This window comes from Neoarius graeffei, chromosome 25 (genome assembly GCF_027579695.1).
Source record: "Neoarius graeffei isolate fNeoGra1 chromosome 25, fNeoGra1.pri, whole genome shotgun sequence".
Lineage (NCBI taxonomy): Eukaryota > Metazoa > Chordata > Actinopteri > Siluriformes > Ariidae > Neoarius > Neoarius graeffei.
In genome coordinates this window covers 57,242,885-57,387,063 of record NC_083593.1, presented here as the reverse complement: position 1 = coordinate 57,387,063, position 144,179 = coordinate 57,242,885, and the positions used below count along the sequence as shown (strand labels likewise).

General features: G+C 41.5%; 2 protein-coding genes across 3 annotated transcripts; both read right to left on the bottom strand.

The window, feature by feature from the left end:
* Positions 1-6,627: 6,627 nt before the first annotated feature.
* Positions 6,628-33,533, bottom strand: urm1 (ubiquitin related modifier 1). The gene is made up of 5 exons (XM_060908940.1): positions 33,488-33,533; positions 22,268-22,338; positions 9,881-9,962; positions 8,137-8,185; positions 6,628-7,620 (listed from the first exon to the last, which is right to left on the bottom strand). The coding sequence occupies exons 1-5, from the start codon at positions 33,520-33,522 to the stop codon at positions 7,552-7,554; spliced, it is 306 nt and encodes a 101-aa protein (XP_060764923.1). The 5' UTR covers positions 33,523-33,533; the 3' UTR covers positions 6,628-7,551.
* A 16,170-nt stretch (positions 33,534-49,703) lies between these two features.
* On the bottom strand, positions 49,704-120,614 carry sh2d3ca (SH2 domain containing 3Ca). 2 transcript variants are annotated; one of them, XM_060908938.1, is made up of 12 exons: positions 120,212-120,614; positions 117,244-117,901; positions 112,980-113,019; positions 65,594-65,722; positions 62,236-62,660; positions 61,480-61,604; positions 60,685-61,160; positions 59,517-59,632; positions 57,055-57,226; positions 56,837-56,948; positions 53,619-53,825; positions 49,704-52,662 (listed from the first exon to the last, which is right to left on the bottom strand). In XM_060908938.1, exons 1-12 carry the CDS (start codon positions 120,228-120,230, stop codon positions 52,487-52,489), a joined length of 2,655 nt encoding a protein of 884 aa, XP_060764921.1. In that variant the 5' UTR covers positions 120,231-120,614; the 3' UTR covers positions 49,704-52,486. The 2 variants fall into 2 exon arrangements, with proteins under 2 accessions (XP_060764921.1, XP_060764922.1); XM_060908939.1 differs by having other exon boundaries at positions 117,244-117,898; positions 120,212-120,613.
* Between the last annotated feature and the right edge of the window lie 23,565 nt (positions 120,615-144,179).

The following is a 144,179-nucleotide window of genomic DNA, read 5'->3' as shown; positions in this document are numbered from 1 at the left end:
GAACAGAACAGAGCAGCTCTCACTCTGGTGACGCTCCTGCGTCTGAAACTGTTTTATCAAACCGATAAATTAATCTGAAATAACCGGCAGCACGCGCGTCAGATGTCAGTACCGGGTTACAGCATTGCACCGACTTTCCAAGAGAGAGAGAGAGAGAGAGAGAGAGAGAGAGAGGGGCAGTGTTCGTGTATAAACAGTGTTGTGATTGTAATCGGTGTGTTCGGGGCGGGGAGGAGGAAAAACGGTGCCGTTGTGTCTTTAAGACTCGCTCGGGGGAGACGCCGGAGATTCAGGACTCCTCCAGCACAATAGACATTCATCACAGCGCGCGCGGCGTTTTATTCAAATCCGGTCCCGCGCGCTGCTCGGTGCGCATCCTGCGCTGCGCAAACGCTGAGAGTGCTTCAGTGATGGGTGGAAAGAAGGAGAAGGAGATGATGATGATGAAGAAGAAGAAGAAAGAGATGAAGAGCGGTTGCGCGCACGAGAGAGACCGTCCCATCGAGGCGTTTTCCTAGGGGGTGTGTATATGCGTGCGTGCGTGTGTGCGTGCGTGTGCATGCGTTAGTGTGAGTGTGCGTGCATGCGCGTGTATTTCGACCTGCCCAAAAAGCCCCCTCCTTCACTATACCCTCCCCCCTCCTCCCCCTCCTCCTTCCTCCTCCTCCTGCTGCTGCTGTTGCTGCTCGCGATTTCGCTTCTTTTGCCATTTTCGCAGGAGCGCGAGGATAACGGACAGCGCACGAGCTGCTGAGAGAGAGAGAGAGAGGGGGGGGTTTGTACATTTTCATCCCTGCACACTGAGAGGAAGAACAGGAGACACGAGCCGAGCGGAGTGTAAGGGATGGGTTTTTTTTGCGCAGTAGTTTGTTGGTGTTTGAACACAGAAGAAGAAGAAGAAGAGGAAGAAGAGAAGAAGAAGAAGAAGAGAAGAAGAACCCCCTCCTCCTCTTCCTCCTCCCCCTCCTCTCCTGACGCGGTGTGGAAGCGCGCGCGACTCTGCGACCTTTTTTGCAGGTGCACAGATGAAATGGGAGGCGCTGCCTGCTCTCCTCTCCCAGCCCTGCTGCACTTCTCTTCACAAAAGGAGGGAAAAAACAAAAAACAAAACTCACAAGGACCTCGAGTGATTTGTTTGATCTTTCTAAAGTGCATGTTTTAATGCTGCTGCTGTTGTGCTGCACAGGGAAATGTGCGGAATGGAAAGAATTCTTAGTGCAAAAGAGAAAAGGCTCTGGAGCTGAGAACTTACTCCAATCAACTTTACACCATTTTTTTCTGTTGCTTTGTGCCGCAGTTCGGGATGATGAGGCCTTCCTCTGAGCGGGACAGTGTGTGTGTGTGTGTGTGTGTGTGTGTGTGCGCGCGCAACAGGCCTGCTGTGGGTTAGAGAAGTGCAGCATCCTCCAGGAGTGTTAACTTTCTCTGACTTTCTGAAGAACCTCAGGAGGTGGATTTTAGTTGGTGATGAATGAAGCGCAAAACAGATCAGTCACCTGTTATTGCGCTTTTACTGCTTTATATTCACTTCACATCCTGATTCACTTTAAAGAAAATAGAATTCACAGGAATCGAAGGAGGATCAAATCTGTTTCATGCAGAAATAAAAACCAGAGATTGTTCATTATTCTGCTAAAAAAAAGACAAGAAAACTTCACATGCGCGAAGCTGATTTTTTAAGCTGTATTTTCGTCTGTAAGGAGAATCTCGCCCGTGTGTGTGTGTGTGTGTGTGTGTGTGTGTGTGTGTGTGTGTGTGTGTGTGTGTGTACTTTTTCATGTAGGAAATGTCGAGTCCCAGAGACTGATTGTCCAAACGCAATTCTTGTAAAATATAAACTCAACCCAAGAATTGTGCCTGGACATCTGTTGCTGGAGATTCATCCACATCATCATCACCACCACCATCATCATCATCGTCATCATTATGATTATAATCATCATCTTTATTCTGAACGTTGAAAACAAATGCAAGCTTTACACTTTTATATGATAATAAATATGAAGGTGAGATGTCCAGGGGAGGATTCAGAATGATTGGAGCTCTATGGAGTGAGATTTGTTCTTGTATTGTGTGTGTGTGTGTGTGTGTGTGTTTTAAATAATGAGCTAATTAAGTTATTGTAAAATTAAAAAAATGTATCATGCATATTATAAAACACTTCCGTTTCATCTATTTGATGTATTTACATACAAGAATAACGTGTTTATTTCAACAAGTAAGCTGCATTAATTGGACATTTTTATCTTTTGGAAAAGAGGACATGAACTTTTATAAATTCTGCCCACTGTGCTGTTATTTATTTAATTACTTCCTGGTGTGTGTGTGTGTGTGTGTGTGTGTGTGTGTAAAAAAAAAAACCACACACACAAAAAAACCCCAGTGGTGTCTGATTATTAATTTCTTAATGCATGGAGAACATTTTTTTTCTTTTTATTCTTTTTTTGCTGTTTCGTCTGTCACTGCAGCTTCAGTTATGATTTTGAAAACACTACGTTTAAAAAAAGGTAAAGTCTAAAAAAGGTGTCTATAAACTATAACATGAGATAAAACATCAGATCATTTTAAAGTGCCTGATTATTTCCCTTTAGATCACAAACACTGTGTTACAGTAAAATATTCGTTTAACTTTCCCTGCAGTGTTTTGTGTTTAATCTGAAACGAAATTACTGAAGAACTATAATAACGTTGTGTGTGTATGTGTGTGTGTGTGTGTGTGTGTGTGTGTGTGTGTGTGTGTGTGTGTGTGTGGTGTAATTCAGCAGCACACAATTCGGGCCTTCAGCTTCCTGTGTAAAGTCACAGAGAGAGAAGTGAATGTGTCTGATTTTGATTGGATTTCATATCCAGTCTGAGTGTCGCTTGATTGGGCCGATAATCTGTCAGCACCAACCGACTCCTAATCAATACTCTGCTAATTACATTGCAAATGAGTTCAGTGACGCGTTTGAACAACCAAAGAGAGAGAGAGAGAGAGAGAGAGCGGAGGTGTGTGTGTGTGTGTGTGTGTGTGCGTGTGTTTTTAATGAACCTGAGCGGTTCCGAGTCGGGAATCCCTCAGACTGCTGTAGTTTAATAAACACCACAGAAATAAAGGTTTCTTTAACTGGTCGCTTGGTGCATCTTGAGTACCTTTGGTGTGTATTTTTTATTTATTATTATTTTTTTTAAACCTGAGAAAGTGCACGCGGTCTCCCTTTAATTAGCTAATTAAACACTCCTAATCAAGGTCCAATTAAGGTTTTAAATAATTAAAAAGAAAAGACTGTCCTGTTTAAATACTACAGTATCCTACTATTTTCACATTTACACTTTCTTTATATAAAAAATCAAATGTATCATATTTATACTATAATCTATATAACTGTATATGTGCGTCTATTAAACGTATAAATACTGCTGTACTAAACAGTATGTAAAAATATTCACATCCTTTTAAAAACTTGCTTTTTACTACCGTGAAAATAAAACGTTCATGGCAATTTTCTTTCTTTTTTTTAATAATAAAAAGACAACATATAGGCTTTACATACAGACGTGTGTGTGTACATATACAGCTGGGGGGGGGGGGGGGGACCCTAACAACAATAAAGACCAGTTTTAATGATGATCCCACTTCTCCAATGGCTGTGTATTCGTCGTGGTTTGTTAACCTGAATGGACATGAAGCTCATTAAGGTGTTAATCAGGTGAATACAGACTGTAAACAGGGCAATTATTATATAACTATAATGATGTATATAATGATATCATTTCTAAACCATGATAACAGATTATTATTGTTGTATACCGACAGAGAAAGAGTTAAACATGATCTTAAAACACCTGTAATATTTGATCTTAAAACACCTGTAATATTTAACAGAACATAAACATCAACATGAAGGTTTTTCCTTCCAGAAGAATCAGCATTAGCACCTTCACCTTCTCCAACCAGTTTATTTATCTCTGAATTTACTGCTCACAGGGAAACCAACATCCCAAATCTGTTCCTCTGTGATGGATAACACTCTCAAGAGCAATTCATTTTATCCTCATCATTCAAAATAAGTAAACAAATGAATATTTCAGGTTCTCTAAAGTCCACACCAACAACCCTGTTCTGTCTTTAAACTGTCTCCAACGAAAGATTTTTTTAAAGCTCAAATTATGTGTATAACACCTAAAATTATGTATTGTGATGTATAACATCCAGCTATTACATCACCCAACACTAAACTGAGCTAAGTGTAGTCCAAGGCCTTGACCCTGAAAGGAATATGGCCGCCATGACAGTCCACCAGCCTGGAGAAATCACCTCATGTTATGAAACCTAACATTTAAAATGCCATCAGATTTTACAGCTAATGTGTAACATGAGGACTGACACTAATCTTCCTGCTTACTATTAGACCATATCCTGTCATATATCCGACTATATATGGCTTTTTCTCCCTCCTGCCATTTTGATATTGCATTTTGGCGGCAGGCGCGTGCCTGCTTTCTCCTCAGTTCAGATCATTTTTCCCGCCTTTACAGTGTTGAAGCAAAAATAATGAACACCTCCAGCATGAATTTTAAGACTTTAACATCTAAAATAAAGCAGAGAACATGACCTACGATTGCTGAGGAGAAGTAGGCTGAGAAACCTGGAGGGCTAATTATAGTTTAGCTTTCACACTTGAAGAAACCTCCAATGTCCTATATAGAGCAGAACAGCCTATATACTGTATAAATTAGCCTACAGGTATGACGTCATAATATTTATTACACTGAATTGAAAGGACTGTATTATAAAATTCCATTTTAAAATGAAGAAAAATGCCAGCCTTTCTCTAACACTTTCTATAAATAAGATAATTACAAAACATTTCACACCTGAGGCCTTTAATTAGCACAACTTTAGGGTCTAGTTTATAAAAGGTACACAAAACAGACTTGGACTGTTGGAAAATCTAATCATTATCAATTTGCACCCAGTGGATTGCACCACAAAGATTCAGCCAATATATTTTTAATGAACATTTTGCAAATATACAGTATTATTTGATTATTATAATTACTGTAAGGCTATAAATGCAGCATATAGCCTATACCAGAACGTCTTTTTTTTTTTTGGAGACCCTTACTAGTGTAAAATAAATACATAAACAAACATATATTTAATTAATGAACATGTTTTATAAACTGTTAAAATGCACAGATTATCATCATATTTCTTGGACGCGTTAAAGCACATTAGCCTTTTCATAAACATCTCACACAAACCAGATACCTGAAGTTTTTTTTTTTTAATTTACGAAAATACCATTAGATTCAAATTGATATCATTTATATTATACTTTGGTTTAAACCCATTTAATTCAACTGTCCAGTCAGTTATCATGTATAACAACGACGACAGTGGTTGATCACAATCTCAGCCATTTTAAAAGATCATGGAGTGTTGGTCATGTCCCACAGACCCCTAGTGGTTCTTGGATCTCACTTGGAAAACCCACAGTGGTCCAGACGTGTACGTTCCGGCTGTATTCATGTTTAATGCTGTAGGCTAGAAGGTCTCATCCACCGTTCAGCTTCCTGCATGAGCAGAATGTTTGAGCTTCATAACCTCAGGGTGGGTTTGACAGATCTTGACTCCCTTAAGTCACCTTAGATTATCCACGTACAGCCAAGAGTAGCGTGATCATGTGCTAGCCTAAAAAACAACACTAACGAAAACAAACTGAGACGCACGAGAGGCTTCTAATAACAGGTCGACGTTAATTTCACATATAGGTGAGCGAGAGAGACGTGATGTCCAGCCTGCTATTTTAGCCCAAGGATGGAGGTTATTTTCTGCGCAGATCAATTTCGCAGATTCGCCTCGTCCTCCTAGTAGCCAGTGGTTGACACTTCATGTGGGGACTTATTTTATGTGATGTTCATTTTTGAGTTGGAATCCTTCAAGTTGAAGGCAGACTGCTAAAATTAAAAAAAAAAAAAAAAAGCAGCCTTTTACTTTTAAAACCGTAAAAGGAAGTGGCTTTAATAATCGGCCGCCATTTTAACTCCTGACCTCCTTGACAGGTCACACTGCAGGAGAACAATGTTTACTCTCTTCATCTGCCTGCACGCACGCACACACACAGACACTGGGGTGTTTTCTCTCTCCTCCAGCTCATTAGCATTTGTATAATAGTTAGGCTACACTATTATCATACAGTTTTCCGTTGCAAATCGACTCCTCAGTGGATCCCGTGGGTTCGCCTCTAATGAATATTCCAGGGGACCCCAGGATCAGGAAATGGGTCTTAAAGTAGGATCAAAATCAATCTGCAACAACAACAACAACAACAAAAAAGACCATGCACTGTTTACTGCTATTGTTTCTGTAGGATGTGGAAATGTAAATCAGGCCTGCCACGCTCCAAACCTTAAAAAAAAAAAAAACCTTTGTGATGAATGTATAACAAACTGGATTAATGATATATAACCCAAAGAAGGGATGAAAACAGAAGTGAAAGCTCCGAGATAGTTCTGAACTGGATTATTTAAAAAGCACCTTAATTAATTAAATATATATATATATATATATATATATATATATATATATATATATATATACACACACATACATACACACACACACACACACACACAAACCTCTTCTATTCAGCGTTTATTATGTATGTCTGTCTTTGGTCATTTCTAAATAAAAAATATATTTCTAAAAATGGAACCAATTCAAACAAAATATTCCAGAAAATTATCAAACTATTTCTAAACATGACACGAACAAAAGCATCTTAAATTCTGTTCTTTGCCCCAAACCATTTTTCTTGGTTTGTGCAGCTAATAAATTCATCTTGAGGGGGGAAAAAAAAAATCCTGATCCAGTGACACTGGGTGCAAAAACTCTACTATAAACCTGGAGACACACCATATCATTTTCTTCTTTAATAAACAACAAACAAACAGGAGATAAAATGTTCAGGTGATGTCGATGATCCCAGGCAGGACTCGAAGCTCGGAGACAGGCAGCTGAAACGTATTCGACTTAATCCTTTCTCTTTGACTTTTTCCATGAACCTCACAATCAATCAGGTATTTATTAAAACTCATCCACCTCCCCAAACATAAAAAGATACCATTTGTGTGTCTGCAAAATCTGATTATAAAAATAAAATCATATTTATTTACTCAAAATCAAGAGGAAAAATAGACCAGACGTAAACAAATGAAAATGGAAATGTTGCTGTTTCTCGAGGCGAGAGTGTGAGTGATTGGTGCACGTCTCTGGAGAATCCATCTGGACGTTGGCTAGACGGACTGACCTCTGAACGCGCCCCGATGTGACCCTGTCCATCGAACCAAGGAGCAGGTAGAGCGCCGAGACGATCCTGTCTCAGCCCATATTCCACCGGCGTGCCATTTAATTGGCTAAAAAAATTCGAATCAAGTCAAGACGGCCTCACCGGATTGGTTGAGAGGTTGGAGGATGGGTAGTGTGGAGCAGAGACTGAAGGCGTGGATATACGGTGTGCATTTATATATATATATATATGCACGTGTGTGTTCTTTTAGAGTCTGTTAACCTCCATGAAGTGTGGAGATGAACACGATATTGTCCTGGTCCTGAAGCTGGTACTCCAACTCACCCTACACACACAAAAAAAACAGCACCATCAGCTTTAATGATCCGTGCCGAATATTTCCTGAAAAGGCCCTTAAAAAGAAATGCACTCGTTCAATGTTTATTAGCAGTCACATGAGACGAGGGGCGGAGCTAAATGCTATTACAAATGAGATTTATGTTAAAGCCATAAAAAGGAACGACTTGGTACCGAACTTTAAATCAGTGCTTGATTTGTGGGTTTTAGAACATCATCGACACGTGTCAAAACATCGACTTGTCCTCATCGACTGCATTTGTGTAAATTACAAGTAGATGCCAATATGCGTTTTTTCCTGAACGAGTGACCCGGAGCAGCGTCCCACACGTCAGACTGGTGGAGAAAGGAACCGACATGTGGGCCAAAACATGAGCAATCATTAAAACAGAGGAAGTGGACTGATCTGATAATGAAGGAGCGAGCACGCACGCACGCACGCACGCACGCGCACACACACACACACACACACACACACACACACACACACACACACACAGCTCACCATCAGTTCCCAGTCTGCATCATTGATCAATACAAGAATTCCGGGTCTCCTGTGGAAGAGAAAACAGAAGAGATGCTCCTTTACTTGACCTGATCTGCACTGATAACACCGACAAAGCATAAAACACCTCAAAAATTTATTTAAAAAAAAAATCACTCTCTGCTCTGAAGTATTAAACACTGTTATTTGACTTGTTTAATAAATGATTTGTGGGAAAACAACCAAACCCAGCTCAGACGTTCCTCATCCCTCTTCAGTCATTTTCTATTCCTGTGGTTGAACAACAGTGTCGATCCTCTACACAGACACACTGAGAGTAGATTTATATCATACACTAAAGCTGTACAAGTCCTTTAAAAACACGCCCTTTATGAATACTTATGAATTATTAATTACAAATCAATTAGAAGCTGTAAAGTTTCATATGCATTTTTATTCATTATTCACTTTATACCATTAGTCTATTTGTTTTTATTTATTTTCCATTCAATAATGTCACCTTCGCACAGTTATCATCGTCATTCATCACAATTCTTGTTTTTCGCACTATTCATGCACATTCACATGTACAAGGTACGTTTATATTCATCATTACATTTTTATCTGTATATTATACAGTCGGCTTGTTCTTGGAATTTTTTTAAATTCTATTTTATGTTGGAAGGTGTGTCTTTTTTTTTTTTCCTTCACGTCTGATAACTTGCTGCTGCAACAAAATTTCCCAGCTCAGGATCAATAAAGTAAAATCAATCAATCAATCAATCAATCAATCAATCAATCAATCAATCAATCAATCAATCAATCAATCAATATTCCTGCAGTAATCTTTGTTTCAATATTGGTCTTATTATTTTCCAAATGTATTTATCCTACACTGAGAGCTATTAAAAGAGATGCACCATGTTTTCACAGTGAAACAGAATCACACTCACTATCTTTTGATATTTAAATAATTTGACACTGGAACGATTTACATTCGGCGTCGTTTTGACTCTTCAGGCAACTTAACTCAGGCCAAAAAATCAATTTCAAAGCAAAGACACAACTTCAGCAAACAGAAATTAATTTAAATTCTGAAATATAATAAAGATTTTAATAATATTCAGAAAAAATTGTCCTGACAAAATAAAAATATAGATATACATTAAGCTTAAATATATTAAAAAACAAAACAGTATACGCATTTTAAAAATATATTATTATATTTGATATAGTACTTTTCTAGAAATAATAGCATTTTTGTCTATATTGTAAAGTAATATTAAGCTATAGCGTTAGTGTACAGATGTGCTGATGCTCCGTCATGCACAGGATCACAGTCCAGAGACTGAATTCTGTACATTTTGCAAATACTGCTGTATGAAAGATTAAATAATCATGACGGATGTTGAAGGATGGATTTCTGCATTAATGACGTAAAAATGTACAGAAAGTGTAGTGCAGTGTATGTAAAAGCAATATGTGGGCACATCCATCACACTCAAACAGCAAAACAACTGGGAAACGTTATAAAATAGTCATACATGTAGCATTTAATCTGAAATTATCTTAAACAACCTTTAAAAACCTTATTATAATCTTAATATAACATTCATGTAACATTTCAAAATCTAAGATAGTCATTAAGTATTGGATTGTGTGTTCCTTTATCCAAAGACAATATGTAGAGTTCCTTGATTTTTTTTGTTGCTTTTGTGCACGTGTGTGTGTGTGTGTGTGTGTGTGTGTGTGTGTGTGCACTTACACAGAATCTCCCTGCACAAAGAGCTCAGGCCTCTCCTTCAGCAGGTTCTCCCGAATCCACACCAGCAGCTGCTTCACGTCCCCTGCAAAAGAACCACCAAGGGTCAAAGGTTAGAGGTCAGAGAGCACGGAGACAGAGATACGGTCGAAGTGGCGCGACAGGAGTGGCGAGGGGAGGGCGGGCAGGAGGGAACGGGTGTGTGTGTGTGTAAATGTGATGTATGGAAAAGGAAACCATAAAAACTGACTGCGGCTGCGACACACCGTACAAATATACAGATTGGGATGAAAATACGGGGCCTTCAGTTTGATGGTGGTGTGTGACGCAGAAGGTGAAGCACCTCAGGAAGGAGAGCGAGTGAGGCTGAAATCTGCGTTTTTGAAAACATGGCGTCTCTGGGGTGTGTGTACAGCGTCGTGGAGATGCGGAGGAGAGCAGGGAGAGCAGGATGATTGATGGATCGAAGCCTTAAACAATCCCTGTGTAGAAATTAAAATGAAATGGAGGGACACTGCATACATATATATATATATATATATATATATATATATATATATATATATATATAAAATGCGTGTGTGTGTGGTTCCGTTGCACAGTTTTAATCATGCAATTTAATTTGGCGGTTCATACGGACGCGAAGCAACACTAGAAATGTATGGAAAAAAACAAAAACACCTGGAACAATCCGGGGATAACAACATTACACTGCGTGCATTATGCGTGTTATTGCACACTGACAGTGATGGAGAATGAGTGTGTGTGTGTGTGTGTGTGTGTGTATGTGCATATGGCTATACAGTGAACAGTGACAGAACACACAGTGGCTCTTTGGTCCAGCAACATCAACACAGCATCATCAGCCTCCATTACAGGACTGAACCACTTTCCTGCTCTAACGGGGGGGAGGAACACACGGGGAGGGGGAGGAACACAAACACCTAACCGTTAGTGACGAGGTGCTGTGGTTTGATTACAGAAGCAGCCGTGCCTCGTTTCATTAAACACACACACACACACACACACACACAAAAAGACAGATTTTCAGGCTCGTTCATAAGAAACACAAAGAATCTATGCAGGACATCAGACGTCAGCTGAGCCCTGAATAAACCCGTCTCGGGTCGAACCGGAGTCTTCGGAATGCTTTACAGGCTCCACACACTCACTGGTGTTTCTCATTATAAACAATAATAAAGAACATTAACTCTAGCTGGAATAGAACGAGCTGAAATGATTAAAGTGTGTTTGTTGTGTTAAAAAGGGAAACCTGTGATTTTTTTAAATTTTTACTGCAGACAAACAGACGAGTGAACGCACAGCAAGCCGAGACGCTGCGACGTTTCATCTGTGGTTAAAATCATTTCATCAACAATCAGCAAACGAAAAACTCATTTGCAGTGGGAGTCAGTCGTTTATTCCTCTCTTCTTTTTTCTTTCCTTACATCCTCCTTGCTTTTTCTCTTCCTTCAGTTCCTCCATTCTTTCCTAATTAAATTTTCTACTTTTCTTCCTTCCTCCCTTCCTTCATGTCTTGTCTTCTTTTTTACCATTTCTTTCTATTTTGCTTTCTTACTTTCCTTCTTGCACTTCCTTTCTTCTCTGCTTTCCCCCTTCATCCTATTTCTTTCTTTCTCTCAATTCCTCCAGGCCTTTCTACCCTTTCCTCTTCATTCTAATCCTTTCTTGTTTTGTCCTTCATTTCTTTCTTTGCCTCCTTCCCCTGTTGTCCTTCCTTCCTCTTTATCATTTGTCCTTTTCCCTTTCCATCTTTTCCCTCCTTCTTTCCTCACATTTGTATTCCTTCCTTCCCTCTTCCTTGCTTTTTCTCTTCCTTCAGTTGCTCCATTCTTTCTTATTTTCTATTTTTCTTCCTTCCTTCATGTCTTCTTTTTCACCATTTCTTCCTATTTTGCTTTCTTACTTTCCTTCCTTCCTTTTCTGCTCTTCCTCTCCTTTCTTCTTTTTGTCCATTTCCTCTTTTTTGCCTTTTTTCTTCCTTGCTTCCATCCTAATACCTTTATCTTTTGCTTCTCTTCCTTTCTTCTCTGCTCCCCCTTCATCCCATTTTTCTTTCTCCAGTCCTTTCTTCTTTTGTCCTTCATTTCCTCCTTACTTCCTGTTCTCCTTCCTTCCTCTTTATCATTTCTTCATTTCCTTCTTTACATCCTGTTTTGTCCTTTTCCCCTTTTCTTTCTTCACATTTGTATTCCTTCCTTCCCTCCTCCTTGCTTTTTCTCTTCCTTCAGTTCCTCCATTCTTTCCTATTTTCTACTTTTCTTCCTTCCTTCATGTCTTTTATTCTTTTTCACCATTTCTTTCTATTTTGCTTTCTTACTTTCCTTCTTGCTCTTTCTTTCCTCTTTTTTGCCTTTCTTCCATCCTACTACCCTTATGTATTGTACCTCCTTTATCTCTTCCTTCACTTCCTTTCTTCTCTGCTTTTCCCCTTCATCCCATTACTTCTTTTTCACTTCCTCCAGTCCTTTCTACCCTTTCCTCTTTATTCTAATCCTTTCTTGTTTTGTCCTTCATTTCTTTCTTTTCCTTCCTTCCTTCCCTCTTTATCATTTGTTCATTCCCTTCTTTACATCCTGTTTTGTCCTTTTCTCTTCCCATCTTTTCCCTCCTTCTTTCCTTCCTTCCCTGGGGTTGGTGTAATCAGCCCACGCTGTGTTTTCTTGCCGCTTTCCCACGTTCAGTTTCTCCACCCTGAAATCGGCCTGGTGGAAGATGCTGGAGTTTCTCTGGAGAGCTGAGAGACGTCTGCAGTGACTCAGACGCTGGGGAGACACACAGTGTGGAGGATTTAAAGACGGGGTGGGGGTGTGTTTGAGATGACATGAGACACGATGACGCACCAGCGCGGCACACGAGTGTGGGCCATCATGATGCTGTACTGAGTGTAAACAGAGCAGAGAGGAAAGTCAGGGAAGGCGAGCTGGAAGCACTCAGTTCGCTTCTCTTCCCACCGGAGACGGAGCTTTCCACAGACTCAGCATCAGCATGCGTGTGAGTGAGTGAGTGAGCGAGCGTGTGAGTGCGTTCCCTCACTCTCGCTGCGAAAGGCAGGAGGCGAGCGATGGAGGCTGTTTCAGGTTAATTGGATCGCTGTCAAGCTCCTCGGCCGTGTAACGATCGGCGTTACCACGCAGGCCGGCGAGCTCGCGCTCCAGTGTCGACGCAGAAGAGTGATGCCTGCCGCGGTGCAATGTCCAGGCAATGAATATCGACGCGCAGTGAGAGCACAAGGCTAAAAACAGAAGCAATCACTTTCACACTCATCATTCCTCCACTGGGGCGAGTTTTAATAAAAAGGAAAGCAAGGGCGTGTCCTACAGACCGAGCGGAGATTCCTACATCTTCATCAATACTGCTGTTTACACTCATAAAAAAGGAGAGGAGGAGGGGAAAAGGGGGCTGGTCTGTATCACAGCGGCCATCACAGGTGCATGCTGGGATAGCGGCTGCGAAAGAGGACGAAGGCGTGTAGCATAGCGGCTAAACTAGGCTTCGTGGGTTTTTCCGTGGTGTGTTTTTGCACAACAATTGTCATTAATGTTATTATCTGCAGGTGGGAGGAGCTAACGTCATTCATCTTGATAGCAATACCAGAGATGTGTGTGTTGTCTGGGACAATGGTACGCGCGCGCTTGTGTGTGTGTGTGTGTTGCAAGCTCATCAATCACTCAAAGATTTGGAGAATAAAACAGAAATTTGGGGCGGAGCTTGGATTTCGCTGAGCGATCATAATCAACCATCCATGACACAGAGGGAGTGAGAGATTTGACTTTCTCTTTCTTTCTTTCTTTCTTTCTTTCTCTCTCACACACACACACACACACACACACACACACACACACACACACACACACACACACACACACACACACGCACACAAGATCCAAGGTCATCCTCTGGCCTCAGGAAGGTCCACATTCCCTCTCAGAGTCCACTTTTGTGGTCTGGTTGTCGTGGCGACTCCAGCACCATGGCGATGACCCCACTGCTGTTCTGCTCCCGTTGTTTTATGGAGGTTTGGAGATCCGGTAAAACATACACAGCTCCCAATGTTTGCAAATTCAGTGTGTTGGGGAAAAGGCTACACACACACACACACACACACACACACTTGCCTGACCTCACACACAATTAGCGTTACAGCTAAATAAACAGAAAGCTCAGAGGAAAAATTTATACTCCGGTGGATTACAGCGTCAAAATCTAACTCTAATCTAACGGGTAGTCTGATCTAATCCATCAAGCGCTCACACTGGAGCTTCTTTCCATAAATGTTTTGGAAGCAGCTCCAAGCAGAGCCAAGAATGCTAGAAACTGAGAACCAGCACAATGTGAGGAATCAGTGAGAAGTGGATTTTTGTACCAAAATGTTTTTTTTGTTTGAGTGACACAAATAGATCTTCAGATCTTCACCAACGAGGATTTGTGCTATCGAGACTATTTGATATGGACTTATGTTAAAAAAAAAAAAATCCACGATTCATTTGATGGATAGTAAAAAAATAAATTAATTTAAAAAAATGAACGACTGAATTCCTAACAAGTATATGGAATGCTAATTGAACTTTTTTACTACAGAAACATTGCTGGCTGGTGTTTCGTATCCAGTGAGCTAGTTTCTGTGTAAAAGATGTTTTGGTATTTAATTAAAATCCTCCGTACGGTGTCATTAGATTCATTAATGAATGTTACAGAGAGCTCAGAATGACATGGTTTCTGGTCTCCGATGTGTTGGATTTAACAGCTATAGCGCAAAATATAAGTCGATCTGTTACACATGATAAATGTTCTTAAATAAATTTTACATATATACCAGGGCTTTACATTAGCACCCGCCCACCCGCCAAATGCGGGTAAAATTGGGCTTTGGCGGGTAATGACTTTAGTCCCACTAGCCACTTTGACGGGTGGTTTATTCTGTGGTACGACAATATATTTTAATTGTAGTTTTCTCTGAAGGCATCTGATCTAATAAACGCATTGCAATGTAATATTACGCGCCTACAACTCCCATGAGCCCCTGCATAAACATTCTGACAACATGTTAGAATTGTTTAGAACGTTCGTTAACGTCTCAGATAAAATCAGTGATGCGGTAACCTGCGGTTAATGAACGAAGCAACAAAGTTGCTGACGACTGACAAGCGCACTATGTGGCGGCACATAGCTGAGTTTCAAACCCTGCTGCTCAGGGAAAAAGGGGCGGAGATGATCAGGGCCGGAGCAGCATTTTAAAGTCACTGAGGTCCGTGATGCGCAAAGCGCGCCGAAAAATTTTCGCCATATTTAAATGAGAGGGTGAATTACACATCACACAAGAGATCTATTCCTGAAATTACTTTTAATGGTGTTTGAACTGAATATCGTCAGTTTTGAAAAAAATCATGTATGTGGCAAGAGTAAGAATAGTTTAAGCTTGTTTAATGGTTTGATCTGGCCCAAGCAATGAGGACAAAAGATCCCCTAACCATGTAGCCTATGGAACTGAGATACAATAACAATCTGGCATCCATTACACCTACACACAAAAACATTCTGGGAAAAAAAAAAAAATCAGTATACACCACCATATTTTAGGCAAAGTTATCCAAGGCAAACATAAGTTGAAACTTTCCACTCTATTGCTTTGGCTTATTGAATGATTTATTTTTAAAAAATCACAAACAAGGCAGGCTACAACTGCGCTGCTTCGAAAATGTAAATTGAACAGCTTGATGAAAGTGCGCTGATGGTTACCATGGAAACCCCGTGTCTGCTGCACTGTGTTCCTCCCCCGAGTCGCGCGCTCATTCACTTTTGTGTTCTTGGTCTCAGAGCCGCGTGCACCAAACACACACAGAAGACAGAATCAACATTTAACATAATTAACAATGCACTTTTTACGGAGACGTTTTAACGTTATTCTTTATTTTTTTATCCAGTTGAATATTTAGCGTACAAATGTATTTTCAGCTTTTAAAAATGGTCGAGGTCCGGACCGCAGGGGCCTCATAGCTGGTTACGGCCATGGAGATGAACAAGACGCTAATAGGTTAGATAAGACAGTTCAATGACAAATGGAAGTTCAGGTGAGATTGGCTAGTTCATAGCAAAACCGAAAATACCCTGTACTGCGATGACTGTAGAAAGTCTGGCAAAGACAGGCACCAGTTATTTTAAACTCGAAACTATAAAGGACCACGCAAAGTCAAATGCACACATCGGTACTATAACATCAAAACAGGCGGAGACGGCTGGTCACTACAGGACAGCATTGCTTTCAGTCCCTAGCTGTCATGAAGTCGGCTGAGCTGGAGAGGATGGAGCTGCTGTTTAGAAACGTTCACGCGATTGGAAAGAAGTTGATTTCGCCCCAGCTATCAACTTACGGCCTGCTGGAAGCCTCAGGTCACGAAGACCATTTTTCATGGACCATTCAGACTCATCTGATGATGAATGTAATGAGGACATTTAATGTCTCTCTCTACACATGTTCTCTCACACACACACACACACACACACACACACACACACACACACTTAATAGATACATAATATAAATAATAATACTTGATAATGCACAGAATACTTGCATATCAAAACATCAAATGTTTTTCAGTGATAAATGTTTTGAATTGGACTTTTAATATTAGAATCAGTTCAGTTGTACTGAATGTTATTTTTCATATTATACGATATTTCATATTGTAAGGGGCTTGAATTTGAGTTCAATAAACAGAATACTCTGTTTATATTTTTGTCTGAACTGGTTGCATGTTTTCATATAGGGAGCGACCTTAACAGCACTGAATACCTGAGTGCTACTGTAGAGATACATTACCCTAGGCTGACACTTGCACGACTTTTGGCCACGATTTTGTCGTGGCAAGTCGTGCCATTTTGGGGCACGAACTGGGAGGCTCCCGCACTGTTCACGACTAGTTCATGAATGCATGCCCGTCCACATTCACGAACTGGCACGACGAGTTCACGCATAGTTTGCGCATAGTTTACGCACTTCCCGAATTGGCACGACGAGTTTGCGCAATTCGGACGGTGTCGTGCCGACTTGGGCACGCCTGTGTCATGCACAACCTCATCCTCATCAGATACCCACACGCAATTTCAGAAGTGGACCGCGAAGATCCGGACACACATGATCTGATCCCTGGTGGATGGAGGACTGACCGACACCTGCAGGGGCTGCTGCCTCTAACCGGCCATCATACCCAGAAGGATGCAAAGGATCAGTGAGGCTACCTGTCACATTACTACATGTCCCCTGCTGGTGCTGTCCCTTGGCAAGAAAGAATGGTAGTAGCTTCATGAGCTGCATCCACAGTTGTTCCATTTTTGAAATAAAAGAAACGAAACTCCCCCCCCCCCAAAAAAAAAAGTCATGAAGGAATAGAAAATAAAAGACATTAAAGAAAAAAGCAAGAAAAAAAATTGCGAATGGCGAGAAGTGTCTGGGAAGCCCTATATATACCCCCGCACCGACGCGAGCGCCACTGTCGCGCAGTAGTTGTGAACTGCTCATGCCATGCGCAAACTGTTCGTGAAGTGCGTAAACTAGTCGTGAACTGCTCGTGCCATCAATGCGTGACCGTGTCAGTGGGAAGGCACGGCCACGCTGCGACGCGCACCAATTCGTGAACATGTCGTGAACTACTCGTGAACTTGATGTGAGCTGTTCGTGAACTATTCGTGGCAGTTCGTGACAGTCGTGGCATGGCGCGCACTTCCACGCACTGGCACGCATCCTCCCGCATCGTCCCGACGAGTTCACGACGAGATCACGAACAGTTTGTGCATAGTTCACGACCCGGTCGCGAAATTTTGTCGTGACCAAAATTTTGAACATTTCAAAATTCTCGTCCCAACATGGCACGCAGTCACGACGGGTTTACGCACACTTCACGCCAGTTTACGACTAGTTTGCGCACTGGCACGACTCGAGTCGTGCCAATGCGTGCCACGGAATCGTGCAAGTGTCAGCCTAGCCTTATACACTGCCATTCATAATTACATCTAGATCTTCCGAACTTTAACGCATCATGGTGAAGAAAAAACTGCGATTTTCTGGCAACAAAATTGTGGCTAGTGAAAAGGCTGAATGGCTAGTGACTCGGGAAAACCACTAGCCACAGTGGCCGGTGAGCAAAAAAGTTAATGTAAAGCCCTGATATACACACACACATTCACTGGATATGAGCAATCGCACACTGATAGCCTAGTAGTAGAGTAGCCAATCAGCTCATATACCGTGAGCAGAGAAAAGCAAAATGGCAGAGCGTGTTACTGAACCAACCGAGCACAAAATAAAAACTCTACTTGAAAACAAACCCCCCCCCCAAAAAAAAAACAACAACAAAAAAAGCAACAAATATGGAATAAAAGTATTTGATGGCAAGAACATATCTTTATTATTTTTTAAGAATTATTATTATTAGCGCATTTTTCACAAACTGCTCCTGTCATTTCGCCAGTTTGTTTACATTCTATGCAGAAACGATTTTGTCAGACATTTTGTATAAAAGTTTTTATTTATTGAATTTGCAAAAAATTAAAATGCTCCGTTTCTCAAAAATCCAGTGAACGTGGATAGAATAAAACAGTTATTCTACTCAATCTCTGTGCTACGTGCCTCATCACCTATCAGCTTATGTACAACTCGATTTCGTGGAATAACTTAAGTATTTATCATATAACATTCTTGTTTATCGGCTCATCCAGAGTCGTCATCAAATAGCTTCTGAAATGAGCCCGAGCTCAGCACACACCGTGTTCGGATTCACCCTCGACACCACTTTCACCCTGAATCCCCACCAGGAAGCCTGCAGGAATCCAAAAGAGGAGGATCCTTCTTTCAAAAGTGGAACCCACATCACATCATATCACATCTCATCCCTCTCTCTCAAAAAAAGAAAAAAAAAGACTGCACACAAAACCAGCACTTGGAGCTTTGTAAGCGTCATCCCTCCCGTCTTTGCGAGGCCTCCTCGCACCCCAACCCCCTCCTCACACCCCTACCCTGCTCCATACCTTCAGTGTGACCCCGGCACTGGGCATAAAAGACCCATCGACAATATCACTGACCGCATTTACAAGTGAAAGAGGCTCCATAATGGAGCAGTTAGAGAGAGAAAGGCCGAGGCTGAGGAGGCGCACAGATGTTGGTGGTGGATGTGAGGAGGAGGAGGAGGAGGAGGATGGACACAGGATTCAGCTCTACTGTTGTTTAAGTGAAAGTGAAGGAGATGAGAAACACGAGTGCGGAGATTCCTCAGGATTACGGCTCGAGGGCTTTTTAAACGCGATTTAATTATATGATCATGATACTTTTCTGAGATATCGTGAATGTGCAATTTAAAAAAAAAACAAACTCAAATTTAAATTATTTTTCAATAATTGCAATCTAACTGGATGCAGCTGATTTAATGTTAGAATTTTTTTATATAAAGTAGTTTGAAAAAAGTGTTTTATGCTAAATTTTTTAAATTATTTTTCTTTTCTCTTCTTGTTTTCACTGTTATTTAGTACTGAAATAAAATAAAAAAATTTTAACATGAATCACTCTGTTATTTCTGGCTCTATGTTTCCAAACCTGAACATCATGACACATCCTGCAGGAGGTTTTTATTTTATAAAACATTCTCGGTTTGAGGTGAAATCCTCCGCCAGCTCCAGCACAGATGAGTTCCATCGCCGTGTTCCTGCCTCCGCCTCCGGGACAGATACGAGCTGAGATGTATGGAACTAATTAAGTTGTCGATAATGAGAAGAGTCAAGAATTGATTTGGAGAGAAAGAAGGAAAGTCACTTCTAAAGATCTGAGGAGCTCCAATACTGCTCACGGTGATCACTGAGGAACTGGCAGAGATCGATCAGCGTGATGTTCGCTCGCCTTTTACACGTCAGAAATAAAACAAATCTTCCTCTAGCTGCGCGTCAGTTCCTCTGATCCCACACCAGCTTCGAGAGCATTAATCACCATCTTATTTTGCATAAATGACATCACATCATTTAATGGGTTTTTTTTTGCTATTCGTATAAAACAACACTCCATTTTATCCACCACTATGAAGATTCTCTGGAGGACTTTGAGATCTAGAACCAACCATGAACCATCAAAGGAACCCTGAGGAACCCCTCTTACCCCCAAAAGTGTACTAAAAATGCCTGAGGAACACCAATACATCTAAAAACTCTCAGACAGAAGATTAAATCTAGCACTCTAAAGGGTTCTAAGTAGAACAGTTCTGAGTAGAACTCCTTTAGCAAGCCAAGAACCTTTAACTACCCAGGGAACCCTTAAGGAGACCCTCATTTTTCTTTGCCCTCATTAAAAATGCAACACTATGATTATACATGGATATGCAAATTAGAAACACCCCACACCCACTAACATTATATAATATTACCATGACAACCACCATCTGTTCATCGCGAACATTAGCTGCATTCAGTTCTGTAGCTTGATCTTTGTCGAGTATCAACCGCTAATAATTTGCATATGAGATGTGATTGGTTGAAAGAATCAAAGCCTATTTTGTGACATCACAAATCAAACACAAATCAGTTTTTTTTTGACACAAGGTCCCTGCTTTAAATTGGAAAATGGAACAAACGTTAACTTTTTTTTTTGACCCAAACACTGAAATCTGTAGAATCAGAACCGACACATAAGAAACGAACTGCTTGAACAGAAATCCTGACGAGGGCCGGGTGCAAATATATACAACACAAATATCAAATCACGACTTTCAGAAATATTTTATGATCCACAACATGAGTCAGGATTTTTAGTTTTGTGAACAAAGAGCGAATAAAACGGTCGTGTTATATTTTTAAAGAAAAACCTGTTCAATGACCTTTTATTTAACATCTATAAAATTTTATTTTAATTGAAAAAATATATTTCCTGAAAAAATTATACTTTATTTCAGATAAATATCTAAATAAGCAAGTAAATAAATAAACAACCAAACAAAAAAGTAACACTGAAAAGGAAAAAACAGAGGAAAATTTACATTTTAAATATATAAAAATATTTTCAATTTTAACTATTAACTGCATTCAGGTTGCAACTGTTAAGTAATAAACAAACAAATCAATATTTATTAAACACTGAAAAGAAAGAAAAAAGGAAAAATGTTTCATTTTTTAATGTGTGTGTACATATATACAGGCCTAGAAATCCATATATTTTTTTCACCAGCCAGCCGGACTAGTTCCCTTCCAAAGTAACTCGCCAAACAGAAAATTAACTCGCCAAAATTTGCTCATGTATGAATTTTACTTCTGCCAAAATAACGCAAGAGAGTAGTTACCATTGTTCATGACTAATGTGCATTTATTTCAAGACCTGAGTATTTTGATACTGTTGTTAAATACATAAATGAGAACAGCACATAGCACCATAATATAATATCAACAAATAATAATATATTGGAAAACTTGGCAACTTGGTGTACGAGTATTGAAAACAAATATACTGACTATCATGACTATAGCACCCAAAATATGTCCAACATGCTTTCTGTATTTAACCATTTATGAGAGAGAAAGCATTAGGAGCTTCATATTGACTAGGAATCAACTTGAAAAAAATTAATTATTCCATAAAAATCGTATCGCAGCCAAGGCCTACCCTGCTCCCACGCTTGCTTATAAGTCCTTTGTCGTTTCTCCTTCTCGTACGCTTTATCGGAGGCCTTTTTCTCCTCTTCAGACCGAGGTCGCTTTGTCCCCGTCTCTGGTGGTTTCTGTACACCTTTCAGAAAATTCCACATCGCAACGTAGCTTTGGCAGATGTAGATGCAAACAACAACAAAAACACGTGTTTAAATGGGCGATAATGTGGCCACATCTATTGAATTTGAGAACGTGATTACCGCGATATTCAATTATATGCATGCGCAGTAGTGAAAAAACCGACAGCCTGACTCGTACACGATATGATTCGGAATTCTTCGGTATTTTCCGCCCTGCCAAGAAACACATAGATTAACACAGACACGGCACGCGCTTAATATGTGGCGGCTTTAGTTGACGGTGTGTCTGAATCTTCGCTTCATATACATTTTTTATTTTCGGCTGGCTAGTGACAGGAATTACCCGCCAAATGACAAATTAAGTCGCCTCGGGTGACCGGACCACCGCGAATTTCGAGCCGTGTGTATATTATATATATATATATCCCAATTTGAAGCTTTAAAGATCAGCTGCTTCCAGTCAGTTTGCAATTAAACAAACAAACAAACAAAAAGATATCACAGTATCTCAGAAATGCATTGTGACAGAATTTATCACATCATCATTATATCGCCCAGCTCTGAGCCACACACACACACACAGTCCTGATACAGTGCTGTCTGTACTCACAGGGCTCTGATTGGCTGGGAAGTGTCACACGGTGATCCTTGACTCCATCAAACAGAAGCTCGGCTCCTCCTCTAATAAAAAAAAAAGGAAACATGGAACATCACAAAATGTTTCAATAAACCTGAAGGACGTTAATCTGCATCTATCACACTCTTCAGCAAAGAAACAAAAGCTCGGAATCCTGAGTGAGCTTTAAGAACAGCTCCAGCTCTGACACTGGAGACTCCTTCCATCAGAGTTACAGAAATCCTCACCATAGCAACACTCACACGGTTACTATAGAAACCAGAACGTATCAGAGCGAGAGCGTTAATATAAGCCTGCGCTGCTGTCAGAGCTGCTGACCAATCAGAGTCCAGGATTCGACAGGGGTGTGGAATAAAGAAACGGTGTTTAATGGAAATTAAAGCAGCTCATGAAGGCGGATCAGTTCTCACACAGACTCACACTGATCCTGTCTTGGAGAAAGGGTTTGAACAAAAGCACCACTTCCTCTCGCTGTGAGAATGAAGATCATGTGACCAGAGAAAAGCATCCTTCATTTTATATTGTGCTTTATTGTTTATTTCACTGTGTCACAAATCACACTCTTTATCGCATCATCGGGGGCCACGGCTGTGGCTCCAAATGACAGGAAACGCAGTGTTTATTCAGAAATTAATTCACAGTTATTCACTGGAGATGAAGTCAAGGTAATTATTCACTGATATTCACTGAGCCTGAGGAGGATAACTGTTTTAGTTTAAATAGACAAGTGATCATTTTTTTAAAAATTGTTTAAAAAAATTATTTATTTCAAACTCTTCATGTAAATGTAATCACTTTGCGGCGCAGACTTGTGTCACTGATCTACGCCGAGTCACATAAAATACTTTGTTCTGAAATCGGTAAAATAAATCCCAATGCCACCTTCCCTTTCAATAGTTTTAGACCAAACTTCGGAGCATCTTTAGCGTTTTTAGGAACAGCATTTTCTTTCATCATCTGTAATTCTTCCTCACTTACGGTGATGAAGTGATTGGAGCCATTTTGCCGAGTCGCTCGAGGTGATTATCGAGAAACAGTCCGAGTCTCTCGACCAATCAGAGCGTGACATTCTATAATCACCTCCGTATTTATACTAATCCCTAATATCCAAGTCCTGGATCTAAACATGTTTTGTTTTGGTCACTAGCCATTTTTTTAAAGCTGGACAGCTAATGCTAGCAATTTTTCAGGTTTTATCAACAACCTTATCAAAATATGCACTTATACCAGATTTATATTGATTTATTTAACTCTAATAACAATTATAATTAACTCTTATGATGATTTTGAATATGAAAAGTGCTACATTCCTGATATTCACTCATTCATTCTTTTAATTGGTCAGATCTCGCAGCCTTTCACTCAAAACCACTTTGGAGAACTCACTGATGACATTTCCAGCTCTTTTTAATGAGTCACATTACTAAAGAGTCGACTCCTTTGACTCCCAAATGATTCATTACCATTTTTTTCTTCCTAATGCAAACAGTTTGTTATTTTATAGCCAGTGGTGGTGATGGTTATTTGCCTCACTACGGCTGAAATTGTTCCAAATTTATGCAATAACTATTTTGCGTCACATTTTATAAAATATATTTAAATAAATTTTCAATCAGAAAAGCATTATTAATGTACCTGGATTAAAAACAGCGCGTCATTAACGTGCTTCAACAAACGGATTTATTTCCATTCAGTCTGCCTTCAGTAACACGCAGGATCTCAAATAATCTAACGAACAGCAGTGTAACGGATCTGACCCACAGAACGTCTCTAAAGGTTTCCACAGGGGCTCGACCTGAGAATCCTTATTGGTTCTAAATTTCAGAGTGTCTCTGAGGTGAATCTGGAGGACGGCTACTCACCACGGCGTTAGGAAAGGAAGTCTTAGAGCAGATGAACTTCCTGTTAGGTGTCATGTGATGTCATAAGACCCCTGACCTGCCGTCACACTCGATAAGGAGCTCTCAAAAAAGAAAGACCGAGCTCAGACCACGCCCCGACATGCAAAAGGAATAAATAATCACTCAGGGACGCTCAGATGATTCAATAACACAAATTAAAAACACAAGTCTATACTTTTACATCAACAAACCTCATGTGAACTTAAACAGACTCAGAAAAGATTAAATTAAACAGAAGTTTGGATTCATATCCGATTTAAATTTAAAATCCTTAATTTTCATTAAAATCTTGAGCTGGGATTAATCCTGACTCTGCCTTCTTGAGATTAAATATTACTCCTGATCATTTGTTTTCTTTCCTTTGGAAATGTAAAGAATGTTAAAAATCCTTTGAAATATTTAAGCCATTTTTTTTTTTTATTTAAAGTTTGCAAGTTTAGCGTCAGGATTAAAAAAAAATGAATCACTGACTGAGAATCGATACGTTACGTTTAAAACTAAACCCAGGATTAAATACTGATTACTCGACACAAGGTTTGGTCCAGCTTTAAACTTTAATCTGCGAGGCTGAGGGTCGTGTAAGACGTGTGTATGAAAGCGAGATGGTGTTGATGTTCGCAAAGCGGTGGCGTGACGCAGACGGAGATGCAGCAGCAGGTGCAGCCTCCATAAAGAGCGCTCACATCTCCTGCAGAAAGACTGGTTGTCCTCCAGATCCTCGGGTTTTGGCCGCTGGCCCGAGTTTGAGCAGCACAGAGAACTGGAGAGGGTCAGTAAAGCCCTCACACACACAAACACCATCGCTCTTTTAAACACACTGTGAGTTGCGATTCTGCTGTAACTTAAAAGCTGAGAGGACTTTTATACAGTGCCAAGCGGTAACTTTTTACAGCGCACGTGACCTCAAGATGTGGTTTATTCACAAAGTCTCTGCATTTATTCACTAAACGTAAGAAAGTGAAAAAAAGACAGACAATGACGCTGCATTTTTCTGCTTCTACGTGCTTCAGGATTTAAGACTCCAGAGAAAGAACATGTTTAACCTGTAAATATCTGACACGCTGCCCTGTGAGTGTCACGAATATGGATTAAAGATCATCTCGAAAGGGCAAAGTGGAAAAAACTGAACTGAACTCCAGAATCTGTAGAAACTACAGCACTGTGTTGTGTTATGCAAACTGGCATCAATGCAGTTAATGCGATCATCTGTTAGGACAAAATCTATGATGTAGAATTAAATATCAAGCACAAAGGAAAGGAAAGAGGGAAGGCACGAAAGAAGGAGATTCAGAAGAAAGTTATTAAAAAATTCAGAAGAAATAATGCAAGAGAAAATGACCGTAAGGCAGGAAGTTCAGCAGGAACACACCTATTTTTTATCTTAGAAATCTCTTCTATATTTTAACACACTAAAAAAAAACACACTGTCTGATTTCTAGTGTGAAAAGAGTTCTATCATTTACACAATAACAAGCAGCTGAATGGATGCGTGTCCCATGTGACCACAAGTCACACAGTCAACAAGAAAACATTAAAACATTGCCAAACAGGTTTCTTCATCCGGAAACAACACAGCACAGATAACACGCTGGCAAATAATATCATTACACAAGCGCCGCGTCGCCAAAGAAATAAACTCCAGGCTCCGTCCTCCATTACACAGAAGAAGATATGAACACATTATTATCTGGACGATACAGGCACTTTATATCCCAATGTTTATCTGATTGGTGCTCACTGGTAACAATCTACCAGGTGCACATTCACCTTCAGTCAAATTTAACAACAAAAAAGTGAAAAAATAGATTTTAAAGTGAACTCGGGTGCTGTGTACTGTGAGGAACCAATGGATTACCTCCCTGTAAACTGTCCTTGACTGTTTGCACATTCGCACATCACTGCCCTTCTGCTGCTACGTCTGACCATTGCCTTATTTTTGTATTACACTACCTATTTTGCACTACATTTACCTTTATTTTGTACTACACTGAGTGTTTTTGTTGCCTTTGCTTTTATTTTTGCACTATATTGCCTTTACTTTGCATTACTTCTTCCGCCTATTTATTTATTTGTAATTGGCATTCATAGTGGACAGCAAACTAAGAATTTCATTGTGCAAGTGGACATGTCCTTACTGTGCATATGACAAACACTTTGAACTTGAACACGATGGATTCAGTCACACAGCAGGAATAGTGATAAAGATTCCTTTCACACACTCTGATCACATCATTCAGCCCGAATGTTATTACTTTTAAAGGTCCCATGGCATGGTGGTTTGTTGATGCTTTAAACGGGCTCGTGGAGGTTTCCGGATGTTACATCTGCAGCCTTTCTCGAAATGAACCCTCGGCACATAAATATAGCCTCCTGGGAGAAAGCCCCATTTCAGCGCTTTTCCCAGTGCGTCGTTTTGCTAATGAGAAGCAGGAGGCGAGGAAGGGTAGAGGGTGGGGGCGGGCCATGGGGGGAGGAGGAGGGGCTTGACCAAGCTGCGCGCACACATACTCGCTGCTATCAGCGCCTGTAGCCACGCTGCTAAGACAAAACCCCGTTCTCCCTCGGACTCCTTTCGTAAACTCAACGTGACACAAAGAACAGAGAGTGAGAGTGTTCGGAGTGGTAGTTTACGAACGTATAATACCCTAGGCTTGAACACGCACTCCATAACCAAAGAGGATAGAAGCAGCAACTACGGCAACATATCGCTTATCCAACAGAAGACATGCATTGCGGAGCAATAGTCAAACATAAGCTCATAAGTTACAGTCAATTTCCAGACTAAACTCAGTTTAACAGAGCATGCTGCATGCTTTTTGGTTTTGTAGCGCAGATTATCTGGCTAACTGCAGGAAGGGGTTACCTGCACAGCTAATGTAGCCATTGCTAGGATAACGCACCAATTTTAAAACACGGCAAAACGACCAGTTCTACACTTACTTGCTCGGTGTTTGTTGCTGATGCGGCAGGGATGCTTGGTACGGACCCAGGCTTCAGTGACAGTTGATGTGCAAAACCTGCCCTGTACTGTCCCAAGTTGTGGAAACATTCCTCAGGAAAATGCTTCCGACAAACATACACCGTCTTAGGTAGACTCGATGGCGTATTATTGGAGTAAATAAAATTAAGCCACTGCGTCTTCAGGGGCTCTCCCGTCGGCAGTAAAAACAGACTCTTTTCTGTGTTGTCACATCCATGTACAGCGCAATTTCCATGTTTCGCTCGCTTAGGTGATGCCATGTTGTTGTGTCCTCTATGGTCTCCTCACTACAACTGGGCGGGGCAATCCATACAGTGGGTGGGAATCCGGGGGGGGCGTGGGGATCATCTCCCTTGCTGACGTAGTAAAGGGAAGAGCTTATCAACGCGCCGTTTTGATGCGCCATTCTCAAATGTTGGGCATAGTTTGGTTTACACATTATGAAATTTCTAGCCACTGGGGTGACTTAAGAAGGTCAGAGGAACTCATTTTAACGTTAAAAAACCTCAGAAAGTGAACATTTCATGCCATGGGACCTTTAAAGCTACTGAATTAGAGTTGATTACAAACTCCACCAACACGATTGAGCTGAGTTTTTGTTTCTCTTCTCTCCATTTAATTATTATTTTTATTCATAATAAATTATTCAGAAATTTTCCTGCTTCCTTTTCCTTCCTCATATTTTGTACAGTTTTATCCTCCTCCTCCTATTTTCTTCTCTCCAGCTCTTTGAGGAGTGGCTCTAACAGTCCAATCAATCAGTAAAGAAAGATTATTTTGGAATTAAAGTGAACATTGCTCTGATATTTAAATCACAGTTTATAGATTTTTATTTCATCATCACTTTAGTTTACTGATTTATTTTGGAGGAAGCTCTGGACTCTTACAGTAATGCTTTTATGGCTGAGGACTACAGCTGACTTGCTAACTTTAGGACTGCAGTTGTCATGAACAGTTTTGCACTCAAGTTTCCATCAATGAAGAGTTTATAACATCAACCAAACTGACTTCATGTTAAAACTGTTAATGTTATAGTCAGGCTGTCTGTTGTTGCCCAAATGAGGATGGGTTCCCTTTTGAGTCTGGTTCCTCTCGAGGTTTCTTCCTCATGGCGTCTGAGGGAGTTTTTCCTTGCCACCGTCGCCACAGGCTTCATCATTGGGGATAGATTAGGGATAAAATTAGCTCATGTTTTAAGTCGTTCAAATTCTGTAAAGCTGCTTTGCGACAATGTTTATTGTTAAAAGCGCAATACAAATAAATTGACTTGATTTTAAAATGAGGCATCAGGTGTTGAATTTTCTTTTCAAAAAGGAGAAAATTAAATAATTATTGTAAATAAATTGCTGTAATTATTAACAGGATCAGAAACAGGAGCTGCAGCCATCCTTCAGTCCTCTGTGTCTTTTTGGTTGTAATTTTAGATATTAAAATAAGAAAAACTCCTTTACAAACATATAGATTTATTTAGACTATAAAACTTGGGATTGTTATTTCTAAAGTTATTTAAATTATGTTTAAAAATGTAGATTACTAGTGCATCTCAAAAAATTAGAATATTGTGAAAAAGTTCAATATTTTCCATCAGTTATTTAAGAAAGTGAAAATGTTATATATTATAGACTCATTACACATAAACTAAAATGTTTCAAGCATTTTTCTATTTTAATTTTAATCAGTATGACATACAGTACAAAAACATAAAAAAACCATCTCAAAATATTAGAATATTTCATTTCGAGTTTGAGTAAAACAGTATGAACACAGTGTATCTCTCGGTCTAGTTCAGTACACACAACCACAATCATGGGGAAGACTGCTGACTTGACTGTTGTCCAGAAGATGATCACTGATGCCCTCCACAAGGAGGGTAAGCCACAAAAGGTCATTGCTGAAAAGGGTGGCTGGAAAAGGTGCACAAGCGACAGGGATGGCCGCAGTCTTGAGAGGATTGTCAAGAAAAGTTGATTCAAGAACTTGGGAGAGCTTCACAAGGAGTGGACTGAGGCTGGTGTCAGTGTATCAAGACCCATCACGAACAGACATCTTCAAGAAAGGGGATACGACTTTCGCATTCCTAATATCAAGCTACTCCTGAGCCAGAGACAATGTCAGAAGTGTCTTATCTGGCTAAGGAGAGAAAGAAATGGACTGTTGCTCAGTGGTCCAAAGTCCTCTTTTCAGATGAAAGTACATTTTGCATTTAATTTGGAAGTCACGGTTCTAGAGTCTGGAGGAAGAGTGGAGAGGCACAGAATCCAAGGTGTTTGAAGCCCAGTGTGAAGTTTCCACAGTCTGTGATGATTTGGGGTGCCATGTCATCTGCTGGTGTTGGTCCACTGTATTTTATCAAGTCCAAAGTCAACACAGCCATCTACCAGGAGATTTTAGAGCACTTCATGCTTCCATCTGCTGACGAGCTTTTTGGAGATGCTGATTTCCTTTTCCAGCAGGACTTAGCACCTACCCACAGTGCCAAAACTACTACCAAATGGTTTGCTGACCATGATATTACTGTGCTTGATTGGCCAGCCAACTTGCCTGACCTGAACCCCATAGAGAATCTACGGGGGATTGTCAAGAGGAAGATGAGAAACACCCGACCCAAAAATACAGATACGCTGAAGGCCACTATCAAAGCAACCTGGGCTTCAGTAACACCTCAGCAGTGCCACAGACTGATCACCTCCATGCCACACCGCATTGATACAGTAATTCATGGTAAAGGAGCCCCAACCAAGTATTGAGTGTATAAATGACTATACTTTTCAGAAGTTGGACATTTCTGTATTGTAAATCCTTTTTTTGATTGATCTTAGAGAATATTCTAATAATTTGAGATACTGGATTTCTGATTTTCATGAGCTATAAGCCATAATCATCAAAATTAAAACAAAAAAGGCTTTAAATATTTCACTTTACATGTAATGAATATAGAATATACGAAAGTTTACCTTTTTGAAGTAAATTATGAAAAAAGGAACTTTTTCATGGTATTCTAATTTTTTGAGATGCACTAGTGTATATAAAATGCATGAAAAATATTCTAGATTAGACACTGCTAAGATAAACCGCCTACTATACGATTTGTTAAAGAGTAAAAATCTCCATGAAGCTCAAACCGAATGTCTTTCTGCTCACTACACTCGTGCACTTACACAAAACATACAGTAGCCATGCACCCTATGTGGTGCACTTACACAAAACATACAGTAGCCATGCACCCTATGTAGCGCACTTACACAAAACGTACAGTAGCCATGCGCCCTATGACAAGAGATGTGCATGAGAAGTTTGATACTGATTGGTCGCCGTTATCTGACATTAACCTACGTTAAGCTTTTTCACGTTAAGCGTTTTAGGATGTCCCCAAAACGGACAGTAGCCATGCGCCCTATGTAGTGCACTTACACAAAATATACAGTAGCCATGCACCCTATGTAGTGCACTTACACAAAACATACAGTAGCCATGCGCCCTATGTAGTGCACTTACACAAAATATACAGTAGCCATGTGCCCTATGTAGTGCACTTACACAAAACATACAGTAGCCATGTGCCCTATGTAGTGCACTTACACAAAATATACAGTAGCCATGCACCCTATGTAGTGCACTTACACAAAATATACAGTAGCCATGCGCCCTATGTAGTGCACTTACACAAAATATACAGTAGCCATGTGCCCTATGTAGTGCACTTACACAAAATATACAGTAGCCATGCACCCTATGTAGTGCATTTACACAAAATATACAGTAGCCATGTGCCCTATGTAGTGCACTTACACAAAATATACAGTAGCCATGCGCCCTATGTAGTGCACTTACACAAAATATACAGTAGCCATGCACCCTATGTGGTGCACTTACACAAAACATACAGTAGCCATGCGCCCTATGTGGTGCACTTACACAAAACATACAGTAGCCATGCGCCCTATGTGGTGCACTTACACAAAATATACAGTAGCCATGCGCCCTATGTAGTGCACTTACACAAAACATACAGTAGCCATGCGCCCTATGTAGTGCACTTACACAAAACATACAGTAGCCATGCGCCCTATGTAGTGCACTTACACAAAACATACAGTAGCCATGCGCCCTATGTAGTGCACTTACACAAAACATACAGTAGCCATGCGCCCTATGTAGTGCACTTACACAAAACATACAGTAGCCATGCGCCCTATGTGGTGCACTTACACAAAACATACAGTAGCCATGCGCCCTATGTGGCGCACTTACACAAAACGTACAGTAGCCATGCGCCCTATGTGGTGCACTTACACAAAACGTACAGTAGCCATGCGCCCTATGTGGTGCACTTACACAAAACATACAGTAGCCATGCGCCCTATGTAGTGCACTTACACAAAACATACAGTAGCCATGCGCCCTATGTAGTGCACTTACACAAAACATACAGTAGCCATGCACCCTATGTAGTGCATTTACACAAAATATACAGTAGCCATGTGCCCTATGTAGTGCACTTACACAAAATATACAGTAGCCATGCGCCCTATGTAGTGCACTTACACAAAATATACAGTAGCCATGCGCCCTATGTGGTGCACTTACACAAAACATACAGTAGCCATGCGCCCTATGTGGTGCACTTACACAAAACATACAGTAGCCATGCGCCCTATGTGGTGCACTTACACAAAATATACAGTAGCCATGCGCCCTATGTAGTGCACTTACACAAAACATACAGTAGCCATGCGCCCTATGTAGTGCACTTACACAAAACATACAGTAGCCATGCGCCCTATGTAGTGCACTTACACAAAACATACAGTAGCCATGCGCCCTATGTAGTGCACTTACACAAAACATACAGTAGCCATGCGCCCTATGTAGTGCACTTACACAAAACATACAGTAGCCATGCGCCCTATGTGGTGCACTTACACAAAACATACAGTAGCCATGCGCCCTATGTAGCGCACTTACACAAAACGTACAGTAGCCATGCGCCCTATGTGGTGCACTTACACAAAACGTACAGTAGCCATGCGCCCTATGTGGTGCACTTACACAAAACATACAGTAGCCATGCGCCCTATGTAGTGCACTTACACAAAACATACAGTAGCCATGCGCCCTATGTAGTGCACTTACACAAAACATACAGTAGCCATGCGCCCTATGTAGTGCACTTACACAAAACATACAGTAGCCATGTGCCCTATGTAGTGCACTTACACAAAACATACAGTAGCCATGCGCCCTATGTAGTGCACTTACACAAAACATACAGTAGCCATGCGCCCTATGTAGTGCACTTACACAAAACATACAGCAGCCATGCGCCCTATGTGGTGCACTTACACAAAACGTACAGTAGCCATGCGCCCTATGTAGTGCACTTACACAAAACATACAGTAGCCATGCGCCCTATGTGGTGCACTTACACAAAACATACAGTAGCCATGCGCCCTATGTAGTGCACTTACACAAAACATACAGTAGCCATGCGCCCTATGTGGTGCACTTACACAAAACATACAGTAGCCATGCGCCCTATGTAGTGCACTTACACAAAATATACAGTAGCCATGCGCCCTATGTAGTGCACTTACACAAAATATACAGTAGCCATGCGCCCTATGTAGTGCACTTACACAAAACATACAGTAGCCATGCGCCCTATGTGGTGCACTTACACAAAACATACAGTAGCCATGCGCCCTATGTAGTGCACTTACACAAAATATACAGTAGCCATGCGCCCTATGTAGTGCACTTACACAAAATATACAGTAGCCATGCGCCCTATGTAGTGCACTTACACAAAACATACAGTAGCCATGCGCCCTATGTAGTGCACTTACACAAAACGTACAGTAGCCATGCGCCCTATGTAGTGCACTTACACAAAACGTACAGTAGCCATGCGCCCTATGTGGTGCACTTACACAAAACATACAGTAGCCATGCGCCCTATGTAGTGCACTTACACAAAATATACAGTAGCCATGCGCCCTATGTAGTGCACTTACACAAAATATACAGTAGCCATGCGCCCTATGTAGTGCACTTACACAAAACATACAGTAGCCATGCGCCCTATGTAGTGCACTAGACGTTCATTGAGAGTCATTTGGGCTTCAGTCCCACATTTGCAGCCACAGCACACAGACGCGGCTTTCTATCTCAAAACGCCTGATTTACTTTAAATAAACGCTCATTACAGAAGCGACAAAAGGGTCAATGTGTCAAAAGAGTCATAAACAACATGTCACGTGATGCAAACAAACAAACTATAGCCGCGTATGGAGACAATAAATCATACAAACCCGAACTCTAGATGTATCGCAATGGGCGCCGCCATGACGGGCTCTTCAACCCGGAAGTAGTTACTCGAGTTTTACAGGAAGTGATGGATAACCGAGGCGACTAAAATGTTAACGCCAAAAATGTTCATTATTATTATTATTATTATTATTATTTACAGACTGTAACGTTTTGTCCCTGATATTTAACTCAAATTTCCATTTGTTTTTATTTATGTACTTGTTAAATCATTAACTCACAAATAAGCTAATTTTCCACAGTACAATGTAATGAAGCAACAACAAATGAAAACATGATAATATGGAGGGGATAAAATTAATATAATAATTTAATAATGTAATAATCTGAGAGACTGTTTTTTTTTTGCCCTTTCAAGTCAAGGTCAAGTCTTTTTTATTGTCATTTCAACCATATACAGTACATAGTGTGGCGGCACGGTGGTGGTTATCACTGTCACCTCACAGCAAGAAGGTCTGAGTTCGAGCCCCGTGGCCGGTGAGGGCCTTTCTGTGCGGAGTTTGCATGTTCTCCCCGTGTCCGCGTGGGTTTCCTCCGGGTGCTCCGGTTTCCCCCACAGTCCAAAGACATGCAGGTTAGGTTAACTGGTGACTCTAAGTTGAGCGTAGGTGTGAATGTGAGTGTGAATGGTTGTCTGTGTCTATGTGTCAGCCCTGTGATAACCTGGCGACTTGTCCAGGGTGAACCCCGCCTTTCGCCCGTAGTCAGCTGGGATAGGATCCAGCTCGCCTGCGACCCTGTAGAACAGGATAAAGCGGCTACAGATAATGAGATGAGATGAGACAGTACATAGTTAAAACAACGTTTCTCCAGGACCATGGTGCTACATTAAACCTCACAGGACTACAAATCTACAAATAACAACATAAAGTGCAAGATTGCAGCAAGTGCAAACATTACAGACAATAAACTACACACAACATAAAGTGCAGACAACAAGGACAGCGCAAAAACAAACAGACAGTACAGTCCCAACCAGTACCAGTCCCTGATAATGTACAGATCATTTGCGTGTGCGTTTTGAGCTAGCATATGTAAACAAAATAAATAAACATATACACTGTGTCAGTGAGAAGCATTGTAAACATTGTAAAAAGTGATAGTGCATTATTGTTCTTCACTGTGCAAAGACTGCATTGTGAGTGGAGTGACCAACAGTCCGTGTGTCTCAGTCCAGTCCCTCAGGGTTGAGGAGTCTGATGACATGTGGAAAGAAACTGTTACGGAGTCTGGCTGTGAAGGCCCGAATGCTTCGGTACCTTTTTCCAGATGGCAGGAGGGTGAAGAGATTGTGTGAGTTCATCCGCAATGCTGGTGGATTTCCAGATGCAGTGTGTGGTGTAAATGTCCGTGATGGAGGGAAGAGAAACTCAGATGATCTTCTCAGCTGTCCTCACTACCCGCTGTAGGGTCTTGCGATCCAAGACGGTGCAATTCCCAAATCAGACCGTGATGCAGCTGCTCAGAATGCTCTGAATAGTCTGTCTGTAGAATATAGTGAGGATGGGTGATGGGAGATGGGAAGTAAAGACGATTAATGCTTCAGTTTAATAGCTTATGGACAGAAATATAGAAAAAAGACAGAAACTTACATTTTAGCTGTAAATAATTGCTGATAAATAGTATTATTATTACATGGATGCAAGTGTTTTACTGGGAAATACAACACTCATATTTTCCATCCAAGCTCCATCCGGGACATGGAGAACCAAAACTGTGACATAAACCTCTATCTGTCACCCTTGAGGAAATTGATGAATTCTTATCTCATCTCATTATCTCTAGCCGCTTTATCCTGTTCTACAGGGTTGCAGGCAAGCTGGATCCTATCCCAGCTGACTACGGGCGAAAGGCGGGGTTCACCCTGGACAAGTCGCCAGGTCATCACAGGGCTGACACATAGACACAGACAACCATTCACACTCACATTCACACCTACAGTCAATTTAGAGTCACCAGTTAACCTAACCTGCATGTCTTTGGACTGTGGGGGAAACCGGAGCACCCGGAGGAAACCCACGCAGACACGCGGAGAACATGCAAACTCCACACAGAAAGGCCCTCGCCGGCCACGGGGCTCGAACCCAGAACCTTCTTGCTGTGAGGCAACAGTGCTAACCACTACACCACCGTGCCACCCCTGTTGATATAATAAAAAGAAAATCACACGTTGGCTTGAAGATATGAAGTTTATCTTCTCGTGTTGAAAAACTCACATTTTTCATACGAAATACATCCCAGATCTGAGTGACATATTTCCTGATATTTCACTTCTATGACGTCACTCCCAGTGTTTTCCCACTGACTAGACGCGAGTTATCTAAATGGTAAACTGGTTCAAATTTAAAATTCTTTTCATTAACTTGTGTTTTTTTTGTGGATGTGTCCATATAATATAAAGAACATTACACAGTGGTGCAAAGATATGAAGTTTATCTTCTCGTGTTGAAAAATATATCCAGTGGTGTAGCCAGGATTTTTTACATGGGGTGGCCAAAGGGGGGCCAAGGATATACAAGGGGTGGCCATGCTGTGACTAAATAAGGGGGGGGGGGGGGGGGGGGTCCGGGGGTCCTCCCCCCGGAAATTTTGAATTAGCTAGATTTGATTTCCTGTATTCTGATGTATCTGGTGGCGTATCTGGTGCCTAAATCATGAACAAAACCCATGTGAGCCAAGCGGTCAGAAATTAATGTATTAATTTATTTATGTAACATAAAGCATCTGCAAAACAAAGAAACCATCCAACTTGTTTACTCTAGTTATGCATCAGGATTTTAACGATCACTACTAAAATGCAAAAGTAAAAACTAAAAGATCAGCTGTCTCAGGCACCTGGGAAGTAGTAAGGATATCAGTCAGGCTTGAATAAAGAGTGCTTTGCTCAGGAAAAGGAAAATACTTGTATACTTAACTCATACATATAACATATGTGAACACTTACAACATGTTGTGATATTGTCCATTGTAAGTACTGTACAAACTAAATGTGTTGAGTCACAAAATGTGTGTGTGTGTGTGTGTGTGTGTGTGTGTGTGTGTGTGTGTGTGTGTGTGTGAGAGAGAGAGAGAGAGAGAGAGAGAGGAGGGAAAAGTATGTGTACTGCATGTAGATATAGATGAGCTGTAGTATACGAATTGTGTGTGTGTGAAGATATGTTACATGTAAATACAAAAATGAAGTACATAAGTTGTGTGTGTGAGAGTGTGTGTTCAGAGTGCAGGAGTGGTGTGTATACCAGTGAGTGTGTTACATGTAAATATTAGAAATGTAGTGCATCATGCATGAGTGGTGTGTGTGTACAGTAAGAGAGGGTGTGTGTTGAGAGTGCATGAGTTGTATCTTATAGTGAGTGAGAGAAAGACATAGTGTGTGTTGAGAGTGAAGTATGTGTTCATATATGAGTGAGAGAGAGAGAGAGAGAGAGAGAGAGAGAGAGAGAGAGAGAGAGTTAAGACAGTACGAGTGTTACATTTAAATATAAAAATTTAGTGCATGAGTTGTGTGTCTGTGTTGAGAGTGTATGAATGTTACATGTAAATATAGAAATGTAGTGCACAAATTGTATGTGTGAGAGTGTGTGAGAGTGAGATAGACTGTGTGTTAAGAGAGTGCATAAGTGTTGTGTATGAGTGAGTGTGTTACATGTAAATATAGAAATGTGGTGCATGAGAGGGGTAGGGGGAGAGTGTGTGTGTGTGTGTGTGTGTGTGTGTGTGTGTGTGTGTGTGTGTGTGTGTGTGTCTGATCTGCTTTAATATCAACAGATCTTCATTTAAGGTACATGAATCTTTTCATCATGGCACACCTTCAGCCTGTTCAGTGTGCTGAGTGCAGGATGTTTAGTCATTCTTCCTCCGTCACTAGCGATAGCTTTATTAGCTTTACTTGTGATAAGTGCAGATTAGTTAGCTCTCTGACGGAGAAGATTACAGTGCTAGAAGCGCGTGTCCAGGCTTTAGAGCAGGTTAGTGAGCGTGAGAACAGTGTAGTTTCTGTTAGGGAAAGTCTGGACACCCTAGGTGGAGTTAGCAATCCCCCAAATCCGGCATTAGAGCCCTTACAGCGGGGCGAATGGGTGACGGCTCGGCGGCATAAGCGTAGAGCCAAAGCTACCGCTGAGGCTCGCCCACGGGAGCACCACTCCTCTCCGCGTCACGTGTCGAACAGGTTTGCTCTCCTTAGTGATGCACCCACTGAGAAACCTGAAAGAGCTCTGGTTATAGGGGACTCTATCATACGGCACATGAAATTAGCTCAGCCTTTAGGGGCACCAGCAGCTTTAGTCAGGTGTATACCGGGAGCCAGGGCGCCGGACATAGCAGGTAATCTTAGGGTCCTAGGCAAGCACAGGTTCTCAAAGATAGTTATCCATGCAGGAGCTAATGATATACGCCTTCGTCAGTCTGAGGTTACTAAGAGTAACTTTGTAGAGGTGTTTAAATTAGCGAAGGCGATGTCCAATGCTGTAGTATGCTCTGGCCCCGTCCCAATGCGGCGTGGCGATGTAGCTTACAGCAGGTTATGGTCGCTGAACTGCTGGTTGTCCAGGTGGTGCTCTGAAAACAGTGTGGGCTTTATAGATAATTAGGCTAATTTTGAGGGCACTGCTGGCCTGTTAGGGCGGGACGGTATCCATCCCACTCGGGAAGGTGCTGCTCTCATTTCCTGCAGCATAGGTCATAGTCTCAGAACAGGCCTAGTTAACTTCTGACAATCCAGAGCCAAGGCCAGGGAGCAGACAAACAGGCTAAACCGACTGTCTGCTAGCTACACAGAGTTGTCACTCAGGGTCTGCTACATCGAGACTGTGTCTGTTCCCCGAGCTCAGCAAAAAGGTAGAAATTTTCAGAGAGTTTGTTCCAGTAACCTAATCAATATAAAATTAGATCATACTGACTGTACAGCTGCTGCCAGCACCTTTGATCTAAAGATGGGGCTATTAAATATTAGATCTCTTACATCTAAAGCGCTAATGGTTAATGAACTCATTACTGATCAGGAGTTTAATGTACTGTGTTTAACAGAAACATGGATTAAGCCAAATGAATATATAGCATTAAATGAAGCGAGTCCTCCTGGATACAGTTATATACACCAGCCTCGTCTAACTGGCAGAGGAGGAGGCGTCGCGGTTATTTATAACGATTATCTAGGTGTAACACAAAAACCTAGTTATAAATTTAATACATTTGAAGTTCTTCATACTCATATAATGTATGTAGCCTTGAAAAATAAGTCTACCCAGTTAATTCCATTGCTTATTATTTACAGGCCCCCGGGGCCATATTCTGAGTTCATCTCATCTCATCTCATCTCATTATCTCTAGCCGCTTTGTCCTTCTACAGGGTCGCAGGCAAGTTGGAGACTATCCCAGCTGACTACGGGTGAAAGGCGGGGTACACCCTGGACAAGTCGCCAGGTCATCACAGGGCTGACACATAGACACAGACAACCATTCACACTCACATTCACACCTACGCTCAATTTAGAGTCACCAGTTAACCTAACCTGCATGTCTTTGGACTGTGGGGGAAACCGGAGCACCCGGAGGAAACCCACGCGGACACGGGGAGAACATGCAAACTCCGCACAGAAAGGCCCTCGCCGGCCCCGGGGCTCGAACCCAGGACCTTCTTGCTGTGAGGCGATAGCGCTAACCACTACACCACCGTGCCGCCCATATTCTGAGTTTCTTTCTGAATTTGCAGATTTTATCTCAGATTTGGTTATTTCCTTAGACAAAGCTTTAGTTGTCGGAGATTTTAATATTCACTTCGATAACCCAGAAGACCCTTTAAAAACAGCGTTTGTGTCCATCTTAGACTCAGTCGGGATTAAGCAGAATGTCATAGGACCAACCCATAATGGTGGTCACACCCTTGATCTAATACTAACATTCGGGTTAAACGTAGAAAATATAGTCATACTTCCACAGTCTGAAGTTCTCAGATCATTGTCTCATCTCATTCAAGATATGTCTGAGTAATAATATATGCACCTCACCACGCTACTGTATTAAACGTACTTTCACGTCAACTACTGCACAGAGCTTTATAAATGATCTCCCAGAGTTATCAACTTTGATTGGGTCACTGTCAGCCCCTGCAGAACTTGATCAGGCAACTGAATGCTTAGAGTCAACATTCCGCCATACTTTAGATAATGTAGCTCCTCTAAAAAGGAAAATGGTCAGAGACAAAAAATTAGCACCCTGGTATAATGATGACACTCGCACATTAAAACAGACCACTCGAAAATTGGAACGTAAATGGCATCAAACAAAATTGGTAGCGTTCAAATTAGCGTGGAAGGAGAGCTTCCTGAAGTATAGAAAAGCTCTTAGTGCTGCGAGATCAACATATCTCTCCTCCCTAATAGAAGATAACAAAAATAATCCTAGATTCCTATTTAATACTGTAGCAAAATTAACCAGGAATAAGTCCACTATAGACACATGCACACCTGCAGTATGGAGTAGCAACGACTTCATGAATTTTTTTAATGACAAAATTGAGAATATCCGACAAAAAATTCAAACTACTAATTTAAGGTTAGACAATGAAAGTGACCTTGTAGTTAACAATATAACTGTATCAGATCATCAGTTAGAATGTTTTACTCCCCTAAAAGAAACTGAATTACTTTCATTAATCTCTACATCAAAAGCCTCAACTTGCATACTAGATCCCTTACCGACACGTCTATTCAAACAGATAATGCCTGGAGTAATTGAATTGCTTCTAAAAATAATAAATTCTTCTCTTAGGATCGGCTATGTACCCAAATCCTTTAAACTAGCAGTTATCAAACCCCTGATTAAAAAACCTGACCTTGATCCCTGTCAGCTGTCCAATTATCGGCCAATATCAAACCTCCCCTTTATCTCCAAGATCCTTGAAAAAGCTGTGGCACAGCAGTTATGCTCATATTTACATAGGAATAACATCCATGAAATGTATCAGTCAGGATTTAGACCTCATCATAGCACAGAGACAGCACTGGTTAAAGTAGTAAACGACCTACTGTTGGCGTCTGATCAGGGCTGTGTCTTGCTACTTGTGTTGCTTGACCTTAGTGCAGCATTTGATACCATTGATCATTCCATTCTTCTGGATAGACTAGAAAATGTTGTGGGAGTTAAGGGAACGGCCCTCTCCTGGCTCAGGTCTTATCTAACTGATCGTTATCAGTATGTTGATATAAATGGTGATATTTCTAGACGTACTGAAGTAAAGTTTGGTGTTCCACAAGGTTCTGTCTTGGGTCCACTGCTTTTTTCTCTATATATGTTCCCTCTGGGCGATATTATTCGTAAACATTGTATTAGTTTCCACTGTTATGCTGATGACACACAGTTGTATGTCTCTGCAAAACCTGATGAGAGACACCAGCTTAATAGAATTGAGGAATGTGTTAAGGACATTAGACACTGGATGCTTATTAATTTCCTTCTGCTTAACTCTGACAAGACTGAAGTACTTGTACTCGGACCACATGCAGCTAGAAGTAAGTTTTCTGATTACACAGTGACTCTGGATGGCCTTTCTGTTTCTTCACGTGCAGCAGTAAAAGACCTCGGAGTGATTATTGACCCCAGTCTTTCATTCGAAACTCACATTGATAACATCACCCGGATAGCTTTCTTTCATCTCAGAAATATTGCAAAGATAAGAAATTTAATGTCATTGCATGATGCAGAAAAACTAGTCCATGCTTTCGTTCCCTCCAGGTTGGATTATTGTAATGCCTTACTGTCTGGATGTTCCAATAAGTGCATAAACAAGCTCCAGTTAGTTCAAAATGCAGCAGCAAGAGTCCTTACTAGAACTAGAAAATATGACCACATCACGCCTGTCTTATCCACACTGCATTGGCTCCCAATCAAACTTCGTATTGATTATAAAATACTACTCTTGACCTTTAAAGCACTGAATGGTCTCGCACCACAGTACCTGAGTGAACTTCTGCTCCTCTATGACCCGCCACGCCTACTTAGATCAAAAGGTGCAGGCTATCTGCTGGTACCTCGTATAGTGAAGGCTACATCAGGGGGCAGAGCCTTTTCTTACAAAGCCCCACAGTTATGGAACAGCCTTCCAAGTAATGTTTGGGAATCAGACACAGTCTCAGCATTTAAGTCTAGGCTGAAAACATATCTGTTTAGTCAAGCCTTTTGTTAATGGTGTTTATGAGGTAAAGGAGTAGATCTGGAGGATCCTCAGACATAGTGTTTTGGTAAACTGGGATGTATGGATGCTGTCAGTCCCCACTCGCTTGCTCACTCGAGTTTGTTGACGGTGTAGTGGCTGCTGCTTTATGTCCCGGGGCTCCCTCATGCCTGTGTTACCTTCTGGCTCTCCCCTTTTAGTTATGCTGTCATAGTTAGTTGCCGGAGTCCCTGCTTGCACTCAGCGCAATATGTATACTGTTCCTACTTATTCAGGTGACATTGGGCATACCTAACAACCTGTGTTTTCTTTCCCTCCCCCCCACCCCAAATCTGTCCCTCTGAGTTACATGGAGTCAACAGGAAATCTTTTGGTGGAGAGGGTGGAGACCTCGACTGGCTATCGTAGCCTGCAGGGAATCGGCCGTCAGACATTCTGTCGCATGTCCCAGACCCGGTGAACTGTAACTGAATTGTCTTGGCCAGCCCTAAGGGTCCCATTTGCATCTCATCATTGCTGAGGAGTGTGCTCCCATCACCCAATCAAGCATCCAGCCAGAGCAGGTCATGATATATTTTACCATATTAACATGCCATTGTTGTGTGTTATGCCTGATGTAAAGACTCTCGTCTCTGCGAGCCTACCACACAGATTTAATACTTGTCATTTTTAGGGCATACCTAACAACCTGTGTTTTCTTTCTCTCTCTCTTCCCCCCCCAGTCTGTCCCTCTGAGTTACGTGTTGGTCCTGGGGTTGGGATGCTGGCCTCTTCTGCCCCTCGGACCTGCTTGATCCATCCTGGTGCCCTGTGTCTGGTCGGAGTTTTATCGCACCGCTCCTGTGAAGGACGGCCCCATGAGGACAGTTGAGGGTTATACCTGTTAAAACTGTTAATATTATAGTCAGGCTGTCTGTTGTTGCCCAAATGAGGATGGGTTCCCTTTTGAGTCTGGTTCCTCTCGAGGTTTCTTCCTCATGTCGTCTGAGGGAGTTTTTCCTTGCCACCGTCGCCACAGGCTTGCTCATTGGGGATAGATTAGGGATAAAATTAGCTCATGTTTTAAGTCGTTCAAATTCTGTAAAGCTGCTTTGCGACAATGTTTATTGTTAAAAGCGCTATACAAATAAACTTGATTTGATTTGATTTGAAAAACTCACATTTTTCATACGAAATACATCCCAGATCTGAGTGACATATTTCCTGATATTTCACTTCTATGACGTCACTCCCAGTGTTTTCCCACTGACTAGACGCGTGTTGTCTAAATGGTAAACTGGTTCAAATTTAAAATTCTTTTCATTAACTTGTGTTTTTTTTTGTGGATGTGTCCATATAATATAAAAAACATTACACAGTGGTGCAAAGATATGAAGTTTATCTTCTCGTGTTGAAAAATATATCCAGTGGTGTAGCCAGGATTTTTTACATGGGGTGGCCAAAGGGGGGCCAAGGATATACAAGGGGTGGCCATGCTGTGACTAAATGGGGGGGGGGGGGGGGGGTCCGGGGGTCCTCCCCCCGGAAATTTTGAATTAGCTAGATTTGATTTCCTGTATTCTGATGTATCTGGTGGCGTATCTGGTCCCTAAATCATGAACAAAACCCATGTGAGCCAAGCGGTCAGAAATTAATGTATTAATTTATTTATGTAACATAAAGCATCTGCAAAACAAAGAAACCATCCAACTTGTTTACTCTAGTTATGCATCAGGATTTTAACGATCACTACTAAAATGCAAAAGTAAAAACTAAAAGATCAGCTGTCTCAGGCACCTGGGAAGTAGTAAGGATATCAGTCAGGCTTGAATAAAGAGTGCTTTGCTCAGGAAAAGGAAAATACTTGTATACTTAACTCATACATATAACATATGTGAACACTTACAACATGTTGTGATATTGTCCATTGTAAGTACTGTACAAACTAAATGTGTTGAGTTACAAAATGTGTGTGTGTGTGTGTGTGTGTGTGTGTGTGTGTGTGTGTGTGTGTGTGTGTGTGTGTGTGAGTGAAAGTGTTACACTGATGTAACACATGACATAGATGAAGTGTAGTGCATGAGTGGTGTGTGTGTGTGTGTGTGTGTGTGTGAGAGAGAGAGAGAGAGAGAGAGAGAGAGAGAGGAGGGAAAAGTATGTGTACTGCATGTAGATATAGATGAGCTGTAGTATACGAATTGTGTGTGTGTGAAGATATGTTACATGTAAATACAAAAATGAAGTACATAAGTTGTGTGTGTGAGAGTGTGTGTTCAGAGTGCAGGAGTGGTGTGTATACCAGTGAGTGTGTTACATGTAAATATTAGAAATGTAGTGCATCATGCATGAGTGGTGTGTGTGTACAGTAAGAGAGGGTGTGTGTTGAGAGTGCATGAGTTGTATCTTATAGTGAGTGAGAGAAAGACATAGTGTGTGTTGAGAGTGAAGTATGTGTTCATATATGAATGAGAGAGAGAGAGAGAGAGAGAGAGAGAGAGTTAAGACAGTACGAGTGTTACATTTAAATATAAAAATTTAGTGCATGAGTTGTGTGTCTGTGTTGAGAGTGTATGAATGTTACATGTAAATATAGAAATGTAGTGCACAAATTGTATGTGTGAGAGTGAGATAGACTGTGTGTTAAGAGAGTGCATAAGTGTTGTGTATGAGTGAGTGTGTTACATGTAAATATAGAAATGTGGTGCATGAGAGGGGTAGGGGGAGAGTGTGTGTGTGTGTGTGTGTGTGTGTGTGTGTGTGTGTGTGTGTGTGTGTGTGTGTGTTGAGAGAATGCATGAGTGTTGTGTATGTATGAGTGTGACAATTATTAATCATGTGTTCTCCCACCAGTAACACACAACATCTCTATATTTTCATGTAACAGACAAACATTAAAAGTTGTATTCTGCGGTTAGAGTGAGCAAAGTGATTCACAGACAGCTAACTTGCCGACGTAATTTTCTCTTTTGAGTCGTACAATCGAAAACCACAGATGTTTTGCTTTCTATCTATCTAGTATCTATGTGTGCACACACACAGCACAAATCCCACTGTAGCCGGATATCTACGTACTGTATAAAGATGCATATTTATCTATACGGTTGCATGTAAACGAAGGTTTCAGTCACTGAAAACAGATACTTTCGAAAACCCCGGGCAGACTGGAGATTTCTGGAAACTCGGGAGATTTCTGGAAACTCTGAATTGTCTGAGGACAGAATTGTAACTGTATGTCTACAAAGTGAGAAAACTTGAAGAGAGTATAAGATATGAATAACTTACATCCCAAATTAATTGCACGTTCACGTAGTTCGTAGGTTGTTGTGTTGTCAGACTAGAGCATGACTATCTGATACCACCTGCTGCTTGAACGTGCAAAATGTTTGTTACGGTAATATGCATCCCCGCAGAAACCAAATAGGCGGAACAAAAATCCAGCGGGCGGAACTAACATTTCGTGGGACATATCGGTTTTATAAATTTTATTGTCTGGCCCTGGGGTGGCCAGGGTGGGGCCAAGGCGTGCCCTGGGGTGGCCATGCCCCCATGGCCACCCCTTAGCTCCGCCCCTGAACATATCACTCCTTCTCTTCATTCACTCATGAATATGTTCACTACTGGAAGATAAACTTCATATCTTCGCACAACCGTGCAATATCGTCCATATATTTTATACAGTATATCTGGGTATTTAACAGCATGATTAATGTTACACATGGCAGATAAATGTAGATGTTATGTTTCAGTGTTTTTGTACCTTCATGAATTAATAAATAGCTATAATTAGGTTTTAAATGATTATTTAAGAGACCCCCCTCTCTCCTGGGCTCTGTCCGGACTGAGGGTTGAGCAGACTGAATATTGAATTGCAAATCCAGTGCCTTCTGTTGGGGTCCGTAGCTGCGCTGGCCCATTGCAGTCAGCCATTCATGTGCTAATGTGGAGCGTGAGGAGGATCGAGGGGCCCGGGAGAGTCAAACGAGGAGCCACCACACACACACACACACACACACAGACACACTTATCCAGGACACGGAAGTGACAAAGTGCCATAGGGCTTTTGTGTCCATTTTAATTTGTGTGTGTGATGAAAATTTCAAGAGAAAAAAAACCTTCACAGTGAAAAATAACGTTTACAGAATTTTCTACTGACATCAAATGTAGTTAATTAGTTAAGATGAGTGACTGAAGATTGCTCTTATATTTTTGCACAAATAACACAAGGCTAAAGTTGTGAACAAGTAATGGAAGCTTACAGCAGCACATTTAGCAGTGTGTAGACTGCACGCCTACATCATCAAGCATTTCTAACATATAAGCTCCGCCTTCAGACTTTAGGCCACACCCTCTACCTCAGTCTCCAGGGGAATCGACTGGATCCTGTGTTTATTGTAAACACTGCATGGCACAATATCGCCATATCATCATCATGATAAATATTGTTTCAATACTTTTATATCACATATGATTTCCAATATTTTTTTAATTTCTTGAAAAAAGAAAATATTTACCCACAGAATGGAAGCTAGTAATTTGACAACATTTAAACTGAATTCTGAAAATTGTGACTTTTTTTGAAGAGTAATTAAATATAATATCTACAGCACTGTGCAAAAGTCTTAGCCCCCTATTTTTTCCATACAAACTTTGTTACAGATTTCTATTTTATGACTTCTACATTCATTTTAGAGTCCAAACCGTAGTTTTTTTTTTTTTTAGCACAAAATTAAATGTTACAGAAAAAAATGTTTGTGCAGCATATTCCATAAGAGAGCACTTTTCAGATTAAAAAAGGAAACATAATGAAGGCTGCTGGGTTTTGGTGTAAAATGAAGAAGCGAGTGTGACAGTCAAAGTGTCCAGAAGAACTGTGGCTGGTTCTGTAAGATGCTCAGTAAAACCTACAGATCATTTCCGCATAAAACTGACCTCACTGGACCTCAGACGGATTTATATATATATATTTTTAAAGCAAAGGGTTGTCTCACACCAAATACTGACTTTGTTTCATTTATTATGGCTCACTGATTACTGTTTATAGTATTTTTATGTTGAAACATTTCATTATTTTTTAAAAGCTGTTTTTGGTCGACAGCATTTCTTTACATGTGCCTAAGACTTTTGCACAGAACTGTATATATATTATATATATAATTAGGTGGTTTGTTTGCAAACCAAAATAGTGTGATGTATAAAAACTGCTTTTGAAGTATGACAGTATACATGTAATATATGTACAATAATTTAATAACATCATATTGATGTCCACTATTATGATTTACACATCAGCTGTAGTTTTTTTTCCCTGAAATGTCTCAGTGTGACGTTATTTATGGGACAGGACAGTCCTCGGTGGAGAGGACGCTCTGTCGGGGACAGTGTGTGCCAGCCTCCGGAGCACACAGTGTGGATGAGTGTGTCAGTGGTGTCAGTATGTCCTGTCTCTGGCTGGCACTCAGCTGCTGTCTACACACACAGCTGTCTCACACACACACACACACACACACACACACACACACACACACACACACACACACACACACACACACACACACACACACACACACACAGATGACATCATGGCCTCTGTGAAATCACTCTTGACTTCACTCTTTCAAAAGTTTGTGTCTTGCTGAATGTATAAACCTGATGTGAACAACATGTGAGCACATGTCATAAATAATTACTCTTTCACCCTACATATGAAAATAAATAGATTTTGAGGAAAGAAATCACGTGGGAATGTATGGTGGATGTATGGGTGTTCCTAATAAAGTGGCCAGTGAGTGTATTGTTAGTATTTATTATTAAAGTTACTGAGCAGCTTTAGTGCATCATTCATAAACTTTCCTGTAATTAATAATCTGGTTAGTGGATTAACTGTAAAGAGAAACTGGATGTAAACAAAAGTATGGGGATGAAATCAAAGTCTGACTCGATTACACATATCAATATTTATTAAAAAACTGTAAAAGTAAATATTTTAACTGATCTATCTATCTATCTATCTATCTATCTATCTATCTATCTATCTATCTATCTATCTATCTATCTATCTATCTATCTATCTAATTAAATATTTTGCTGAATCAGATGTCTAGACTCAGACTTGCTCTTTAGCTCTGGTTTAATGACATTAAAGTGTTGAACTGAAGGTTAAAGTGACATCAACAACAAAACAAACCTCATGAGAAAAATCACCAATCAACATCGCGTTCTTAGCGACATATTTAAATAATATTGGCTGGCTTTGAGTGGTCTATCAGATATATTCCATTCAGCTAGTATACTGAACTCGTCTTCGGCTTGTTCAATATCATGCTAGCTGAATGGAATATATCTGATAGACCACCAAAAAAACCCAAAAAAACCAACCCAGCCAATATTTTTATTACACACACACACACACACACACACACACACACACACACACACACACTCTCTCTCTCTCTCTCTCTCTCTCTCTCTCTCTCTCTCTCTCTCTTCATAGCAGCTCAGCGAGAGAAATATAAATAAAAATACCAAAATAAGGACTTTTTCTCTTGTAAATTTACTTGAAAATTTTAAAAGTATTAAATTTAAATAACACTTGAGTAAAATACAGTACAAACTTAAGTACCTTAGTAGAATAATGAAGTACTGAAGTATTTTCCGCTCCTGGTTATTCTGATGTTTGGGTTAACGCTAGTTAGCTAAAAATGTTGCTAAGGATGCTAACATAATAAATATTTAACACTTAGCAAAAGGTTTCTTCAAGTAAAATCTGTCAGATTTAACAGAAAGTGTACAGTAATTGCAAACAATTACAGCCTGACTAACTTTTATGGCTATAAAGCTATTTATTTTCACCTGAGCAGGTGTTAATTTATTTATTTATTTCACACCGTGTATTCCTGTTGGCTGATGTCTCCACCTGCTGGTCAAACTAAGAAATTACAGAAATAAATTTTTAGATTTATATTATGATGACTGTAAAACTTCCCCAGGTTTCCTCTTGAGTGGTTAATAAGAGCTATCCATCCATCCCTCCATCCATCTATGAGCTGCATGTGACAGGGGTTTCATTTTCAGGTAGGAAAAGTTCATTCTCATGCATTGCTCAACTACATGACTATAACATTAACATTTAAATATTATTTTTGGTATATTTATGATTGAAGTTTTATAGTTATAACTAGAATGAAATAAAATTAAACTGTTCATGAAAATTCATCTGTGTTGGTAAAAGACATAAATGATGGTTTCTTTGTGTTGAGATTAAAAAACAACAACACATCATTTAGAATTAAACTGGTTTCAGCCGAGTCAGACTCCAAATAATGATCGCAACGTGTTCAGCTGGTGGAAAATTCAGGAATAAAAAAAAAACCTCTTCTTCTTCTTCTTCTTCAAATAATGAGCCTAACATTTAAATAGTTCATATAATAAACCCATGGATTTTTCCATCTCAGTGAACACACTTTAGGGCGGCACGGTGATGTAGTGGTTATCACTGTCGCCTCACAGCAAGAAGGTTCTGGGTTCGAGCCCAGCGGCCGACGGGGAGTTTGTGTGGAGTTTGCATGTTCTCTCCCCGTGTCTGTGTGGGTTTCCTCCGGGTGCTCCGGTTTCCTCCGCAGTCCAAAGACATGCGGTGAGGTTAACATGGGGGCGGCCTTGGGCTGAGGTTGGGCTGAAGTGCCCTTGAGCGAGGCACTGAACCCCCAACTGCTCCCCGGGCGCTGTAGCATAGCTGCCCACTGCTCTGGGTGTGTGTGTGTGTGTGTGCGCGCTCACTACTCACGTGTGTGTGTTCACTGCTTCAGATGGGTTAAATGCAGAGAAGAATTTCACAAGTGTATGTGTTGTGAATAAGGTTATTCTTATTCTACACTCAATTTACAAACAAACAAACAAAAAACCCTAAATCATCAGACAAATATTTATTCTGCAGGACAAGTAAAAATAAAAATTAAAAAGGTATAAAATAATTCTAATAATTTAATAAATTAAAAATGTCAGATATAGTTTTGAACGACAACTGAAAGAAAAGAAACTCACTCATGGACTCAAGCTTACTGTATTTTTATTTCCTGGAAAAAAGATTGAGAAACATGTCACACACTCATATGTACAGCACATAAGAAAGAAGACGCAAAAAAAAAAAAAAACAGCTTTAAACATGTTTTCAGTCCATCAGAGTCCCGTCCTCTATTTACACCACAAAATAAAGATCAGGTCAGTCAAACCTGGACAGGAGAACACTCCAAAAATATTTAAAAATGACTCTGAGTGTGAGTTTGCACCAACATGGACTGAATTTATCCTGGAGTTTATGAAAAAGTGTTTACGCCTTCATGGTATTCAGTTAAACTAAACCCTAAGTGATAAATCTGGTCCTGTGTAAAATATGAAATATATTCATGACAACTTTCTAATGTTGGTTATTTTCTGTTGTTTTTTTTAAACATTGTTTTAATCCATCCATCCATCCATTATCTGTAGCCGCTTATCCTGTTCTACAGGGTCGCATGTGAGCTGGATCCTATCCCAGCTGAGTATGGGTGAGAGGCGGGGTTCACCCTGGACAAGTCACCAGATCATCACAAGGTTGACACACAGAGACACACAACCATTCACACTCATATTCCATTATTGTAATTTTATTTTTTATTTTTTTACTCCAGTTTCTTCTGCAGCATCTGTGAGAATTTCATTTTACAAGATTTATTTATATGAGATGTATTAGGTTTAAAAAATTCAACCTTTTCCCCTTTTTTTTAAAATAAACTTTTTTTAATCCATGTTGGTGCAAATTCTCCTGCCTCTTTTGCTCTGTCTAGTTTTTTCCCCCTTGAATTTTTTTTTTTGCTTGCTGTACAGAGCCCTCTTCTGGCTGGAAGTGGAATTGCATACAGAGCCTCCGTTCCTCCACCTTCAGATCTCAAATTGCTTCTTTTTTTTTTTCCTTTTTATAAAAAAATTACCTGAAATAGAGCCTCCACAATGTGTTTTAATCCCCTGGGAATAAAGTTCAATAAACAGATGGTTAATGGTGGTGATCTGAGCGCTACTGAGAAATCAAGAATTCAAGAAATAAAGAATGAAATGCATTTGTATTTATCATCATCAGCTGGGGAAATAAGACTATAATAATATCAGGAAAGAGAATTACAGTAGGTAAAATCACATGGAGTCGGATTCACCTGAACACTGCTGGCTTTTAAAGTGAAGAAATAAAAATAAGGAGAGCGAACAGCGGTTCTTTCACTCACTAAACAAAGACTGTTTATTTGTTTAAAAAAAGTCTAATTTTTTTAGGTTATGTTTATTTCAGGGTTGCAGTGTGGCACATGCGCTGAGACGGAGCAGAGAAATTAAAACCGTCCATGAATATAAATTAAATTATTATTATAACGTCCAAAATAGAGCACAAAGGAAATTCACACAGTCCAGTTATTACACTGGACTTTAACCTGAAGACCTCACACACACACACACACACACACACACACACACACACACACACACACACACACACACACACACACACACTTCTGTAAAATGGAGAAAATGAAAACATACTCAAACACACATCTCTTTACACTCTTCACAGTTTCTCTCCAGCCTTCACACTCGGTAAAGCCGTGACAGGAGGAAAGGAGCAACATGCAGAACGTCCACGTCAGAGTATCAGTCCACACAGGAGATCTTCAGAGAGGAGCTTCAATGAGCGCCACTGAGAGTGAGATCTTTAAAAGGAATCTGGGGAGAAGCTTTAACAGGAATCAGAGATAGCGAGAGAGAGAGAGAGAGAGAGAGAGAGAGAGAGAGAGAGAGAGAGAGAGAAAGCTCTTCAACAAATCTTCGGCAGGAACCAGAGTGAGATCCTGATGTGATCTTTGAGAGGAACTAAAAGGGTGAGATCTTTTCCCAACAGATCTTGAATAAGATTTGTGGTGAGAACTTCAACTGGAACCAGGGTGAGATCTTTAACAGGACCTACGTTGAGAGGTGAGATCTTCAACAGATATTTGATGGAAACCAGAGTGAGATCTTCAACAGGAACCATTGTAAAATGGCTCCCAGGAGTTTTTGTTCTTCAACAGATCTTTAATAGTGACCAGGATGAAGGCTAAACTCTTCCAAAGAGATCCTCAACAGATCCAGAACCAGGGTGAGATCTTTCTCAAGATCACCAACAAGGACCAGGAACCAGGCTGAGATCATCAAGAGATCACCAACAGGAACCCGTCTTTTTTTATTTTTTGTGGTGAGATCTCCAGCAGGAACCAGGATGAGGTCCAGGGTGTGAACCCACTCTACACACTCACCCACAGGCCATGCTGAGATCTCCACCATCTCCACAGCTTTGGCTACTGAGTGTGCGTCGGTTGCCACATATTGCTCCTTGTACGCAGAAGTCAAAATAAACCCATAAAAATAATAATAAAATGTATACAAATGAGATTTTTGTGAAGGAAGTGGTGACTGAGATTTGGCAACAGACATTTATATGTTGGATGAGCGACTGAGTGATGTCTCTCTGAGTGTCCCGGGGCGATGGAGTGATGATCATGCACACGGAGATGTTTCTCAATCCCTCATCTCCAAAGTCAGAAAAGAGATTTTGGTGTCAGGATTTTAAACTCCGCCCCTGCTGAAGTTCTGCGTTCCGTATGAAACGAGGCGCCATCCCGTCTGGATAAACCACGCCCCCTTTTGTGCCTTATTCGCAGGTTGGATTTGATTTGTTCCATTTCCTCTGTCTTTATAAAGGTCTCTGCCAAAGGTGGGACAGACAGCAAGGTTCGGACACTACCAATGTGCCAGACGGGGGTGGCGGGTGGTGCTAGAGCTCGCTGTGGCGTACAGGAGGCTCCAGCTTGTGCGAAAGCGCCGTGAGGACTTTGTCGAACTTCTCGTAGCGTTCACTCTGACTGCCCTCGGAACCTCGGCTTCCCCAGAGCAGCCTCATCTGGAATTCTGTGCAGAAGATCTCCGACACGTCCTCTCTCTCCTGGAAATCTGCAACACACACACACACACTTAAGTGAAAGTCTTTGTTTTTCTCCCTGTATCAATTCTGTATTCTTTGTTTGCCTTCCGAGTAGCCTTTTAAGGAAATGGGTGTGGCTATATTACTATTCCATCTGGAGGCGGAGCTATTATACATTTATAAACTTGAAATAAAGAAACTATGTAAATTTATAGCATTACCTTTCAGCAAATCACATTTCCCCCCATGTTACCTATTAACACTTTAACTCATTATTTAATCAATTGTTACCTAATATAGCTTTAAAATAATTAAAACTTTTAGCAACAGAAATTAAATTCATATCTCGAATATAAAAAATGTGTACATATCATTATGATAATTCAAAGTTTAACAAAACCATTCACAGCTTCATTAAACTCCAGGAAAATTGGGAAAAACCTGGAATTTCTTGATTTAACAATCAAGAAGATGATGATCTGAAGATGACTTATTATTACTACATATTTGTTCATGAATAATTAATAATACTAATTTATGCATATTTATAGAAGTAAAAAATGTTTTAATAATTATTTTACTGTGTTACCCTAAAGTCAATATGGGATGAGGAAGGCTTTGTAAATAATAAATGTTTTCTTAATGGAAAAATATTTTTAAAAAATATTTTAAATGTATTTTTTTCACATTTTTGTAAATATTTTCAGTATAAAAAAATCAAGATAATTAAACATATTAATACAGATGTGATTTTTTTAAAAAAGTAAACAAAATTAAGAATTAAAATATTGATTTTACATAAAATGTGATTAAAATGAAATAAAAATGAATTAATTGATTGAGCTCTACTAGATGGGCATGGTGTGTGTGTGTGTGTGTGTGTGTGTGTGTGTGTGTGTGTGTGTGTGTGTGCTGTTTATAGGAACATGGCATTGCGTGAATTAATAGATTTAAATAAAACTCTAGTCTAAACCCTAACGCGTACCGTGGAGCTTGCTCTCGGCGTTGGTGCGGTACAGGCCTCCATGGTGTGCAATGCTGCGTGCCGCCTCTAGGTGGTTCATGACCACGTCCACTCCACATTCTGAAGTATCCCACGGCTCTGACCCCTCCCCCACAGTCACGCCCTTTTCCAAAAGACACAGCACGGGCACCACGTGTGGGAAAGACGTACTGGACAGTACAGAGCTCTCTGAGATACGAACACACACACACACACACACACAGGTCATATGACAAAAACAGTTTTAATACGATTGCAATATAAAGATGAAAGATTATCCACAAAAACATACAGCCCTATTCAGACGGGATTCATTTCTCTACATGACTCTGTAGTAATTTTTTTTTGACACGTTTCCTTCGTGACAGAAGTCTCACATCCAAAAAGTAATTAAATTAACACAGGATGGATGAGTTTGTCTACAAACCCAGATGACTGCATCATCAGGGTCATGCGATCATATTTAACTATTTGGCTGCATCCAGCGTTACTTTATTAAACACTGAATTGTACGGTAAAATAAAAAGTGTTCATTCAGTTATTTCTAGAAAGTGAAACATTTCAGAAAATTGCAGTGTAAGTGAATATAAAGTGACTTTACACCTGAACACAGGAAAAAAAAATTCCCAAAGTTAAAAGTATTTTCCTCAAAAATAGTTAATTTTGCTCTATTTTGAGTTTAGAGAGTAAAATTTGGAGGAAAATCAGCTCTTTCAAAAGAGTAACACTGACTCTGTAGAAAGGGACCAAATGTTATCTGGCGTCGAGTAAATTTTCTTCAGTTTGAGTAAATTTTACTCAGGCAAGTTTCCTGTGTAGCTGTTATAATAACATCATCTTTCCATTTTCTCCCCTCAATGATACTTAAAAAAAAACTATGTCTAGAAAAATAAAAATATTACAGTGAAGGAGAAAAATATTTTTTATAAAGCTGTAAAGAAATTACAAATATGTTTAAAAATAAAACACCGCTGTCGTGTGTGATCAGAGACGCTTTAGAAAATATTGTATGAGTATCTTTGGTGTGATTCAGATCTGGGCAGCGCTTCTGTATGTTCAGCAAACCAGCCAAGAGGCTAAAGACTTTAGACAGTTTTTTCCAAACGAACCGTGTAAGTTGAGTAATGCTGTTGAATGGAGATAATGTTTAGCTAAAAGATGACAAATAGATGTCAATTTAGTTAGTTAAGCTAGCTAGCTAACTTAGAGGCGGTAATAACTAGTTACATTTACTCCGTTACATTTACTTGAGTAACTTCTTGGATAAATTGTACTCTTAAGAGTTGTTTTGTTGCAAAATACGTTTTACTTTTACTTGAGTAATATTATTCTAAAGTAACAATACTCTTACTTGAGTAACATTACTATTTTGGCTACTCTAAGATTACTCACTTCTGGGTAAAAAATAAGAATATAAATGTATTTGTGTTCCTTTGACTGTTATTTTTGTAAAGATTTAACTTATTTTTGTGGTAGTTAAAGTTTAAAGTACATGAATTTGCTGATTATTATTACGGTATTCCTAATTCTATTTCAAAATGTTGCTTTCCACATATTTTTTAATCTTTATTGCCACAATAGAAAGAGCAGGGTGAGAGAGGAGACACTGGACCAGAGACCAACAGGGATGATTATGCAGGGTCACAGGTGAGAAGAGAATATAACTAGCTATGTCACTACTACTATTCTTAATTCTATTTATAAATTTTATTTTATAGATTTAGACTTTAGATTTTGATAGTATATCATTTTAAAGAACTAAAGTCTGTTCCCTGGTGCTGTGCTGTTTGTGGTTATGTGGTTCTTTAGCTGCTAAGAAGAGGTGCAATTGAATGCGAGAGGATGATAAATCACTCAGTAGACCTCTGAACAATTTGTCCCCCTCACTTCTAAAATGATGGCCACGCCCCTGATAAAACTCAAACTTTAACTGTAACAATAAACAGAAATAATCCAAAGCCCCATTATGGTTTATGTGTGTTCTAATGCATTACCTGATCTGGAGTTTTAAGAGTTAGACTCATCCAAATTCAAAACTTCTGGAGGAAATAAAGTTAAATCTTCATTAAGTAAAACCTGAAGTATAAACTAATTTAAAGAAAAGGAGTTGGACATGACGTGGGCAGCACGGTGGTGTAGTGGCTAGTGCTGTTGCTTCACAGCAAGAAGGTCCGGGTTCGAGCCCCGTGGCCGGCGAGGGCCTTTCTGTGGGAGTTTGCATGTTCTCCCCGTGTCCGCGTGGGTTTCCTCCGGGTGCTCCGGTTTCCCCCACAGTCCAAAGACATGCAGGTTAGGTTAACTGGTGACTCTAAATTGAGCGTAGGTGTGAATGTGAGTGTGAATGGTTGTCTGTGTCTATGTGTCAGCCCTGTGATGACCTGGCGACTTGTCCAGGGTGTACCCCGCCTTTCACCCGTAGTCAGCTGGGATAGGATCCAGCTTGCCTGCGACCCTGTAGAACAGGATAAAGCGGCTACAGATAATGAGATGAGGAGTTGGACGTGATGAGGGGGACAGAATTAGACTGTGAATGAAATCAAACCGTGAGTGAGTTCGGCACTGTCGTAAAACTCGCCTGAAATATTTTACATCGTTTGTGATGGTTAATATGAACCATACAAAAGAAAAATACAATGAATGCCCGAATGAAATGAAGATTCACCACAGATATTTATTTTATTGAAGTATTTGATCACCATTTCTCCGATTTTGATGACTTTAATAATCTATAATTAGATATTATGACATGGTTATGTTTACACACACACACACACACACACACACACACACACACACACACACACACCTGCTGTACTCTGCTTTGCCAGAATTTCGTAAACAATAACATGGGTGGATCACTGAGGGGATTGAACTGGTTTTTGTTGGAACTTTATTGATGTAACTCTTGAATAATTACTATAAAAAAGGTGATTTTCATCAAATATTCAACTCGTCCCATCGGACAGGCAGATGAGGATTTGACCAAACGTTTGGTTGTCCCAGACAGTCAGACTACCATTCGTGTCGAGCTGTGTGTGCAAATTATCAGTGAATTGATTTTATATCAAAGAACACTAGAGCAAAGCTCTTACCATTAATTATTGGAAACATATATTTTAACTAAAACTAAGAAATAAAAAATTAGGTAATGAGTGAAAGTTTGTACTACACAGAAATGATTATCCATCTCAAATCTTCACCTTTGCCTTCATTTAAGCCCTTCATGAAGGGTTTGAGCTTCTTCTCATACAAGATGGCTCCCTCTGTGTGTCTCTGTCTCAGTGTCATCCATGTCTGGTCCAAGCGTGAGATCTGAAACACACACCATGTTAAACTGAAGTCCACCTGGTCTCAAGGCTCAGATGCTCCAGAAGAAATGATGTTTTAAGAGACTTATAAACTCTGTCTCTCCTCTGACCTGCGGGAGTTCGAGGGCTCTCATGATGGCGGCGAATCCGTACATATTTCCCATGGTGCTCTTGAGTTCTGCTGCCAGCTGGATGGTCTTGTAGAGCAGAGTGGCTCGTTCCTCCATATTGCCCGTACATCCCAGCAGGTCCACCGCCATCATTATGGACATGGTGTAGAACCTGCAGAGAAAAAAAACCAAAAACAAAACACAAGCAGAGCCGGACAGATGGCTATCAGGTCTCAGGTCAGGTCAGACCTTCTAGAATATTCTTTCTGACTAAAAGAACTGAATGGAACCTGCTGAGAGAACAGACAGCATCCTGAAACATTAAACTGACTCGTCTGAGTTGGTACAAAATCAACAACATAAACATAATGCAGCTTTATGCAAATTAGGTCCACCTACTATACTGTTTTTGGCCAATCAGAGTGAGGATAACAATTGAAAAAAGAAAAAAAAACTGACTAGGAAGAACTTTAATACACTTTGAAACAATTAGCATAAACAAGCAGCTGGATTTTTTACCTAATTATTAGCAACATTAGCATATCACAGTCCTAGAAAACAAAAGTTGCATTGTGATTACAATTTACAACTAGAAGACTACGATTGTTAACCTTCCAAATTATTGTTTTTCTGAGCATGGATGACAGAATGTCTTGTTTTTCTTGTATTATGATGATGTATTTTTGCCAAATTTGATTTGTATGAAGCTAATGCTTGCTAGCTAGCCTGTTAATAACAGTAAACAAGCTAGCTACATGCTTTGTACATGCTATCTATCTTTTTCTATCTGTCCTTCTTCAGGAATCCTTAAAGAGTCAAGAACACGACAACAGAGGGCCCTTTATTCCCCTCAAGGTTCCAAGCAGAACCCTTTAGAAAGCTGGAACTGTGAATGATCCAAAACATTGTAGAAAAATCATGTTAAATAAAGCTATAAAATAGCAAAAAATAATTTCAGATGGTTTGTTTTGCCAGAAAAACACACATTTGATATGGTCTAATATGTGACGAGTCATGGAATCCACGGACACATGTCGGCCAAAATGAATCCGAGAAAATCGCAAAAGAAGCATTAATTAATTAATGCTTCTTTTGCGATTTTCTCGGATTCGTTTTGGCCGACATGTGTCCGTGGATTCCATGACTCGTCACATATTGTTTTTCTTACATTTTTATTTTAATTTTTTATTTATAGTAAGATTTCTCAGAAAGCCTGTCAGATTAGCTGATGTTAGTCAGCTAGGTAACATCATCAATTAAGATGTAATATGACTTTAAATCCTTAGAAATATTCTGTTGGTTACTCCAGATTAGTTAGTTGTCTAGCATGAGCAGTGGAAATCATAAATATTAAATAATGATTATGACTTAAAAATAAAATCCTGTCAGATTACCTAATGATAGCCAGCTAACAGCATTAGCAGTACAAATGACAAATATTTATGGATTTATAGTAACTTAAAAACCCTCAGATGTTTTGTCAAATTAGCTCATGTTAGCCAGCTAACCTAGTTAGCCTAGCTTCAGGATTGAAAATCATGAACATAATATGGCTTTTAAAAATCATACTGTTAGCTAATATTAGCAGTGAAGATTAGCAGTGATGTACTTATGACAAGTTAGCCAGTTATCTAGCACAAGCAGTGAAGATCATTTAAAATAAATAAATAAATAAATAAATAAATAAAAAGGAAATCCTCAGAAATCCTGTCAGGTGTTTTTAATGATAGCCAACAAGTGGTACAAATTATAATATAACTTCTCATTCCATTATCTGTAGCCGCTTTATCCTGTTCTACAGGGTCGCAGGCGAGCTGGATCCTATCCCAGCTGACTACGGGTGAAAGGCGGGGTACACCCTGGACAAGTCGCCAGGTCATCACAGGGCTGACACATAGACACAGACAACCATTCACACTCACATTCACACCTACGCTCAATTTAGAGTCACCAGTTAACCTAACCTGCATGTCTTTGGACTGTGGGGGAAACCGGAGCACCCGGAGGAAACCCACGCGGACACGGGGAGAACATGCAAACTCCGCACAGAAAGGCCCTCGCCGGCCACGGGGCTCGAACCCGGACCTTCTTGCTGTGAGGCGACAGCGCTAACCACTACACCACCATGCCGCCACAATAATATAACTTATGAATATAATTAAAAATCCTCAGAAATCTAGTCTGGTTAGCTCATGTTAGTCAGCTAGCTAGCATCAGTAGTAAAGATGAATACTGAGGACTTTAAAAATCCTGTCAGAGTGCTTCATGTTAGCAAACTAGCTAACAAAATCTATGGAAATTAATTTGCATATATGAATGCTAATAACTTCCTTGTTTCTACTTCTATATATGGAGTTAGAAGGCTCTTATTTCCATATATAGATACAGGGAGACTCAGGGACATGCCATGTATATGCCTTTACATGCCTGTGTGTGTGTGTGTGTGTGCGCGCGCGTGCTACCTCTCAAGCAGGTCCAGTCTCAGCTGATGGCCATGTGGTAGAGTCACCAACTCCAGCCCTGAACCCACTCCCATCATCCTTTGCATCTCCTTGGTAACGCCCAGTATCCTAGCAACCTGCACAGAGCCACACGGTTGCCACAGGAATGTTTAATCTCAGGCTCGCTATTCAAATTTATTCAAACGTTCATTACCAGCAACAGTTAATTAATATGTAATTTGGGCCTTACTGCATAAAGACTGCTTTAATCTGATTGGATGGTGGCAGAATTGGAGGAAGGAAGTGGGCATGTCTTCTGCGTGGATGTTAACAGGAGACGACTGAACATATGTAAGTTTGCAGAACTGTGAAATGTTGGAATGTTAAAGGTACATTCACTGGTTCCAGGTGTGTGTGTGTGTGTGTTTATCTGAATTTCACGTTTTATTGACAGGTTAGCAAACATGGCTTCTGAAACGCATCAGAACATATAATTAAAGGATTCTACATAAAGAAATACACAAGCAACAAAAATGCTAATTTTACTAATGATGAATGAAAGCTAGTAGCTATTCATTAGCATAATTAGCTTAATTATTATTCATGAATAGTGAAGCAGAAATGCTCTATATCTCTGGTGTGCACATTTTTTGCAGCGGTTCCTCAAACATTTAACACTGTTTATGTGAAAGTAGCTCTGTTTGTAGCTGATGCTGCATTCGAAATAAAAGTTTCTACTTGAAGGTTCTGATTTATGACGACATATTTTACTGTCTGAAGTCCACTCTAACTTTTTAACTACTTTCCTTTTAAGGTCATTGCTTCCTGTTTCATTTAAACCCTGACTTTTTCCACTGTAGGGTTGTACTTGGTTCTTGTTTCCTACTTTCCCTATTTGGTCACAACTTCCTTTTCCCATTACTTCACTCTCCCAGGTGACTGGTTCCTCCAGGTACTGCTTGGTTTTCTGTTTCCTTTGTGAAGTTTAATGTATTTATTTATTGAGCTGTTTGTGTTTGATGCAAATCTGAATAAATAAAATCAAACCCCTAATTGTATAAACCTTCTTAGGTTAGACGTGCATGTGTGTGTGTGTGTGTGTGTGTGTGTGTGAGAGAGAGAGAGATCTACCACTCCGATTAAACGTTATAAAGACTTTTTAACATTTCTCTTTGTCTTGTTTTCGTACCGTGCAGTCAGTTTTGGTGATGTGTTTGGCCGCTGTTTTAGGATCCACTTCAGCCAGCAGTTCCTTCACCCTCTTCAACACCCCCATTTCCAGGGGCTTATTCTCTGCAGGAAGCAGGGTCGATTGGTACCGCCCGGGTCTGAAGCATGAACTACTCTCCATGAGAGGCAGGGTGAAGCTCTCGCCTCCATCACTGGGGGTGGAGCCTGGCACTCGGCTCTCCTCCACCCTCAGCCTCTCCACGTAGCTCTTAGAGGGAGGTGTTGGGGGCTGGCCTGGTCTCAGCTCGCAATAACTGCCTCCTCCTTCTGAGCCATCTGAGGGGTAGCTGTGAGCGTTGGGAGGCGTGTCTGAGCACGGGACATTGTTACTGGAGGAGGAAGGGGAGAGGTGGGGCTCGCTGGAGCGTCGCATCACCGGTGAAGGTGGAATGACGGCCAAGACACGCCCACCTGAGCCATGTCTGTGACGGGAAACTAGGGAAGGAAGGAAGCGAGAGAAGGAAAGTTATCAGTGAGAGATAAAGTGAGAAAGACGGAGAAAGAGTAAGAAAGACAGAGAGACATAAACAGATAAAGGGAGAGATTAAGAGACAAGAAATAAAGCGAGACAGACAGATGGAGACAGTCACAAAGAGACTGAGAAAGGGACAGAGAGAGAAAGATAATTAAAGAAACAAGTAGACAGACAGAGACAATGTCTGAGAGACAGAAACAGAAAGACAAAAAAACTAATAAAGCTAGAGAGAGAGAGACAGAGCAGGGATGCAGCTTGTGTGTGTGTGTGTTTACGTACTGGAGGTGTAGGCAGGAGAGAGAGGAGCTTCTCCTACAGGGGACAGAGGACAGCGCATCTCCTGGATCTGGTCCATACTGTGCGCACAGTTCCTCATGGCATCTTTATGGTGAACTGTGGATGGACTGGTGACACACACACACACACACACACACACACACACACACACACACACACACACACACACACATTAAAAACACAAGGTAGCATACTCTTTCTTCATATTACATCTTCTATCCTGTGTGGTGAAGCTACGACTAGCATGACACACGTCTAGCTAAACTCGTGCTGCTACGAGACTAAACGAGCTCGTGACACATTCAGTGCTCGGGTCAGACGCAATGCATGCTGGGACTTGAAGTGCAAAAACAATCACTGTGGAGAGAAGAGTGAGAATGAGGGACAGGTCTATACTAGAACACACACACATGCACACACACACGCACACACACGCGCACACACACACACACACACACACCAGCTGCATCCCTGCTCCGTCTTCACTTTGGTGTCTGACACTCGAGAGTCAGCCGCTTCACTCGACTCGCCATCGCTGATGACGCAGGATGGATTACAAATTTTATTAGTCGAAGAACAAGAAGTCATACTTTTTATCCATTTATAGTTACATGTAATGTTTGTGAAACAAATTAGCTCCTGTTCTCACTTACGTTATAGCAGCTATAATCAGTTGTTCCCTCACCAGCCTCTATAAACCTGTTCATCTTCATAATCATTGTTTTCTCCCTCGCTCACCTGTGTGGGATGAGCTTCTCGGTGGTCAGGCCGTCCGTCATGGTGACGCTGCGTCTCTTGATGTGCGCTCCCCGCTGAGCAGATGGTGAATGTGACCCTGATTTCCCGCTTGCCAGGGCAAACGTGGCCTCCAGGTACCTGAGGGGCAGTGTGCGGTTGACCGGGCACAGCAGCTGAGCACCGGAGCGCGGGCACACGGGCCGGCCGGTGCCAGCGTGGTGCCGGATCAGTGCGGGCAGCGAGTCGAAGGTCTCATCCTCCAGGAGAAACTGTACCTTCGTCTGTCCGCTCTTCACCAGAACCTTACCGATGCGGCAGTGCACCACTTCCTGCTGCCAGCGACACGTGATCACATAATCACCTGCATTGGCCAGAGAGTCTCGCACCAGGAAATCCCCGCTGCGCAGAACCAGCGTCTCCGACACCTGCAGGTTTACATGTGATATGCTATAAATGTGTGGAAATGGGAAAATCCTTACAGCTGGAAAAGCAATGATTTAAATCACAACAATTATCAACCTTCTGAGTAATTCCTTCATCAGCTTCATCATTTCTTAATTTATTATGTTCAATGCATTATAAAATAATAAACATTATATTACAGTATAATAGATATAATCTAAATATATAATATATAGTAATATAATTAGCTATAATATAATAATAATTATTATTATGATTATCATTTATCTGGCACAAAGGCATGCCTCCTTTTGGACAGGCACCAAGGCCACACCTACTTTAGTAAGATAGGCAGGCACAGAGGCCACACCTTCTTTAATAAGACAGTCAGGCACATAGGCCACACCTTCTTTAGTAAGACAGTCAGGCACATAGGCCAAAAGAAAAAGCAAAGAAAGAAAGCACAACTTTATTCATCACACACTTGTGAAATTTCCTCTCTGCATTTAACCCATCTGAAGCAGTGAGCACACACATGTACACACACGTGAGCAATGAGCACACACACACATACCCAGAGCAGTGGGCAGCCATGCTAACAGCGCCCGGGGAGCAATCGGGAGTTAGATGCCTCGCTCAAGGGCACCTCAGCCCAAGGCCGTCCCATATTAACCTAACCGCATGTCTTTGGGGGAAACCAGAGCACCCGGAGGAAACCCACGCAGACACGGGGAGAACACGCAAACTCCACACAGAAAGGCCCTCGCCAGCTGCTGGGTTTGAACCCAGAACCTTCTTGCTGTGAGACAACAGTGCTAACCACAACACCACCGTGCCACCACACCTTCTTTAATAAGGCAGTCAGGCACAGAGGCCACACCTTCTTTAGTAATACAGTCAGGCACATAGGCCACACCTTCTTTAATAAGACAGTCAGGCACAGAGGCCACACCTTCTTTACTAATACAGTCAGGCACATAGGCCACACCTTCTTTAATAAGGCAGTCAGGCACAGAGGCCACACCTTCTTTACTAATACAGTCAGGCACATAGGCCACACCTTCTTTAATAAGGTAGTCAGGCACAGAGGCCACACCTTCTTTAGTAATACAGTCAGGCACATAGGCCACACCTTCTTTAATAAGGCAGTCAGGCACAGAGGCCACACCTTCTTTAGTAATACAGTCAGGCACATAGGCCACACCTTCTTTAATAAGACAGTCAGGCACAGAGGCCACACCTTCTTTAGTAATACAGTCAGGCACAGAGGCCACACCTTCTTTACTAATACAGTCAGGCACATAGGCCACACCTTCTTTAATAAGACAGTCAGGCACAAACGCCACACCTCCTTTATATTTTGTCTAATAGACACACATTTCCTTTGGAATGACAGGTACAGAGGCCACACCTCCTTTATTGAAGCTGACAGACACCGAGAGGCCACACCTCTTTCACAGGCCCCAAACTCAAGCCTCGAATCTTTGAACTAACAGAAACACAGAGGCCACGCCTTCTTCACTGGGAGTGACAACCACTGAGACCACGCCCCTTTCTTTAGAATAACATATCCATAGGCCATGCCTCCTTACTTGGAGTGACAGAGACATAGGCCACACCTCTTCAACTCAATTTTTCCCCCAAATGCACTGGTTTGAATGAATGAAGTCATGTCATAAATATTGGCACCCCTTCCTCACCATCCTAAGCGCTGCAGCTATAAAGTGTAAACCAGAACTCTCCACCAGAGGGCGATGTGAGCGTGGCGCTTTACATTTTACTGCAGCATCATGAGCAGTTCAGGCTGAAAGAGGAGGATGTGGAGATTCCTTTCTTCCAGCTGGACTAACACCAACACACAGATGGCTGTAGTCACACCACAGACAGCGTGGGCAGCTAACAGAGTGCTTTATGCTAACTAGCTCACGCGCGCACACACACACACACACACACACACATGATTAGGCTAATATCACAATACACTACATCAGTGTTTGCCTGTTAGTCTCTAATCCAAAGCTGCACATACTGAAAATATACAAACACATAAACGTGCATGGACAAGTAATTAGTCAGGATAGAGAATTAGGATATATTTTACAAAAAGTATGCTCGCACAGAAATGAACCTCAGCGTGGGTAAATTTTTCCTAAAGCAATAATAATTCAGACAAAATTAAAATTTGCAACTTTATCCCAACTGCACTCAGCTTTTATTTATTTATTTATTCATTTATTCATAAAGTTCTGTATGTTTTTTTTACCCTGAATCTTTAAAATAATGTTACAGATTAAAATGTTACAGATTGGGCAGCTCGGTGGTGTAGTGGTTAGCGCTGTCGCCTCACAGCAAGAAGGTTCTGGGTTCGAGCCCCGTGGCCTGCGAGGGCCTTTCTGTGTGGAGTTTGCATGTTCTCCCCGTGTCTGCGTGGGTTTCCTCCTGGTGCTCCGGTTTCCCCCACAGTCCAAAGACATGCAGTTAGGTTAACGTGGGGCAGCCTTGGGCTGAGGTGCCCTTGAGCGAGGTACCGAACCCCTGACTGCTCCCAGGGCGCTCTGGTGTGGCTGCCCACTGCTCTGAGTGTGTGTGTGTGTGTGTGTGTGTGTGTTCACTGCTTCAGATGGGTTAAATGCAGAGGATGGATTTCACTGTGCTTGAAGTGTGCATGTGACAAATAAAGGTTTCTTCTTTCTTCTTCTTAAAAAACATGCACAGATAAGATTCTTGTGACATACTATACTGACTTAAATAAAGTATTTACTTTATTTACTTAAAAATGTATTTATTTACATTTTTATCCTTTACTGTGTGTTTATTGATATTCTAATTGGTGATATATTTCTTTAGGTGTTAGAAAAGTACTAAATTTAGCACATGAAGAAATAAATAAAGAATATACTGTACACACACACACACACACACACACACACACACACACACACACACACACACAGACCTCTCGTGGGATGTGGCCATGGTACCAGCCATGGCTCCTCAAGTCACTGCTGCTGAGTTTGAGTTCCTCCTCCAGCTCCTTCCTCAACTTCTCTGGGGGAGACTCCAACAGGTACTTCTCCTTGGAGAACTAACACACACACACACACACACACACACACACACACACACACACACACACACACACACACATTATACACTGATAGTTAAAGTTCACAGAAATAATAACTTGTTATAGTTGAATGTGAACTCAAACACTGTGAGGACAAAATTTAAAAAGACAATAAATATTAATAGTGAAAATTGTAAACTGGAAGCAGACTGTTTTCCACACAGAAACCGTTGGGGGGAGGGGGGTGTTTACAAAGTTTTGCATTTGACTATAAGTAATGCTTTTTATTTTGAGCACCAAGTTTTTAAGTGGTTTATATTAAATGAATAAATGGTCAAACAAAGCTTTTATGTTGAAGCACATTAAAAATAACCAAGAACTGAAAATGAATTCAATAGAAATTTCTCTGAATTATCACAAATCATGATAAAAAATAAGAAGAATTTATAAACAAGCATTGTGTTTATTTGTTTTTTTAATCTGGATGCATATATAAATCTCCTAATGTTCTCATTTTAACAATTTTCCAGAGTTTATTGGTAAAATAAATTTTCTTAAAATTACATTTATGCATTTGGAACAAATTAACTAATAATTTTTTTTTTAAAAAACCAGATTTTATTGATATTTAATGATTTAATGATTTCAGTTTGATCCAACTTCACCTGAGATCATGGAAATTAAAGCAAAGATAAAAACAAATTGGTATTTAATTTTTTTTAAAGTGAGTATAGCACTCAGTCTAACAGAACATAAATACACTATAATTTTCATGTTGTGTTTATTTATATTTATATATTTAAGATTATATATTTATTCAAGATATATTCATATTTGATAGATATAAAATAAATACCAGACATGAATTAATTAGCAAAAAAAAATTTCTTTTGTTCTGTTAAAACATTTTTATTTGTATTGATTGATGTGATAAATTGATCCTATTTAATGTATTAAAGGTGTCTTTAATGAATCTCAAAGGTTTTCAGTCCAGTGAGGCAGAATCACAAACAGTAAAGTCAAAAGAAATTGAATCTAAACAGAAGGTTAAAGAAAAGTGCAATTAAAGGGGCCATCTCCACCTTCTCCAAGCCCCATCTGTGGGTTTAGTTTCCGTCTGTTCCTCTGTGTCTTAAAGCTCCTCCCCCTCTCGCTCGCTCACCTCACTGAATTCCACACATTCACTCTCACTGACCTCCTCCAAATCCATCTCAAACCTTTAATCCATCTATGGGTCACATGTGGACATTTCAAACACAATACTGCTGATATTTTCTTTCCCTTGTAGCTGCCTGCGAGACATCTGAGACCGGTTCTGGTCTGTTATAACGGAATAACCAAACACACCCAGAACGGACCAGATGAAAGAATTTAAAATCAAACTCCTCTGATAAAATATCTTCAGTTTCCTGTTACAGTCTCAGATCCATGGCTGAGGATGAAGCCGCGTTGTTACGGATTGTTTTTCAAACGTGACACAGTGGAATACTGATGGCATCGAAAATGGCGACTCATTACTGAGAGCAGAGGATTCTGGGAAGAGCGAGTCGAAACCTCTCAGATCCTCTGCATGTAAATCAGGAAAGTGATAAATAAAAACTTCACGCAGTTCATCATCACTTCTGTTCTCACCGAATACACACAGATCCGAGCTTTAAATATCTCCTTTATCACACACACACACACACACACACACACACACACACACACACACACACACACACAAGCTCAGACAGTCTGATGTATTTTGTAACTTACTCTTGTCATACAGATACAGTGGGAACAATAACAGATGAGAGAGAGAGAGACAGACAGACAGACAGACAGACAGACAGACAGACGGAGAGTGAGTCTGAGGACAATAGATGCTTTGTGTCTTTCATCTGAGATTAAGTTCAGGCACACTGTCAGAGTGAAAGACCACAACATCAAATAACACACACACACACACACCATACACACACACAGCCTGCTTTGTGTTCAAGGAGAGAATGACTGCAACAGTGGGATTAAAGATTATTATTATTATTATTATTATTATTATTATTATTATTATTATTATTATTATCTGGAAACTTTACACTGAATAAAGTGACTTTAAGATAAAAGTCTTAGCTATGTTTGTGTTATTTGATATAACGATATACTCTCATTACATTAAATATTTCTGAAATAAATACAAAATTAAGAACTACGATTAAAAATAAACATTATTCATCAGCCCTAAAATACAATACAGTAATACAAAATACAATAATGCAAGAAATATAATAAAATATAAATATAGAACAAACACAAAATAATTTGCTTTATGTTTATAATTACTGTGTGTAAGAAAATCTAATAGACACATAATAATATTTATATAATTATAATTATTAATAATTAATAATATACTAAAGAAAAAAATATTCTTTTTATTAAAACAGTATTAAAGTGGGTGGCACGGTGGTGTAGTGGTTAGCGCTGTCGCCTCACAGCAAGAAGGTCCGGGTTCGAGCCCCGTGGCCGGCGAGGGCCTTTCTGTGTGGAGTTTGCATGTTCTCCCCGTGTCCGCGTGGGTTTCCTCCGGGTGCTCCGGTTTCCCCCACAGTCCAAAGACATTCAGGTTAGGTTAACTGGTGACTCTAAATTGACCGTAGGTGTGAATGAGAGTGTGAATGGTTGTCTGTGTCTATGTGTCAGCCCTGTGATGACCTGGCGACTTGTCCAGGGTGAACCCCGCCTTTCGCCCGTAGTCAGCTGGGATAGGATCCAGCTCGCCTGCGACCCTGTAGAACAGGATAAAGCGGCTACAGATAATGAGATGCGATGAGATGAGTATTAAAGTGACAGAATTATTGAATATATTAATATTTAACATACTAAATTTAACCACAAATGATATCTCAAGTGTTTTGGTTATTGTTATTAATTGCAATTTCTACATTTATAATTTGAAAATAAATAATAAAAATAGATTCTAAAATTATAATCCTGACAGAAATATTTCATAATTTCAAACTGAGAAATAAGTCAAAACTACTGTAACACTGGAGCTCTGTGTGTGTGTGTGTGTGTGTGTGTGTGTGTGTGTGTGTGTGTGTGTGTGTGTGTGTGTGTAAAAAACAGCAGCAGGGTCAAGTGGATGAAGTTATTGCTTTTGCCCTCATGTCCCGGGGGAATGGGAGCACGTCCGTCCACACACTCCGTCCCTGTGTAATCTCATACTGCGGTAATTGACTTTGGCCGCTGAGAGGAGACACACGCAGGGAGTTTGGGCCTCGAGCTCTGAAACAATAATCTGGTCTTGCGACCACTGGGAAAAAAACAGATCTGTACACAAGTCACTTCCTGTATTGGAGGGAGGAAGAGGAGAGAGGAGGCGGAAAGAGGAGGAGAAAGAAGAGGACGGGAGTGGAGGTGGAGAGAGGAAAAGGAGAGGAGGTGAGAGATGAGGAGAGAGGTGAGGAGAGAAGAGGATGAAGAGGAGAAAGAAGAGGAGGAGTGTGGTGGAGAGAGGAGAAGAGAATAGGAGGAGAGAGGAAGAGGAGAGAGGAGGAGGACAGAGGAGGAGAGAGGAGGAGGTGAGAGATGAGGAGAGAAGAGGAGGAGAGAGGAAGAGGAGAGAGGAGGGAGGAGGAGGAGAGAGGCAGAGGAGAGATGAGAGAAGAGGAGGAGAGAGGAAGAAAAGGAGAGAGAGGAAAGGAGAAGGAAAGAGAAGGAGAGTGAGGAGAGAGGAAGAGAAAGCAGGAGGAGGAAGAAGAGGAGGAGGGAGGAAGACAGACAAGAGAGAGGAGGAGGGAGGAAGAGGAGGAGGGTGAGGAGGAGAAAGTGAAGTGGTCATCTCAGTTTTCTCTTCAGAACACTACCATGAACGCGCGCTGAGTTGAGAGGATTCAGATTTATTTCTGCCACCCGCGCTGTTAGAGGAGGTCATGTTTTCACCTTCATTTGTTTGTTTGTTTGTCTGTTCCCAACATAACTCAAAAAGTAGTCAACAGATTTTGATGAAATGTTGAGGAAAGGTGGGCCCAGGAACATCTGATTAGATTTTGATGTAAATCCGGATGTGTGTGTGGATCCAGGTGGAGGCGTGGTCTTGACCCTTCTAGTCGTGTTTGTTTATATGACTGTGACTGTGTTACTGTACAATACTCCATCAGGACGAGGAGAGAATTAAAGAAGAGAAGAGAAATCGAGAAGAAAAAGAAAATGAAGACAGGAGGAGAAGAGAGGGAAGAAAAAAGAGAAGAAGAAGAATACAGAAAAGATGGAGGAAAAGAGAAAAAAAACGATAAACAGGACTGATTTTAAAACTCACTTTGACCTTAAGTGTCCTATCATACTGATCTGATTTATAAAAACAAACAAACAAACAAACAAACAAACAAACAAACAAACAAGTAAATTCTCATCTCATTATCTGTAGCCGCTTTATCCTGTTCTACAGGGTCGCAGGCAAGCTGGAGCCTATCCCAGCTGACTATGGGCGAAAGGCGGGGTACACCCTGGACAAGTCGCCAGGTCATCACAGGGCTGACACATATGGCCCTTTTCCACTACCCTTTTTCAGCTCACTTCAGCTCTCTTCAGCTCACTTCAGCCCGACACGGCTCGCGTTTCGACTACCAAAAACCAGCACGACTCAGCTCGCTTCAGCCCTGCTTAGCCCCTAAAACTCGCACCGTTTTGGAGTGGGGCTGAAGCGAGCCAAAACGAGCCGAGTGAGGTTGGGGGCATGAGCAGACACTCCCCTGTGCACTGATTGGTGAGGAGGAGTGTCCTCACATGCCCACACACGCCCCGCGAGCGCGCTGGGATCTGTAAACACCGTAAACCCGGAAGGAGAAGAATTACGAATTACGAGAATTTCTGGAGCCTTATGCGCCTCGCCTCATCTATACGCTCTTGCCAGTATCTGTTGGCGTTGTCGGTGACAACAAGCCACAGCACCAAGACCAGCAACACTAACGACTTCATGTCCTCCATGTTTATTGTTTACTATTCGGGTCGTGAGACTACCGCTTAAAAGATCACTGATGTCACTGTTTGCGCTGCTTAACGACATCACCTGACGTCCACCCACTTTCGCTAACTCCACCCAATGTGTCCACCCACTTCCAGCCAGCACGGTTCAGCGCGGTTGTAGTCGAAATGCAACTTCAACAGCCCCGCTCAGCCCGACTCAGCACGGCACGGCTCAGCTGCGTTTGTAGTGGAAAAGCGGCATAAGACACAGACAACCATTCACACTCACATTCACACCTACGCTCAATTTAGAGTCACCAGTTAACCTAACCTGCATGTCTTTGGGGGAAACCAGAGCACCCGGAGGAAACCCACGCGGACACGGGGAGAACATGCAAACTCCGCACAGAAAGGCCCTCGCCGGCCACGGGGCTCGAACCCAGACCTTCTTGCTGTGAAGCGACAGCGCTAACCACTACACCACCGTGCTGCCCAACAAGTAAATTAATAAATAAATAAATTAAACTATTCATTTTGGAGAAATGAGAGGGAGAGAGAAAGAGAGAGGAGTCTGTGTTTCACTCCTCACACACAGCTGAGGAACAACCTCATTTCTTTTTGTCTTTACTCCGTCCCACATAGAGCAAGTCCTCTAGCAGGCCTAGTTTCCTGCAGGGACACGTCACCTCTGCCTACACACACACACACACACACACACACACACACACACTACACACTGATAGTCAGAAGGATATCGGCTGATAGAGAGGATATGCAGTGGTCTAATTAGAAAAAAATCCGAGAGTGATAGTAGAGTCTAATGGTAGCAACATCTACACCTGCACCTACACCCTCCAATCATCCAATCATCCAATCCTGTTTCAGCAGCTCAGTGCATAAAAGCTTCATGCATTCACTTTATAATAACTCAAATAGCCACTCTTTACAACCACAGTGAGCAGAAAAGCATCTCAGAGCACACAACACGGCAGAACACACCTGCAGAAGAACCACACGGTGTTCCACAGGCTCACTGGACCTGGGCAGCTTCCTATAATGGACTGTACTTACAGTATAAACCGTATATAAACCAGTCAGTTCTGCTACGACAACTATTTTCTTCACACAAATAAAAAAAAAACCCTGTAGTACACTTTGTCACACACTTTGCATATCAACCTCAGGTATTAGATTAATATCAGGTTGGGTGTGAGGATGAGTATCAGGTGTTTGATAAGGGGTGTTTGATAAGGAAGTAAGTAAATGAGTAGATAAATAAATAAATTTAAAAAAGTATAACAACCTAAATAGGACAAAGAGGTGTGATTAAATATTACAAAATTACACACTGAATTTAACTCCAGATTTTTCACTTGTTGACTGTGTTGATTGATCCCCACATTGGTCCCATGTGATCTTGATCATCCCCACCCAACAACCAATCAGGGAGGGTGAAGACAATTATGTGCTTCCTTTGAGACACATGAAACCAGCCTGAAACTGCTGCTCATGCTGTGAGGAATACACTCTAAGGAAAGTGCTATCTACCCTCTTCCACATACACAAAGGATCGTGTTGCTGTGATTGACAGGAGAGAAACAGTAGACCCCTCTCACCCAGACAGAACAGACAATTTTGCTCTGGATAGTGTGTGTGTGTGTGTGTGTGTGTGTGTGTGTGTGTGTGTGTGTAAGGCTGAATTATAACACGCTGCTCCTCCATTACTCATGAAAAGGCATCAACACCCATTTCAACATCACCTCCTGCTCAGCACTGCACTAGTGATTTACCTTTGAAATAAATCCATGACATAAATTCACCAGGCCGAGCAAAAAAACCCCAAAAGAAACAAATCATGAAATGGTGGCAATTTTTTTTCAAAAGTGGTTTCTGATCTAAGTTACCTGCGTTAGGCAAAAAGCATGAGAGGAAAAGCAGAAACGGGAAGTGGTGCGGGCTTTAATATGGCTGTATGATGTGCGGCCATGTACACACACACACACACACACACACACACACACACACACACGGAGCGTAACAGGGTCGACTCCCCCACTGGTTGTCATGAATACACTCCAGTCGTGATTCATCACCCGGTTCCCATCAGACACCCCTTAAAACCCCTGACCCCGCCCCCTCCACCCCTCTCCACCAGCCAATCAGAGCTCGCTCACGGTGACTGAGTGCAGCTGCCCTGCCGGGGTGAATCTCCCAGAACGGTGTGGATGCAGGGCGCCGTTAGAGCGTCAGGCACTGAGGAGACGTCCTGCAGGGAGTCACGGGTCAGTGGACACTTTCTGAAGTTGCTCTCGGGGGAGGAGCCGATCCTCCGCACTCCAGAGAGGAACCTGACTGATGTGTGTGTGTGTGTGCGTGTGTGTGAGACGCAACTGCTGCTCTGAATTAAATATGTGATTAATCATATCGTCAATAAGTGTAAAGAGGTTCAGGTTTGAGTTATTATTGCAAAGCTCCATGCATCTGGGGAGGAAAGTGGAAACGCAACTCGAATCTGATCCCATCACGGCTTAGCGGGATGCTCTCTGCTGAACTTTTTTTAAAATGTGATATTCAAGAACAGAATTTTTGTGTTAAGTAAGAAATAAACCAATCAGTATCACACTGTCAAAGGAAATTAATCAAGAATTGTGTGGGAACACAAACCCCACTCGGTCTCTGCTCTGTTTCTTTCCTCACCACAGCAATTTACCAATTTTTATTTATTTTTATTCATGTTGATTTAATTACGGTGGTACAGTGGTTCTCACTGTCGCCTCACAGAAACAAGGTTCTGGGTTCGAAGCTCTCGGCTAACTGGGGTCTTTCTGTGTGGAGTTTGCATGTTCTGCCTGTTCTCCTCATGTCTGTGTGGGTTTCCTCCGGGGTCTCCGGTTTCCTCCCACAGTCTAAAGACATGTTGTGTCAGTAAACTGGAGACTCTAAATCCCTCAGAGGTGTAAGAGTGTGTGTGTGTGTGTGTGTGTGTGTGTGTGTGTATGAGAGAAAGAGTCTGTGTGTGTGTGTGTGTGTGTGTGTGTGTGTGTGTGTGTGTGTGTGTGAGAGAAAGAGTCTGTGTGTGTGTGTGTGTGTGTGTGAGATGGTTACTCATCTCTGTGTTAGTTCTATGATAGACTGGGGCCCCGCCCATGGTGATCCCCGCCTCTCACCGGGAGTCAGTTGGGATTGACTCCAACTTCCCCCACGACCCTGACAGATTACAGATAATGGATGGATGGATGGTGAATAAATTTAATTTTATAAAATAAATATAAACCTTTGCAGCTGCACTACTGAGCAAATAAATCAACACCTTTGGACCAATCACAGTCCAGAGCTGAACAGGAAAAATAAATAAATAAATAAATTAATTAATTAACAAACAAAAATGAAGAAAGAAAGAAAGAAAGAAAGAAAGAAAGAAAGAAAGAAAGAAAGAAAGAAAGACAAATGAAAGAAAAACAGAAGGAAAATCAGAAAGAAACAAATAAAAACAGAAAGAAAAAGAATGAAAGAAAGAAAACAGAAATAAATAAAAGATAAATAAGTAAATAAATAAGGAAAGAAAAACAGAATGAAAGAAAAAGACTGACAGATAAATAGCTAGATTTCAGTGAAGTGGGTGTGGCTATGAAGCCTGACTAGGTGTAGTGGGCGTGCCTGTCAGACTTTACTCAGTGGAACAATGAGACTCAACTGGGCGTGGCTGTTGGTGTTTCTCAATATCAAGGATGCCACATCATCAAATCCCACCCAAGGACTGTGCCAATGTCTAGGATCCTTCAAAATTCTACCAAGCATCGCATCCTTCTTTCAGAGAATTTTCCAGCATGTGAGGATCCTCAGTGTTCAAATCACCCACAATCCTATGTGCAGGTACAAGGCGGGGCCTTTCCAATGACACACACCAACCCGACTGCGTACAGGACACACAGACACACAGGACACACAGACACAGGACATACAGACACACAAACACACAGGACACACAGACACAAAGACACACAGGACACAGACACAAAGGCACACAGGACACACAGACCACACAGACTACACAGGACACACAGACCACACAGGACACACAGACCACACAGGACACACAGGACACACAGACCACACAGGACACACAGACCACACAGGACACATAGGACACACAGACCACACGGGACACACAGGACACACAGGACACACAGACCACACAGACAGACAGGACACACAGACCACACAAGACACACAGACCACACAGGACACACAGACACAAAGACACGCAGACACACAGGACACACAGACACACAGGACACACAGACCACACAGGACACACAACCACACAGACACACAGGACACACAGACCACACAGGACACACAGACCACACAGACACACAGGACACACAAACACACAGGACACACAGACCACACGGGACACACAGACCACACGGGACACACAGGACACACAGACCACACAGACACACGGGACACACAGGACACACAGACTACACAAGACACACAGACCACACAAGACACACAGGACACACAGGACACACAGACACACAGGACACACAGACACAAAGACACACAGGACACACAGACCACACAGGACACACAGACCAAACAGGACACACAAACACACAGACACACAGACTACACAGGACACACAGACTACACAGGACACACAGACCACACAGGACACACAAACACACAGACTACACAGGACACACAAACACACAGACTACACAGGACACACAGACCACACAAGACACACAGGACACACAGACCACACAGAGACACAGACCACACAGGACACACAGACCACACAGACACACAGACCACACAGGACACACAGACCACACAGGACACAAAGACCACACAGGACACACAGACCACACAGGACACACAAGACACACAGACCACACAGGACACACAAGACACACAGACCACACAGGACACACAAGACACACAGACCACACAGGACACACAGGACACAAAGACACACAGGGCTGAAGTGTGGTCTAACACTATCAGGAAAACACCAGCCTGAGGAAGCAGCGGAGATGCAGAAAAAACAGAGGAGCCTTTAGCTAAAGGGGCTCAATGTGGGTTGACATTAAACACCCTGCAGTTTAGCACCAAGGACTAAATCTACAACTAAAGCTGTTTTCATATTTCCAAAAGTATTCACACCTCAGTCCTGTAGATGGTGCTAATGCTCTAAGATTATAGACTGAATAAACTCAGTAGAAGAAGAAGACACACAAATACACACTCTACACTGCTCCATGTGTTCTCCGAATGCTAGGAAGGAGCTGGGCCTTTATCTCTGAAGGATCCGACTTGGAGGAACCCGTTTCAGCTCTGAGAAACAACCTGTGATCGTTGAGTGGGTGTGGCTGTGGTATTCGAGTGGGCATTGCTGTGAGATTCAGGATGAATGGAGAAGTGGAGATATGAGACAGACACACACTGCAACAGAACATCAGGAACTCCATGCATTTCTACACTACCTCCACTGCTGCACTGAGCTTTCTCACTGACACACACACACACACACACTTCCACCCGCTGTGGAGACACTCTTTACACTAATTCTTTCTGACACTGAAGTCTGGAGGTGTACTCCCACTCCCCCCACTGCTTCTCCAGCCTGAGGAGCCTCACACACACACACACACACACACACACACTCTTACAAAAGGGCATGGGGATAAGAACACTGGCAAATGAACAAAAATAGAGTGAAACCACAGAGAAGCATGGCAATAAAGAGTTATGATTTATTTATATAGTGCACACACACACACACACACATTGTCAGATACAATCATTCAGTGACCTGCTGCAGGGAGTTTTGTTTGTCTAAATGTTTCCTAAAGGAAACAGTAAGAAGATAAATTGTGTGTGTGTGTGTGTGTGCGCTTCCTCTTGTTTCTCTTTCACACTGTGTCATTCGCTTCTGTGTGTGTGTGTGTGTGTGTGAGTTATTCGCTCCAGCATCATGACCCTGACTCCTCAGGAGAGCACACCTGGGCATGGTGTCTTAATAGAAACATGACTCCGCCCCCTCCCCCAAGATCAGTGTGTGTGTGTGTGTGTGTTGGCTGTAGTGTCAGAGAGGAAATGAGGTGGAAGAGAAGCAGAAATCTGGACACCATTCAACTCCTCGGTGATCTGTTTCTCTCTCTCTCTCTCTCTCTCTCTCTCTCTCTCTCACACACACACACACAGAAGTGAATGACACAGTGTGAAAGAGAAACAAGAGGAAGCGATGATGAGGGAATTTGGTAGCTGACAGCCTACACACACACACACACACACACACACACACACTATGGTTGCTATTGCACTTTATTACGTATGATACTTATTGCTAAGTTGTCTAACTTTAACTACTTACGTTACGTTCACACTAGCAAGTAACGAGTCGCTTGCATCAATGTGGGTGTGACCTATTCTCTTGGGGGTGTGTCCTGTCCAGTATTTTTAATTTTTTTTAGTTCTGATGAAAAACATTTTAATGCTACCTTCATTCTCAGATTAGATTAGCAAAGTGAGCTAACTGTACTAGCTACATCCGCTCACCAGAAACCCCAGCGATCTTTTTGACGTCTTTCCGAGGTTTCTTTTTCTTCCTAATGTCTCTGTACACGTTTACTGAGAGCAAATTCAATTCAGATGTTTGGAGAAAGACGAGAAAGATGAAAGAAAGAAGAAATGATCCCTTGTCATTCTGCTAACGTTAACAGAGGCTAAGCTGCTATGATCACTCACACATTGGCTAACAGTATAGCATCAGGTTGATATTTGTGGCGCCGTAGTATTTTAGGATGCAAAAGAGACGTTTATTTTGTAAAAAAAAAATTTTTGATAGTCTTAAGCAGCACTGTGATTTCTGAGCTTACCTAGCATTAGCATTAGAATTATTACTATCATTATTAACAGTATTAGCATTAGCATTGGAATTAGAATTAGTGAGCTACATAAATCTCGTCATCCAGTAATTTATTTTGATGTATTCTTCAGTTATACAGTTTCAGTATTCAGGAATTTACTCTGTACATACATGAACTCCATTAGATTTTATTTTTTGTATAACATGTGAGTCGTAACATCTGAGCAATGTTGTCCTGTCCACACCTCGTGAGTCATCTCCTCGCTGAAAATAATACGGAATATGGACATTTTTCCTGGATCTCACTGCTATTCCGGGATGCCTGGGTATCATAATTACATGGCGTGCATGCAGCGGTATTGACCAGACTGTTCTGTGTGTGTGTGTGTGTGTGTGTGTGTGTGTGTGTGTGTGTTCATTGCGTTTTCTGCAAATGTGCAGCGTTAATATTGCATAGGCAGAGCAGGAATAACGGCGAGTGCTGCATATTAATGTGAACTGGCTGCTTTCTGTCGACTGCCAAATTCACTCATTATCGCTGTTTCTGTTTCTCACCCAGTAGCTCACCATCCTCTCTCTCTCACCTCAGAATCTCTATGCGTGTGTGTGAGTGTGTGTTGGGTTTAATGATAGTCTGGCCTGTTACAGTGACAAGAAGAGTTGCAACATCCTGATGCCTGTCCTCCATCTGGAATAATCAAGAGAGACAGTAAGATGGTAGCAAAAGGTTTTGGGTCTGTGGAGGTCTTTTGAGTCTTTTTGGGGTCAGTGGGGGTTTGTGGAGGTCCGTGGAGGTCTGTATGGGGTTTATGTGGATCAATGTGCATCTGTGGCGGTCTCTAGAGGTTTGCGAGGGTTTCTCTAAGGTGCATGGAGATCTGCAGAGGTTTGTCAAGGTCTTTGGAAGGTCCATGGGATGTCTGTTGAGGACTGTGTGGGTTTGTATGACTATATGGGTATATGTGGAAGTCTATGGGTGAATGTGGGAGTCTGTGGGTGAATGTGGAGGTCTGTGGGCATATTTGGGAGTCTTTATGGGTCTGTGGACATCCATGAACTTCCCTGTGTGTTGTGATAATAGAACAGGATGGCAGAGAGAGAGGTAGAAGCATAACTGCACTTGTGAGCATGTGGAGCATATGGTGTCTGACAGGGGGGTCAGTAGAACAGATCCAACTCATCCTTTACCGTGGCCTGGAAAAGTCCTCATGAGCAGGTCTGTCCACTTGGAATCAAAACAGATTTTTCAGGTTACTGCATGTGGTCACGGTGATCGTTAGAGCAGAGGGTGGGTCTAATCCTGACATTCAGTATGTGCGCTGAATAGGTTAGAACACAACCATTTCTACACCTCAAGTGCTATATGGATCATTAGATGCATCCGAGGATTCACTGGGCGTAGTGCTGTGGTAATTCCGTGGAAATGTGTTCCCATCACTGCTCATGTCATGAATATTTGTCTCAGTCTTTGTCTAGATAATACACTGAATAATTCACAATAAGCTGTCTCCTATCTCCTCAGAGGCCACACCCCCTTCACATCAACTAACAAGCACAGAATCCATGCCCCTTTCCTTGAGATGGACACAGAAGCCACGCCCCCTTCACTGTTCATGTCTAATGATGATTCAGTGTGAGTTCTGACTCCTGACGTGCGTGTCTTTGAATCCATCAGCTTGCAAAATGAGCGGCCATAACCACACTCACCCTCATCCCCCACCCCACCCCCCCTTTAAACAGAGTGCCCAATTAAGGACCAATTTACAGCCACTGAAAGGTCAAAGGTCGGGAGCAGTGATGGATTGTGGGTCATGGGGGCGCATTAATATTTCCTTTTAACCCTGTGACTAGAAATACACAGCTGAGCCTGAAGGCTTTAGCTACAGCTTTGTTATTGTGATGTCTTCCTGTGTGTGTGTGTGTGTGTGTGTGTGTGTGTGTGTGTGTGTGTGTGTTACAGCCTACAGGGATCTCGCCACTTTATGCTATGATGAGTGTGTGTGCTTATGTGTGTGTCTTTGTGTGCACGTGTCGAGTGTGAAAGCGCAAGGCCAGAGGCTTTTACACACTCAGATAAAATGCACATCCCACAATGCCATGCTGTGCTGCTGCGCTGAGGAGGAAGAGAGCGAGCTCAGGAGCCCAGAAACACTCCAGATTAATCAATACATGTCAGTGAGAGATTAATTGCGCAGCCTGGACGACTGTCTGGAATTATGAAGACAGACAATCCAATAACGGAGTTCGGGCTGCAGCTGTGAGATGATGAAAAACACTCATGTGGGTTAAAAAGCTGAGTCATTCGGTCAGTGCAGGTCATAATTCCTGACCATAAAAAATAAAAATAAAGCCTTTATAATTAAACATATCCGCACAGGCATGTGCAGAAGAGTGTTCTTTAAAACTGGAATCAATTCTGAGATAGGAATACACTTCAGAAGTTTATGATAAACTAAAAAAGTTTGGTCAAACTCAAGAAGACGGTTATGCAAAAGAAATTCTGCACACACACACACTATTTGGAAGGACTCCAGGTGAGGATAGATGACACTAAACACACACCCGATACACAAATACAGCAAAGCGTTGCCCTTATTGACAAGCTGACAGAGTTAAACACTTCTCATCATTACAGACAGACAGGGACAGAGTTAGACAGAAAGAAAGAGACAGATAAATGCACAGAGAGATAAATATGGAAAGATAGATAGACAACAGAAAGAGAGGCTCAGACACAGACAAAGAGACTGACAGACAAAGAGAGAGAGAGAGAGAGAGAGAGACAGATTTTGACAGACAGACAGAGAGTAGGAATGACAGATCTATGATCAGATATAGAACAGAGGAGAGAGAGAGACAGAGAGAGAGAGAGAGGTGGAGCAGTTCTTCCTCCCCCTGTTAACCCAAGCTGATGGAATCATACGGAGGCGTGACGCTGGCGTTCAGGTCGGACTGATGGAGCTGAATGCTAATAAGAGCTGAGGATCGAAAATCCCTGACAGGCGCAAACTGGAAGCTGTCAAACTGACCAGCATCAGAGAGATATACTGCAGTCTCACACAAACACACACACGTCAGTGTAATGCTAGTCAGCTAATTGCATTTAAATCCAAAAACCAAAAATAATTAAATTGGCTAAAATTGTGTACAACACAATTCAAAAAAAAAAATTCCAGCTTTTTGTAATCCTCCATCAGAACGCGTCGAGTGTTCAACACAACAACTCGATTTCCACAATCCAGTTAAATCAAATGAAGAACATATCACTGAAAAGAAACCTCTCAGTATTACATCTGTTTTAAATTGCTAGCTGTTTACTCCAGTGGCAAAGCTAGCTAGCTTATTAGTGAGCAATCTGATGCTAGTCAGAGTTTACACGATTTTTTCTTAACTAAACATTCCATAATAATTGTGTTTGGCACATCTATAATGGTTCTTATTCACTATATATGCTCATTATATGGGCTGTAGTGTAGTTCACAATCATGGTTGTGTTTTTGAATAACACCAACTAACTCCTGTAGGTCCAGTACTGTAGATATACGCTGGAGTTTCTTCTAGCTTATTGTTCAGGGACACACCTACAGCCCCGCCTACAGCACTAATGTCTCTTATTAACTCCTTATTAAATGAGCGCGAGGTCTTTTTGTATGGACCTCGGTCTGATATTTTCCTGTAAAGACCAAGCAAGTGAGGTTAATAAGGAGTTTATTATCTGGCTTTTTCATTTTTAAGGTTAAAACAGATGGTTATTATAATGAGGCGTGACGCTGCTTTCAGTCACGTCGTATTTGTAACATAGTTGAGTCGCGCATGCAGAATAAACAGCTAGCGGTTTCAAAACTGAATTTCCATTAGCTGTTAGTGGTTTCTGAATGCTCTTCATTGCTCATTTCTTGAATAACTCGCTTACTCGTTTGTCTTTTGTGTTTCAGCCATTTTTGATTCCGTTTTGATTTCTGATTAATCTTTTTTGTAATTTTGGTTTTGTTTGTTTTTTGCAACATTGAAAGCCAGCACCTTGGAAAAAACATCTGTAATCACCCACAGGCATTATGGGAAAATACTGCCTACCAAGGAACCAATCAGAGCGCATGATTTTACCAGAAGTAGCTCATGCTTCTCTTATAAATATGTTTAAGAATCAAATGTGGCTCAGTTTTGACCCTGTGCTCATTTCATTTAATTCTACTTTAATTATTACATTGAGACATGCTTACTGGTTAAATTCAGAATTGTATTTTTTAGCACTAACGAGGTTTTACTTTGGGAGGTGCCCCACACAGACAGGATCCTTCATCCGTCAGAAATGTCCTCTCCACAAAACACTCATCATATAAATTATTTTTGAAGAAAATATTTGTCTCTTGTGAAGTAAAATACTCTGTTGTTGTACAGAAAAAACAGGACATGAAACAGATGTGAGACACTTTTGCAGCGGAGCTTCGCATGTGGTTGCAATGTGAGTCTTCAGAAAGTGTCCTCTTCGGAAAACCACACGGATCAACACCACTTCATGTGTTATTACAGTCATCACCGTGTACAAACATCACTGCACAGGACATGAAAATCTGTCCTGAACATCCGTCACATCATTTCAACAGTTTTTCACTTTGTTTATGTCCCAGGTCAGAATTGTAGTTCAGTTGGAATTTTTCAACCTCAGTTAGAATTTTTAACCCAGTTCATAATTTGCTACTTGTATCAGGGAGACTTACTCTATCTAGGGTTCGGGTTCAGATTTGGGAAGACTTTGTATTTTTAATTACTTGATGATGTAATAAGACTGGACTCATTAATAAATTCAAAATATATATCACTCCTCCCATCGCAATGATCGCTGGTCTAGTGGTTAAGGTGTTGGGTTAAGAATCAGAAGGTTATGAGTCCAAATCCTGGTTAAGTATGAAAAAAGGTATTTTTAAAAATGCTAATTAGGTAGATAAGAAGAGGTAGACAGACAGACAAGAGGAAATACTTGGTAGGTGTAGAAAGGGAGAAAAGAAGTGATGGAAAGAATCTTACCTTTTAAGAATCTGAGATAATTCAACATTTTTCCCAGGTTGGAAATTATGAACTAGGTTAAATATTTTAACCCAGATTTTAAAAAAATCACTTAGGTTGAAATTTTCTGACCTGTAACACATATCTCACTCTTGTGGACTATGAGTAAGGTGGTCAGGGTTAGAAATGCACTATAATGTTTCTTCTCACAACATTAACACGCCCAGGATATAAACGACCTGTAGCTCTAAAATTCTGCGCAGTTCATTTCCATCTCAAAAGGGAGTTTTTGGCAGCAGAGAAACACAAAAGTCTGAGGTTTGATTTTTGGACTGTTGTGGACCCGAAAAGTTTCCCCTGATTGTGAAACAGTTCACATACGGGATAAATTACTGATGTTGTGCATGACATGATCTCGAGGTGGATCAGCACACAGAAAAAACATGATTTTGGAAATCTAGGGTTGGACAAATTATTTTTCTGGACTAGTAAATAAAATTGGAGAACATCACAATTTTTTTTAACTTACAAGATTATGCATCATCTCTCTTTTACTTATAGGGGATTTTCCTCTGCTTGAGTTCAACATTCTCAAAATCTCACAAAATCTCATCATTCCTTTCTTTCCCCACATTGATCCATGTGTGTTCGGATTGATTTATTTGTAATGCCTAAACACTAAACACACCAAACCACACATTTTAAAAAATCTGTCATGGAGAGTTCAGGATGTCCCGAACATGACTATCTATGATACAGTAACTTTAAAAACATACTGTTATTGATTTTAAAGTAGCTACGCAAGCTCCTGGTACATCAGCGCTGGTTGTTCTGACTGCGATGTACAATTGATTTTATTCTGTCCACAGTCACTGGATGTGAGCGATCACACTCTGACTGGCTTGAATTTTTTCCCATTCTGATGTTTGAACATTGTGAAGATTAACTGAAGCTCTTGATTTATATCTGTGTGATTTGATGCATCGTGCTGCTGTTGTGTGATTGGCTGATTAGAGAACTGCAGAGAACAGCTGCAGGTGGATGTAGGGGTGTTCCTAATAAAGTGGCCAGTGAGTGTATATGCTCACTAGATCAGATATAACACACAAATCTGGAGGGTCAGGATACATGAGAAAGTGTGATATACAGTGTGTGTGTGTGTGTGTGTGTGTGTGTGTGTGTGTGTGTAAGACGTGAAGTTGTGTATTTTTTGCAATTAAATAGAAATAAAAGGTAAATTACTGAAAGTGCTTCAACTGACAAATCACTGAGTACTGACTCCTATCTCACACACACACACACACACACACACACACACACACACACACACACACACACACACACCTGTCTCCTCTGATAACACCCTGAATGCTTTTCAAGTTACTGAGCTGTTTCAGGTTGCTGCCCAATCTAGCGTTCACACTGACAGACAGCATATCACAACTCTCTCAGCGTCATCACAACTCTCTCAGCGTCATCACAACTCTCTCCTTATCATCACCTGTCTCTCCTCATCATCACCTGTCTCTCCTCCTCATCTCCTGTCTCTCCTCCTCATCTCCTGTCTCACCTCCTCATGACCTGTCTCTCCTCCTCATGACCTGTCTCTCCTCATCATCTCCTGTCTCACCTCCTCATCTCCTGTCTCTCCTCTTCATCACCTGTCTCACTTCCTCATCACCTGTCTCTCCTCATCATCTCCTGTCTCACCTCCTCATCACCTGTCTCTTCTCATCATCTCCTGTCTCACCTCATCATCACCTGTCTCTCCCTCCCTCTCTCTGTCTCCATCTCCATCTCTCTCTCTCCATCTCCCTCCCTCTCCCTCCCTCCCTCTCTCTCCCTTCATCTCCATCTCTCTCTCCCTTTCTCCCTCTCTCTCTCTTTCTCTCTCCTCACCTCTCTGTTCAGGCTGCAGCAGAGGCCCTGGCCCTGGATCTACTGCGTGATTGGCTGCAGATGATGTCATCCCTTCCAGGGCTCCCTGCAGCGCCACGTGCTATTGGCTGGAGCGTGAAAGAGCGACGGATTGCTGACTGAGCTTTCACTTTCATTCATGCAGAGCCGGGCTTTGTGTCGCCGGAGGCGGGGTCAAACACTTGACGGACAGCATGTAACAACACACACTCTGGGTCAATGGAGTCATCAGGGCAGTGAAACAATAAAAGGATTTGAGACTATTGTGACTGAGGCATCATGGGAAAAAAGGGGGGAAGGGCTAATAAGAGAGAAACCACACCCTACTGCATATACCATATACTACTGCATTATTCCATACTGTATCCCATCATGCACTGGGAGAGGATGGCAGACATATTACATATGTGCCTATAATGCACTTATTTATTTGTTATTTATCAGGGAATTTGGAGTATAGCAATATTAACACACACACACACGAGTTAATCAGTGTCATGCTGATGGGGGTTGGAATAAAAAAGGGGGAGTGGATGTAGTATCTCAAGTATGATGCTGTCGCCATGGTGATATTCACATGAGCACATGGGGCGGGGGGGCAGTGAGTGAGGAGACACACACAAGCATCACACAAATGTCTACAAACATTCCCCTCCACCCTTTCCTATCCTGTGTGTGTGTATGTGTGTGTGTGTGTGTGTGTGTGAGATCTCACCCAATACACTGAGGTGTCATTAGAACAATCACACACACACTTATACACGTGCACACAAATATCCACAAATATTCACCCTCCACCCTCTCCCATGGTGTGTGTGTGTGTGTGTGTGTGTGTGTGTACTAATGACACCTCAGTGTATTGGGTGAGGTCACACACTCTCTCTTTCTGTCTCCACCCTGTACATGATGTCATTGTTGTTTTCTGTTGTTGCCATGGTTCCATCTGGATGTGTTTCCCTCGAGCATCTCTCTCTCTCTCTCACACGCACACACACACACACACACCGCATCTCCTCCTCCTCTTCCTTACACAGCCGCTGATGTTGGATCCCCCTCTTGACTGCAGCACACAGATACGGGACAAAGCCGTTCCCTCATTCACACACACACACACACACACACACACACAATCTGGGTTAATTTAATTTACTCCACAATAAAAAACCTGGAGATTACACGCTCCAAACAGCCTCCAACAGCGATTCCTAATCCGATCTCCTCGTTCTCCATCTCCTTCTCTCCTGCGAGGATTTCTTCTGTGTTATCTTGTCTTGTCCATGAGGCACAGTGCACGAGAATTCATTTACACTAATTATCCAGAGTATCTCTCCTCATCGTACAGTTTATTTCCTGCAATCTTGATCTTTTGTTGCGAATCGTCTCCATTTCTGCTCTGAACTCCATTCTGTTCCATTTTATTTTATTCCAGAGATGATCCACTGTGGTTTTGGGGCAATCAATAATACATTCGATTATTTATTATTCATCAACCAGTAAATTGGCGATCTGGCATGTTCAGGGCAACATGAGGTATAATAAAGCAGAGGATGGGGGGCTCTGTGAGGGGGTCTGAGCATGGGGTCAAACACAAGCATCAAATGTTTGGTGCCTTCTGATATAAAATAAACCTTTAGTAGATGAAGGGATGGAGAAATGGCTGGATGGACAGAAAAGAAGATGGATGAATAGATAAGTGGATGGATGGAGGAATGGAGGGACAAGTGGAATGGATGGATGAGTGGAGGAGTGGATGGACAGACAAGTGGATGGTTGGATTGATGGATGGATGAACAAATGGATGGATGGATGGATGGATGAAGAGATGGATGAATGCAGAGGTGGATGGATGGATGAAGGAGTGGAAAAGTGGATGGATGGCTAAATAGATGAATGGACATATGAGTGAAATGGATGGATGGACAAATGAGCAGATGGATGAATGAATGGAGGTAATAAATTTATTGTCATTCGAGTCATCTAGAAGTTACAGTAGAATGAAAAACTTCTCCAGTGCTTTGGTATAATATCTAGATGGATGGATGGATGGATGAATGGATCAAAAGACAGACTTTACTAAGAGAAAAAGGTAAGAGCTGTTTCTCTCAGTTAACCCCTAAACCTCAGCTGCCGTTATTTTAATCTGCTTCACCTGAAGGTTGCTTTGGATGAAAGTAATAATAAAGTCTGTATCTATAAAGGTGGTGAACGTCTTCAAAAACACACACTCACCCCATCTGAAAGGTTGGAGGATAAAAGCCTCCATCACTACAGAGCAGCGTTAGCGTGCAGCGTGAGGTGTGTGTGTGTTCATGCCTGTTTGATCCTCCTGACTTGTCTCTGCTTCACTGAGCTTCTTGAAGTCATGTTGCCTTTACTGTGACCAAAACACAGCTTTAATAAACTTCTCCAACAGCGTGTTTGGTAAAAGTCTGTGTTCTGAAGCTGTACACACACCGAGACACAGGCAGAGCGGCATCTGATCCACGGGATGAGCGCAGGAACCAATTTCCTGAGTGACCTCAGAGATCAGAACTGGACCCTGAGGACAAGTGGATCTACAACGGTGCCTTTCTGTGTTTAAAGTCAGAGGCAGAAACTCTGACACCAAACCACTCGGGTTTTATATCTGTACAGACTGCTGAGTTATAAATAATAATAATAATAATAATAATTATTATTATTATATGATCATATGAGGGACAGAGACGTGGTCCTGCGACAACCTTCTCCTTCTGACCTTTAAAGATGGACAGGTGATTAGAGGAGGAGGAGTAGAAAAAGTGATGGAGGAGAAAAATGAAGCCAGAGACATAACAGCTGGGGTGAGAGATGAGTTAATAGTCTCTCTCTCTTTCTCTGTCACTTGGGCGGCACGATGGTGTAGTGGTTAACACGGTTGCCTCACAGCAAGAAGGTTCTGGGTTCGAACCCAGTGGCCAGTGAGGGCCTTTCTGTGCGGAGTTTGCATGTTGTCTGCGTGGGTTTCCTCTGAGTGCTCCGGTTTCCCCCAAAGACATGCAGGTTAGGTTAATATGGGACAGCCTTGGGCTGAGGTGCCCTTGAGCGAGGCACCAAACTTCCAACTGTTAGCATGGCTGCTCTGTGTGTGCTCATTGCTCACATGTGTGTGTTCACTGCTTCAGATGGGTTAAATGCAGAGAGGAAATTTCACAAGTGTGTGATGAATAAAGTTGTGCTTTCTTTTTCTTTCTTTTCAGTACCTGTCTCTCTTTTGCTTTTTTTGTCTAATCTCTATATTTCTATCAATCTCTCCATTTCTGTCCGTCAGTCTCAGTCTATCTATCTATCTATCTATCTATCTATCTCGTATCTATCTAAGTTTTGCACTTTCTTTGTCCATCTGTTTACCTGTCATACTCTCTTTATTTCTCTGTCTTTCTTTTGATCTTTCTGTCGCTCTCTATTTCTATCTCTGTTTCTCTCTCTCTCTGATCTTTTGTTCCTCTAGTCTTAGAGCACAAAAAGCCTGTGATGGTCACACCGACACCACATCTCTTCTTTTGATCTCTCATTCTCATCTCATCTCATTATTTGTAGCCGCTTTATCCTGTTCTACAGGGTCGCAGGCGAGCTGGATCCTATCCCAGCTGACTACGGGTGAAAGGCGGGGTTCACCCTGGACAAGTCGCCAGGTCATCACAGGGCTGACACATAGACACAGACAACCATTCACATTCACACCTACGGTCAATTTAGAGTCACCAGTTAACCTAACCTGCATGTCTTTGGACTGTGGGGGAAACCGGAGCACCCGGAGGAAACCCACGCGGACACGGGGAGAACATGCAAACTCCACACAGAAAGGCCCTCGCCGGTCACGGGGCTCGAACCCGGACCTTCTTGCTGTGAGGCGACGGCGCTAACCACTACACCACCGTGCCGCCCCCTTTTGATCTCTGTACTAAAAACAAAAAAAATCAGTGACAAACCCATCACACCATCATCATCATCATGACTTTATTAATCCACATCCAGAAAAGTATTAGGATCAGAAACTCTCAGTAGGGGCTGGGGACAGGGAAGGGGGAGGGACTGAGGAGGGGGGCGTGGAGGCAAAATATTGTAAGCTCCTGTGAATGATGAGTTTCGATCAGCATATGTTTGAAAATGAGTGCAGTTTCACAAACTCCCACTCAAGGGCAGGGCTGGAGGAGGTGGCCCACCCACCTCTGGTTAGAGGCCATTAACGTTATTTTTATAATAAAAATGCCATGATGTAGCAAACAATTGACTCTACTTCATCATCATCTTTACAATTTTAGGGATGATTTTAACCAGTAGGTGGCGTATTGAGCCATTTGCACCACATAAAATGCAAATTTTTGTAAAAATTGTACAACCCTGATTCCAAAAAAGTTGGGACAAAGTACAAATTGTAAATAAAAACGGAATGCAATGATGTGGAAGTTTCAAAATTCCATATTTTATTCAGAATAGAACATAGATGACATATCAAATGTTTAAATTGAGAAAATGTATCATTTAAAGAGAAAAATTAGGTGATTTTAAATTTCATGACAACAACACATCTCAAAAAAGTTGGGACAAGGCCATGTTTCCCACTGTGAGACATCCCCTTTTCTCTTTACAACAGTCTGTAAACGTCTGGGGACTGAGGAGACAAGTTGCTCAAGTTTAGGGATAGGAATGTTAACCCATTCTTGTCTAATGTAGGATTCTAGTTGCTCAACTGTCTTTAGTCTTTTTTGTCGTATCTTACGTTTTATGATGCGCCAAATGTTTTCTATGGGTGAAAGATCTGGACTGCAGGCTGGCCAGTTCAGTACCCGGACCCTTCTTCTACGCAGCCATGATGCTGTAATTGATGCAGTATGTGGTTTGGCATTGTCATGTTGGAAAATGCAAGGTCTTCCCTGAAAGAGACGCCGTCTGGATGGGAGCATATGTTGCTCTAGAACCTGGATATACCTTTCAGCATTGATGGTGTCTTTCCAGATGTGTAAGCTGCCCATGCCACACGCACTAATGCAACCCCATACCATCAGAGATGCAGGCTTCTGAACTGAGCGCCGATAACAACTTGGGTCGTCCTTCTCCTCTTTAGTCCGAATGACACGGCGTCCCTGATTTCCATAAAGAACTTCAAATTTTGATTCGTCTGACCACAGAACAGTTTTCCACTTTGCCACAGTCCATTTTAAATGAGCCTTGGCACAGAGAAGATGTCTGCGCTTCTGGATCATGTTTAGATACGGCTTCTTCTTTGAACTATAGAGTTTTAGCTGGCAACGGCGGATGGCAAGGTGAATTGTGTTCACAGATAATGTTCTCTGGAAATATTCCTGAGCCCATTTTGTGATTTCCAATACAGAAGCATGCCTGTATGTGATGCAGTGCCGTCTAAGGGCCCGAAGATCACGGGCACCCAGTATGGTTTTCCGGCCTTGACCCTTACGCACAGAGATTCTTCCAGATTCTCTGAATCTTTTGATGATATTATGCACTGTAGATCAGGGGTTTTCAAAGTGTGGGAGAGTCAGCCCCCCCTCGGAGAGCAAATAAACAACAGCGCCCCCCCTTACAATTTTTGTTGTTGCTATACTTAATGTTCCATTCGTATTTTTAAAAAAATGGTTGTTGTACACATTATTTTTTTCTTTTTCAAATTTTAAACATCTGTGCTTTTTAAAACATCTTGTTTTACACATTTTAAACATCCCATAGCATCGTTAGCTAGCATCTCTTGGCAGACAACACACTGTGGCAGTGGAGCATCTTCAGATCCAGTCCATGAAAATCCAAACTTTAAATAATCGTGGTCATACTTCCTTCTTTTTCCAGTCCCCCAGGATTCCGCGGGCCTTTTTTGTGATTGTTGTGGGCTAAAATGTCTGATGTTGCGGGGGTTTCCAAAAAAATTGCGATGAAAGTTGCGGTGTTTAGGTTTTTGTTGCGATTACATTGCGGGAGGAAGTGAAAGTTGCGAGAAATTGTTACGATTTTCTCTTTTTGTGATTAAAATTGAGTGATATGTTAAATATTAAGTTATTACTGAAAAACTATTGATTAAAAAAACAAAGAGAAATGGTCCTATAAACAACTTTACCAATATAAAAGATTACCAGGACTACAAAAATGCAGAAAAATAGGCTTTACTTATCCAAATGCACCTGTTGGTTCAAAAGTTAAAGTGCATAGAACCTCACAGCACAACATGAAGTTACCTTAAAATATAATATAAATGCCTCAGCTTTCATGTAAGAAAAAAAAACTATTACTAGTACTGTGTGCAGGCAGTCTCTCCTGAAGACTAAATTAAACAATAATTATAAACTAATAAAATAAATGGCTCAGGCTTCATAGAAGAAAAAAACAATTTGAACAGAATCTCACAGTATGATGCTGAAGCTGCCTAAACAATGGAAAATAAAATACCATTTTGGCAAAAATGTTGGCATCAATTAACTTCTTGTATTAAGTAAAAAAAAATAAAGTGCACACAGTCCTTCACTGTAAACATAACACACTTTCAGTGTTGCCAGATACTGCTGACGTTTTCCAGTCCAAAATATGTTCAAAACCCGCCAAAATGCACTTGAAATCGTCCAATCTGGCAACACGACGCGCATGCTGCTTCTCTTGAACACACGGAAGTAAGGCGGAAGGTAGTTTGTCGACGTCACCTCAAGATGACGCCAACGATTGGTCAAATTTGCGGGAAAGTTCCGGTGATTGGATATAATTGCAACACCGCCCTGAATTCGCGGGGATTGGTTGAATTTGCGCTGAAGTTGCAAATCGCAACATCCTGGAGGCTCTGTTTTTTTGCTTGGCCCAGACTTTGTCTCCTCACTCACTGTAGCTTTAGGTACTAAAAACCGATCCATTTTGTCTCTCTCTCACTCTGGCGCCCCCCAGGGGGGGTGAGCCCAACACTTTGAAAAGCCCTGCTGTAGATGATGATATGTTCAAACTCTTTGCAATTTTACACTGTCGAACTCCTTTCTGATATTGCTCCACTATTTGTCGGCGCAGAATTAGGGGGATTGGTGATCATCTTCCCATCTTTACTTCTGAGAGCCGCTGCCACTCCAAGATGCTCTTTTTATACCCAGTCATGTTAATGACCTATTGCCAATTGACCTAATGAGTTGCAATTTGGTCCTCCAGCTGTTCCTTTTTTGTACCTTTAACTTTTCCAGCCTCTTATTGCCCCTGTCCCAACTTTTTTGAGATGTGTTGCTGTCATGAAATTTCAAATGAGCCAATATTTGGCATGAAATTTCAAAATGTCTCACTTTTGATATTTGATATGTTGTCTATGTTCTATTGTGAAAACAATATCAGTTTTTGAGATTTGTAAATTATTGCATTCCATTTTTATTTACAATTTGTACTTTGTCCCAACTTTTTTGGACTCAGGGTTGTAATTTTGTCAATATTAACAAAATTGATGTGTTTCATCACAGTACAGTCACATCATTTCGTTTGCAGTGTACAGTGCCTCTTTAGGGGCGGCACGGTGGTGTAGTGGTTAGCGCTGTCGCCTCACAGCAAGAAGGTCCTGGGTTCGAGCCCCGGGGCCAGCAAGGGCCTTTCTGTGCGGAGTTTGCATGTTCTCCCCGTGTCCGCGTGGGTTTCCTCCGGGTGCTCCGGTTTCCCCCACAGTCCAAAGACATGCAGGTTAGGTTAACTGGTGACTCTAAATTGACCGTAGGTGTGAATGTGAGTGTGAATGGTTGTCTGTGTCTATGTGTCAGCCCTGTGATGACCTGGCGACTTGTCCAGGGTGTACCCCGCCTGTCGCCCATAGTCAGCTGGGATAGGATCCAGCTCGCCTGCGACCCTGTAGAACAGGATAAAGCGGCTAGAGATAATGAGATGAGATGAGATGAGATGAGTGCCTCTTTAAAGCTCCAGGACGCAAGATTGAAGATCGAGTGCTGCCCTCTGTGGCAGAAAAATGCTATTGCAAGCTACTCACAGGATAATATTTCATCTCATCTCATTATCTCTAGCCGCTTTATCCTGTTCTACAGGGTCGCAGGAGCCTATCCCAGCTGACTACGGGCGAAAGGCGGGGTTCACCCTGGACAAGTCGCCAGGTCATCACAGGGCTGACACATAGACAACCATTCACACTCACGGTCAATTTAGAGTCACCAGTTAACCTAACCTGCATGTCTTTGGACTGTGGGGGAAACCGGAGCACCCGGAGGAAACCCACGCGGACAACATGCAAACTCCACACAGAAAGGCCCTCGCCGGCCACGGGGCTCGAACCCAGAACCTTCTTGCTGTGAGGCGACAGCACTAACCACTACACCACCGTGCCACCCAGGATAATATTTATAATATGTTAATGGAAGGCTAGGAGAGGCAAATCAATACATTCTGCTGCATCCCAAATGCAATCTGTGGACTAACTAGGGTGCGTAAATGGTATAGATTAAGTTCAGTTAATATTCACAATGTTCAAACATCAGAATGGGAAAAATTGTGATCTCAAAGTGTGACTTTCTTTCACTGTGGTTTTGGTTTGATCCAGATGGACTGGTTTGAGTATTTCAGAAACTGCTGATCTTCTGGGGTTTTCACACACAACAGTCTCTAGAGTTTACACAGAATGGTGCAGAAAACAAAAACACTGAGTGAGTGAGCGACAGTTCTGTGGGTGGAAACAAACACCTTGTTGATAAGAGAGGGTCAGAGGGAAATGGACAGATTGGTTCGAGCTTTTTGCCCAGGAAGGATATAGTAACTCATATAATCACTTTTTACAACTATGGTGAGCAGAAAAGCATCTCAGCATGCAACAGCAGAAGAACATATTGGGTTCCACTCCTGCAGCCAAGAACAGGGATCTTAGAACCAACAACACGTTCCTATTAAAGTGGCCAGTAAGTGTATTTTGTAAATATCTGCCTCAATGCAGTGAAATGTGCTGAAATGTTTTTGTGGCTGCCATCTTAGACAATCATTTTTTATCTTGTAAAGAAAAACTGGTCAAGTTAATTGTTTGGAAGCTTTTAAAAAAAAATCGAGTGCACCAGCTCAGCAACGTGAGCTTCCGATCAATCAACCAAACAAATAAACAGAATTGAGTTTTGCTGGGTTCCTCCTCCGCTATTTAAAACACACACAGTATCACCTGGTAAACGACGCCATAGACGTGAATCTGAGCCTCGAAATCTGCTGTCTCGAGTCCTCCTTATGTACATCAGGCTGAGGAGCGCAAACATAATTAACTGGAGTGCGAGGCACAAAATGAATGAATGCTAATCCCAGCTCGGGGGCTTTCCTGAGCTTTATGCGGCGTTCATCAAAACCAACAGGCCTCCTCACTCACTCTCTCGTGAACGAATGAAGCCTGAATGGAGGGAGTTTTTACAGTTTAGGGGCGGCTCATTAGGAGAGAAAAGAGCGCTGTGTAATTAAGATAACCTCTTTCTCTCTTTCTCTTCCTCTTTCTCTCAGACAGATTTACTCTTGAACTTTACTGTTAACAGGTGTTCAGCCGCCATCGTCGTCATCGTTGCAGCATCCCGGAGGGAAATGACAACGGCTCCAAAGAGGATTTTCAAGAAGTGCAGTGAGAAAGACAGAGTGCTGAAATCCTTATTACTTTTATTACAGTAACATTATATTATATTATCTCATCTCATTATCTGTAGCCGCTTTATCCTGTTCTACAGGGTCGCAGGCGAGCTGGATCCTATCCCAGCTGACTACGGGTGAAAGGCGGGGTTCACCCTGGACAAGTCACCAGGTCATCACAGGGCTGACACATAGACACAGACAACCATTCACACTCACATTCACACCTACGCTCAATTTATAGTCACCAGTTAACCTAACCTGCATGTCTTTGGACTGTGGGGGAAACCGGAGCACCCGGAGGAAACCCACGCGGACACGGGGAGAACATGCAAACTCCGCACAGAAAGGCCCTCGCCGGCCACGGGGCTCGAACCCGGACCTTCTTGCTGTGAGGCGACAGCGCTAACCACTACACCACCGTGCCGCCCCTATATTATATTATATTATATTATATTATATTATATTATATTATATTATATTATATTATATTATATTATATTATATTATATTATTACCACAAATGCATTAGGGAAAAAAGAGATGGAAAGAGAGGGAGAAATAAATGAAAAAGATCCCATAAATAACCTGCACCGTGTACACCTTGTTATTCTTGCAGTCTCTAGAGTACTCTATCCAGCCCTAAAACACAGACTCCAACACTAAAATAAAAAGGCGAGCCCTGCTAATCTCAGTACAGGATCATAATAATCAGGCGATGGATCCTGAACACAGAGAATGTGGCAGCGGGGCGACAGAGGAGCAGCTGAATGGAGGGATTAAGTTCAGGCATGGTGCAGGAAGGCAGATGGAAGATTTGGAATTTGGAGTTTTATTATAAAGCAAACACACAACGCAGTGGAGCGAATACACTCTTCTACACTCTTCTCTTCTAATGAGGTACAGAACAGCTCTGAGCGCTAAACAGCATCCCCAGAACAGAGCTGAGATTTATTTTATGAGCTGCCACGAGGAGAAACTTCTGTCCAAGCAGGGAGAAGGTTGCTTCAAGGGTGTTTAAATCCAACAAAACACTGATGACATGGAACACCCTTTAACCCTGTATAGTGCTCGTTTTTAACCATAACGTCTTTTTTTAACCATCAACAACATGGAATAAATGTAAAGAGTTGTATTCCTCTTACACCACAACACTCCTCCTTTCTCAAAGTCAGAGATGCTTCCTTGGTAGGACGGATTCTTCCAAGTCAGGCAAGAGAACGCATATTGGAATGGTGCAACGGTGAGCCATATTGAAAAGGTTCCACTTTAATTACATGCTAGTATTTACAACTAAAAAAGAATTTACAGGGACATGGTCTCATTTTTGAGCCATTTTTTTTCCAACTCTCTTGTACTTGTACATACAGTAGGATTGTGGGTGATTTAAGGACACTGAGTATACACACTGGCATCCTTGAAATATTCTCTGAATGAAGGGCGTGGTCCTTGATTGAATTCGAAGGATCTTAAATATCAGAACAGTCTTTCATCTTTTATATATAAACATACAGTGGTGCTTAAAAGTTTGCGAACCCTTTAGAAGTTTCTATATTTCTGCATAAATATGACCTAATACATCATCAGATTTTCACACAAGTCCTAAAAGTAGATAAAGAGAACCCAGTTAAACAAATGAGACAAAAATATTATACTTGGTCATTAATTTATTGAGGAAAATGATCCAATATTACGTATCTTTGAGTGGCAAAAGTATGTGACCCTTTGCTTTCAGTATCTGGTGTGACCCCCTTGTGCAGCAATAACTGCAACTAAACGTTTGCGGTAACTGTTGATCAGTTCTGCACACCGGCTTGGAGGAATTTTAGCCCGTTCCTCCATACAGAACAGCTTCAACTCTGGGATGTTGGTGGGTTTCCTCACATGAACTGCTCGCTTCAGGTCCTTCCACAACATTTCCATTGGATTAAGGACAAGACTTTGACTTGGCCATTCCAAAACATTCACTTTATTCTTCTTTAACCATTCTTTGGTAGAATGACTTGTGTGCTTAGGGTCGTTGTCTTGCTGCATGACCCACCTTCTCTTGAGATTCAGTTCATGGACAGATGTCCTGACATTTTCCTTTAGAATTCACTGGTATAATTCAGAATTCATTGTTCCATCAATGATGGCAAGCTGTCCTGGCCCAGATGCAGCAAAACAGGCCCAAACCATGATACTACCACCACCACGTTTCACAGATGGGATAAGGTTCTTATGTTGGAATGCAGTGTTTTTCTTTCTCCAAACATAACGTTTCTCATTTAAACCAAAAGTTCTATTTTGCTCTCATCCGTCCACAAAACATTTTTCCAATAGCCTTCTGACTTGTCCTCGTGATCTTTAGCAAACTGCAGACGAGCAGCAAGGTTTTTTTTGGAGAGCAGTGGCTTTCTCCTTGCAACCCTGCCATGCACACCATTGTTGTTCAGTGTTCTCCTGATGGCGGACTCATGAACATTAACATTAGCCAATGTGAGAGAGGCCTTCAGTTGCTTAGAAGTTACCCTGGGGTCCTTTGTGACCTCGCTGACTATTACACGCCTTGCTCTTGGAGTGATCTTTGTTGGTCGACCACTCCTGGGGAGGGTAACAATGGTCTTGAATTTCCTCCATTTGCACACAATCTGTCTGACTGTGGATGGGTGGAATCCAAACTCTTTAGAGATGGTTTTGTAACCTTTTCCAGCCTGATGAGCATCAACAACACTTTTTCTGAGGTCCTCAGAAATCTCCGTTGTTCATGCCATGATACACTTCCACAAACATGTGTTGTGAAGATCAAACTTTGATAATCCCTGTTCTTTAAATAAAACAGGGTGCCCACTCACACCTGATTGTCATCCCATTGATTGAAAACACCTGACTCTAATTTCACCTTCAAATTAACTGCTAATCCTAGAGGTTCACATACTTTTGCCACTCACAAATATGTAATATTGGATCATTTTCCTCAATAAATAAATTACCAAGTATAATATTTTTGTCTCATTTGTTTAACTGGGTTCTCTTTATCTACTTTTAGGACTTGTGTGACAATCTGATGATGTTTTAGGTCATATTTATTCAGAAATATAGAAAATTCTAAAGGGTTTACAAACTTTCAAGCACCAGTGTATATACAGAGAGAGAGAGAGAGAGAGAGAGAGAGAGAGGATATTACATGGTTGCGTGAAGATACAGTATGAAGTTTATCTTCGAGTGGTGAATGGAGATATCATAAGTGAGCAGAGCAAGAATGAGTGATATATTTTTCAACACGAGAAGATAAACTTCATATCTTTACGCCACAGTGTAATGTTCTTTATATTATATGGACACATGCACACACAAAAATACACAAGTTAATGAAAAGAATTTTAATTTTGAACCGGTTCGCTATTTTGATAATCTCCAGTCAGCGGGAAAACACTGGGAGTGACGTCATCGGAGTGAAATATCAGGAATTATTATACATACAGGAAACTTTGTCCATGGAATAAAAACGTTTTTTTAAATATTTTTTTTATATTGTGTAGTTTCTATCTGTTATTTTATCTGTTTTATTCTTGTAAAGTGTCCTTGAGTGTTATGAAGGCGCTTATAAATAAAATGTATTATTATTATTATTATTACTATTATTATTATTCCCTTCTAGCGGGTTTCATTCATTTGGTTTGATAGCATGCAATATTGTTAGCATATTGCTTATCCTGCGTGCATTACGTTACTCTACCCAATGGAGAATGAGTGTTGAATATGGTTTACGATATTGCACAGTTGTCAAGACAACATGACATCACACGTTGGAGACATAAAACTTCCGTGCTAGCAAGTGACTGTGACAATTTGTAAACAAATATGGCCGCCAGGTTTGCTTCGTTAAATACGTAAGATTTTGAAAGAATTTTGAAAGAGAAAGACATGTTGAACACCCGAAAGGAATGTGTATGGATAATAATAATAATAATAATAATAATAATAATAATAATAATGTCTGGCTTTTTTTGTGGTCTATCAGATATATTCCATTCAGCTGCTCGTCTTCGACTCATTCAGTATCATGCTAGCTGAATGGAATATATCTGATAGACCATGAAAAAAACGCCAGACAATATTATTTAAATATGTCACTCAGATCCACGATGAATTTTGTATGAAAAATGTGAGTTTTTCTACACAAGAAGATAAACTTCATATCTTCAAGCCAATGTGTGATTTTCTTTTTATTATATTGACATATTCACAAACAAAAAGTCCCCAAATTTATCAAAACAATTCATTGATTTCCTCATGAGTGACAGATAGAGATTTATGTCCTGGTTTTGGTTCTCCATGTCCCGGATGGAGCTCCGATGGAAAATATGAGTGGTCTGAAACCCTCGTGTATATAAAGCCATATTGTACTTCTTATTTGAATGTCTGCAAAATAAGTCAGTTCCTATTCTGACTTAGATTATAGCAGCTATAAACACAAAGTGATTCCCTCAGCAGTCTCTTGTTTAATTTAATACAAAAAAAACCCAAAACAAAAACACAGCTTGTTGCTGCTTGTTACCAAGAAACCACAAAGAAGCATAAACTCCTCTGTCCTGATGACACTTGAAAAGTTACGGCTTCATATCTAACTGTTAGGAAGTGCTGACACTGGAGACTCCTTCCAGAAATGTTAAATATATTTCAATATGAGTAGAGTTGTTACTACAGAAACTATAACGTAATAGAACGAGCACATTAATACATTCATATATGTAAACTTGCACTACTATTACAGCTGCTGCTTACAGAAAATAAATCAACACTTTCTGACCAATCAGAATCCAGAATACAACAGCATTGTGGCAGAATGTCGCAAGTCCAGTCATGCAGTTTAGACTCCAGAATAAACAGTAGAGTTAAAGACCTGAACAATCTTTTAGCTCCATTGAGTCGGTGGCTTTGTGACGCCTAAACAACACAACCCCCCCACCGTGTGTCTGCATCTCACTGTGAACATCGACCAAATACCCCATTACCAACCTCCAGCTGAGGCTCGTCGTGCTCAGGTGGCTCGAATTACATTCGCATAAAATTACTACACGCGACCCATAGGGGCATCATCACACACCCGTAACCCGCAGCCATCTATTGCATTACACTCTTCTTATAAATAGTGATGCTGTTCCTGGTCTGCGTGATGCTTTCTGCTCTACGTTGTCTCGTCCCTGATGTCATCCCTGCATTTTGGTGCATATGGATGGTTTAAATGAGACATAAGTGCATTTTCAAGCCGATCTCAAGACTGAGTGTGTGTGTAAACATGGAGGAAGACGATCTAACCTCATGCTACAGCGATATACAGTGGTGCTTGAAAGTTTGTGAACCCTTTAGAATTTTCTGTATTTCTGCATAAATATGACCTAAAACATGATCAGATTTTCACACAAGTCTTAAAAGTAGATAAAGAGAACCCAGTTAAACAAATGAGACAAAAATATTATACTTGGTCCTTTATTTATTGAGGAAAATGATCCAATATTACACATCTGTGAGTGGCAAAAGTATGTGAACCTTTGCTTTCAGTATCTGGTGTGACCCCCTTGTGCAGCAATAACTGCAACTAAACATTTCCGGTAACTGTTGATCAGTCCTGCACACCGGCTTGGAGGAATTTTAGCCCATTCTTCCGTACAGAACAGCTTCAACTCTGGGATGTTGGTGGGTTTCCTCACATGAACTGCTCACTTCAGGTCCTTCCACAGCATTTCGATTGGATTAAGGTCAGGACTTTGACTTGGCCATTCCAAAACATCAACTTTATTCTTCTTTAACCATTCTTTGGTAGAACGACTTGTGTGCTTAGGGTCATTGTCTTGCTGCATGACCTACCTTCTCTTGAGATTCAGTTCATGGACAGATGTCCTGACATTTTCCTTTAGAATTCGCTGGTATAATTCAGAATTCATTGTTCCATCAATGATGGCAAGCCGTCCTGGCCCAGATGCAGCAAAACAGGCCCAAACCATGATACTACCACCACCATGTTAAACAGATGGGATAAGGCTCTTATGCTGGAATGCAGTTTTCCTTTCTCCAAACATAACGCTTCTCATTTAAACCAAAAAGTTCTATTTTGCTCTCATCCGTTCACAAAACATTTTTCCTATAGCCTTTTGGCTCGTCCACGTGATCTTTAGCAAACTGCAAACGAGCAGCAATGTTCTTTTTGGAGAGCAATGGCTTTCTCCTTGCAACCCTGCCATGCACACCATTGTTGTTCAGTGTTCTCCTGATGGTGGACTCATTAACATTAACATTAGCCAATGTGAGAGAGGCCTTCAGTTGCTTAGAAGTTACCCTGGGGTCCTTTGTGACCTCGCCGACTATTACACGCTTTGCTCTTGGAGTGATCTTTGTTGGTTGACCACTCCTGGGGAGGGTAACAATGGTCTTGAATTTCCTCCATTTGTACACAATCTGTCTGACTGTGGGTTGGTGGAGTCCAAACTCTTTAGAGATGGTTTTGTAACCTTTTCCAGCCTGATGAGCATCAACAACACTTTTTCTGAGGTCCTCAGAAATCTCCTTTGTTCGTGCCATGATACACTTCCACAAACACATGTTGTGAAGATCAGACTTTGATAGATCCCTGTTCTTTAAATAAAACAGGGTGCCCACTCACACCTGATTGTCATCCCATTGATTGAAAACACCTGACTCTAATTTCACCTTCAAATCAACTGCTAATCCTAGAGGTTCACATACTTTTGCCACTCACAGATATGTAATATTGGATCATTTTCCTCAATAAATAAATTACCAAGTATAACATTTTTGTCTCATTTGTTTAACTGGGTTCTCTTTGTCTACTTTTAGGACTTGTGTGACAATCTGATGATGTTTTAGGTCATATTTATGCAGAAATATAGAAAATTCTAAAGGGTTCACAAACTTTCAAGCACCACTGTACATAAAAGAGAGCCTCCTCCCTCCAGCTGCATCCTAAAGTCCTGTTAAAAGCTCACTGTGGACTGTTGAGTCATTCTGGCACATTTGTTTTGGAGAGTTGAGCGACAATCCAGATCAATTTATTAGCTTTATGAAGCCAAGCGTGGAATCAGCACTTCCTGAACAAAACCCTGTGAGAGACACAGTGAAAGACCGGAGAACTGATAGAGCGAAGAGTTTTTTGAGATGCTCAAAATGCAGATTATTTTAAAGGCTCTCCTGATTAAATATGAACTTTTTAAAAAACATTTAAAACTCCATGTTTTGCTCTTACTGTAAATTACTGTTGACATTACCCCATGAAGCGGATTATTTTCTGATAACAGCATGTGTTTTATTCCTCTTACACCACAGCGATTTACTAACAATGACAACTTTCATTTAGTAGATAATGAGACGTTGTGATCACTTTTATCCATTTATAGTCACATTTAATGTTGTGTAACATTGTTATCTCATCATCACAGATAGAAACAGTCCTTCGCTCACCATCCTCTGTTTTTTTCCCTCCATCTTAGAGTTAATACGATAAAAAACTAAATTCTTCTGTCTTGAAGATGTCAGAAAACATCTTCAAGAAAACTTTCTTCTTCTAGAAAACTTCACCATGTCAGTCTTTATGTTTACAAGCACAAAATATTCCAGTTTTTTTTCCCTTACAGTGGCATGCAAAAGTTTGGGCACCCTTACTGAAAATGTCTGTTACTGTGAATAGTTATGTGAGCAGAAGATGAACTGATCACCAAAAGGCATAAAGGTAAAGATGACACATTTCTTTTCAATGTTTTCTGCAAGATGTGTGTATTATTTTTGTTTTGTACAACTGGAGAGTGAAAAAAGAAAAGGAACACCATGCAAAAGTTTGGGCACCCCAATACATTTGAGTTCTCAGGTAACTTTTCCCAAGGTTCCAGACCTTAATTAGCTTACTGAGCTGTAGCTTGTTAAAATTCTTCGTTAGGAAAGGTCAGATGATGCAGATTTCAAAGCTGTATAAATTCTCTGACTCCTCAAACTTGTCCCTAAAATCAACAGCCATGGGCTCCTCTAAGCAACTCCCTCGCATTCTGAATAATAAAATAATTGATGCTCACAAAGCAGGAGAAGGCTACAAGAACATAGCAAAGTGTTTTCAGGTAGCCGTTTCCTCAGATCGTAATGTTATTAAGAAATGACAGTTAACAGAAACAGTGGAGATCAAGGTGAGGTCTGGAAGATGAAGAAAACTTTCTGAAAGAACTGCTCATTGGATTGCTAGAAAGGCAAATAAAAAACCCTGTTTGACTGCAAAAGATCTTCAGAAAGATTTAGCAGACCCTGGAGTGGTGGTGCACTGTTCTACTATGCAGCGACACCTGAACAAATATGACCTTCATGGAAGAGTCATCAGAAGAAAACCTTTCCTGAGTCTGAGCCACAAAATTCAGCATCTGAAGTTTGCAAATGAACATCTAAATAAGCCTGATGCATTTTGGAAACAAGTCCTGTGGACTGATGAAATCAAAATAGAACTTTTTGGCCACAATGTGCAAAGGTATGTTTGGAGAAAAAAGGGTGCCAAATTCCAGTAAAATAACACCTCTTCAACTCTGAAGCATGGGTGTGGATTGATCATGCTTTGGGGTTGTGTTGCAGCCAGTGGCACAGGGCACATTTCACTGGTCGAGGGAAGCATGGATTTGAATAAATACCAGCAAATTCTGGAAGCAGACATCACACCATCTGTAAAAAAGTTGAAGTTAAAAAGAAGACGGGTCCTACAATAAGACGATGATCCAAAACACACCTCAAAATCTACAATGGAATACCTCAAGAGGCAGAAGCTGAAGGTTTTGCCCGGGCCCTCACAGTCCCCTGACCTAAACATCATTGAAAATCTGTGGATAGATCTCAAAAGAGCAGTGCATGCAAGACAGCCCAAGAAACTTGTAGAACTGGAAGCCTTTTGCAAGGACGAATGTGTGAAAATCCCCCAGGTAAGAACTGAAAGATTATTAGCTGGCTACAAAAAGTGTTTACAAGCTGTGATACTTGCCAAAGGGGGTGTTACTAGATACTAACCATGCAGGGTGCCCAAACTTTTGCTTCAGGCCCTTTTCCTTTTTTGGCATTTTGAAAATGTAAAAGATGAAAATAAAAAATTGGTTTTGCTTAAAATATAAAGGGAATGAGTCATCTTTAACTTTATGCCTTTTGGAGATCATTTCATCTTCAACTTGCTTAACTGTTCTCAGTAACAGCAATTTTGACCAGGGGTGCCCAAACTTTTGCATACCACTGTATTTCAAAAAGGACAATATTCCCACATAGCTAATGAAAAGGAATATTCCAGTGTTTGTACACAACAATGAGACCTGACCAAGAGGCTGTGTGTCGGAAACTACCAGAAAAATCCCAGCTGAGACACACATTCTGAATACGCTGCGTACGTGTCCAAAGAGCGCTCCCAAAAGCCAAATAATATCAGCGTATCACACAAGACTTAATCAGAAAATGCTAAATTTGGAAAAACTGAATGTGCTGTTTAGATACTCTGTATCAAGTTCCAGATATTATCATACTCGGTATAATGCTGGAATATTAGTGTACATGTAAACATACTGAATGATTTTTGAAACAGAGTGTTTATGTGGAACGTCCTGGTAAGTAAAAGTCCCTCTGAACAAGCTGTTACTATAGAAACCATAGCATAGAGCTGCTGCTACAGAAAATTAATCAACACCTTCTGACCAATCAGAATCCCGAATTGAACAGTGAGTGTGTGAGAGTGTGAGTGAATGAATGTGTGTGAGCGGATCAGTGAGCGTGTGAGTAATTGAGTGAGAGAGTGAAGGAGTGAGTGAATGATTGTGTGAGTGACTGAGTGAAGTGAGTGAGTGTGTGCGTGAGTGAGTGAGTCATCTCATCTCATCATCTGTAGCCGCTTTATCCTGTTCTACAGGGTCGCAGGCGAGCTGGATCCTATCCCAGCTGACTACGGGTGAAAGGCGGGGTTCACCCTGGACAAGTCGCCAGGTCATCACAGGGCTGACACATAGACACAGACAACCATTCACACTCACATTCACACCTACGCTCAATTTAGAGTCACCAGTTAACCTAACCTGCATGTCTTTGGACTGTGGGGGAAACCGGAGCACCCGGAGGAAACCCACGCGGACACGGGGAGAACATGCAAACTCCGCACAGAAAGGCCCTCGCCGGCCACGGGGCTCGAACCCGGACCTTCTTGCTGTGAGGCGACAGCGCTAACCACTACACCACCGTGCCGCCCTGAGTGAGTCAGTGTGAGTAATTGAATGATTGAGAGAGTGATTGTGTGAGTGAGTAAATGAGTCAGTGAGTAAATGAATGAGTGAGTGAGTGAGTGAGTGAGTGAGTAAATGAGTGAGTGTGTGAATGAGTGAGTGAGTGAGTGAGTGAGTGAGTAAATGAGTGAGTGTGTGAATGAGTGAGTGAGTGAGTGAGTGAGTGAGTGAGTGAGTAAATGAGTGAGTGTGTGTGTGAATGAGTTAGTGAGTGAGTGAGTGAGTAAATGAGTGAGTGAGTGAATGAGTGAGTGAGTGAATGAGTGAGTGTGTGAGTGAGTAAATGAGTGAGTGTGTGAATGAGTGAGTGAGTAAATGAATGAGTGAGTGAGTGAATGAGTGAGTAAATGAATGAGTGAGTGAGTGAGTGAGTGAGTGAGTGAGTGAGTAAATGAGTGAGTGAGTGAGTGTGTGAATGAGTGAGTGAGTAAATGTGAGTGAGTGAGTGTGTGAATGAGTGAGTGAGTGTGTGAATGAGTGAGTAAATGAGTGAGTGAGTGTGTCAGTGAGTGTGTGAGTGAGTAACTGAGTGAGTGATTGTGTGAGTGAGTGAGTGAGTGTGTGAATGAGTGAGAAAATGAGTGAGTGAGTGTGTGTGTGAGTGACTGAGTGAATCTATGTGAGTGAGTGTGTCCGTAAGTGAGTGAGTGAGTCAGTGTGAATAATTGAGTGATTGAGAGAGTGACTGTGTGAGTGAGTGTGCGAATGAGTGAGTGAGTGAGTGAGTGAGTCTGTGAGTGAGTAAGTGAGTCTGTGAGTGAGTAAGTGAGTGAGTGTGTGAATGAGTGGGTGTTTGAGTGAGTAAATGAGAGAGTGAGTGAGTGAGTGAGTGAGTGAATGAGAGAGTGATTGTGTGAATAAGTGGGTGTGTGAGTGAATAAATGAGAGAGTGAGTGAGTGAGTGAGTGAGTGAGTGAGTGAGTGATTGTGTGATTGAGTGAGTAAATGAGCGAGTGATTGTGTGAGTGAGTGATTGTGTGAGTGAGTGTGTGAGTGAGTAAATGAGCAAGTGATTGTGTGAGTGAGTGAGTGAGTGTGTGAATGAGTGTGTGAATGAATGTGTGTGAGTAAATGAGCAAGTGATTGTGTGACTGTGTGTGAATGAGTGAGTGACTGAGCGAATCTGTGTGAGTGTGTGTGAGTGATTAAGAGAGTGAGTGAGTGTGTGAATGAGTGAGTTAATGAGTGAGGGAGTGAGTAAGGGTGTGGATGAGTGAGTGAGTGAGTGAGTGAGTGAGTGAGTGAGTGATTGAGAGTGAGTGAGTGAGTGAGTGAGTGAGTGAGTGAGTGAGCGAGCGAGCAAGTGACTGAGTGAGTGAGTAAGTGACTGAGTGAGCGATTGACTGAGTGAGTGAGTGAGTGAGTGAGTGAGTGAGTGAGTGAGCAAGCGAGTGAGTGACTGAGTGAGTGAGTGAACGAGTGACTGAGTAAGTGACTGAGTGAGCAACTGAATGAGTGAGTGATTGAGTGAGCGAGTGAGTGACTGAGTGAGTAAGTGACTGAGTGAGTGATTGACTGAGTGAGTGAATGAGTGAGTGATTGAGTGAGTGAGCAAGCGAGTGAGTGACTGAGTGTGAGTGACTGAGTGAGTGAGTGAGTGAGTGAGTGAGTGAGTGAGTGAACGAGTGACTGAGTAAGTGACTGAGTGAGCAACTGAATGAGTGAGTGATTGAGTGAGTGATTGAGCGAGCGAGTGAGTGACTGAGTGAGTAAGTGACTGAGTGAGCGACTGAGTGAGTGAGTGAGTGAGTGAGTGAGTGAGTGAGTGAGTGAGTGAGCAAGTGATTGACAGTGATTGACTGACTGAGTGAGTGAACAAGCAAGTGAGTGAGTGAGTGAATGAGTTAATGAGTGAGTGAGAGTGAGAGTGAGTGACTGAGTGATTGAGTGAGCGAGAGAGTGAGTGAGTGAGTAAGCAACTGAGTGAGTGAGTGAGTGAGTGAGTGAGCGACTGAGTGAGTGATTGAGTGAGTGGGTGAGCGAGCAAGTGACTAAGTGAGCGACTGAATGAGTGAATGAGTGAGTGATTGAGCGAGCGAGTGAGTGACTGAGTGAGTGAACGAGCAAGCGAGTGATTGAGCGAGTGAGTGAGTGAGTGAGTGAACGAGCAAGCGAGTGATTGAGCGAGTGAGTGAGTGAGTGAGTGAGTGAGTGATTGGGCGAGTGACTGAGTGAGTGAGTGAGTGAGTGAGTGAGTGAGTGAGTGAGTGAGTGAGCGAGCGAGTGAGTGATTGAGTGACTGAGTGACTGAGTGAGCAAGTGATTGACAGTGATTGACTGAGTGAGTGAGTGAACGAGCAAGCGAGTGAGTGAGTGAGTGAGTGAGTGAGTGAGTGAGAGTGAGTGACAGTGATTGAGTGAGCAAGCGAGTGACTGAGTGAGTGACTGAGTGAGTGAATGAGTGATTGAGTGAGTGAGTGACTGAGTGAGTGACCAAGTGAGCGACTGAGTGAGTAAGTGAGTGAGTGAGTGAGTGAGTGAGTGAGGTAGTACCCCTAATGATCCATACTGACTTTGTAAAACAGCAGCCTGTACCTCATCGTCTCTCCTCAGTGAGAATAAAACGTCTTTATTTGATCAACCTCTGTCACGCTGTAACTTTCTCACACTCATCAGAATGGTCTAGAAATATTTTCGGACTAAATGACAATGCAGAGTCTAAATTCATGCCTCCATCATGAAAAGTGCTGAAAAGTGTGTGCAGGATTGTATGTCAGGCTCGGACAGATTTGGGTTCAGCTCTCAGCATCGGTGAAACTGTATCTCCTCTCTGAAAGCTGGAGCATGACCTCCAGGTCGGCGTTTTTGATGCATTCTCCGGTTTCGCTGTGAGCCTCAAGCTCTGTTACAACCAACTACACAACCACAGCATGACAACACGCTCCACTGAGTCCAACCTGCACACACTCCGCACTGTGAGATCACCACCACCACCATAACCATCATCATCATCATCATTCATCTCATCCTGATCATCAGAAATGCACGTGAGCGTGGATGAGCTCAACAACACAACAACACACACATCTACAGACGTGTGCATCAATCAGACACACTAAAAATCATTCAACATGCCATGAACATGCACGATGATGTCATGCAATCCCATACCTGCCCTCAAACCCCCTCACACACACACACACACACACACACTCTCTCTCTCTCTCCTTTTCTCCTGCACCTGCATGAACGATCCCCTGTAGAAGCAGCAGGCGGCCGCAGACAGGGCGCTCCACAGACTGCATCTCTCCGTCATACTTCCTCTTTTCCTCCTCCTGTCTCCCTCGATCCAGTTCTCTTTTTCGTCTTTGGGTGCACTAGAAGGTCTGGGTCATGCCCCTCGTCTCACACACGCGTGCACACACACACACTCACACACACTCACACACATGCACACACTCAGGATACATACGAGAGAGAGTGTGTGAGCACAGAGCCGGCAAACGGCTGCTACTGCTCTCTCATTCTGCCTCTCACTCTGACTGTCTGTGCTTCAGAGAGCTGGCAGGGATTACCTCATCGCTCTCGGACGAAAGGAGGAGGTGGGGGAGAGAGAGGGGGAGAGAGAGAGGGAGAGAGAGATGGAGAGTGAGAGAGCAAGAGAGAGAGAGGGAGGAAAGCCAGAGAGATGCTTGCAGCCACTGAGACCCCACCCACTCCCTCCTCAACACCCTCCCTCCAGGGTTTCAAACAATACTGAGAGCGAGAGAGAGAGAGAGAGAGAGAGAGAGAGAATGCCCCTCATGCATTCAGCACCTTCTGAAAGGAATTTTTTTTCCTTTTATTCCTTTTCTAAAAGAAAGCAAAGTAGGATGGGCTCAAGTGGGGGAGGACAAGGCCAGGCTTTATACATTCTCCCTCTCACTCTGAGTTCACACACACACACACACACACACACACACACACACACACACACACTTGCTCATAAACGATGTGCAGCATAAATGGAGCATGCAATCCAATGTGTTCTCCGTTTGTCTTCCAGAAACATGACAGAACCCTGGTTAGAAGCTCCAAACCTGCTCAGGTTCCCATCACAGCGCCCCTAGTGGTCTATAAAGTTGCTGCAGTGGTTCCGTGTCCAAAAAAGTGCACACTTTTAAGTGAATAAAGCAAAGCTGAAACCCGTTTAAAATATAGCACATGCATGTATTTGATAAACTACACCACCTTGCTGTTGAAGGGGTTGATTCTGTAACATTACGCTTCTTTGTGGTTTCTGAAAGTTTTTTTTTTGTCTTATTAACTTCAAGAGAGGGGCGGCACGGTGGTGTAGTGGCTACCGCTGTCGCCTCACAGCAAGAAGGTCCGGGTTCGAGCCCCGTGGCCGCCGAGGGCCTTTCTGTGTGGAGTTTGCATGTTCTCCCCGTGTCCGCGTGGGTTTCCTCCGGGTGCTCCGGTTTCCCCCACAGTCCAAAGACATGCAGGTTAGGTTAACTGGTGACTCTAAATTGAGCGTAGGTGTGAATGTGAGTGTGAATGGTTGTCTGTGTCTATGTGTCAGCCCTGTGATGACCTGGCGACTTGTCCAGGGTGTACCCCGCCTTTCGCCCGTAGTCAGCTGGGATAGGCTCCAGCTTGCCTGTGACCCTGTAGAACAGGATAAAGCGGTTACAGATAATGAGATGAGATGAGCTCGCAACGTTTATTGCACAATGTGGCCCACTTTAGATTGTTCCTTCTGGACTAGACGGGGCTGGAGTTAGCTGCGCCGTCACTGATGGTTTTGCGTTATGCACCCTTTGGAAGCAACAGAAACGGTCGGTGTGGATTGATGACATCACAGAATGGACAGACATGACCCTTCACCAGATGACGGAGACTGCAGAAGATCGAGGACGGTGGAGGGCAGTGGTAAACAACAGAAAATGAAGCACCAATGGTTTTTTTTTCAAGCCCTGGATTAGTGATTGATTACAACTGTTCACTTTCATTGAAGCACAGACTTTTTTTTTTTTTTGCTTATTATATCTCGAAGAAGGGCGGCACGGTGGTGTAGTGGTTAGCGCTGTCGCCTCACAGCAAGAAGGTCCTGGGTTCGAGCCCCGGGGCCGGCGAGGGCCTTTCTGTGTGGAGTTTGCATGTTCTCCCCGTGTCCGCGTGGGTTTCCTCCGGGTGCTCCGGTTTCCCCCACAGTCCAAAGACATGCAGGTTAGGTTAACTGGTGACTCTAAATTGAGCGTAGGTGTGAATGTGAGTGTGAATGGTTGTCTGTGTCTATGTGTCAGCCCTGTGATGACCTGGCGACTTGTCCAGGGTGTACCCCGCCTTTCGCCCATAGTCAGTTGGGATAGGCTCCAGCTTGCCTGCGACCCTGTAGAAGGATAAAGCGGCTAGAGATAATGAGATGAGATGTCTCGAAGAACCACACAGTAGCTCCAGCTAACCTTTTCCTAGTTCCTAAAACTGCCATATATGGAGTCAATGGCACATGTTCACTTTCATATATGGTCTTTAAAGAGCCACTGTCAGTTCCATATCAGACTTAACTGACGCTGATGTTTCCTTCTGTCTTTCTGTTCTACAGACACATCTGATTGGACAGATGGAAGATGAACATTAGCATGTTGTGTGCTGTCGCAGCTTTGATGCTAATCCTGTAAGCATGTGCTTTATGTTCCACTTGTTCTCCAGGATAATGTGATGATCCTCTCTTGTGTGTGTGTGTTTTGGCTCAGGAATTATACACATATCCAAACGTATTATCAGATAGTGTACATTCTTCATAATATCCACCTGAATGCTTTAATCTCTCTCTCTTTCTCTCTCTCTCTCGACCTTCTCGTACCCTCCTGTCCTACTTCTCAGCGTCTGTTTGTTCTTTCTCTCTCCCCCTTTATCCCCCTCTGTCTTGTTTTCTCTCCTGCACACAGATCCATAGTTCTGTGCCGAGACTCAGAAACGACTCTCTCCCAAACCAAACCCCTCCTCACCCCTTTAATCAATCCTCCTCCCTCTTTCCATTTTCTCTCTGTGTTAAACATTTATTACGCAGCCGCATCCTCAAGGCAGAAACGAGAAGATGAGTGGAGAGCTTACGAGGTCATGAATCTCTCTCTCTTTCTTTGGGTGTTTGCCTACAGGGTCCAGCACCATCACCTTCCCATTCTTTCATTAACATTACTCAGACTCAAAGATCCTGAATGGAATTCTGGATAATGGAGTTTTTCCCCCTCTGTGGCTCCTGTCCAAGCTGAGGTCTGATTTCCTCTTGAGCATCTCTGTGTTTGGTCTGCTGAAGGAATCTAAAACCAGGACAAGTCCATTTACAGACCTAGTCAGTGTGTGTGTGTGTGTGTGTGTGTGTGTGTGTGTGTGTGTGTGTGTGTGTGTGTGTGTGGCCATGATGTGGAATAAAACAGTGTGTGCTGCTGTTCTAGTAAAATAATCAACAGGGTGGTGTGAGAAAGCGGAGTATAGATGGAGTATTTTATTAAATAGTAGTTAATGATGTGAACCGATCTGTAAAAGAATTTCAAAACCATATTTCCGGTGTGAATTGCATGTGTGTGTATGTGTGTGTGTGTGTGTTGGGTGGTTTGTTTCAGACAGTCGCTCGGCCGTGTGCCAGAGACACATTAATTAGCTTCACATCAACCCAACCTTCCCATTTATACCATTACACACTCATCATCTCCTCCACTAATCTCTCTCTCTCTCTCTCTCTCTCTCTCTCTCTCACTCTCTCCTCAGTGCCAGACCCATTACCCACCATAATCTATCCATTTCCCTCCATTGGGTCATAAATCTATGTATACACACACACTTACACAACAATATCCTGTATGAAGATGTTGTTGTCATCTCTCTCTCTCCCTCTCTCTCTCCCCGAGTCCTGCATCTGTCACGCTTTCCATCATATCACCACTGTTTACATTTACATTTCATTTTACCTCTCACACCTTTCCCTCCTCTTAGTGTCTGATCCTGATGACATCATCACAATGTGCCCATTTGGGCCTCATTGTCAGCGTGGCTATGAAGAAATTTATTCATAAATTCAACATCCAAATTCCTTCATTCACAGGAGCATTTACATGATAAATGTCATGTTCATGAAAATCAGGTTGTCTGGGGAAAATGTAAACCAGGTAAAAAAAAAATCTTCTTTAATTCGTTCCAGAACTATTTCATTCATCAAAAAGTTCCTGAACTCACCAGTTGTTGAATTAAAAGGCTATTAAAAGAACCGTTTTGTTCTTAGACAGGATTCGGAACTTTAACCAAAATATTTTCCAGGAAGGTTCCAGAACTCTCGGGATATTCAGGTTTAGAAGGTTTCAGAACTCATTACTTGCTTAAAAGGTTCAGGAACTGTTTATTTCTTCCAAATATCCTGAAACACTTTAATTCTTTTTAAGGAGTTCCAATAGTCCTTAGTACTTCAAAAGGTTCTGAGAAATCTTTGGTTCTATAAAGTGTTCCAGAACTGTTGAGTACTTCTAAAGGGTTTGGAAATCTAAAGTTCAACAACAAACTCCACACCTAAATTCCCAGACCTCGAAAACAAAAACAAAAATCAACAACTTTGGAGGTGGAACTGAAAAGGTTCCTGGAACAAAATCAGCCTAATCTTGTGCAGTACCAAAAGCCATATAAGTGGAACCTTTGGCAGGGGACAGTGGTTTATAGAAACACCACAGCTGCTTCTCTAAAAAGTTCTACTACTATGTGAAGTAGGGGGAAAAAATGCTAATTTTGTTCCTGAGCTCCGGCACCACACAGCATCTGTTTGCAGGTTCCTGCTGCGCTGCTGTCATTCAGAGAAACTCGTCTCGCTGTAGCGCATTCAGGCCGCATCCTCAACTCGATGGAGCGGCATTAAAGTTTTACACGGATGAAGAAGAAAGAACACACAGAGAGAGAGAGAGAGAGAGAGAGAGAGAGACTGTACCAGAGATGGAGGAGGAGGAGGAAAAACACTGGAGGTGGAAGAACTATAAATAACAGCACATCAAAACACCAGTGCAGTAAACTGCCTTAAATTGCTAACATGGCTAATAAATTAGAGCTGATTCACTTCATCTCTCATATGAGCAATGCTAGCAACTGCACATGCTTTTAACACACGCCTATAAAGGTGAACTGTTCATCCAAAATATGTAAAAAAAAAAAAAAAGAATAAAAAAGTGAACAATGTGTGAACTTGTGCTTTCAGTGTGTTAATGCTCATGTGAACCCCAGGCTCGCACCTGTCACGCGCCTCTTGGCGGCAAAAATATATCTGTAGCACCATCTAGTGGCCAAAAGCTGCATTACACAAAACTCCCAAGAGGAATTAATTCTCTGAACAGCCCAGTAACTGCCTTAAGACAGTAAAATTAAAGTGCAGTTCATCAGCAGCCAAAAAGACCCACGTGGATTTTATTACATGCTGCTTTTAACTTATTTATTTCCTTAATTAAAGTGCTGAATTAAAAACATGCTTTTAGTGACTTTAGGGGAAAAACACTGAGTTAAATGATGAGGAAAAGACAAAACTAACACCTCAGTGCCCCCCCCCCCCCCACCCTCACCAGCACCACCACCCACCCACACCCACATACACAGAGCACAGGATTTAAAAAAAAAAAAATCAAACATGTTTAAAATGAAACATTAAGGCAAAATCACAGGCGTGTAGACAAACAGAGAGACAGACAGGTAGACAAACAGACAGACGACTTACCTCTACATACTCTCCCTGGCTGTCTGTGGTTCCCTTTTGACTGAGGAGAGAAAAATAATCTTCAGACTTTTCACTCTGTTGCTTTTACACATAAACAGAAGATGCAATGCATTTCTGTCCATAAAATATAAAGTACTGAAAATATGTTCCCAATGATTTCATGTGTATTTTAATAATATTTAATTAAATCACCACATAATAAACTATACCAGCATTATAGATGGATGTGATAAACCCACTACGTTACTGTTTCCCTCTGATGGAACTCTTACTAGCTCTGTGTATAAACAGGAAACAGAGGTAGTAAGAGGGTAGATTTATTTATTTATTTGTTTATTTAATCAATTAATTAATTTATTTTAATATAATGAACCCTAAATTATAAAACGAGCCCTTAAAGCCCTTGAAGAACAACTGATTGTAAGAGTGTGTGATTTATGGGGTAAGTGTGTGAAATAAATGAACAATATCTAGAACCTGTTAGCAGTTTAATATCTTGGTACTTTCTTAGAAACGAGAGGAGAGTTAAGTGAAATGTTGTTGAAATATTTGTTGAGCCTCTCAGCCACTCAGTCGGGGTACGGTATGATTTTTCTTTCATTTTTAATTGTTATTATTTTGATTTATTTTACATAGAGCTTTTATATGTATTTATAATGTATATTGTTTGGTATTTTTGTCTATAGAAAATACTTTTATATAATACTACTAATAATAATAAACTCAAATTAAATTTTAGTCTTTACTGATCTTAAAATATCACCCTGTAGTCAGAGGGAAGTGTAAAAGAGTCGGTGTGTTTTCAGTACAGCGCCTCCTCAGGATGATCCAGGTTATTACAGTAACATCTGGCGCCCTCTAATGGAGACGACGTGTAACAGGAGTGACTTTTCTCACCTTGATTTTTTTTTTTAAGAATTAAAGTTTGTTCAGTGATGACTGGTTTAATCACAGGATATTAATATCTCTTTATTATTTGGATATTAAATGATAAAAAACAGTAAATGATGCAAAGTGCAGACTGCTTTTGGGTGGGGTTTATTATGGAGTATGCAGTCTGCCATTTAAACATGTAAACATAGCATCATGTATGTGAAGTGTCTGAACAGTGTTAATATTTCCAGTACAGGAAACTGACATAAAACACTATGGGACTGTATCCCACAATACAATGCGGCCATTTTTAAGCATCCTTGTTAAGAACAATGTCAGGAGGGTTTCCACAAAATAAGTTGAATTAATTTTGTTATATTCCTGGCTAATTTTCACCAATTTCAGTTCCACAGAGCAGGCTGATCGCAGTGTTTCTATAGCAACAAATGCTTTGGGGCAAACCTGTCCAATAAGAACATAATAGATAATATAGATATTTATTCAGTCAGTGCCTGAAAGTGGAGCTCCTGATGAGTTTATGAGCAAAATATTTCCAAGAAAACAAAATCCCCCTGAATAGAATAATAATATTACAGCACCATGAATGAACCATCGAATTGTGTCGTGTCGTGTTTTTCACCTCAATAAATCACTGCATTGTCTTGTGACAGTGAGACCAATGACGAGAGACACATCGCAGTTACGATACATATTTACTCGTTTCTTTGACACCACATGCCATGTGCCAGAAACAACACCACAACATTTATTATGCTGTGACTCTGCTGGGTGCCTGGGGGACAGCAGTGAACCAGCACTTTCACTTTCACTTCACTTTGATGTCTGGTTTCATCCCTCACGTCCACACACTTGCAGCGCCATTAGGACTAATCCCCATGCACCTATTCCTGATTAGAGCTCAATCACAGTGCAGACATTTATATAAGAATTCTGAATAACACACAGACTTTGTGAAAGCCTTGTATTTTGTGTCACTTTTCTGGTTTTGACCCTATTTGTGTTTTTGGACTGTGAGTATTGTATCCCTCTGATATCCTGTCTGTGTCTCACTCCACCACCGCCTGGTTTTCCACTCCGGCTTTGTCTTTGTGAGCGAGTTTTCAATAAAACGCTTCCTGCACTTACATCCATCTATCACCCCTTACATGACACAAACTGTCACCTGTCCAACAAGTGAGTGGACTCATAAAACTGTTTTAACTCGTTTTATATGAAACTGTTGTGAATATTTTCTGTAAAACGTGTTAGTAAATATAATAATCCCACATTACTTTTTTAAAAAGCAAATTAAAAATAAACGCTGGATAAAAATATGGAAATAAAAATACAGATTTTGTTGTCTTACAGTCAAGCAGTCAAAAATAAGGTCGATGCATTTCTATTAAGTATGGGTCTCAGCTCCACCCACACAAAGTGAGGAGCTCCGCTAATATCCTCTCCTAGCACATCAGCGTAAGGAATAAAACACGATGTGGAGCACTGTTCTAGGAAAATAATCAACAACAGGGTGGTGTGATGAAGCAGTTACTGCTACCACATCAAAGTTCTTATAACATCACACCATGAAGTGTTTTATTCCTCTTATACCATGATTTACTAAGCACTGATTACAACCCCAATTCCAAAAAAGTTGTGACACTGTGTAAACTGTAAATAAAAACAGAATGCGATAATTTGCAAATCATGGAAACCCTATATTTCATGGAAAATAGTACAAAGACAACATATCAAATGATGAAACTGAGAAAGTTTATTGTTTTTTGAAAAATATATGCTCATTTTGAATTTGATGCCAGCGACACATTTCAAAAAAGTTGGGACAGGGGCACGTTTAGCACTGTATTGCATCACCTCTACTTTTAGCAACACTTTGTAAATGTTTGGGAATTGAAGAGACCAACTGCTGTAGTTTTGAAAGAGAAATGTTGCCTGATATACAATTTCAGTTGATCAACAGTTCGGGGTCTCCTTTGTCGTATTTTGCACTTCATAATGCACCAAATGTTTTAAATGGGAGACAGGTCTGGACTGTAGGCAGGCCAGTTTAGCACCCGGACTCTTCTACTATGGAGCCATGCAGTTTTAATATGTGCAGAAAGCTGTTTGGCATTGTCTTGCTGAAAGAAGGAAGGCCTTCCCTGAAAAAGATTTTGTCTGGATGGCAGCGTATTGCTCTGAAACGTGTTTATATCATTCAGCATTAATGATGCCTTCCCAGATGTAAAAGCTACCCATGTCATGTGCATTAATGCCCCCTCATACCATTACAGATGCTGCTTTTGAACTGTGCACTGATAACAAGTCGGATGGTCCCTCTCCTCTTTAGCCTGGAGGACGTGGTGTCCATGATTTCTAAAAAGAATTTCTACTTTTGATTCATCAGACCTTGGGACAATTTTTCACTTTGCCTCAGTCCATCATAAATGAGCTTGGACCCAGAGAAGGTGGTGGTGTTTCTGGATACTATTTATATCTGGTTTTAACTTGCATTTGTGGATGCAGTAATGAAGTGTTTTCACAGATGATGGATTTCTGAAGTGTTCCTGAGCCCATACAGTGATTTCCACTACAGACACGTGTCTGCTTTTAATGCAGTGTCTCCTAAGGGCCTGAAGATCACAAGCATCCAATGTCAGTTTTCAGCCTTGTCTCTTGCATACAGAGATTTCTCCAGATTCTCTGAATCTTTTAATTATATTATGTACCACAGATGATGCGATCCCCAAATTCTTTACTATTTTATGTTGAGCAACGTTATTCTTAAATTGTTGCACTGTTTGCCCACGTAGTCTTTCACAGAGCGGTGAACCCCTCCCCATCTTTACTTCTGAGAGACTCCACCTCTCTGGGATGCTCTTTTTATACCCAGTCCTGTTACTGACCTGTTGCCAATTAACCAAATTAGTTAATTTTTAGCATTACACAACTTTTTCAGTCTTTTGTTGCCCCGTCCCAGTTTTTCTGAAACGTGTTGCTGAGATCAAATTCAAAATGAGCATGTATTTTCAAAACACAATAAAATTTCTCAGTTTCAACATTTGATATGTTGTCTTAGTACTATTTTCGATGAAATATAGAGTTTCCATCATTTGCAAATCTTCACATTCTGTTTTTATTTATGTTTTACACAGTGTCCCAACTTTCTTGGAATTGGGGTTGTACAATTTTTATATTTATTAAAGATCATATGTTTTTATATCTATAAAAGCATGCTGTAGAAGTTATAAACCATCACTCCTTCTCCGTGGACTCTCCTTTTCTCTCTATCAGAGCTGCTGTTATAGAAAATTAATCAACACCTTCTGTCCAGAACTCTGCAGTGCTGTGGTAATGTTTCACTCTGTATTGTGAAAGCGTAAAGTGTTCTTACCTTTCAGGATCTGGACCAATTTTTCTTTCCTCATCTTCTTGCTCTTGATGCTGCTCACTGATGATGGAAGTCTTGTCCTCCTGCAGATCCACAGAGACCTTTACAGAGACACTACTCTTCTTAGGCAGTTCTGGTTTCTCCAGGAGAGCATCTGGAGGTGGATCTGGAGCTTCTGGATCGGGTTTTGAATGTGCGCTATCCGGATCTTTCTGGAACTGCTCAATGCTCACAGCTTCAGGTTCTTCCTTGGACTCAGCTTTCTGGTGTTCCGGTGTGAGCTTGACGTCTACGTTGTTCTCGTTTAGGCTTGAGAGTGCTTTAGCATTGAGAGCACTGAGGAGAGGCGAATCAATCACGTAGTCTGAACATCTCATGCTTTGAGTCCGGCCCAAGGGGGCGCTCTTGGTTTTGGGTTTAGTTTTAAGACTCTTCTGCTCCTGACTTTTAGCCTTGATGCTCTTTTCTTTCTTCTTCTTAGAACGAGGCATGGTGCCCATGTGGGTGTACATTTCACTGGAACGGGCGTAGCTTGGGCAGCGAGGGCCCATGCCATCATCATCGATGGCCGTCTCGTCATCCTTTTGGACACTTTCCTTTGCTGCATCCGACTTGCGACGAAAAGAAAGGTTCCCCAGACTCCCAAACCACTTAAAACCTGCTAACCAGAGAAAGAACCTTTAAGACCAGGATGAATGCTAAGCTTGCTTTAGTTTGTATTTGTAATACAGTAAAGTTATTTTCTAAAGTGCTAATGAGCCCCTTTGAGAGGAGTACTTGAACATTCACAGCTGCAAATTGCAGGTTTATAGACATTTATGTAACATTTATGGAAGGAGTCTCCAGTGTCAGAGCTTATAACACTCAGAGCTAAAGATGGAACTCTATGCTTTCCAAGATGAGACGATAAAATAAACACAAATTCACCTATAAATAAAGCTGTGAATGATCAGTGCTAATAGTAAAGCATAACATTAGAATGTCAACAAACCGGAGAAATGACAGGAGCAATTTGTGAAAAATTCTATAATAATAATTCTCATCTCATTATCTGTAGCCGCTTTATCCTGTTCTACGGGGTCGCAGGCGAGCTGGAGCCTATCCCAGCTGACTACGGGCGAAAGGCGGGGTACACCCTGGACAAGTCGCCAGGTCATCACAGGGCTGACACATAGACACAGACAACCATTCACACTCACATTCACACCTACGCTCAATTTAGAGTCACCAGTTAACCTAACCTGCATGTCTTTGGACTGTGGGGGAAACCGGAGCACCCGGAGGAAACCCACGTGGACACGGGGAGAACATGCAAACTCCACACAGAAAGGCCCTCGCCGGCCACGGGGCTCGAACCCGGACCTTCTTGCTGTGAGGCGACAGCGCTAACCACTACACCACCGTGCCGCCCCATAATAATTCTTAAAAACAAAAAAAAAAGATATGTTCTTACCATCAAATACTTTCATTCCATATTTTGTTGCTTTTTATTTTTAATTTTTGGGGGCTTTGTTTTTGAGTAGAGTTTTTACTTCGTCCTCGGTTGGTTCAGCAACACGCTCTGCCATTTTGTTTTTCTTTACTCACGGTATATGAGCTGATATCCTAGTAGCAGAGTAGCCAATCAAAGTGCACGATTGCTCATATCCAGTGAATGTGGATAGAATAAATTATAATTTAAAACAAAAACTAGACATTATACTGTATTGAAAATAATAAACATATAGTATATAAAATCATGTTTTTATTCTGAACAGTTGTTTTACTGAAGTGTCACAGAAACTGCAGTAAATAAAAAAGTATAAGAATTAGTTACTGATCCACAGCAAGCACTTTTTATACAGTAAAATAAATTTTTATATTGTTTATTTTATTAAATATTTGTCAAGCATTTCCTGTTATAAGATTACACTGCGCCAAATATATATAGTATTATTTTTTAATTTTCTTGCCAGATAATTCTACATCTTTCTAGAAATAAATTTAGATTTTGCTTAAAATTTGCAGACTAACTCGAGACTATTTTAAGATTGAAATCAGTAAAAAAAAAAAAGTCTAGAATTACTCTAGTTTTAATAATAATCATACTGTATATTTTGTTAATTTTAATCTTATAATAGGAAATACAGCATTAATTTGACTACATTTAAGATATTTTCACTTGAAAAGATTTTTATTGAAATTAAAAGTGCGTGTGTGTGTGTGTGTGTGTGTGTGCTGACTGGGTCAGCGTGTGGAATAAAAATCATTCTTCATGTGATCACTGGATAAATAATGTTTCTTTGCTGCGACAAATGTTTTAAAAAATTGAACTCTTGATTCCTTCCTGATTGGAAACCACTCTCCTCCCCAGGTTCTAAAGCGTAAAGCAGTTTCATCCTTTCTCCACCACAAACCCGTCCATGAGTAAAGTCTCATTTTATAACTTCTCTAAAATCACATTGATGAGCTCCTCCACATGTCTCTTGTGGTCAAAACACCAGACTTGTGTCATATGGAAGCTTATGATTGTGTTTTCCTGCTCCTTTATCATGTATCATACACATGAAGCATGATTTCATCATCAGTGGAGATTAATAACTGTTTTATGAATCACATAATTCTGTAGATTAACAATCTCCAGCTTGACCCCCCACACACAGACACACAGAGATAGAACGTCCATCCAGGTTCAAGCTGTTTGAAATGACAGAGTTGTTGTTTTCTCGTGATAATATTGCAATTGTCTGACTCATAAATTCAAATTGTTTTAGTTTAAACTCGAGGAAACGCTGCTGTTGCTCTCAGCAGCATGAAGATGACACTGAACTCACGTCTCTCTGTGGTGTGGATCACTGAAGGTTTGCAGGAAATCAGAATAAGGTTCATGGGGCTTCATTAGTGTAACATTTTATACAGTCCACCACAGAGCAAACCCTCGTACACACACACACACACACACCCACACACCGGTAGTCACAGAAATACTCACTCAGTTTGTGTTTGAGCATATTGTCCGTCTGCCAGGATGTGGATATTTGTGTTCCTTCCTCAAGAGTTTTCAATAACCTGCTTCCTTTTCGTGTGTGTGTGTGTGTGTGTGTGTGGACAGAAGGGCTGGTGCAGTGTAAGAGGTGACAGTGTAATACTTCCTGTGTTGCGTCACATAGTTCTGCCCCATTTTGTGGTTGAGTTCATATGAGCCTCACTCTCATGTCTCAGGGACAAAGGCACTAAAGTCAGAGAGGGTTCAGAGAGACAGCAATTTTTTTCCAACTGTCTCTGACTGTCTCTGATTGCCTCTCAGTGATTCTGCCTCTGACTGTCTCTCAGTCAGTGTCTCTCAGTCAGTGTTTCTGCCTCTGACTGCCTCTCAGTGTCTTGAACTGTGTCCAATTGTCTCTGACTGTCTCTAACTGTTTCCAACAGTCTCTGTCTCTAATTCTGTAAATATCTCTGACTGCCTCCAACTGTCTCTGACTGCCTCTGTCTCAAAATGTCTCTGACTGTGTCTCAGTGTCTCCAACTGTCTCTGAATGTATCTAACTGTCTCCGCCTACCTCTAAGTGTCTCTAACCATCTCTGTCTCTGACTGCCTCTAAGTGACTCTAACGGTCTCTGTCTCTAATTCTCTAAATGTCTCTGACTGTCTCCGACAGTCTTTGACTGCCTCTAAGTGCCTCCAACTGTCTCTGAATACCTCCAACTGTTTCTAACTGTCTCTGACTGTCTCTCAATGTAACAAAAAGTCTCTAACTGTCTCTAATTCTCCAACTGTTTCTGACTGCCTCTAAGTGTCTTTAACTATCTCTAACTGTCTGTCTTTAACTGTCTCTGACTGCCTCTAATTGTCTCCAACTGTCTCTGAATGTCTCCAACTGTCTCTAACTGTCCCTCACTGCCTCTCAGTGTCTCAAACAGTTTTGTAACTGTCTCTAATTCTCCAACTGCCTCTGACTGCCTTTAAGTGTCTCCAATGGTCTCTGACTGCCTCTGTCTCTAACTGTCTCTAAATCTCTGACTGTCTCTGACTGTCTCTAAGTGTCTCTAAATGTCTCTGACTGTCTCCACCCCACTGCAGTTTTTGTCTTTCGTACATTTCGAGGGTGAATAATCGAGCTGTGTTTCAAATAATCATCACTCTGTCAGCGTTTGTGTGTCAGTGTGCAGGAAGTTGTGTCAGTAATGAGTGTTCATCACTTTCTCATTCCAGTAACATGATCAGCGAAAAGGCAAGAAAATAAATTTAATATGTTCCCTCATTATTACAAGTAACAGAAAATGGTCAAATAGTCCATGTCAGACATTTATCGTGAATTCGCATCCCTTTTTCTGATATATATAAACTCTGATCTAAATGACCTAAATACACCCTGATAACTGGAATGACCACATTTAACCTTATAGCTGCCCTCAGCCTGTTGCACATCCTCGAAGTGGATCCTCTCAGCTGTTACGTTTAGGTAATTTTAGGGTTTGAAAAGAATAAACAGGTTTTTACATGAAACATTTTGGATTTTCAGTTTCTTTGCATTGGTAAAATTTCAGTCCTAACATAGTGAGGAACAGAAGAAGGAATCAAACACTTCACAGAAGTGTTGCACCTCACTTCCTCTTTACTGAGCAGCTTTGCTCGGGGTGTGACTTCCTGCAGGAAGTTGTGTTTAGTGTGTGCATGCATGCATGCGTGTGGATGTTTGTGTGTGTGTATGTGTGCGCGCACGCGCGCATTTATGAAAAACCCACACCACCTACTTCTCAATAAAACAATCTCTAAGTTTCATCTGCCCACAAAAATAATAAACATTAAAAATAAGTAGCAGAAGATCTTTAATAATTTCTGATAATTTCTCTGTTTGTGATCATCGTTTGAAAGATGGAATTATCCTTTTATCTCATTTCATTCTAGTTCTTACCAGTAAAAAAAAGAGTGAATATATAAACTGAAATAAAATACAAACTACACAGAATATATAATTATTTCTCCACTCAAAGGAATATTTTGAAAATATTTACATGTGCGAGGGCCTTTCTGTGCGGAGTTTGCATGTTCTCCCCGTGTCCGCGTGGGTTTCCTCCGGGTGCTCCGGTTTCCCCCACAGTCCAAAGACATGCAGGTTAGGTTAACTGGTGACTCTAAATTGAGCGTAGGTGTGAATGTGAGTGTGAATGGTTGTCTGTGTCTATGTGTCAGCCCTGTGATGACCTGGCGACTTGTCCAGGGTGAACCCCGCCTTTCGCCCGTAGTCAGCTGGGATAGGATCCAGCTCGCCTGCGACCCTGTAGAACAGGATAAAGCGGCTACAGATAATGAGATGAGATGAGAGATATTTACATGTTTGTTTTCCCCGGACTACAAATGTAATCAGAATTGTATGATTAGACACAGCTCTATTAGACATGTCTAAGCTCTGAAACCATTTCACTATACAGTCCAAATCTTTAAACAATCACAATAAACAACATCATATCATCATGCCGTTAGTCTCTACAACATTGTTTTTAAAAATGAATTTGTACAGTAACAGGAGAGGTGTAACATCAACAAAGTATAATGAAGGAAAAAGAGGAATTAACACGAATAGATTATTAAGAGATAAATAAAAAATAAATAATAGGTAGGTTTTGTTTGTGTTTATAGATAACAGGAAGTTCCACTGGGTCTTAGACCACATCAGAGTGGCATTACTGTAAAACTGGATGTGGTTTGAGGGTGAGGTTTACAGTAAGGACATTTTAGGTGGCATTGATTTTATTTATTTATTTATTTTTGCTCAAGGTATTTTTTATTGGAGCTTACTTATTACTAACACAAGACTAACTAGATCGAGACTGTAACTAAACTCACAGTAATTTGTGCTAGCTGTTACAAACCGGGACGTCTGGTCACCGTACCCTATCAATCCGGAACAGTAAGAGATAGAGAATGATACTTAGTGAGGAAAAGTTGCGATCTGCTGCCCTGAACAAAATTAAAAAAAAAACCTGATTGAAAATTCATGAAAATTGACAGTTATAAGTGATTGAAAAAAAATCCCATTTTTCATGGATCATTCTGGATCAGTGATCCAGAACAGCACCAAAAGTCATAGCAATGTAACTCAGCCCAGAGGGATTGTTCATGTGAAATTTGGTGATGATTGGTTGAAAACTGAGGGAGAAATAGCATCCTAAAAACATTAGGATAATAATAATAATAAGAAGAAGTAGAAGAAGAAGAAGAAGAAGAAGAAGAAGAAGAAGAAGAAGAAGAAAGATCCTGAGTGAGAGTAACAATTTGTGCCAATGCTGCTAGCACAAATTAATAATTATCAATCACATTGATTACAACAATTACAGATGCTACTTTCTACAGGATGTAAACTGTACTTTCATCGCCACACTTCTTTAATTGATCTTTTCTATATTGAAAATAATTTATAACTTCACAGATCCAGCAGCTGAAGGTGTGTTTGTGTGTTAATGGTGTCTTTTCCAGTTCCTAGGAATTAGATTCTTAGTAGGAGAGAGGAGAAGGTTATACTGTTCATCTGTGCTTTACTAGAATGAGATCTTGTGATGGTTGACCAAAAAGTCCAATTAAAGGAGAAGGTTAATGTATTACTCCTGATATATTTGAAGATTTGGTGGTTCAGTGGTTATCACAGTCACCCCACAGTGAGAAGTTTCTGGGTTTGAACCTCATAGCTGATTGATGTCTTTCTGTGTGGAGTTTCCATGTTGTGCTTGTGTGGGTTTCCTCCACAGTCCAAAGACATGTGGATTAGATCACCTGGCTCCTCTAAATCCTCCATGAGTGTGAATGGCAGCTTTTCTCACGCCTCTTTACACCAACACCAAACTGCTAGATCTGGGTTGGTTGCAAACTTTCTAAGAACTGGTTTCCTGTTCCATGGACGAGAGAGCCACCACAGAGCCATGTCACGTCATTATGATGCTATCTGTATTACACCAAGAACAAGAACAGTGATGATTGGTGACTAGTGGGAATTCCAGAAAGCAGGTTTAGTATAAACTCCAAGTTTGTTAACCCTGAGATGAAGGAAATTGAGTTTTCCATTCCAGAAGAGAGCTAACTCAAACTCTGGGTCAGTTGCCACAGTACAGAGAAACTCTGTGAATCGAATCTGCTCGCTTGCAGGTTTTCTTGAACAAACCATGAGTTTCTCACCATCTCCTCCCTGCTGCTGAGGTTGAAGCAGCTGTTGGACGTGAGCAGGGTGTCCCTTCATCCTTAACCCAATTATTAATGAAGCTGAATTAATTCATAGAGCCTGACATCGGGAAAGAATTTTGAGACCCTGATTAGATGAGATGTAATCATTACAGCCTAAAGTATCATAACATTTCAATTTAATCATTTTAAAAGTATGCAAACTAAAATAATTCGAAAAAATATATATTTTTTATTTCCACCATTACAGTTTTTGGTCTTGTGCACCGCACACCTTATTTTCACATTGGTTGCCATGGTGAACTGTAGTTATGGAGTGCCATTGATGATGTCTTTTTATATTCATTACATGCACACTTAACTCAGATCAGCTGTTCTGGAACTGAAAACAAAGTTTCCTATCTCAGGGTTCATCAAATCAGAGTTCAGGGTTAAGCTCAGAGTTTGTTAAACATGCTTTCTGGAACACCTCCCAAACACTACACTAGGTCCGGGGGTTTTTTTGTTGTTGTTTTTTTTTGTTTGTTTTTATGGAGGTCACAAAGTTTTAGTCGGTCTTGCTAGTCATGGTAATAAAGCTCCCAGCCCCTGACGTAAGTGGTTCTTGGTTCTAGAAAAGCAGTGTTGGTGCTGCTCTTGAACCAGTTTTCCTGGGTGTGAGCTGGTTCTTTGGCTGTAGAAATGTGAAGAAATCACCTGAAGTCAGATGGGATTGGCTCCTGCTCACCTGAGACCCTGAGTAGGATGAGTGGTAAAGATAATGGCTGGATGGCTGGATGGATGGAATCCAGAGGTCCAGAATGATGTCCAGCTTGGCTAAAACCAGAAACCATGACTGAGTGTAGCTGGAGTGTGTTTACATCAATCACAAATAGAGCTTATTTCTGGGAAAATTTTTAACAATTTGGCCTTATTCATATGAAGGCAATGCATGACACTAGATAGGCCTACAGACTGTAACTGAGGTCACAGTGATTTGCGCTAGCTCTTACAAACTGGGATGTCTGGTCACCATACCCTTTAGATCTGGAATGGTAAGAGATAGAGAATGATGCTTGGTGAGGAAAAAAAGCCCGTTTTTTATGGATCATTCCGGTTCTGTGATCCAGATCAGCACCAAAAGTCATAGCAACTTAATTCAGCCCAGAGGTATTCTTCATGTGAAATATGGTGATGATTTGTAGAAAACTGAGGGAGAAATAGTGTCCTAAAAACATTAGGATAATAATAATAATAATAATAAGAAGAAGAAGAAAGTAGAAAGATCCGGAGTGAGAGTAATAATTTGTACCAGCGCTGCTAGCGCAAATTAATTATACTCAGTATAACCGTGGTTAAATTATACAAATAGTTTTTGCACACAGAGTCTCTGTTTAGTTCTGTACCCGTATATATCCTGCTCATAACTGGCTTTTATATAACGATAAAATTAGAAGTTGAATACATCTTTGAGACACCACCCTGTGTCTCTGGTGTAGAGTCTAAAGTTAAATCCAAAGCTGATGCAAATGACTGAAAAGGAAATGAAAACTGACTCGACAAAATAAATGCCTTGTAAGGATGGAAACGTGTTGTGATGGCAGATTGAACTTATGTTTAGCTTGTTCAAATGAAAATATAAAAATATAATCCTTATAAAGAATACTAATATTCAAGACACCCGTAGTGTACTGGGGGTTAAAGGTGACATCAGTGAGAGAGATTGGAAACAGGATTAGCTGTAATTAGGGCTTTAACTGACAGAGCAACAGAATCACATTGTATCCTGATATCACTGACATGACATGAAAAAGAGAGACAGAAAATCGATCACACAAATGTCACCATTCTAATTTTTTGTGCAGGAGCCTCATGGTGCCCTAGCAAGATGCCACCCTTGTCGTCTGTACCTAAATCCTAAACCCACACCGAAATCCACCACTGTCTGTGTGACAGAACCAATCCATCCACTCCATTAGGTATTTAGCTCAGGAATCAAAATGGCTGTGTAGTTACAAATGCATTGTTTTGTTGGTAATGGAGTAGATTGCAGTGATGTCAGTGAAAACAAAGAAAAATATAGCTGCAAGTGGCGATGAAGGGCCCCGAGCACCTCTGGGATACCAAATCTGGTATGAATCCAACAAACTGCTTAGGAGGAGAACGTCAAAATGTAACGCATGTCAAAACACACAAAACCAAAAATATCTCACTTCCTGTTGAGTATGACTAATACAATGTATATCGCAATTTTGTTTGTCTTGCGGCTCCCCGCACACCTACCGTACCTACCAAATTTGACACGGATAGGTTAAACTATACACCAGGCAAAAGTCTCAATGACGTGGGGGTGCTATGGAGTCCTCCGGACACACCTGGGGCCAAGCCTCTATTCCTGAGTAGTGATGGCCAGGACAGATGTGTGTACCAAATTTCATGAGTTTTCACCCATGGGAACCACTTCAAAACTGGCCAAGTGTTGAAGAAAAAGAAGAAGAATTTTCATCTCATCTCATTATCTGTCGCCGCTTTATCCTTCTACAGGGTCGCAGGCAAGCTGGAGCCTATCCCAGCTGACTACGGGCGAAAGGCGGGGTACACCCTGGACAAGTCGCCAGGTCATCACAGGGCTGACAATAGACAACCATTCACATTCACGGTCAATTTAGAGTCACCAGTTAACCTAACCTGCATGTCTTTGGACTGTGGGGGAAACCGGAGCACCCATGCGGACACGGGGAGAACATGCAAACTCCACACAGAAAGGCCCTCGCCGGCCCCGGGGCTCGAACCCGGACCTTCTTGCTGTGAGGTGACAGCGCTAACCACTACACCACCGTGCCGCCAAGAAGAATTTTAAAAAAAAGAAGAAGAAGAACCCTTAGGAAAGCAATATGGCCTTGCACCTCGGTGCAGCGCCCTCCGGTGGACACCTCCAGTGCTCAGGCCCAAACAAAGGCTCCAGTATAAAAAACAAAACAAAGAACAAACCATGTCTTGACTGATTGAGTACAAAAATATAAATTGTGTATATTTGACTTTTTTATATAACCATCCTTTAAAGATGAAATGACAATGTTTATGTTGTATAACCTTTGAACAAGAGGTCAAAGGTTTCTCTATTGGCCCCCACAAAAATTAATAAATCACCTTACAAGATCCACTTTTCCAAAACAAACAACAAACAAACAAACAAACAAACAAACAAAATAAAAAAAACAAAATGAGAGGACACATTTACAGATGACAGGAATTGTAGGAATTAGCTTAGAATCGTAGAAATTACTTTTCAACACATTTATGCCAGTCTTACATCAAACGGCTTTCCAACCAAAGTCACAGTCGCAGACAAAATTTACAGCGTCGGAATAAAATCATGAGAGTTTTGCCAGAGTTGTGGTGTTCCTGTGGAGCGCAGGTGGCCAAGTGGTTAGAGCACTTGACCGCTAAGCGAACGGTCCCTGGTTCGAGCCTCGGCTCGACGGGGATCTGGGGCTCACTCCCTGTCCACCCAGCAGTGAATGGGGACCTGGTGGAAACACTGGGGAAGTTAAAGGCGGTGAGGAAAGGAACTGGCCACCCTACCTCACTATGCCGATGGCCCTGGACAAGTGCGCTCTCTAACAGGCACTCCCCCAATGTACGAATTGTATATGGGACTCCCCTTTGCTTTGGTGTTCCTGTCATCTCGATTATTTGGCGTAATGTGGTCAGGATATCTGACTTAAAGCTGTACTGCCTTTCAGATTTTTCAAGTGTAGGTCATAAAAATTATTTTCCCCGACACCCAATTATTTTTGTTTAGTGGACCGAAAACCACTGAATTTGAATCACAGACTTCAAATTTTATAATTTTTTAAAAATAGAACAATTAATGAGTTTATCTCCACGTGGCCCTAAACTCTGCACTATTTTTTCCTGCTTCACCATGACCCAATTCAAGATACTACATCATGCATCACGTGGTGGGCTTTCCCCGTTCACGCAAGGCATTGTGGGATACAAATTTGAAACAGGAGAGAAAATTGGAGGACGTGAGTGTGCGAATAAAACATGAAAGAGTGACTACAGTAACGAAAAGCAAGAAGAAAAGATGTTATGTTATATATGAAGGAAAGGAAACGCAGGACCAAGCTAATAAATATGGGCGCTCAGCGAGCACCTCGGTGTGATCAGCTGTTCGTTGAGCAACAGAATGATGGAACTGTCAGTGCACGCTCAAAGGGAAACCTGTAGATGGCAGTAATGCAACACTGTGGATGCCAGCTGCCGTAAAACCCAAAAGAAGAAGAAGGTAAACCTGCGCATGCGCACACGGACTTCCTCTGTCTGCTTGACTGCGCCAAGCGAGCGATTTCATGCACATTATTTGCTTTAATCCCCTCAAATTAAATAACTTCCCAGCCACAGAATGGCCTGATATTTTGTGAGATATTACAGAAATAAACAGATATCACAATGACCTCATTTCAGAGGGAACTAAATTTCACTGATTTTATGAAATCGAAAAGCAGTCTAGCTTTAATTCAGTCTTTCTGTCCTCTTCCAAAATATTCTAATAAAATCAGTATTAATTTAGGGTTATGAGAAGTTTTTAATCTTGGCTCATGCATGCGTCATTGGCGTTAACATTGTCAACAACAACCAGTAAGTGAGCTCTTTCTACCAAACAGGAAGCAGCAAAGTGAGTACAGGAACATCTGTCAAAACGAGTTTAGTTGCAGTTGTGTAAATAGTGACTCTGCAAGATCCCAATCTTTCCAAAATCAAAGTCTGTGAATAAAAACTCTGTAACTATTGACACATTGTCTTCAAATGTGTCTCTACGAGGTCAAACTTTAGTCTTTTAAAGGCCTTTTTGAGGTCTTCTAGTGTTTGATGAGCATCAGTCAAAGGCACAAATGTAGAATGGATCCATCTGGTGACATTAGTATTGTACGCTCAGGTGACATGACCTTGTGGTTGATTACTTCCTTTTTACTGTGTAGGTGCGAATACCAGCACGAACATCTTTCAGAAGTACACAGTGAAACCAAAATAAATTGACTTCATTACTATAATTTACTATTCTATAAATCCTGGATTACAGCTATGCACCTTCTCTATCCTTCCTTGCTCTAAACTCATCCGGGAGACTTTTTGATTAACTGAGCACCTAATTTAACCAAGAGCATATTAATCACACTCATTTCAATCAGGTGGGTGAGAACGAAGAAGTGATAGATAGAAGATATGCAGGACAGGAAAGGGCTCCTGGAGGAGGGCTGAGAAACATCTATCCAATAGGATGTGTGTAAGTTGATCACGTGATGTAGAAGTAGCCAGTCAGCAGTTTAATTAAATCAGTTAGCTTTAGAGAAGGTCATTGTTTGTAACAGAGCAGCAGCCAAAAATATTCATTCATTCATTATCTCTAGCCGCTTTATCCTTCTACAGGGTCGCAGGCAAGCTGGAGCCTATCCCAGCTGACTACGGGTGAAAGGCGGGGTACACCCTGGACAAGTCGCCAGGTCATCACAGGGCTGACACATAGACACAGACAACCATTCACACTCACGGTCAATTTAGAGTCACCAGTTAACCTAACCTGCATGTCTTTGGACTGTGGGGGAAACCGGAGCACCCGGAGGAAACCCATGCGGACACAGGGAGAACATGCAAACTCCACACAGAAAGGCCCTCGCCGGCCCCGGGGCTCGAACCCAGGACCTTCTTGCTGTGAGGCGACAGCGCTAACCACTACACCACCGTGCCGCCCAGCCAAAAATAATCTGGATTAATTTTGATTGGAAACATAAAAATGCAGCTGAAAACCTCAAAGAGAAGAAAGAGTTGAAAAGTGTCAGGAATAGAGAAATATTTTGCACCTGGATCTTTTGGCATCTCATACATTTGACCACCAGACTACGAAATCTGTATTTTTATTTCCATAAGCTAGACGGGTTTTTATCCGGCACTTACTTTTAATTTGCTTTTAAAAAAGTAACGTGGGATTATTATATTTACTATATAGTGGTGTAGTGGTTAGCATGGTCACCTCACAGCAAGAAGGTTCTGGGTTCGAACCCAGCGGCCGGCAAGGGCCTTTCTGTGTGGAGTTTGCATGTTCTCCCCATGTCTGCGTGGGTTTCCTCTGGGTGCTCCGGTTTCCCCCACAGTCCAAAGAGATACAATTAGGTTAATATGGGACAGCCTTGGGCTGAGGTGCACCTGAGCACGGCACTGAACTCCCAACTGCTCCCCGGGTGCTGTTAGCATAGCTGCCCACTGTTCTGGGTATGTGTGTGTTCACTGCTTCAGATGGGTTAAATGCAGAGAGGAAATTTCACAAGCGTGTGATGAATAAAGTTGTGCTTTCTTTCTTTTCTTCTTTCTTTCTCACTTGTTGGACAGGTGACAGTTTGTGTTGTGTAAGGGCAATAGACGGATGTAATCGCAGGAAGAGTTTTATTGAAAACACGCTCGCAAACAGATCCAAAATGGAGACAAAGCTGGAGTGGAAAACTAGGCAGTGGTGGAGTGAGACACAGACAGGATATCAGAGGGATACAATACTCACAGTCCAAAAACACTAACAGGGTCAAAACCAGAAAAGCGACACAAAATACAAGGCTTTCACAAAGTCACTCAGAGTCCTTATATAAATGTCTGCGCTGTGATTGAGCTCTAATCAGGAACAGGTGCATGGGGATTAGTCCTAATGGTGCTGTGTGTGGACATGAGGGATGAAACCAGATGACTGTTTGGCATATTGAGTGTGATATTGGATGGTGACTCTACAGTAGTGATGTAAAGTCAAAGTGCTGGTTCACTGCTGTCCCCCAGGCACCCAGCAGAGTCACACCATAATAAATGTGCTGGTGGTGTTCCTGGTACATGGCATGCAGCATCAAAAAAAGGAATAAATATGTATCGTAACTGCGATGCATCTCTTCTTATTGGTCTCACTGTCACAAGACAATGCAGTGATTTATTGAGGTGAAAAACACGACACGACACAATTCGATGGTTCAGTCATAGTGCTGTAATATTATTATTCTATTCAGGGGGATTTTGTTTTCTTGGAAATATTTTGCTCATAAACTCATCAGGAGCTCTGCCTGATTGATTGTAGATTTAAACGTTATTATTTGCTGAAAGGAAAACCAGACGGTCGCATGTCACATGACTAGCTGTATGTTATTTGTGTGTTAATGTCATTAGGAATATAGGTTGCTACTTGTTTTGTGGACTAAACCCTAATGTATTGTAATGATGGATGGAACATTGGGACAAAGTTCTACCCTTGGCCTAGTGGAAGAAATTACAATCTTCTATCTGACCACTAGATGGCACGACAACAGTGCAATTTCTCAGTCACTGGGTTTCATGTTTAGAATATTCATTTTTCAGTATCTGTACCTGCACCACACGCCATCAGACTTCTGGTAAACAACCTGAGCATAACATGTGACTAGAACATTAACAGCATCCATAAGCATAATAAGTATAGTATATATAATGATGAATATTCTCATGAAACCTGAACACAAGGTATTCAATACAGTGTTGTCATTACAAGCTCACAGGGGCAGGTTTAATCCAGGACAGGAGGTCATGTGATGTGATGTGATTGAGGGTGTTTGATCTAATCCCGTTGATATGAGCTGAAAACAGTGTGATGTTAGAGCACGATGACACACGGCGTGCGCTGTGGTCTGAACGCTGTCATTACACAATCACAGAGAAGCTGAGGGCCAAAAACTTGCATTGGTTCTCATCTCATCTCATTATCTGTAGCCGCTTTATCCTGTTCTACAGGGTCGCAGGCAAGCTGTATCCTATCCCAGCTGACTACGGGTGAAAGGCGGGGTTCACCCTGGACAAGTCGCCAGGTCATCACAGGGCTGACACATAGACACAGACAACCATTCACACTCACATTCACACCTACGCTCAATTTAGAGTCACCAGTTAACCTAACCTGCATGTCTTTGGACTGTGGGGGAAACCGGAGCACCCGGAGGAAACCCACGCGGACACGGGGAGAACATGCAAACTCCGCACAGAAAGGCCCTCGCCGGCCACGGGGCTCGAACCTGGACCTTCTTGCTGTGAGGCGACAGCAATAACCACTACACCACTGTGCCACCCCTGCATTGGTTCTGTGTCTGAAATAATAATAGACCAGGTGGAGGGATCGGCTCAAACATGAGCTTCAGTAAACATTTTATTTTACATTCACTCAGTTAAACTAGATCTCTACTGAATTCATCAGTTTTCCCTGCAGTAGCTACTTACGGTGTTGGGTGTTGATTAATTCTCAAAAACAGCAGCCCTGACAGTAGAACAGGTTTATATTAATGCACTCATTCGGATGTTATTGTTTGTCGTTTGTGTAGTAACAGCTTGTTCACACAGATTAACGATAATCATTGAAACACTATGAGAAGAAAAAATATTGTTGTAACATTTTTTGGAAGGAGTCTCCAGTGTCAGCGTTTTGTAGCAGTCAGAGGTGAAGTTGTAGCTTTTATGTTTTCTGACATCTTCAGGACAGCGGTAACATGACAAGCTGTGTGTTTTTATATATATATATATATATATATATATATATATATATATATATATATATATATATATATATATAAAATCAAAATATAACAAATCTTCTTTATCACTCAACACTCAATAAAATAAATAATATAAAATAAATAAGAGACACCAAAGTTCAAAAGGTGGCCATGTTGGAAATGAATTTCAGAAATTCATGACATTCACGTCCTTGGAACACATGCAAATCAGGAAGAAAATCATGTCTTACATTAATGGTGTGTTTTGTGTCTGGATCTGCAGATGCTCCGTTTTCATATCATGATTGTTTCCTAGCATTTTATTACCCAGTCGTTGTATTACACTCACTCTGTAGTCTATACATGCTGCCAGCGACAGACCGAGCTTATAAATAATTGATATTGTGTTTTTCTCAGTGAAATGAAGAGCCAGCAGAAAGATGGCTACGTTTAGATCGTCTCAGCTTGGACGTGACTGAGGTGGAAGATTCCACAACGACACTGACGTAGTCACAAATTCACTCGTATGTGACACTGGAAATTCCTTCCATAAATATTAAATCCACATTTCCTTACAGAAAACTTCACTCTTGGTGATTAACTGTCCCTGTGAATGAGCCGTTACTATCGAAATGATAACGTATCAGAACGAGCACATTGATATAAACCTGCACTACTGTCAGAGCTGCTGTTATAGAGAATTATTCAACATCTTCTGACCAATCAGAGTCCAGGATTCAACATATATACCATACTATAGTAGACTATACATACACAAACATTTAACCAGAAAGACAAACAGGACACTATATGGCTGCTGGACACCAGATGTGATCTCACACACACACACACACCAGAACCTCAGGCCTTGTGACTAATCCAACACCAATTAAACACATCCTGGCCTTCTGCACTGACCACTTTAATTCCCTCTGCACACATTTAATCCAACACTAATGAGGTCTGATTAGTGCTGAGATTGGACAGAGCAGCACAGCTCGACACTGTGAGCACCGACGCCTGACGTCATTATCAGCCAGGGGACAAAAGAAAAAGAGGCGTTGCCTCAGCATCTGTTACTCTAAAAGATAAAGGCGTGGCCTCAGCATCTGTTAGTCTAAAATAAAGAGGCGTGGCCTCAGCATCTGTTAGTCTAAAATAAAGAGGTGTGGCCTCATCATCTATTAGTCTAAAAGAAAGAGGCGTGGCCTCAGCATGTTAGTCTAAAAGAAAGAGGCGTGGTCTCAGCATGTTAGTCTAAAAGAAAGAGGCATGGCCTCAGCATCTGTTTCTCAGCATCTGTTACTCTAAAGGAAAGAGGCGTGGCCTCAGCATCTATTAGTCTAAAATTTAAAACTCGACAAATAATCCACATCTCTAATTAACTTTGGCAGCGTATTCCAAAGCTTTGGCGCTGCCGATGCGAAAGCTATTGCCTCCTGTCTTTTTAGTTATGAATGATAACGGTTTCAATGAAAGCTCATTATTAGATCTTAAACTATACTTGGACACCCCTTTGATCTCAATTAAACTGGGGCACAGCCCTTAAATAGCTTTAAAACTAATGACTAAAATTTTTAAATTAATCCTTACGATACTGTATTTGATGAAACTCTGTATTTTATGAAACAGAGCCGTGCAGCAAACTCCAGCTCTTAGGAGTGAACTTTTAAACAGTCTTTACCAATTAGCTGCTTCTTAATAATAATACATAATAAAAAAAAGAAATCCAGTAGTGCCACTGTACAACACCTAATCATACGCTCAGTGGGTTCATGATGAATCCGTTAGTTAGCTAGCTAGCTTGCGGACTAGCGTTAGCTCCATAAAGTGGATAAGTTAGAGGTCTGATCTGTCCTCTGATCGTCAAAGCAAAAAGCACAACGGGATTATTAGGGTTTGGATGTTTCCATCATCTTGGCTCAAGCTGAACGAACTGAACATGCAACAGCCTGGTGAAGGTTTTAAGGATTTTGCGGAGGGGCGAAAGCACACGTCTGTAAAGGAAAAGGGTGCTGGATTTATAACACAAGACAAAACGAGAGCATTATTAATGTGAAACAAAATGTGGCACAATAATAATTTCATCTCGATTATATAGAAGCTTTGCACTGTCACATGAACCCCATAGCAACGGCAACTACGCCGCCATGATAGGAGGCAGCTTGTAGTGCTGCATTCAGATGAGTTAGTTGTTTTTGATCAGTATGGGAACGTTTTGCTGCGGTTTTGGATGTACAAATTTATCTGAACAAAACAGACATCAGATTTTTTAATTTACCAAAAGTAATTCATCACCAGGGGAAAAAAACTAGTGAGACTTCTAAACATAGAAAGGAAAAAATGGCTTGCAAACATACGGTGGGACCTGGTGTCGAACGGAGAGGTCAAAAACCCTATGGTACTACAAGCGTGCCCCCTGTCATGGTGGCATAGTTACTGTTGCTATGGGGGGGGGTCACATGACAGTGCAAAGCCTCTATTATTTTTGTAATTGTTAGAAACCAAAATCGTAAGACTATTGTGGTATGTTAATGATCAGGTTTTGATTAAACATGTTGGAAATGATAACACTGTATTAATAAGTGAAAACATTTTGAATGGATTTAGAAATTATCAAACGCACATCATTTTTAGCCGTGTTTGAGCTACAGATGGGACAAGCTCTGGTGTGTGTAGAGAATGTGTCATGTCGTGTCATGTCGTGGACGCAAGCGTGAAGCTGGCTCCATGTTTGAATAATGTTTGTTTGGTGGCTGTAGAGACACTTGGCCTGCACTCAGACATGCTAATGAAGGTGTGTGTGGGTGTTGGGCCAGAAGTGCTCCATTCAGAAAGTCCTCAGACAGAACAACGATGATGACAAAGATAATAATGCAGTGCAGAGGAGTGATTGGTTAAAATGTCTGGAGTGTATCTCTACATCTGTGTGTGTGTGTGTGTGTGTGTGTGTGTGTGTGTGTGTGTGTGTGTGTGTGTGTGTGTGGCTTGGTGTTAATCTGTCATTTCGTGCAGTGCTGAAGATAAAGTCAAAACATGCTCACAGACACCACACACATACACACACACAGAGCATGAGAGCAGTTTAAGTATAAGATTCCTTTCCAAGTAGAAGATTACACACCAAGACGACTACGCTCACCTTTCATGATGTCTGAAAAGTCAGGAACCAATAAAAAAAGTGCATGTGCTTAATTTTTTTATTATTTACAGCATGTGCTCATCTACATGTTCAGATTTACGCTTTACACATTTTCTCAACAGCTGTATCATGTTTTTCACCAATTTTGCTTGATGTATATTTACATTTTTATATTTGTGATTGTAATTCACCTCCCAGACAGCAGAGGGCGCTAAATAAAATCCATACTGCTGCTTTAATTCAGCATTTTCACAAAAAAATGATTCTCTAAAAATAAGTTATTTCTGTATTTGACTTGCATGAGTGAAATAACTAAGTTCAATTTCTGTTTCTCATCTTTTCAAGGAAATGAGTGTACAGTAATTTCCCGTTCATGATCAAACACACACTACAGATGAAGTAAATGAAGATAAGATTCAACATTTTAAACACTGCATTATTACACTAAAACACACATCTTTTCCAAACCCTGAAACCCAGACGCTCTCACTAGTGCAGTGTGTTTGCTTCACATCCCAGAGTGTCTGTTCGTTTGTTATTAATTAGGTATAATTACACTGATGACCACATGATGGCGCTACATGACACAGCCCTGATGCTCCTCTCTCTCTCTCTCTCTCTCTCTCTCTCTCTCTCTCTCTCTCTCTCACTCTATATAGAGCTACAGGGAGGTGTCTGATTTATTTTGGGTTTCACTTTAGCCTTGTTTTTCTTTTCTTTCTTTTTTCTTTTTGTTTGTTTTCTCTCGTATTTCATATTATGATGCAGTTCAGCTTTACCTCAGCAATAATATCAGCCGAACTCAACACACCACCAAAATACCAAACTGTCAGTCCCCTCCCACCTTGATGGATGCTTCTTCCTTTTAAAAGAGTCTTAAGCCACACTGGAGAAAAGAACACAAAGCACGAGCTCTTCAACTTTTTTTTCCCGACTACATCTGATTAGAAAATTCTGACCGGTCATGGTGCAAATCTCAATGGATTGTGAGTAGAGAGGAACAGACCGTCTGGAACCAGGTTACATACCTGAACAGAACCCAGAGCTGGACTTTCACAGGACGCAGCACCGGCGTGACATTTAAGAGCACATGCTTTATCTGAGTAAGTTGAGAATCTGAGTGAGATGTGAAAAGGTGAGAGGTCACAGTAAACCTTCCAGTCCAGTGGATCCAGAACAGTGATGTGAATTTCTCCTTCTAAGATGATATAAGATCGATCAAAAAGGGTTTGAAGTGAGAACATGACCAGAACAAAGGCCACGCCTCCTTTACTGTGATGGACAGATACAAAAGCAAAACCTCCTTTACTGTGATGGACAGATACAAAGGCCACGCCTCCTTTACTGTGATGGACAGATACAAAGGCCACACCTCCTTTACTGTGATGGACAGATACAAAGGCCATGTCTCCTTTAGTGTGATGGACAGATACAGAGGCCACGCCTCCTTTACTGTGATGGACAGATACAAAGTGTGATGGACAGATACAAAGGCCACACCTCCTTTACTGTGATGGACAGATACAAAGTCCACACCTCCTTTACTGTGATGGACAGATACAAAGGCCACACCTCCTTTACTGTGATGGACAAATACATAGGCCACACCTCCTTTACTGTGATAGGCAGATACAGAGGCCACGCCTTCAAAGGCTACACCTCCTTTACTATGATGACAAATGCAAAGGCCACATAACCTTTACTGTGATGGGCAGATACAGAGGCCACACCTCCTTCACTGTGAAGGGCAGATACAGAGGCCACACCCCTTTACTGTGATGACAGATACAAAGGCCACACCTCCTTTACTGTGACGGATAGATACAGAGGCCACAGCTCCAAAGGCCATGTCTCCTTTACTATGATGCCAGATACAGAAGGCCACACCTCCTTTACTGTGACAGACAGACACAGGGGCTACACTGCCTTTACTGTGATGGACAGTATACAAAGGCCACACCTCCTTTACTGTGACAGACAGATACAAAGACCACACCTCCTTTACTGTGATGGCCAGATACAGAGGCTATGCCTACTTACTGTGATGGCCAGATACAGAGGCTATGCCTACTTTACTGTGATGTACAGATACAGAGGTCACACCTCCTTTACTGTGATGGACAGATACAGAGGCCACACCTCCTTTACTGTGATGGACAGATACAGAGTCCACACCTCCTTTACTGTGATGGCCAGACACGAAACTACACCTCCTTTACTGTGATGGACAGATACAAAGGCCACGCCTCCTTTACTGTGTAGGTACAGCCACCGTCCCGTCTAGAACTACAAATCCCATCAACTAACTTCCGCGATGACCTATGTCACGGCGGCCATGATCACCTACATCACGTCACGTGACCGACTCTATAAGTGACCGCGTCACATTCAACTCCTCCTCTCTTGCTCTGTGGACTTCGTATCATACAGACATAAAGAGATACCCGCTCATCAGAACATCCAAGATCAAGACGTCTGCCTTGCAAGAAAAAGGACTCAGCGCACTTTCGTATATACCACTGGCCACGGTAAAAGTACTTAACTTGCGCCGCCTCACTCAAATCGAGTTACAACCGGTTTTATTTGTTTATTATAAGTAACGTTACGACTGCAGCCCAAGCAGTTAATTAAAAGTTAAAAGCGACCGGATTCCTTCTGACTTAATCGCTGTGCACATTATTGATCAGAGACTCTTCCTCACGAACGACGAAGCCTCGGATCAAGAATTCTCTGCTTTTACAGAAGCCTCCACAAGCTCTGTGAAACTCCGCGGAACTTCGGGACATCTCTGCATATCCTGCATAGAGATATCGATTACTGGAAGTAAGGCTGGCATTTGGGCAAACTAGTCTTAGGAATTAGCTTTATGAAGTAGTGTGAATTTAAACTCAGAAACTGTTTAATTGTGCATACTGATCATTGTGTTCTACATTGCTCTCTCTCCGTTGTTTCAAAAAGATAAGTTGTTGCATGCTCGTCTCTATCCTCACTAACATCCTTTAATTTCATTATTACACATATTTTGACCTCATCAAGATTTCAGTGAATTTGGTAATGTTATAGGGAGTGGGTTAGCTACCACGACGAATTCCTTTGTCTCAAGAGACCACGAGGTGATTCTCACCTCCCCCAACACCTTAGATAAGATTCCAATCCCTGAAACACACACACACACACGCACACACCTCACTGTTTATGCCTTGTATATATATATATCGCTGCTATTACCCATTTAGTATCATTGTTATAATAAATTCAATTATTCTGTTAAACTGTGCTTGTCTGTCCATTTTTGCTACTACTTGAAGTCACACAATCTCAAAGAACTCCAAAATTGCCTTCACCCAAATGTATATGAATGCTATTGGCTGTAGTGTCTATGTAATACGGTAAGTAATACATTATTGCTGCATCAGTAGTGATCATAATAATTTGGAATATACCATAATCTAGCTGTTTGGTAATTTATTATTAAACACCAAAATTAATGGTATTATTAATGAGACTGATTTAATGAGACTGATTTAATGAGACTGATCACTTAAGACCAATAGCACCCACAACTGGGATGGCCAGATACAAAACCACACCTCCTTTACTGTGATGTACAGATACAAAGGCCACGCCTCCTTTACTGGGATGGCCAGATACAAAGACACACCTCCTTTAATGTGATGACCAGATACAAAGGCCACGCCTCCATTACTGTGATGCCCAGAAACAAAGGCCATGCCTCTTTTACAATGATGGACAGATACAGAGCCCACACCTCCTGTACTCTGATTGACAGATACAAAGGCCGCGCCTCCTTTACTGTAATGGCCAGATACAAAGCCACACCTACTTCACTGTGACAGGAACAGTGACCACACAGACCACACCCCCTTTACTGAAATTAACAAGCACAGAAGGCCTACAGTTATCATTAGATTAATGATACTTTCCTGCGTCTTTAAAACAGATGTGTTTTTTTGTAAGCTTGTTTTTTAAGGTAATCCACTCTCAGTGTGCGGTGTGTGTGTGTGTTTGCTCAAGTGTTAATCCGTGTGTGTAATTATTCCTACTGCTGACGTCATCGAGCCTCGTGGCCCAGGTGTGTCCAAGGGCACTCTGGGAACGCTGCTGGATCTTCTTGCTCGGTCTGCTGCAGTTTTCCCAGGTGATACTGTCTGTCCGAGGACCAGCATCGCAGGACTGATGAGCCTGTGTGTGTGTGTGTGTGTGTGTGTGTGTGTGTGTGTGTGTGTGTGTGTGTGTGTGTGTGTGTGTGTGTGTGTGTGTGTGGAGGATGGGGCATTATTATCAACTCATAACTCATGCCAAAGTGGTGCCCATGGGAAAGGATTCATGAGAGTGTCTCTCTCATTTACTTAGACACACACACACACACACACACACACACCTGCAAGTGGCTCAGAGCTGCCAGGCCATGCCGGATTGAGCCCTGTGTTAAGTGGAAATGTGGAGAGGTCTGGGTGTTGGAGTGTTCTCGGTGTTGGAACCGTGAGAGAGGGAGCAGATGGGTGAAGGCTGCAGCAGGCCCTTCGTTAAGCTCCAGTGTAATCCAGAGATGCAAACGTGTCAGACTGAGATGTTATTCTGGGAGAGCAGCGCCAGACAAACGCTGGAGGAGGAGAGGCTGCTCAAATCCCTTAAAAACATTGCCAGGAGACCAGATCAGGCTGTCTACACACACACACACACACACACACACACACACACACAAACACTTTATTCACAATGGTTGTGGCAGTTGAATTTCTGCCACCAGAAAAATGAATTTCTCTAAAAGTGTAAGAATATGAAAATAAACAATGCTCTTATTTCAAATGCTTGTGCCTGGAACAGTGTTATAAATTCTCCACACCCCCTATCTGATCCTTCACTCACAGGTGATGAATCGTTTATAGTTGTCTGATTATTTTTTTAAATATCAGATTCATACATACACAGAAATGTGCAATGATCACCTTCTGCTTTGTCTGATTGTGTTCTACAAATAAAATGAGCTCACTGACATTGTTTTGGCAATATTTATCCATAAGTGTATCATATAGAGTCAGAAACATCATCAACAAGTCTGTTTGAGACACTAAACACCTCCACAAAGCTGACTGAGTAGACCTCACTGTAGGAGGATTTACACATGGGTGTTTGGAGGCTTTCTTGATCAAGTTCTACATGATAAGCTATCTATGTATAAATCACAGACGTGGGCATGTCTTTACAAAGTACACATATGTGGGGACAGTGGAGAAGGCGAACGAGTTGAATGACTTCTTCAATCGGTTCAACCAGCCCACGTCCCCCCCACTGCAGCCATCTCTCCTTCTTCCCTCAACACACCTCCCCCCAGTCATCACAGCAGCCCCTCCTCCCCCTCCTCCCCCATCTCAACACAGACTCCGCCATGCATCACTGCAGACCAGGTCAGAGGTCAACTGAGGAAGCTTCACCCCAGGAAAGCAGCAGGCCCGGACAAGGTGTGTCCCCGACTACTGAAGACCTGTGCTGCTGAACTGGGTGAACCACTCCAATGCATCTTCAACCTCAGCCTGCAGCTGGGAGAGTGCCCACCCTCTGGAAGACATCATGTATCATTTCAGTTCCCAAAATGAATCGGCCCAGCGAGCTGAACGACTTCCGACCGGTGGCACTCACTTCACATCTGATGAAGACGTTGGAGCGGCTCTTCCTCAGCCTCCTCAGACCCCAGGTACAACATGCCCAGGACTGTCTGCAGTTTGCGTACCGGGCAGGTGTTGGTGTGGAAGACTCCATCCTCTACCTGCTACACCGAGCCCACTCGCATCTGGATAAGGGAAATGGCACAGTGAGGATCCTCTTCTTGGACTTCTTGAGTGCCTTCAATACCATCCAGCCCCTATTGCTTCAGGACAAACTGAACAGGATGTGAGTGGACCCCTGCCTGGTCACCTAGATCTCCAGCTACCTCACTGACAGGCCGTAGTACGTCAGGCTGAAGGACATCACGTCTGACACTGTGATTAGCAGCACCGGAGCACCCCAGGGCACGGTGCTGGCCCCTCTTCTCTTCACCCTGTACACCGCGGACTTCTGCTACAACTCGGAGCTGTGTTACATTCAGAAGTTTGCCGATGACACAGCCATCGTTGGGTGTATCAGTGATGACAGAGAGGAGGAGTATAGGAGCCTGGTGAGGGACTTTGCTGTGTGGTGCAACAGGAACCATCTGCAGCTCAACACCTCGAAGACCAAGGAGCTGGTCATTGACTTTGGGAGGTCCAGACCAAGGTCACGACCAGTTCTGATCGAGGGAGTCGAGGTGGAGGCTGTGGATTCCTACAAGTACCTCGGGCTGTGGCTGGACAGCAAGCTGGACTGGACTTGCAACACCAATCACTTATACAGGAAGGGACAGAGCAGGCTGTACTTCCTTAGGAGGCTGCGGTCCTTTAACATCTGCAGGAAACTCCTGTGGATGTTCTATCAGTCTGTGGTTGCCAGTATCCTGTTTTACACCGTGGTGTGCTGGGGGGGCAGCACATCCAAGAAGGACACATCCAGGCTGGACAAACTGATCAGGCGGGCCGGCTCTGTGGTCGGCATGAAGCTGGAGACTCTGGTGATGGTGGCAGAGAAGAAGTCTATGGACAAACTATTGAACATCATGGACAATGCCAGTCACCCTCTGCATACCGTCATCAGCAACCAGAGGAGCCTGTTCAGTGACAGAATGCTCCTTTCCAAGTGCAGGACGAACAGACTTAAAAACTCCTTTGTCCCTCACGCCATCAGACTGAACAACTCCTCTCTGGGGGGGAGGAGGGGGAACAGGAGGACAGAGGATGGGAAGGAGCAGAAGCCTAGCCTAACAATAAGCAATACCGGACAATGTGCAATATAATGTACAATATAAAGTGCAATATCTCTCCTGCCCCCCCTCCCCCTTCCTCTCTTCCCCATATTTTATTCTTTTTATATTTGTATGTGTAAATACTTAATTTATTTATTTTAATTTCTCTAGAAGTTTTCTCTATTTCTTTTCTCTGTTTATCTGTAATGATGCTGCTGGAATCTTAATTTCCCTGAGGGAACCCGCCCAAAGGGATCAATAAAGTTTTATCTAATCTAATCTAATCTAATCTAATCTAATCTAATCTAATCTAATCTAATCTATGTAAGATTTCAAAGTAAAAAAATCCATGACTAAAACACATACTTCATTTATATAAGTGTTTGTTGTATGAGGCGTGTCCATCATTAGTAAGTCACATGACGTTAACACATCTGTAGGCTATAGCTCTACTAGGAACTCAATAACTTTTATTAAAAAAAAAAGCCTCAATGTGTGTGAGTTTGAAATCTGATCAATCCTGTAGGAGGAGTAGCGATTTTTGTGAAATTGCGTATGACCGCTCTGTAACCTCATCCATGGCAGGTGGCCCCACCTGGTGAACAATTCTTGTTAGATGTCTTTAGAGTCTTCTGGGTGAGTTTCAGTAAAAACATCCCAGCAGTTTATGAAGAGTAGCATTTAATGTGATGAGTCACCCAAAAATTTCAGACGCCCATAAAATCATAAATATGACAGGTGGCACCACCATCTTGACAACTTTTATGCACACCCACCTGGAGAACATTGTATGTGAATTTGATAGAAATCTAATCAATCCTGTAGGAGGACTAGCGATTTTTGTAAATTGTGGCCAGACGACAACGGACAGATGATGGACGACACGTGATCACATAAGCTCCTCTGGCCTGGCCTACGGCTGGATGAGCTAAAAACCTGGAAGCATCGTGGCGTCTCTTAAACGTTCTTTTTACAACTGTTGTCTATATTTGATAGTTCTGAGCTGTAAAATTCAAGACTTAATTACAAATTTAAAAGAGCAAGCGCTTCCTGGAGTGCCTTTATACCAAAGAAAAAGTGCCACACCTTTTTTCCTACAAGATATAACACAATCTCGGCCAACAAGTCAACTCAGACGAGATATATACATTTATTTTATCCACATTCAGTGGATATAAGCAATCGTGTGCTCTGATTGACTACTCTACTACTAGAGTACCGTGAGTAGAGAAAAACAAAATGGCGGCGCGTGTCGCTGAACCAACCGAAGATGAA

What these genes read in the sequence shown, in the direction of transcription:
- urm1 (XM_060908940.1), bottom strand. Translation starts at nt 33,522, where the DNA reads ATGGCGGCGCCCATTGCGATACATCTAGAGTTCGG. An exon ending in GCGATACATCTAGAGTTCGG is followed by an intron (nt 22,339 to 33,487) that starts GTTTGTATGATT and finishes TTTTTTTATTAG; the next exon opens with AGGAGGAGCCGAGCTTCTGT. An exon ending in TCCCAGCCAATCAGAGCCCT is followed by an intron (nt 9,963 to 22,267) that starts GTGAGTACAGAC and finishes GTTCTTTTGCAG; the next exon opens with GGGACGTGAAGCAGCTGCTG.
- sh2d3ca (XM_060908938.1), bottom strand. An exon ending in ATGGCCACATCCCACGAGAG is followed by an intron (nt 62,661 to 65,593) that starts GTCTGTGTGTGT and finishes GTAAACCTGCAG; the next exon opens with GTGTCGGAGACGCTGGTTCT. An exon ending in CGCCGAGAGCAAGCTCCACG is followed by an intron (nt 52,663 to 53,618) that starts GTACGCGTTAGG and finishes TGTGTGTTGCAG; the next exon opens with ATTTCCAGGAGAGAGAGGAC.